Here is a 119,815-nt window from a genome sequence, read left to right as displayed (position 1 = left end):
CCCAGTGATTCCGGGCATGAAAGCCTTTGACAACACAAAGGCCATCAAGTGGATTCCTACAGAACTATTTCTGTGTTGTCGAAGGCTTTCATGGCTGGGATCACAGGGTTGTTGTATGTTTTCCAGGCTGTATGGCCATGTTCCAGAAGTATTCTCTCCTGATGTTTCGCCCACATCTATGGCAGGCATCCTCAGAGGTTGTGAGGTATATGGAGAAACTAAGCAAGGAAGGTTTATATATATCTGTGGGAAGTCCAGGGTGAGGGAAGAACTCTTGTCAGTTGGAGGCCAGCATGAATGTTGCAGTTAATCACCCTAATTTGCATTGAATGGCTTCATCTACTGGCTACTTTCTGCCTGGGGGCATCCTTTGTTAGCTGCCCCTAGTTCCCATGTCTCAGTGTGTTGCTTCTTATTTACTGTTCTGATTTTTGAGTTTTTTAATACTGGTAGCCAGATTTTGTTCATTTTCATGGTTTCCTCCTTTCTGTTGAAGTTGTCCACATGCTTGTGAATTTCAATGGCTTCTCTGTGTAGTCTGACATGACAGTTGTTGGAGTGGTCAAGCATTTCTGTGTTCTCAAATAATATACTGTGTCCAGGTTGGTTCATCAGGTGTTCTGCTATGGCTGATTTCTCTGGTTGAGTGAGTCTGCAGTGCCTTTCATGTTCTTTGACTCGTGTTTGGGCAATGCTGCGTTTGGTGGTCCCTATGTAGACTTGGCTACAGCTGCATGGTTTATGGTAGACTCCTGCAGAGGTGAGAGGATCCCTCTTGTCCTTCGCTGACCGTAGCATTTGTTGGATTTTCTTTGTGGGTCTGTAGTTTGTAGGTTGTCTTTATTCATCAGTTTGCCTATGCGGTCAGTGGTTTTCTTGATGTATGGTAAGAACACCTTTCCTCTGGGTTGATCTTTGTCTTTACTCCCCTGGCTTGCTCTTGGCCTTGCAGCTCTTCTGATGTCCGTGGTGGAGTCTCCATTGGCCTGTAGAGCCCAGTTTAGGTGGTTTAGTTCACCTTGGAGGAGGTGAGGTTCGCAGATTCTTTGTGCACGGTCTGTCAGGGCTTTGATTGTGCTTCTTTTTTGACTTGGGTGATGGCTGGAGTTTTTATGAAAGTATCTATCTGTGTGTGTAGGTTTTCTGTAGACTGTGCGGCCCAATTGTTGATTGGGTTTGTGGATGACCAGAACATCTAGAAATGGGTTTGTAGCTGTGTAGCCGGACAGTTTGCCAGGTTGTAGGTTGTCGATCAGCTATTGTGAGTGCCATTGGATTGCCGACTTACAACCTGGCAAAATTTCTGGCTACACAGCTACAAACCCATATTGGGCTCACTGCGCACTATATCAAGCACTCAACACACTTCATAGAAAAGATCAACCTCAAGCTAAGCACCAAGGACATCCTGATCAGCTTCGATGTGGTGTCCCTATTTACGAAGGTCCCGGTAACTGACACCCTCACACTAATCAAACAAAACTTCCCAGAAGATATATATAAACCTTCCTTGCTGAGTTTCTCCATACCTCACAACCTCTGAGGATGCCTGCCATAAATGTGGGAGAAACGTCAGGAAATAATACTTTTAGAACATGGCCATACAGCCCGGAAAACATACAACCCCAGAACTATTTCTTTTTAAAGGCTCTTACAGGTACATCTCTACTAGAATTCATACAGTTTGCCATGTTTAACTGCCATTTTGTCAAGTCTGTAAGGAAGGGGCTTCTAGGATGTGTAGAAGGAACACCATTTAAGATCCATCCAATTCATATGTATAAGGTGCCTGCTCTTCTCTGTCTTGGGAAGGACACTGGATATTCTTCCAGCCCAGCCAAAAAGAAATGGAAAGAAGCCACTTAATGAATGCAGCTTTTCATTTAATAGAAGACAGTTTCTCAACAAAAATAAAACTCCACACACAACAGAAAGGAATGACAAACGTTAGCTCAAAAAAGAAAAGCTGGCGCCATCTTTTCTTTTCTGTAAATGTAGTGTTCACGCAGCAGAAACTCTCTGTATCGGTATGTGTGTATATATCTCAATTGGTTGTGTTATGTGTGTGTTTTTGTGTGTGAAAGAGAGAATCATTGATAAGCAAGACGAAGGGCACACAGTTGTGTTCCTGCCTCTCCAGCCTGAAAACTCCTTGCAGCGAAAAGTGCCCTCTCCAGCTCCCTGATAGATTTTATTGCACTTAAGAAAAAATTAATAAAGTAAAAAGCTCTGAAATTCTACATCTACCCAACAGCTGACTCCCCCTACTTTTTGTGGGGGGAAAGGAGAGGCCTTTCCCTCTATCCATGGAGGGGAAAAAAGAGATTCCTCATTTTTGCTTCAATGGCGGGATTAGTACCATAAACCTCCCGCTGAAATTTTGCTTTATGTAGAGCAGCAATGTAGTCAATAGCAGACTACAGATTGGGGTATTGTGGTGGGAGGAGAAAAAAGGGAGGAAACACAAAGATGAGGGGGGGATTTCAAGAGCTCAAGGAACACCTGTGTTTCTGGTCCTTTGTTTAGAATCCTTTCTTTTAAACCCCTTTAGCTAACACAGATCTCACTCTTCCGCCCTTAGTCATTCCCTGGTGAGAAAACTTTCCTCCCACACGTTTTGGGGGAAAATATTTTAGCCTCTGCTGCTGCTACCTGAGAGGCCATTTGAACCTAGACTTTCCAAGCTTTCTGTAAAACCCTCTTATTGAGCCCAAATGCATTGCAGAACTGGAAGAGGGAAAGGAGAGAACCCGCAGGCAAGCTCCATCAGCTCTGCTCACAGTCCTTGGTATTTTGGCTTATCTCTTGAGGGCAAGAGCACAACAGCCCAGGGAAGTGGGGCTGCTGCAAAAAGCCCTTCCCTGAGAAATTAAAAAGGATCCACCCCACCCCAGTATGCTGCATACACTTTTTGGCAGAAGCTGCATCCTCCATCTTCCATGCACTGCTGACGGAATCCTACTTTGCAGTCACTAATCTTGGAGCCTCTCCCCATAAGGAAAATGGGGGAATGCTTTAAACTGGGGGCACAATGCTCCTTTCCCTCCCATCCTAATCCCTGCCCCAGATTCCCAAAAGGAAAACCAGATTTGGTAGCAAAAGATTTCAGCCTGGTTTCAGGACAGTTGTAATTTGTGGCCAAGTGAAGGGAGAGATGGCTGCCTGTCGCTGAAGCTACATTCTCACTCACCGTTGCTACAGACATTGTGCAACATGGTGTGCGGATCAGGAACAGTGGGGAGACTCTCAGACCAGCAGCATCCTCAAGTTTCTGACGTCAGTTTTATGGCAAAGGGAAGGGATGAGGACCCAAACAACCTTGGCCTCTCCTGCTACGACAGCTTTACCGTGTTTTACTGTATTTGCAAAATTTTCCACATGTACTTTCTCCCCCATTGTCCAAAAGTTTGTCATGGTATGGCTTTGCAGGGGGTGAGATAGAGCTTTTCCTTGGAAGTACAAGAAGCTTGCCTTGTTTTCCCCTACTGATGAAGAGAAGCCAAAGCTGCTCAAACAACAGCAGCTTGCCCACTCATAGGCAAAAGTCACCCGTCAATGCAGAAGGCAGCTTCCCTACTCATGCCTCACTCCTGCTGCTGCCCTCTCCACATCCCATCATCATTCCCCCATTATGCCCACAGTTTCCCTCCCGTTAATGTTATTATTCCTTTTTTGCAAAGTAGAAATAGTTTTTTTCCCATGGAAAGAGGCGAGTGGGTCTCCAAAAACCTGGAGGAAGGCCTCGTCAGTCTGAAAGGATTGCTGGTTCAAAGGTAAAACTGTTCCCATTCTGTTATAAATAGACACCAAATCAAAGACGAACAAACAAGGAGGTGCCACTAAGAAGAAGGGAAACTTGGGGGAGGGAAGGAAAATGAAAATAAATAGTAGTCTGTGCTGTGGGCCGGCAGCCTCAGTAGTCTTTGCCTGGTTGAGAGACCTCTCTCCACGAGGTGGGCTGTGAACGCAGTAATGCTTTATCGCCTTGATCCAGGAAAGTTGCCCTTCTCTCTTAGTGTTTGTGGGAAACTGTTGCACGTCTAATGCAGAGACAGCAACAACACAGGCCCAATCCGCATCTTGGGGTTCTGTTCTGTGTTTTTTTTAAGAAAAAATAACACTCTCTCCTTTTAAACTGTAAAGAGGATTCCAGCCTGTCAAACCAAAGTCTGGAAGTCTCCTTGTGGGTACCTTTGGAAGAGTCATCCCAGTAATACAAAACATGCCAAAAGTGCTCCAGCTTGCATTTTGGAAAGAGAAACCCAAAGCAGGTGAAGTATCAAGAGTCTGTAGGGCCATTCTTCTCAATCCTTTTGAATCCTGATCAGCCAGGCTGTGAAGCCTCTCTTCTCAGTGGGAAGACATCAAGAATGTGAAGGTGAAGGAGAGAATGAAGTTTGGAAAATGGGTTGTATTGCCTCTGTGTTGTAGAGTCAGTTTTTTTTTATCCTCAGTCACATGGTGCAGGGAGGGAATAAAGCTAGACAGTCACTTCCCAAACCGAACCTATTTGACACAGAAGGGCCCAGAACTGGAAGAAAAGGAAGAAAGGGAAAGTGTTCAGAGGATCACAGCCACAAATTTGGCAAGTCATCTGCTTTGCAGCAATATATGTTTACACAATACACATATATGTGTATGTTGCCCCAAGTATAAGCTATTTGCATTTATAATCTACTCACTTTGAAAATATATCCCAAACTACACATTACCACCCTCCCTTGCTTCTCACATGCTAAATGAAAATATCGCTCCTTTCTTCAAGCATCAGCATCTCTCAGCTTTTTCACATGGGCACCCATGTGTTTTGACAATGCTGAGACTTGGAAACTTGACTTGTGCACATTCCAGTAAGTCAGATTCTGGACTTTGAGCCTAAAGCCTTATCTATGAGAAAGCAAACACCCAGTGAACTCAACGATGCTGCCTCACTCTTTTAGAAAGTGTCTTTAAGATCAGGCCTTCTTCAGTGAAGTTACTTCAACAATCAACCACCTGTGACTTAATGGATTGAGTTAGCCCCGTTGCACCCCTTTGAGTAGACAAGATTCTCCTTTTGTAATTGCCTTACCTAAAGTGTCACATTGGTTCCTGTCCCATTTCTAGACTCGCTTCCAAAAGTAATTCCTCCAGCTCCTTCTCGTTCTTGGAACAGTTCAGCTCTGAAAAAAGACAGGGGGAAGAGTCTAAGAGTCAATCATGCAATTAATCACTATCATGTTTTGAGAGTGTCTATAAGATAAACCTGTGGTAGGCAGTCTGGCGTTTTCCAGAGGATGGAGATACCCAAATTTCTCCGACCACTGGCCATGCTGGCTGGGTCTTATGTGAATAGTGGTCTAAAATTATTGGGAGAACTGGACTACTGACACTAGATTGTCTTTTCTTCCTATACATAAATCTTCAGACATCTACCTCAACTCATGGGTTTAGTTTAGTTCACATGGGGAAACTTCATATATAGTTCAGCCATTCCAACCAGTCACCCCAGATTTGGCCCTCCCTGTCCACAAAATACATGTGATGGGATTGTAGGAGCACTCTCCCTTCTTTCCTTTCTCTCATACATTGTTGCTGTATAGTTCCAAGTTATTTCTGATTTATGGCATTACAAAGTTAAAGCAATCATGACAGGTTTTCTTTTCTTTTTGTAATATTTGTTCAGAAGGGGTTGGTCTTTGTCTTCTTTTGAGGCTGAGAAAGCTAAGTGGCAATTCCAACCCAGAGTACTAATCCACCACTCTAACTACTGCACTACAGAGTGTGTGTGTGTGTGTGTGTGTGTGTGTGTGTGTCTAAAACACAAACACACATTCATATGCATTATAGATTTATAAATTATATCAGGGATTCTCAACAAGGATTACCTGGAAGTCTAGGGTTTCACGAAGGATTACAAGGGGTTCTTGTGAGAGTTCATGATAGAGGTAGATTTATTGAGCTGTAGAAATATTATTAGTATTTTCTAAATGAAACTATTTTAAGGTTTCTTCCAGAACAATGACGACCAAACTCCATGTGTTTTGGATTCCTTCCAGCTGTTGTGGACAATGATCGGGGATTCTGGGAGCTAGAGCCCTAAACACTTGGATGACTTGTTTGGGAAATATTCCTCTAGAGCAGGTCTGTGCAGCTTGGCAGTTGTAAAGGGTCAATATATACAGATTATACACACACACACACACACTATGGTGGGCCACTCCTCCCTCCCTCCCGCCCTCCCTTCATGTTTAATCATAATTGCCTGCAACTCATCATATGACCACAAGTTTGCCTTGTCCCTTCTCTGACACCGCAAGGAAGACGAAGGGACTGGCTTTCCCCTCGCTGATTAGCCTTTCTCCTGCCTGCCTTAAGTATATGTACATGTATATATCTATCTTATACACACATTATAGATAATCCCCTTTCTTGTAATACAAAGCTTTCATATCCTCTTACCATGCTCTATAGCACAACTGGCAATTTTCCCCTCACGCCCTAAGGACGTGTCTGGTAGTGCATGGAGAAACTCTGTTTTTAGTCCATTGGGCAACAGAGTGTGATGAGACGTCCTCTCACATGGCCCAGAGTCCATCTTTTCCAACCCTGAATCAGAACTTGGGGTAGAAGGAGATGTTTCAGAGTTGGCCCTCAACTCAGACACAGGCCCACTCTTTTGCCCACCCGAGTCTTCAGTTTTAGTTGGCTGAGATTGGGCTGGGGGGTTATTCTGCTTTGGGGGAACTCCCTGGAGAGTGACAGAGTTCTCTGGCCGTGTGTTGGTCTCGTCTTTTTTCTCAGGCAGGCTCTCTACACGTGTCACAACAAAGATTTTATGGCCTCGCCCAGGACTAGAGACCGCTATCCGCCTCTCATTGCCAGGAGGAGTGGCTGGCGATGGAGGCACATTTCCAATTACCCCCCTAGATTCACATTTGATATCCCCTGGAACATTCAAGGGGGTAACTGTGTTTTCAGAGCTAAGGGCTTCCTTAGTCTTTTCGAGTGAAGGTAGCTTGGGCGACTCATCAACATAATTTAGACTGCTGTGCTTCTGAGACCGAAAAAGATCCTTCATCTCTAGTCTGTCCTCCTCCTCTTCTTCAGTGTCTGAATCTGAATCAGATGACTTGTCGTTATTTCCAGTGACTTTCTCATCTGCTGCCCCATTCTCTTGGGATGTTAATGTTTCCCCAACGTTCTCCCCTTCTTCTGGGGTGGATGCTAGGTTGCCATTCTGCCCCTCATCTTCCACTGGGCTCTCTTCCAAGGGCGCTGTCACCGTGATTTCGGGCATGGAGGCTGACTGCTGTAGTTTTTGCTCCTTCTCTTCCTTCTCTTTGGCTAGAACAAAGTTGCGCTTGCAGCCATTTTGGATCTCTGTTAGGAGGGCTTTCTGTGTCTCAATAAAGCTCTTCACCTGCAAAAGAGACCAAGGCAAGAGGATGAATCATACAAGGGAGCATAACTGCAGAAAGAGAAAAAGAGGTGCTCAGTTCATTGAAAGCAAATGTATTCTGTCCCAGAGTCTGGGGGGTGCTGGGTTAAAAATATAACAAATTTACCCATACCTATAAACACACAGACATTAAAATATACCTCATGGGAGAAGACAGTTGCTTCTGGAAGCTTTTCCTTACAAAGAACTTGGCCTCAGTTGCTCCCTGGAAAATTTATATAACAAAGGCAGCACAGTGACCAGCTAGCTGCTTTGTTGAAGCCAACATTGCATCAAGGAGCCAACATTTTATGAAGGAAACCTGAGACTACAGGTATCAGGTGATTCAGACAATGCCTTCTGCACCTTGGATGGAATTGAATTACTGCCTTGCAACATAGGAAAGCTTTAAAATGCACCTTTTCAAGTGAGGACAACTGAACAGCAATACTCCACTAAAGCTGAATTATGCCATCACTAAGGCTGAATTGGGCATCTGGAAATTGATATGGGTGCTTTATAACAGGGAAGAACACAACATGACTGAACACCAAGGCTGAATCTATGAATCTAACCTAGCTCCTGAACGCATACATTTTTGTTTAAGGAAAAAACGAGTTCACAGTGGGAGGAAAGGAAAACAAGAAATATTAAAACAAATCTGAGAACACATTGATGCTTTCTGCAAATGAACTTGAGATAACTGTTAAAGGGAGATGTTTGGGCAATTCACTCAAGATCTCATTCTGTTTCTATTCCCTCTCTTCTGTCCCACTGCCTCCATAGCATGAATATCTCCTTTTGCCATTACATAGAGAACTCATCCCTTTCTCCTCTAGGTTCAAAAAGGTCTTGTTTTGAGCAAAACCAAGAGAATAAGAAATCTGAAAATCCTCCATGGTTGAGTGGGGACTCTGAAATGGAGAAGAACTCTGGTAAGGAGTTGGGATGGGGCTCAAAGGATGCCCTGAAAATTCTCTTTCATAGATTGTTATAAACATTTGGCCTTTGAAGAATATGGATCACAGAAAAGAAGCCCCACTGAAGAGGCCCCTTTTCAATTTTACACAAAAAAGAGAATGTATAGACATTCTGTGGTGTTTCTGCTCCCCAACTGAGTGGGAGATCCAGTGGATTCCGGTGGCTTTGGATTAGCAACAGGACAAGCTCTTCCTGCCATCCTGTCACTTCCAAGGCGTAACAAGTGAATGAGGTGGCTTTGTGGTCGAGTCTGTTTATAATGTTTTGATTTCTGTTGCATGGCCAAAGCTTCTAAACATCCTTCCTTTACTCTGCAATACAAGCACAAGATGGAAGACTCATTCCGCACAAGCAGGCCACAACAGGGACATACCGATTCCTTCTTGGGCTCCCTGTCAAGGTCCAGCCGGAGCAAGGAGTGGTTGACCTTTAGGGCCAAAGACAAGGCCATGAGTCCCCCTGTCTTGATCTCATTCTCCCGCAGGTCCAGCCGAAGCAAGCGTGGGCTCTCCGCAATGAATTCTGCTACCGCCACGGCTCCTGGACAACAAAGGACACCCAATGAGCCCTAAACCCACAAGACTGAGAGTTTGCTTGCAGGGGGATCCATGTCACTGGGGAATGGGGTGGCTTAGGAAAGAATGGCTTACCCTCACAGGTCAGCTTCGTTGAAGCCAGACCCAACCTGAGCACTGAGCGGTTGCCGATGAGCCCGTTCTTCAAGTTGCGGACGCCTTCATTGCCAATGGGGTTGTGCCCCAGGTTGAGGGTCTCAAGGCTCTGGGTATGAGGCTGATAATATAAACAGGGAATGCTGTGGGTTACTGTGTTCTCAGTTCGGACACTGCTCAAGAGATTATAATCTTATATTTGTTGGATAAAAAGTAGAAGGGAAAAAAAGTTAAATTAATACAGAAGCCGATAAAAGAGAAGCTGAAAATCCATTTTTAAACCAATTTATGTTTAATTAGTTTAATCAGGGGGAGGCAGTTTTCCACAGACAGGGTGCCAGGACAGAGGGTGCTTTGAATCTCAGGCATTTCCAGTTAAAATGGCCAAATGCCCATGATGACCTTTCCTTGATACCCTGGGGACTCAATGATTTAAACATCCTAATGGCCTGACTCAGTGTAAGGCAGGTGGCTATGTTTTGTTAACAAAGGCTATCACATCATCTGGTTTTCGGTCAGAGGATGACTCACCAGTGTCATTCCCATGTAGGCCATGCCAGTGTGAGTCAGCTGGTTGTTCCACAGCACCAGCGTGACAAGGCCTTTCCGCTGCTCTTTCAGCCCCTCGCAGATGTACGCCAATCCTGGGAACCAAACAACAAAACAGCTGAGTAGACAGAAGAGATGCCAGTGGATATGTTCAAATACTTTACAGACACAGATACTGAAATTTCAACAGACAGATTTTATATAAAATCAATTTTATATAAAATTAACTAACAAACAATCCTAATCTTTCCAGATTACAAGAATTTCTTGTAAAAATAGGCTATTAACTGAAACCCATTCATACTGACATGACTGTCAGCTGCCAGTTACCTACTGAATACGACTTCAATAGTTTCAAGAATAAACCACTGAGCAAATTTTAGGGCTCAAAAAGTACCTGAAGAATTTCTAAAAATTACTTTCATTTTATTGCAGTTCCAAAATAGTTTTGTTTCAGAGTGATGTCCCATTATATTTGACATGGTAGCAACAACTAAATGAACTAAAAAACATCAAATCAACTTCCTTTGCATAAATCAGTTCAAGTCAAAGAAGTAACCCTTTTTGGCATAGGATTTGATGATCTCACCTGAGTCCAGAATGTGGTTGTTCCTCAGGTCCAGGATCTGAATGTAACAGTTGAATTTCAAGAGGTTGCCAAGCTGTGCAGAGTCCTGAAGACTGTTCAGCTTATTGTCAGCAAGGTAAAGCTCACGCAAGTTCATGTTCATTTTCAGAGCTGTCGCTTTAAAAAAAATTGCAAAGAGAAGGAACAACAAAATCAATATGCAATATGTGCTTTGTCTCTCTGGAGGCCAGTCATCTGCCTGTCCAATTTGTGAATGACTCTGCCTCAACAGAAAAGCTTGGAAAAGTTCTTAGGTTTTGATTTTTGTTTGTTTGTTTGTTTCACTTCGTTTTGGAACACAATTCCTGTCTACACAGTTCATATGCCAGTGGAGATAAGAGAAACTTTGTTCCCATATTTTGGCCGCACCCTAAATTAGTCCACCAGATAAATGATTTAGCTCTATCGAGCCTGGGCCTAGATTTCCCAACAAGCTAAACAATGACAGCTGTCTTCTTCTGCTTTCTCTTGCTGGACACTATATTTCCTGTATACAGGAAATCCCATGGAACTTCATGGCCAGGAGGAAGAAAAATAATATGTCCATTTTATATCTTTCACCATCTCTTCATCCCCAGCAGAAACAAGAAATGATAGGGATAATAATAGAAAGATGGTTGATGCTCCAGAAAAATGACAGCCAACACTAGAGAAAACAAACAGGGGCTGGGCTGTGGCGTAGGCTGGTGAGCAGCCTGCTGCAATAAATCACTCTGACCATGAGGTCATAAGTTCGAGGCCAGGCCATGGCAGGGTGAGCACCCGTCAATTAAAAAAAAAAATAGCCCCTGCTCGTTGCTGACCTAGCAACCCGAAAGATAGTTGCATCTATCAAGTAGAAAATAAGGTACCACTTATAAAGTGGGGAGGCAAATTTAACTAATTTATGATGTCGGAATGAGGAAGTGCCGTCACAGTGGATGATGAAGCAGCTGCTCCCCCCGTGGCCAGAATCGAACATCCCCTCAGGAGAAGGTTAAATTGCCTCTGCGTGTGTCTCTGTCTCGGTTCTATGTGTATATGGGCATTGAATGTTTGCCCTATATGTATATAATGTGATCCGCCCTGAGTCCCCTTCGGGGTGAGAAGGGCAGAATATAAATACTGTAAATAATAAATAAATAATAAAAACTGTTTGTAAATCAAGATGGGCAAAATGCAGCCCCTAAGACCATTTCTAATACCACAGGGTTGAATTATATTGTCCCAAAAGGCATTACACCATTTCCCAGGAAGAATTCAACAGGATCCGAGACACACTCCGTACGCAGGAGGGAGAAATACGGGGCTTGAAGGAACGCGGTGTCCGTCTCCCTGCCCTAGCGCTACCAACCAAGTTTTCTGGAGAAGCCTCCAAGGTTCATGTTTTCCGTTGCCAGTGTCAGGCGTACTTAGAAGCCCGCCAAGCCGAGTTCCCCCAAGAAGATGTCAAAGTGGCGTGGATCTACAGTCTCCTAGATGGACCAGCGGCCACTTGGGCGACGGCGCTATTTGATGCGGGTTCCACGCACCTAAGCTCCGCGCACAATTTCTTGAACCACCTTAGAAAGACCTGGGGGATCGAGGACAACGAGGAGGCGGCCGGCCATAAACTCCGGCTTCTCTTCCAAGGGGACATAGCCGAGTTCCGGGTGCTGGCTCAGAACACCGGTTGGAACGATATAGCCCTCAGAGGACAGTTTCGCGAGGGCCTTAACTTCGAGATGCAGGAAGAAATCTCTAAGGTGGATCCCCCAGAGACTCTTGAGAGACTCATCAACCATTGTTTACGAGCCGAAGCCCTGCTTGCCAACAAAAAACAGTGGCTCCGAGGCCAGAGTGGAAGAGCCGGAGTGAAACCCCCCGCTTCTGCCAGTATTCAGTCACGTCCAGTATGGAGATCCCCACCGCCAGCCCCAAACCCCATGGGGTGCGAGGAGGAGCCGATGCAGTTGGGCAATGTGCGCCCCAGACTAGATGTTGCCGAAAAGGCCCGCCGCCAACGTTTGAATCTGTGTTGGTACTGCGGGAATGGAGGGCACTTCGCCAGAGAATGTCCAGCCAAAAGAAAGCCCGTCGCCCGCCTGGCGGCGGCGTCCTCCGCGAAGCCGGAGGCGGCCGTGGCAGCTGGAGCCAAGCCGGCGGGGGAAGCCAGCGACCGGGCGTAGAGAGGCTCGACAACCCGGTCAAAAACCCCACTCAAGAGCCACAAACCGGGGTCCTATTTCTTCTGGTGGTCATGCTGTGGTCAGTGAAAAAAGGACCCGTCATGATCCATGCCATGATAGACTCAGGGGCAACAAACAATTTCATCGATAGAGAGTATGCCGACTCTCTGGGATTACAATATCATGATTTCAAGAATGCCCGGGTGGTGCAGGCCATAGATGGCCGTCCCCTAAAGACAGGTCCAGTAAGCCAATGGACTGAACCCACCAGAATGTGGATAAGGGAACACATGGAAGAAATTTCCTTCTTCGTTACCGAGGTTCCCCACTTCCCTGTGATTTTGGGAATCCCATGGCTGACACTCCACGACCCAAACATCTCCTGGTCCAACAGAGAACTACAGTTTGCCTCAAGATATTGCCAAAACCATTGTCTAGTAGCCAAGGTCTGTCATGCCACAGACGCTGAGCCCATCATCACCTTGCCCAAGAAATATTCGGACTTTTGGGATGTTTTCAATGAAAAGGAAGCCGAGAAACTACCCCCACATAGACCCTACGACTGTGCCATTGACTTGGTGGAGGGGGCCCCAATTCCGCGAGGACACCTCTACTCCCTGACTGAACCAGAGCAAGAAGCTCTCAGGGAGTTCATAGAGTCAAACCTCCGCAAGGGGTTCATCAGACCCTCTCAATCCCCAGCAGCTTCCCCAGTGATGTTTGTGAAAAAGAAGTCAGGGGACCTACGCTTGGTTGTGGACTATAGAGCATTGAACAATATCACGAAGCGGAATCGCTACCCCCTGCCTTTGATCTCGGACCTATTAGACCGGCTCCGAGGGGCCAAGGTTTACACCAAGCTGGATCTCCGGGGGGCTTACAATCTAGTACGTATCAGAGAAGGGGACGAATGGAAAACCGCCTTTCAGACCAAATTCGGATTATTTGAGTCCCTAGTCATGAATTACGGATTATCCGGAGCTCCCGCAACGTTCCAGCATTTTGTCAACGATATCTTCCAGGATTATCTAGATCGGTTCTTGATCATATATTTGGACGATTTTTTGGTGTTTTCTAGATCACAATCGGAACACGAGCAACACGTCAGAATGGTGCTACAACGACTGCGGGATCATGGACTATATGCCAAGTTAGAGAAATGCGCCTTTGATCTGCAAGAGGTAGACTTCCTGGGATACCGCGTCTCGCCACTAGGGCTCTCCATGGACCCGGCAAAGGTTTCAGCAGTATTGGAATGGCGGGCGCCAACCAACAAGAAGGAAGTACAGCGCTTCTTGGGGTTCGCAAACTACTACCGCAAATTCATCCCAGACTTCGCTCGCTGGTCTGACCCAATCACCAGCTGCATCCATGGGAAACAGCCTTTCCGCTGGACGGAGCAAGCAGAGAAAGGGTTCCACCAGCTAAAGCAGTTATTCACGACCCAGCCAATTCTACAGCACCCTGATCCTAAAACCCCTTTTGTTGTGCAGGCTGACGCCTCTGATGTGGCAATTGGGGCTGTACTCATGCACCCAGTGGGAAAACATCTTCATCCTTGCGCCTATTACTCCCGTCAACTAACAGCCCCAGAGAGAAACTACACTATTTGGGAGAAAGAACTCTTGGCCATAAAGGCAGCTTTTGAAAATTGGAGACATTGGTTGGAAGGGGCCAAATTTCCTATTGAAGTTCATACTGATCATCGAAATTTAGAGCACCTAAGGACCGCACGAAAGTTAAATCAAAGGCAGCAGCGGTGGGCTTTGTTCTTTGAACGTTTTGACTTCCTGATCCATTATGTGACCCCGGCTCAGACCAAGCAAGCAGATGCTCTATCACGGAAACCAGAGTATGCTGCAGGACGCAGAGAGACCTCAGAATCTCGATTGCTGCAACCCAAAAACTTTGCCACGCTCACAGTGGGAAACACCAAATCCACTCCAATTGAACCAACTCCCTCTAACCCAGAATCCCTTTGCACTCAAGAAATTAGAGCCAGTCAACAGGCAGATGCCTGGGCTCAAGAACAGATTCGCCAAGGACTACGTTTCCCATTCTCACTTAAGGATGGGCTACTATGCTACAGGAATCATGTTTACATCCCTCCAGGTCCCGGCAGAGAAAAAGCACTTCATCTGTGTCATGACAGCAAGCCAGCAGGACACTTTGGGCTATTTAAAACTATGCACTTGATCCTACGAGATTTCTGGTGGCCCAAGATCCGCAAGGATGTGGAGAAATATGTCAATACCTGTCCTGTATGTCAGTGTTCCAAGACACGAAAGGAGAAGCCGTCAGGGCTACTACATCCCCTTCCCACTCCTTCTCGCCCATGGGAGATAATTTCCGCGGATTTTATCACTGACCTACCACCCTCCCTTGGATTCACTACGATTCTAGTAGTGGTGGACCTTTTTACCAAGTTGGCCCATTTCATCCCCTGCGATGGTCTTCCCACAGCCAAAGAGACTGCAGATTTATTCCTTCAACATATCTTCCGACTACATGGATTGCCCAAGAGTTTAGTCACTGACCGTGGATCTCAATTCACCTCTCGGTTCTGGAAAGCACTACAAAAACTATTGGGCATAGACTCTCGTTTATCTTCGGCTCACTATCCCCAAACGGATGGGCAAACTGAGCGCACCAATGCCACTTTGGAACAATACCTTCGCTGTTATGTAAACTACCAACAGGACAATTGGGCGTCCCTATTACCTCTATCGGAATTTGCTTACAACAATGGTGTCCAGGCTTCAACTAAAGAAACCCCGTTCTTTGCAAACTATGGTTTCCATCCACGTTTCTTTCCTTCTGTCATTGAAACCTCAGAAGTCCCTGCAGCGGAGGACTGGCTGCAGGAACTCACAGCGGTGCAACAACTCTTGCACCAGCAACTGGATCAAGCCAAGGAGGACTATAAACGCCACGCTGACGGTCATCGCCAGCCGGGCCCCGAGATCAAGGTAGGAGATCGGATTCTGTTGTCCACTCGCTTTTTGCCCTCCCACCGTCCCTGCCGGAAGTTAGATGCCCGTTTCATTGGTCCCTATCCAGTGGTGGCGCAACTTAACCCAGTGACTTTCAAACTCCAACTTCCGCGCTCCATGCGCATTCATCCGGTGTTTCATCGTTCCCTGCTCCTTCCGGCGGAAGGTGTACGCCCCGATGCGAGCCGGCCAGCCCCCGCCCCTGTTTTGGTGGACGGGGAGGAGGAATTCGAGGTTCAGGACATTTTGGATTCTCGCTTTCATCGCCGCCGCCTTCAATATCTCATTGACTGGGTGGGTTTTGGCCCCGAAGAACGCTCTTGGGAAGACGCTTCCACAGTCCATGCCCCCGACTTAGTCCGCCGCTTCCATCAGGCCTACCCTGCCAAGCCGCGGCCCCGCGACTCGAGGAGAGGGGCCATGTTTGAGGGGGGCCTTGAGGGCGGGGATAGTGTGATGACTCATGGGCCTTGTAGTCCTGTTCCTAGTACTATTGTGGCAGACGAAGAGGAAAACATGGGATTTTCGCCGGTTCAGCCAGAGCCGGAGCCTCTCCACCTGGAGGATGTTTGCCCTCAAGAATTCAGCCAAACAGGCCTCGGGCAGAACTCCCCCCCCCCCCCCCCGTTTTCCCGGAGGGACAATTATACTAGAGATAGAGGAGTCAGAGAGGCTAATCGCCGGAGCCTGAGAATCGCTGCCAAACAACTAGCTGATTAGGTCTGCTTCCCTTGGGAAATTCTAAGGAGTCATGCATCTGGACAGAGTTGGGTTTCGCTTCTCGTTCTCTAGGGAAAGTGTTCTGTTGGCGGGAAAACGAGACCCAATATAGGTGTTTGTCGCAAGGGGAACTTTGCGGAGTCAATTGATCAGCTTGAGGAGAGAGATCGTGCGTGGACTTCGTAATCCCAGTTCCTTGCTTCCCGGATCAAGTTTCAAGCCTTGCCTTGTTTCACGTTTTGCCACGGACTTTGTTTCATGCTTCATGTTTGCCTCGTTTCAAGTCTTGGATCAAGTCAAGAATCAAGTTTAATTCCAGCCTTGTTGTCAAGCTTCATTGGACTATAAAGACTCTGTTATTTCCCCACACTATTGCTTGGCAAAGTGTGTGTTTCGGTCAAGTGGATTAAAACTTTGAACTCTAATATCTTATATTGGACAATACATTTCTGGACTATATTTGACCTCATCTGAAAGGTCTGCTTCTGAACTATATTCTTCACTTGTTTTTATTGTTTTTATATATTTCTTTAATAAAGATATTAGATAGAGTCTGGCCTCTGCGCATGGTTATTGGTGTTCTGCAGCCTGGGTCCTGACAGTTCTGCTCATTTGTAGATACATGGAACAAACAAACAAACAAACAAAACATCACAAGGTTAAATGGAGTGTGGTATTTGTCCTTGAGCTCATAGGATGCAGCAGCCGTAACCAAAGGAGATTCAAACTTCATTCATTATTGCTACAGGTCTGCATTTTATAGTTTCCTGAGGCTGGTTCTAATTCATTATGAAAGCTCTCAGCAAGAATGCAGAAACTTAGCCACTGGTGTTGCATTCAGTAAATTTGCTACTGCCTCTCAGCACCTCGCACCAACCTTAAGAGGCACAAAAGACCTCTTTCAGTGCTGGAGTTCAACATTAACCATGATACTTGGTTTCATACTTGAAAGAACAAACACGCAGAGGCTGGTTAGGGCTCCTAGCTAATCGTTCCCTCCAGTCGAAAAGAAAAATAAGTACACGCACTATAAACAATAAGAACAGATCAGAACACCAATGTGCTACTGTCTAGGCCATCCGATTCAGGGTCCACTCAATGGTTCCATTGAAAGCCAAAGGCAAACTAGCATGAGGCATCTAACTTCCCCTGATAGACTTCAGAAAGCTAGATTGAAGCTTGTGGCATTTTGTTTTTACTAAGGAAAGGTTAGCCCCTACATGCCTTGTGTAGACTAGGAGGCAAGTGTGAATGGCCCAAAAAAGAAAAAAAGACAACTAAGTTACAACCAAACATTTCCAAACTGGGAGGACTAAATGTTTTAATCCTTCAAAGGGAGTAGCTTCCTGATGTAAGCTTTTCCTTGTTTTCTTTTCTACTGCCATATTGGTTTTTCATTTCTTGGTCATGAGGTAAGACTGTAAAACAAGCCTCCGTCCTCAACTTAAGAGAAGTGAATTCACAAATTGTTCCATATTTTTAACTTGCGTCTTGTGTTTAACCTTTGTTCTGTGTATTTTAATATGTATTTTGTAGAAAAATATGTTTAAATATGTGCATTTTATATAATGTTTTAGATTTTGCGTTTTTAGCAACATTGTAACTCGCATTGAGCTGGTAAAGGGGTGAAGAAAGGTGGATAAAAAATAAAATTATCATCATCATAATTATTATTACTACTACTCACATACTGTCTCATCTTTCCTTTAGCTCCTGATCTTCTCTCACTAAGGAGATCCACAGAACACTATGCCTCCTTCCTGTCCCCTCTATCTTGGTCACTAGGGTCTGCTAGACTCTCACAAGCAGATGCTGTGGCAGGTGATGAGGCAACATCAAAAAGGCAAGGCTACCTAGCCACTTATCACTAGCGTTCACACTTTGGGATACTACTAGACTTCTCCAGCCAGTTGTAGTCCAAAAGAGTCATTTTTTCAAGCTCTGGCTATGTCAAATATCAACTGTGCACACTTATTCTGCTCTAATGGCCAGAAGCTATAACAACAACAACAATCTACCATCACAGAAACAAGCTGCCTACAAGCCAACTGCATTCACCATGGCAGGATAGAATACAACTACAGTTAAAGGTAGAGAGGCAGGGAAAGGAAAACATGAACTACCACAATGAGTGAGAAAAGCCAATTCAATATATTCACCTAGCAACATGAGGGGGCGCCCTGACAGGCTTGCATTCTCCAGGTGCAGGACAGTTAGGCTGTTGCTGATGCGCAATGCACGAGCCACAAACGGTGCAGAGTGATCCAGCAGTGGCGTATTGCGGGCATCCAAGTACTGGAGACAGTTTGTCTGCAAGAAAATGCAAAAGTCAGGGAGACTCATGTCTGCGTCACATCTTTTTCAAAACAGTACGATGATATAAGCGTTGTAAACACATTTGTTCGGCTCAGGGCTCATCAGGTGCCTGTTGCCAAACTAATGCTTTGAAACATGCAGTCATGTTACTGAGTCATTAGTTGTTATCATTTCAAGTTGGCTTTCAAGTCAATTCTGACTTACTGCAACCCTATCACAACATTTTCTTGGCAAGATTTGTCCAGAGGGGATTTGCCACTGCCTTTCTCTTAGACTGAAAGAGTGTAACCTGTTCACAGTCCCACAAGTGGCATTTCATGACTTAATGGATATTTGAACCCTGGTCTCGCAGAGAACTGGTTCCACACTCAAGCCACTACACAACACTGGCTCCCACTGAATCATTAGGACGTTCCTAAAGCAGAGGTGTGCAATGTGGTGGTGGAGTCCTCTCTATATTGTTGGCCTTCATTGTTAGCTGTACTGTCTAGGGCTGATGAAAGCTACAGTCTGACAACATCTAAGAACTGAGCTTTACCCATCTCCACCCACTCACGATGAGATGGATCTACACTAACAGATAGGGCATTGAGTCAAAGTTTGAAAATCAGTTTCATCTCAAAATAATTTCCCCCAAACTACTAATCTATGTTAGACTTGCACCACGCAGAAACAAGTTCTCCAGTGGTCTTGGAGACAGTTCAGTGGTGGGACATCTGATCTGTAAGCACATGGCCCTAGGCTCATTTCCTGATATACCAAGGACTCCTGCCAGAGATCCTCCAGACATATCACTAGTCAGAACTGACAGTAACAGGCCCAATAATCTCACTTATTTCAAGGTAGCCTTATACACAGAGAGATCTGTGAGAGAGCATAATGGAGTGTTGGACTAGGACTCCAGGAGACCAAGGCTCAAACCCCCAACTTGAACACATAAACCCACCAGGTGACCATGGTCAAACTATTTTGGGGGAAGTCAAAGGTGGCAATCCTCCCCAAAATAAGTCTTGCCAAGAAAATCCCATGATAAAGCTGTCGTAACTTGGAAACTACTTGAAAGCAAAAAACCCAAACCTCATCTTAAATCTCAAGTGTTCAGATGCGCAAAGATAAATGAAAGAAACATCAAGCCAGGTTGTGGGGATGTTCATTTGAGGTAATATATATGTTGGTCCAAATCCGTACAACAGAAAGAACAAATAGCATTTGCAGGATTAGCCCTCACCCTACAATTCCTCTTGGCCGGGACTAACTTTTCACTGATGGAAGGGAAAAATATTCCACCAACAGCTAGAAAAAGCAAAAGCAATAAGCTTGTTAACGCCAGAGATTATTGAATTCCTGAATGGTCAGAGAATGGCAAAAAGGTTTATCTTCCCTGCAAGGGGGCTGGGTCCCACTGGGGTCCCGATGTCTGCAACAGACAGAGCGGCGCAAATGAGTCTGCATTCCTCTCACCAGGCCAGACGAGTGTGTGTGTTGTGTGTATAGATTTGCTGCTCACTAGGCCCGTGAAATTGTGGAGAACCTGCCAAATCTCTGCCTTAAAACAAAGAGCTTCCCTTCCCCTCTTCCTAAAAATATTCTGTAGACAAAAAGGGAAATTAAGGCCTTTTGCAGCACTGCCTGTCACTGGTGATAGTAGTTTGATAATAAAGCTTGGGCTGAGCGTGGAAGATGCAGCCCCAATTAATTTTCTCCTATGCTGTCTACAAGCAACAGCCTTAAAGATGGTGGGATATTTCAATACAAACCTTCCTCATCATGTGCGCAGCAGCTTGCCAACCTCGAGTGCCAATGTGTTTGTTAAAGGAAATGTTGAGGTGTGTGGCTGACTCATAGTATTCAATCATATCAAACAGTGCTGAGGCACCCTAGCAAAGACAAAAGAGGGGGATGGAGACAGGAAAAAACATCAACATCAAGGCAGAAGTCTCTTGGCAAAAGACATCACACTTTATGTCAGGTGCAAAACATTGATGTGGAATTATGTGCAAGTTCTCTTTGATGTGAAGAAAGATTGGCAGGACAGTTAATCAAAAGCAGGTCTCCTCTTTCTCAAGGCATACTACCCTAACTGTGTGTATTCTGCCTTGTCTGATGGAGCCCATCCACAATGCACAGTTATAACATCCTGATTCCACTGTAATTGCAATACTTCCTGAGATTTGTAGTTTAGAAAGCAATGCTTAAAATTATCTGCCAAAAATGATCCCAGATAGGGATGTAGAAAACTGATTCACACCAACCAAAACACCTCACAACTCCTTATGGAGCCTGATCTGAAGCCCAACACAGTATAGTACATTCCAAAGAATGAAAGGTGTGACATAATGCAAATCTATCTATTTATCAGCACCTGGCTGAAGCAGCTATCAGACATTTTCATAAATATCCCAGTAAAACAGTCTTCACTCTGAGTTGAAGAATCTAGATACAGTACCTGCAAAAACTGAAAGGCTACATCTATTAAAAGAATTATAATAATTCTTGTTCTTATTCCTGCTGAGAAGATTGCTTTATATATATAAGCATATCCATCATCTATATGTTGCCCAGACATTTGTGTACTTTTGAGAGCAGGGTTTGTGTTTACTAACTTATTTATGTATGTATGAACTTATATTTATACCATGATATAAAATGGAATTATTAGTGTTTCAATTAAAATATTAACTTAACATAAAATGTAAATAATTCCAATTTGATAACGGAATTTCATAGAGGTCTCACCCATTATAAAGCAGAAATACCTGGGTGTTATTAAGTCAGTTCTTATTTGCTTTTTCCCGTTCTAGTGTTTCATATTACTGTGTAACAGAAACTATTAAAATAAGATATTCCAGAAGATTTCTTTATTTCATTTATGAGCTGCCAGATTCAGGGAGAAAACAGAATTGGGAAATGGCCCCAGGCAATGGAATAACTAGTCCTGGCCCTGAAAAACCAGTAAGGCAAGGCAAGGTAAGGCAAAGCAAAGCAAAGCAACAACTCAGGGCAGCTTTTCACCTGATCAAAAAAAGGATTTATTTTGCAGGGTTGGGCTTAACCTCCCCAAGAAGCCTGTTGATAGAACATACCAAATCAGAATATCATATTTAGGCAAGATTGGGATAATTTATATGAAGAGGCAGCTAGATCCTTCTGTAATGCTATAAATGAGATGAATTACATGTTTGTGGGCTATAGAGGAGATAGGGGTTGAAGCTGACTGTCAGCTTAGAAGTAAGTAAAATAAGGGGTGATTTTTTTAGTCTTGGGATGCAAATTCTAAAGCACTGGGCCATGCACAGCAACAAGGCATCCTCCTGGTTTCAACGGGTACCAGATTATGATGTTATTACTAAATGCTATAGCTGTACTTTGTCATCTCTCCCATGCTGTTTTCCAACAGTGAATAGCTGCTGGTAAAGGAAAGTGAGTTAAATCAGCTACAGTGTGGGTTGGAAACCAAAGGAGTAATAATAATGTAAGTTGCTGTGAGCTATCCGAGCTGTATGGTCATGCTCCAGAAGCAGCCAGGGAAAAAGGAACCGCCCCAGACAGGAAGCAGCCAGCCTTTGAAGCTGCAAGGCTATTCAGTGCTAATCAAGCTGGCCAATTACACATTCAAACCCGACTCAAACAGACAAAGAGTTCTTTCTCCACCCTGGACATTATTCCACAGGTATATAAACCCCACTTGCCTAGTTTCCAACAGACCTCACAACCTCTGAGGATGCCTGCCATAGATGTGGCCGAAATGTCAGGAGAGAATTCTTCTGGAACATGGCCATACAGCCCGGAGAATTCACAGCAACCCAGTGATTGCGGCCATGAAAGCCTTCAACAACACAATAATGATATAATATTGTCTGATAGGACTCCTCAGTAAGCCTTCCTGATGGAGCATTTGTGAAATTCTACAGCAAGAGCCCTGTCCCAAATCCAGCCTTACAACGAAAGCTCTCTATAACCAAAATCTCAAGACTAAACTGTATGTGGTATTATAGGACTCTGTCTGGTGAAATATTCAGAAGGACATGGGCCAGGGACATAAATGTTTATTATACATCTACATAGGTTACATACGTCTTCATCTAGGTTTGTTTGCTCCAAATCTACTATTTTGAACTGGAGGCGCTTAAATATCTCTTCCAGAGCCTCGCAGGCCTTGTAATCCAACTTCTCCCCTGGAAAAATAAAAATACAAATGTTAAATTTGCAAGAGCTTAGAAACATACTTTTTGGATAAATATCCCAGAATTCCCTAGCCAGCATGAATATTATGGGAAATGAAAAAAAGAAAAGAGAACTCTCGATTTTCTTGGAAAACTATAGAATCATAGAATAGTAGAGTTGGAAGAGACCTCATGGGCCATCTAGTCCAACCCCCCGCTAAGAAGCAGGAAATCACATTCAAAGCACTCCCGACAGATGGCCATCCAGCCTCTGCTTAAAAGCCTCCAAAGAAAGAGCCTCCACCACAGCCCGGGGGAGAGAGTTCCACTGTCGAACAGCTCTCACAGTGAGGAAGTTCTTCCTGATGTTCAGGTGGAATCTCCTTTCCTGTAGTTTGAAGCCATTGTGGTAACCTGTCCTGATTTTTTCTAATATACAGGACAAGTGAACTTAAATCCCAATTTTTACTGTACTACAACACAGGTTTCTAACTGTACAATGGAAATGAAGAATGTTAAGAGGTCTGGCCTCCATTCCTGTCACAAAGCCAAATAACCTGAAGCGGCGGCTGGTTCTCCTCCTCCTGCCCCATCACATGCCATCTGCTCAGCTGTCATGTAGACTCTCCTGCTTTTCTGCTCCAATGAAGTCCCCACCCTCCCAGGCCTGAGGCTCTGACAATTTGTCTGCCCTACCCAGTAGATCCATGCTCTCTTTGGCAACTAAGACTTTACAAGCAAAGTCAGTACACAAACCCACCCTGAAGTCAGCAACCTGCCTCTGCGGCAGAAACAGGATGTTCACTGATGTGTTTTGAAGGAAGAAGGGAGTCTCAAGTTACAAAACAACAGGTATAAATCATAACATCACAGACTTTGAAAAAGTTGTGACCTTCTTGACCAAACCATTGCCATGCAGTGAAACACAACTAAAGTCCCCAAACAGGATTTCATCCAAACTCTGCTGAAAGAGGGAGGTTCTACTATCATCTAAGACAGTCTATTTCCACTGTTGGAGAGCTCTCAAAGTAAAAAAAAAAAAAAAAGACTTTTTTTCGAATGTTTAACATGAATCTTTTTTCTTGTACTTTGAATGCGCTCGTTTGTGATCTAGTTTCTGCAGCAGCAGAAAACAAACTCATTGCATCTTCTACATGACATCCCTTCAGATATTTTAAGATGACTATCATGTTCACCTCTCACTCTTCTCTTCTCCAAGTTAAATGACTCCATGTAACTCCAATCAAGGTTGTGTGTGTGTCTGCCTGCCTCACATTGCAAAGATTGTATCTGTATCTGCAATGTGATTGTTCCCATGTGCCAACATGGTTGCACAATCTGGTGTGCTTCCAAAAATTTGCAAGCTTTTTTAAATTACACCAGGAACCAGAAAAAAAGAATGAAAAGATAGAGGGAGGCAAAAGTCTGTGCCAGCTTTTGGCGCAACATATTTCACGATCTCACCAGCCAAAACAAGACCTCTGAGTTCGCCAATTTACATATTATGCCTTAAATAGTTCCAGAATCAGTAACCCTAATTATTCAATCCTCACACCACAGCTTGTTGTCCCCAAAGGTGATTATTTTCAAGTGCAGATAAATGGAGTAAAAATCCTGAGAAAGAAATTTGGGAGATCACACCCAGAGAAGAATACCCACAGTAGGCAAGAAATTATAATCTCCACTCTATCAGTAGGAGGCTTGGGAACCTACCTTTCAGATCCAGGCAGTCTATCCTGGGCGTCAGGTCTTTAAATTCCTGTAACAGAGCAGAAGTTTAGTACACACAGAAGAGAACTAGTTTAAGATAGGGGAGCAAAGAAAGCAGTGTACTAATCTCCATATTTCAAAAGACCTAAACATGGCAAGTGACATCTAGCTTTCACTTTGACTCAAAAAATTATTCAGGAACCAGCTCAGATTCTGAGTTATGTCAAAGTCCAGTTTCAGGAAGACCCCAAAAATAGCCAACTCCCCTGAGGTAGATCATTCTCAGGTCTAGTTTCAATTTTTAGAAATTAATCTGCACTATGATTCTGTATTGGACAGGGCTTTCATTTCATATGGAACTACAAGTTCCCAAAGGAATGTCTGTAAATTTTGAGGTGGAGAAGGGACACAAAAGCTCACTTCTTCTCCTACCAGACTTGCAATTGTTGTATTTGTTTCCCAGGATGCCTGGAATGAAGAGACATCTATAGCACTGATTCAGGCATTCTAGGGCAATAAATACGGGGCCTGGCAACCCAACAGGAGAGTTGGTGACTTTAGCCCCCTGTCAACAGCAACCTTCCAAACTTGTGGGGATCATGAAAAGGGAAGATGTTTGCAATTAGCACGAATTGTTCCAGTCACAGCTTGAGAGTCTGCATCTAACAGAAGGAGGCCTTAATAATAACCATCATCATCATCATCATCATCATCATCATCATCATCATCATCATCTTCATCATCATATAATTTAATTATTAACCTAAATGTTTATTCTGCTTGTATGTTGTTTTAAGGTATCCAATAGTTGTCTATATGTAAAGCCACCTTTAGTCCCCTTTGGGATAGAGAAAGGCAGGGTATAAATAGGGTAAATACATAAATAAATAAAAAATTATTTACACCCCACCACCATCTCTCGGAAGGGATTCACGGCAGCTTACATGGCAACAAAAGTGCAATACAGAACACAAAACACTTTATTGCTCTATGAAAAGATCTGCTCTTTCTCCTTGCTCCAGCTGCAAGGCATATAGCATTTTTCTAAGAAAATACTGATCACACTCCCTTTTGATGAGTGCCTAGGAATTAATACTCTAGAACAAAAGGCACAGACCTCCTCATTCTTAGATTTTGAAATATTTTCCCCAAGGCTTAGGTACGGCTTGTAAAAACTGTAATCTCAAGCATATTGGTGATTTTAGTCCCAACATAAAATTAGTATGTGGTCCCTGAAGATTATCTTTGAAACTTAATTTAGCCCCGGAGTTTTAAAAAAATCCTCATCTAGTAGCTCATCCTGCTCCAAAGGTCTGTTCCACCTTTTTTCCCAAAGTGGAAAAGGCTGCTCTAGGACCAATGCAAAGACATGCCTCACCCTGCATTTGTCAGGTGAATGTAATGGGATGTGAGAAAAAACCCACACTATCATTGAAGAGCATATGGCATACGTGCAAAAAATCCTAGGTTGCATCCTAGTGCAGGTGGAGGGGATAACCAGGTAGATCAAGGAGGATCTGGAACTCACAAGAGAGCTGTCCTATCTGCCAGCAAGGACAACACCAAGCTAGATAGAGCAGTGCCTTGACCCAAAATAGAAGGCAGTTCTGCCTATTCCTCATTAGCTAAACCTACCCAAAATAACCCCCAATGGAGTCCTGTGATTCAGTTCCAAGAGAAGACAATGGCTTTTGAGTGAGCCTTTGTTTGATCATTGCTGCCTTCGGTTCCAGCTACAACCAGCTCTTTGTGGTGTTTCTGAAAACCCACCTCTTGTTTTCACAGCCAGATCTAATCAATGTTTGTCCTGTACACTGAAGGGAATGCACATACCTGGATCTGCTTCAGGAGTTTGGGTATCTGCTTGCAGTTTAATTTCTGACAAGCCTGCTTGTAAGCCGTGAGAATTTCTTCCACAGTCACATTTTGAGCTGAAATGGAGATGGAAAAGAAGAAGATGAGTGCAGTGTCTACATGGCTACATGTCCATTTCATTCAGGCCAAAGCACTTTCAAGAGTGCAGGACTGCACTCATCTTATGGAGACAACAGGGCAAAAGTTCAGGAAGTGAGGTTTAAAGGTACACAGACATAACACAGCCAGGAAAAGTAAGGACTACCACTCCCAGAATCCCCCAGCCAAGATTCTAGAAGTGGTAGTCCTAAAGGGAACTTTGCCATGTTCTGAAATATAACTGCAAGACTGATAAATTAAGTATAATTTAAATTTTATCTTAGAAGAAGGAATACTTTTAAACACATACACACACAATTCCAAATCTCTAGTGCCAGCCTTTGGTTTCTAGGATTTTTCCAGCCCTGTCAGGAAAGCTAAGGTTTTTGCTGGTGTTAGCAGATGTTGCATAAGCGGGTGATTTGCCAGAATTCTGACAGACACCACAAAGGGTTGCTCACTGAGGCAAGGAATTGGGCACTTGAGGCCCACATCACCAAATCAGGGCCAGGTGCATGAAGCAGCAATTCAACAAAAGCTTCTGGATTCTCATTGCTGAGCACTCCTCATGTACAAAGCACCGACAATATTTCTTCCCTTAGTACCCACAAAGTGCATTTTGCTTCAGGTGTTCAGAGCTGCATGACAGACACTTTTCAGAACATCAACATAATATGGGGGCAGTTTAATCACATGTTTGAGAGTTTTAGCTAAGGCTGCTTTAGTTGTGTTCATGAGGGCTTGGCATTGCCGAAAATGTTCTAGGTCTTTGGATAATGGAAGTGTGTTATCCAAAAGTTAGCAGGTTCCATTACAAACTAGAAAAATGTTCTCTTCTTTGTCTATGCCTCTATACCAGTGATTCTCAACCTGTGGGTGCCCTGATGTTTTGGCCTTCAACTCCCAGAAATCCTAACAGCTGGTCAAGTGGCTGGGATTTCTGGGAATTGTAGGCCAAAACACATGGGGACCCATAGGTTGAGAACCACTGCTCTATACTAAGGCTAGAATATGCTGGTAATATAAAAACTGCTAATTTTATTTCTAGAGTATAATGGTCTATAAGGACCAACATGGTACAGTAATCAGATGCTGGACTATGGCTCTTGGAAATCAGGTTCAAATCCCCAATTAGGGCATATCTAGACTGCTTAAAATTACTAGAGAATCCAAAATTTTGTTCTTGTTCCTTCCTATTTTAATTTCATACACATTTTGATAATCCCAAAATATATTCTTAGGTCTCCATAGGATCAATGACTTTTTATATCTGCTTCACAACTGAGTTTATTCTAACCCAGAACACAATCAGAAAGAACAGCAACAAAATCTGACACATTTCAATCAGTCTGGATGTTCTCTTAGCCATGAACAAAGCTAACATTTTGATAAGATTCTTTTTCAGGAGATACAAAGAACTAAGATACTGGTGACCAGGCTATGAAACTCTACTTGACCATGGAAACCTGTGGTCACAGACAAGTCACACTCAGTGTCAGAGGAATGGAAAGGCAAACCTTTTTCGAATAAATATTACAAAAAACAAAAAACAAAAGCAAAACAAATATGACAGGTTCATCTTATGATCACAGTAAATTGAGAAGACTCTGAGGCATACAACAATGGAATATCCTGAATAGTTTTAGCATTACTGGTAGATGCTTATTCTGCCCTAGGTGCCTGTCTGCTCTCTCACCTCCACTGACCTGCTCTTCCTTAAAAAAGGAGGCATTTCTTGGGCAGACGGCAATTAGGGGTATATTCTTTAGGCAATAGTTCTTGGCAGCCTGTGAAAGCTGCCTTCGGAGCAACCTTCTGCACAAACATTCTCAGGATTAAGCAACATCAGCCTTGTGGTTCAAGTCTGAAGCCTTGTGTTGGCATGTAGAGAAAGAAAAGTCATTCAATAGACACAAACATAGAAGCAGGTGGAGGGCAACTCTGAAGGCTCCAGGATCATAGAATCATAGAATAGTAGAGTTGGAAGAGACCACATGGGCCATCCAGTCCAACCCCCTGCTAAGAAGCAGGAAATCGCATTCAAAGCACCCCCGACAGATGGCCATCCAGCCTCTGCTTAAAAGCCTCCAAAGAAGGAGCCTCCACCACGGCCCCGGGGAGAGAGTTCCACTGTCGAATAGCCCTCACAGTGAGGAAGCTCTTCCTGATGTTCAGGTGGAATCTCCTTTCCTGTTGTTTGAAGCCATTGTTCCGTGTCCTAGTCTGCAGGGCAGCAGAAAACAAGCTTGCTCCCTCCTCCCTATTACTTCCCTTCACGTATTTGTACATGGCTGTCATGTCTCCTCTCAGCCTTCTCTTCTGCAGGCTAAACATGCCCAGCTCTTTAAGCCGCTCCTCATAGGGCTTGTTCTCCAGACCCTTAATCATTTTAGTCGCCCTCCTCTGGACGCTTTCCAGCTTGTCAACATCTCCCTTCAACTGTGGTGCCCAAAATTGGACACAGTATTCCAGGTGTGGTCTGACCAAGGCAGAATAGAGGGGGAGCATAACTTCCCTGGATCTAGACGCTATTCCCCTATTGATGCAGGCCAGAATCCCATTGGCTTTTTTAGCAGCCGCATCACATTGTTGGCTCATGTTTAACTTGTTGTCCACAAGGACTCCAAGGTCTTTTTCGCACACCTTGGATCTGGCTCTTGAGTGAACAACAGGCTCCGCATCACAAAAAACAGTGCATGTTGTACAGAGGTCCAATTACAAGATTGTAGTCTGGCCTGGATTAGTGAAGCAGAACAAACCATACACCCGCACCCTACGCCTAGGTTAGGAAAGGATCATTCTGCTCCTCATGTAATTATTAGGAAAGACTAGAAATTTCCAAGTGGCTGCAGCTGCTCCACACCTCCATTTTAATTGTGTTTATGTGCAAAAGGAAAAAAAAGAACTTTTTGTTTTGCTTTGTATTTGTTGCTTTGACAAATTCTAAGTAAAGTATAATTTATGCCCATAATTGAGAAATCTTTACAGCAAAGTCCAATACTAAATGTGCAACTTACTGCCTTATGCCAGTATGCTTTCTTACATTTCAGTGCGGATTGAAAGTTGCTTACCACTATCATAATTTATTTTAAAGGAAATCCCCTGAAGGGATTTGCACTGGTGGTGCAAAGTAGACAGACCAAGGAGGTTACAAACAGTGCTTCCAAACAGAGCAGCTTTTGTCACCTAAAAATAAGGAACAGCAACCAGCAGAATGTGGAATATTAGACCTTGTTGAACCTTTTCCAGTGCATCTCTGCTTCTCTGGGAAGCTGCCTCATATCCCCTAGCCAGCAAATACAGGATAAATCGAAGTTACCAGTTTTAAAAGACTTTCCAGTGAACAGAGATTTTATGCAGACTGGTTGTTGGCAATATGAGAAAACTCAATTTTGAATAGCACAGCATATAGCTGAATGTAGGAAAGGTACAGGGCTCTCCATAAGATAGGGACAGAAAGTGTACATGAGCACATACTGTTAACAGACAACAGTGGAGAAATAATGACAGGGGACAAGGGAGGGAAAGGCTCCTGTACCTTTCAGAGATGAACTAGGAACTAGGAGGGAATTCTGGTAGGCTTCATTCCACAACTTGAAAGCAGTTCTTGCTGCAACTTCTTCTTCTAAACAAGTCTTAACGATACAGAAACCTGGCAACATACTTTATTCAGACATTTCTAGCTGCATAACATTAGCTGAAGGTTTTTAAAAACTATCTTTTGCACAAAAAAGGGGGGGGCCTCAAAGAGTTCATATCAATGTTCAGTGTGTCAAGAAACAATTAAGGAAAGTTTTACTGTGTTTTATTTTTGGGTTTCATATCTGTCTATTTACACAGACCAATTAGATATGATCTCACACATATTCCTAGTGAATATGCAGTGGAAGTGAAGAATAGATTTCAGGAACTAGATAGAGTCCCAGAAGAACTATGGACAGAAGTCCACAACATTGTTCAGGAGGCAGCAACAAAGTACGTTCCAAAGAAAAAGAAAACCAAGAAGACAAGATGGTTGTCTGCTGAGATACTGAAAGTAGCCCAAGAAAGAAGGAAGGTGAAAGGAACAGTGATAGGGGGACTAAACGCACAATTCCAGAGGTTAGCCAGAAGAGACAAAGAACTATTTTTAAAAAAGCAATGCATGGAAGTGGAAGAAGACAATAGGATAGGAAGGACAAGAGACCTCTTCCAGAAAATCAGAAACATTGGAGACAAATTTCAGGCAAAAATGGGCATGATCAAAAACAAAGATGGCAGGGACCTAACAGAAGCTGAAGAGATCAAGAAAAGGTGGCGAGAATATGCATAAGATCTGTATAGGAAAGATAATAATATAGAGGATAGCTTTGATGGTGTGGTGAGTGAATTAGAACCAGACATCCTGAGAAGTAAGGTTGAATGGGCCTTAAGAAGCATTGTTATTACAAGGCAGCAGGAGACAACGGGATCCCAGTTTAAAATCTTGGAAGGTGATGCTGTCAAGGTGATGCATGCCATATGCCAGCAAATATGGAAAACACAAGATTGGCCATCAGATTGGAAAAAATCAATTTTTATCCCCATACCAAAAAAGGGAAATGCTAAAGAATGCTCAAACTTCCGTACAGTGGCACTTATTTCCCATGCCAATAAGGTAATGCTCAAGATCCTGCAAGGCAGACTCCAGCAATACATGGAGCGAGAGTTGCCAGATGTCAAAGCTGGGTTCAGAAAAGACACAGGAACGAGAGACCAAATTGCCAATATCCGCTGGATAATGGAGGAAACCAGGGAGTTTCAGAAAAACATCTATTTCTGCTTTATTGACTTTTCTAAAGCCTTCGACTGTGTGGATCATAATAAACTGTGGCATGTTCTTGGTGGTATGGGGATACCAAGTCACATTGTCTGTCTCCTGAGAAATCTGTATAAAGACCAAGTAGCCACAGTAAGAACTTTCAGCCATCAGAGTGGTATCTGCCAAAAGTGAGGAAGAGCTGAGGAGCCTTATCACCAAAGTGAAAGAAGGAAGTGGAAAAGCTGGGTTGCAGTTAAACATCAAGAAAACCAAGATCATGGCAACTATACCTATTGATAACTGGCAAATAGAGGGAGAAAACGTGGAGGCAGTGACAGACTTTATATTTCTAGGAGCAAAGATCACTGCAGATGCAGACTGCAGCCAAGAAATCAGAAGACATTTACTCCTTGGAAGGAGAGCAATGGCCAACCTTGATGCCTTGGACCGCAAAAAGATCCAACCAGTCCATCCTCCAGGAAATAATGCTCGGCTGCTCACTGGAGAGAAGGATATTAGAGGCAAATTTGACGTATTTTGGCCACATCATGAGGAGACAGGAAAGCTTGGAAAAGATCATGATGCTGGGGAAAATGGAAGAAAAAAGGAAGAGAGGGCGACCAAGGGCAAGATGGATGGATGGGATCCTTGAAGTGACTGGCTTGACCTTGAAGGAACTGGGGGCGGTGACAGCCAACAGGGAGCTCTGGCATGGACTGGTCCGTGAGGTCACGAAGAGTCGGAGACAACTATGCGACTGAGAGAGAGAGATCTGTCTATTTACCTCCTAAGTGCAGGTTTGGAACCACACGTGTTCAAGACTATTTTGCAGCCTTTAGCTCCTCTTTACCCAGGGAGGGAGGAATGAGGGGACTGTTCCCCAAATAAGAATCCCTCCTCTTCCCATGAAAATTCCATTCATCCCCCAAATCTATAGCATTGCAATCACCTACAACTTCAAAAAAAGCTTTAGACATCCAAATTAAAGTAGCAGACCAAGTGAGCAAAACAGTGCAAATGCAGCATACAGAAGAATTCTGTCTCTGCAATGCTAGAAATTTGGGTATGAAATGAAAATCTCTTATCTTCATTTTGCTTGCACACAATACACATAAATATTATAACCATACCTCTGATGAACTGCTGATGCTTGAAACCTCCAAGAGCAGCAATTCATCTTTGCAAATGTTTAAGGTGTGTGTGCATCACTTAACATTTAAAAAAAATCCGGAATGTGATTTCCAGCCAGCTCTTCTTTGGTTTATTGCAGGCTATGACCCCACCAGAGTTTTGGGAGTGAAAATCAGGGCACAGACCTGCCACTGCTTCCCACCACAGCCTGTACACCTCTCTCTCGAACAAAGAGGCACAAACCCCACATCAAAAATTGTTTGAAGTCTGTAGGAAGTTATCTTCTTTAACTCTGAGTCATTTGTTCTCAACTTAGCTAGATATTTTTACTCCTTGGTGTCTCCACATTTCCAGTCCTTTTTTCAGCTTAAGGAGAAGAAAATGTCTTCAAGCACACTGACACATAAGGCACACAATGCTCTGTGAAGCATATATTGGGAGACTTCCGGTTTTTGAACAAAGCTCAGAAGTTGCTGATAGATAACCTTTGCTCCAACAATGTAGGAAAAACAGAACTCTCTTCTGACCCCACATACTTTCGTGGGAAACATTTACTAAGCCAAGGCTAGCAAATCTAAGTGGTGACACCATCATCCTCTGTCTCCCCCACATTGTGTCCCTGAACCTCCTTTAGTCAGTCTAAATGCACATGTCCATAAATCACCACTGATGTGACCAAACATACTTCTGAAGAAATTCATTTTCCTTTTAATTTCTTCTCAATCACCTTAAAATACACATATCAAGTTTTACATACAGGTATTATTCCTATTGACAAGATTTGTTTTAAATAATCTAGCTGTAAAGTGTAAAAGTCAGACTAATGAACTAACAACACAAAGCTTGTTGTCCTTTAAAAATTTCAAAAAGTCACAACCGGAGGCTGCTACTTAATTCCAGTGAAGTTGAACTAGCATTTATGCTCTACTTTCAATTATACAGAAGACTTTTCAATATCTCCATGCACTTCATTATCCATTGACAGTGTAAAATCAGTTCCCATGTACTAATTTATGGGTGAAGAACTGAAGTTCGTATATATGTAAGCAACTCAACTGAAGTCACCTACTAGCCCCTAAATACATAAAAGTAGATCTGCACTCAAATTTTAATCCCCTTTGACATTTTTTCTATGTCAGTTTGTTTTCTTGTAACCTGAGCTCTCACACATAAACACAGCCAAGCTCTTTTGAGCAGAACTGCACCCTGGGAAGTAGCAGCAACAGCATTACTAAAGTTCTGGAGAGACAGAGTGCCTTACATTATTCTGATATGGCAGCCATAATGCTACTTTAACTGTATATTGTCACATGTAAGTCAACCTCATGTGTAAGTCGAGGGCAGTTTTGGGGCCAATTTTATGGAACCTGTCATGATCCAAGGATAAGCTGAGGGTCATTCCATGGAGAAGGGAAAGGAACAACGCTGTCTTAGGGGGCCAAGGCATTCAAAGAGGTGAGAAGTGGCTCCATGGTGGAGAGAGTAGATGAGTCTGGTGCTTCTTTTAGTTTCTCCCACGACAAAGTAAGCTCTTGCCTTTTGCCACTCTACTCATAGAAGGGAATGGTTCCTTTTTTAACAGGAGGTAAGATACAGTACCCACACTGATCTGTGGAAAAGTCAACTCAGTTTTGGGGTGGTTGGCTAAAATTTCTAGACATACACACGAATATAAGGTACTACAGGTCATGCTGTGAAATACTTTGATTTGTAGTTTGAACTTACAAGTTTATGCTATGGAACTCTGCATCATTCTGTAGGATGGAGCAATAACTTCTAAAGAGGTATCCAACTGCTCTACCTATGTAGACCCCTGGCCTAAACAGGAACAGCAAGAGAGGCCCAGACAGAGTTCTGCCTTCATCTGCTTCCTACTTCCACCCCTTTCACTTGTCAGGTTTTGAGGTTTCACACCTGGGCAGAAAGGGAGAGGCATGTTTGCAGAAGCAAGATGGCCCAGTGGCACAGCTCTGGCAGCAATAGGTGGAGAGATCTGAAAAGAATGATATTCCTCTCTCTGCACCTTGGGTCATCCCCTGAAATGATTGTCCAGGAAGTGTTTCAGCTATTTAGCCCATGAAAAGCTAAACAGAGCTTAGATTTAAAATTCCCAGAATTCCATGACCAACGTGGTTGTTGGCCACATTGGCTGACGGAGTTTGGGACAAGCAGTCTTGGAAGGAAACTTTCCCCAAGTTCCTCTGGCAGAGACTTTGGCCAGGAAAGACATTTCAAACAGCTGGTCCAGGAATATAAGGAACCTGAGTCTAGCTCCGTTTATGGAGCAACCCCAATGAATTCTGTAAGGCACCCCCACAAAAGAAAATGTTCACACAACTGCAAAATGAGCTGGCCTTGCCCCACCCATTTGTTTTGACAAAATAATATGCATTTACGAAGGCCTCGAAGCGGAGAATCATAAAGGAGTTGAAGGTTTACTGTCTCAACTCCACAGTCCTGGTGAAAGGCCAGGCTGACTTCCCTTCGGTTCCAGTAAGGTTCAATAGGCAATGGGCTGGTTGCAAAAGAGATGGGGGGGGGGGGTGAGGACAGATCCGCTTACTGTAGCTGTCTGTAACTGGCAGCCAGCCCACATCAGCTCAGCAATACAAAGTTTGCAGCGAGGTTGAGAGCAAAAGTGGATATTCCTCTCCCGCCTCTGCCCTCCGGAGCTTAAACCCTTGCCATATATCCTTTTATGCCTGAAAGGGGGTAGGGTTTGAGGACAGGGTAGTTTTTTGGCAGGCTCCAACAGAAAATGGACAAAAAATCCAGAAGAGATGGTTGAGTTTAAAACATGAGAGGTTTGCAGTGGGGAAGAAAAAGGGAAAGTCCTGTCTGGGACACTGCAGCCACAATCCCATTGAAGGGAAAGAATCAAGAACGCACACTTTGAAAGGACTAGAAAATCAGAGCTGGAAAGAGATATTTAGAAAACATTCAGTGTGACATGTCAGCTTCAGCTCCTGTAACCATGAGATCAGGACGTGTGTGGGAAACAAAGTCTTTGTGAGAAGGGATGCTACTGCAAAGCCTCCTCACACCAGTGAGTAAGGCCAACAGTGAAGATCTGTTAAGGATCAAGAATAGCACTGGATATTTTCCTAACCTACTGGCACAAGAAAGCTTTCTTGATATGCCTCTCTGATTTCTCTTTAGTTTCTATATGGAAAACCCCGTAACAAAAAAATCGTATTCTTTTTCCCTCTCTTGCTTAATACACTCGGCCACTGCCAACCAATATTCACATACAATCCTCAATCAGTGGTATTCACTTCTAGCCTGGTACTCAAAAACCTTTGCTAGCATAAACTTGTTGCAAGAAAAAAAAGGCTTACAGCTGCTATGCAGTCATGCAGTGTCAAAAGATGTCTTCTTCCTGTTTTGATTCTAAGCATCAGATGTTTAGTTGTGTATTATGTAAAAAATATGAAGTTTGACTGTTTCAGAGGTCATTAAAGCTGATGAGCTATCATTCCAATTTTCTACAAAAAATGAAATTCAAAATTGGAAAAAGTGAAACAAAAATAACTCAGAGGTAAAATTAATGTTACAACATCAGCTAGCTAGTGATTTAAGAGCAGTGTAAATACATCCATTAAGTAGGGAAGAAGAAAAAAACAAGTTATCCTGAGCTATTCAAAGCCCATTCCTTCTAATCAGTCATTCAAAGCATCTACTATTTTTTTTTAAGTCTTCAGCTCCTAGTGACTGCACAAAAAGATGCAATCCAGGCTAACCCCCATAGGGAGGAGGTTCGCCAGCCTGGGAGCAGCCACGGAGAGCCAGCATACTATATAGTGGTTTGAATGCAGAGTTCAAATCCCTGCTCAGTCATGGAAACTCGCATGGGGTTCACCTAGGATTTGTCTTAGGGTCTCCCTAAATTGGACATGATTTGAAGGCACAACACTTCCTGTGGTGGTACTGGAAGAAGAGTTTTCCTCAAAATTCAGACAGGGTTCTATGGCAAAAAAAATCCCTATGTTAACAACACTCAGAAGAAACTTATTTCCCATGTAGTTCAAATGAAATTTTTCAGGAAGCCATGCCATCTAAGGATACCATGTAGACACTGTATATGGGTAAGCGTGAGTGCAGCTGATCACTGCCTGGATGGGAAACTGGCTGGGAATTTCACACACACAGCGTCAAATTTTTTAATGGAAGGAAAGCATAACACAGGTGTAAGTAAGTAAACAATTCTCCCAATGTGGTTTGCAAGAGTACAGGGGAACATGGAGTGGGGTAGGAGACATAAAAAGCTGTCTCGCTACAGCACCAATCCATTTTACCCAGGATCTGCCAGTCTGGATCAGCAGCAATGGCCTTCCAGGCTTTCAGGCAGGATTCTTTCCCAGCCCAACTTTGGAAATCTCTTGTATTCCCTTCAGGTTTCCCATTCGAGGAGAACGCGGCCTCAACTTTGCTTAGCCTTCAAAATCAGGTGAGATCAGCTGAGTTCAGGGTGGAACCAGGCTAGTGGGATTTAATCTTGATCATGGGAGTGTAGGCCAGCCTTTAGTAATGGCATGACAGAAGGAAGAATGAATGATAGTCTATGCCTGAACCTGTGAGAAATGATATTCATTAGGTAGCCTTTTCCACAAATGCTGATGATACTACAAATGCTGAAGTGCCAGGCAACAAAGAAAAGCTGCAAGCAAAACTAGCCACTGCCTTTTGTATGCAGTCTCGTTTGATTTACAGAGTTTTCCAACTCACAGTCCCTGAGTCCTTACCCACAAGCTTGGCTCTTTACCATTTCAGCTCTCCCGCCTGGCTAAAAAATATTGTTTGTTCCTGCACAAAGCAAACTGATTTTCCATCTGGGATTTCAGCCAAGAGTCATGACCCAGACATTAACTCCTTCTCAGTTCCCGGCTATGATAAGTCTGCCAAGAGTTGCCTTTCAGAAGCAAACAAAACCATGAGAGTAAACAAAAGCACTGGCCACTGGGCAGACCTGCAGGCCTGACCCAACAGTTGAAGAGTGGTTGAGAGCAGAAAGAGTGAAAATGGAAACAGTTGGATCCAATGTGGGGAGGCCATATCCCATTTTTGAGTACTGATGGGAAAAGGGGAGAAGAAAAGTCAATACCAAGCAGAGCTCTATACACAAGGACCAAAATCCTGTTGGTAAATTATAACCTTCAGTTGCATCACAGTAAATACTTTTTCAGAACGGCACTATCTAAATACAGAAAAGCCTTTGCTCTACCAATGCAGCAGCAATCAGACAGCAACTGTATTTGCTGAGTGGTGCTATGGCACAGGTGAGGGAGAAAGGAAAGCTGGTGGACAACACAAATCCATTGTTGTTGCTGTTTATGCCTTCAAACTCATCTGACATATAAAGATATTAAAGCAAATGAATCATGGGTTTTTAAAGCAAGTTGTTCAGAGGAGATTTGCCATTGCCTTCCTCTGAGAGTGAGAAAGTGAGACTTGCCCAAGGTCATCCAGTGACTCTCCATGGCTCAGCAGGAAGTCACACATTGGCTCCCCAGAGTTTTAGTTCAGATCACACAAGCTCCACAAGGATACATCCTCATCGCCAATCTAAGGTGGGGGGAAGCAATACCAGGGAATTCTCCAACTATGATTTTGCCTCCAGGAAAGAACTAGCCTCTCCACACCTCCAGGACCATCAAAGTGAATACATTGTTGAAGTTTTATGCTCCGTTACTTGATCAAATAGGATCCTGGACAAAAGCTCCCCATTATGAAAAGAACAGGCCTTCTGCCCGGAACAGTATCTCTGTGCAGTTTTCATAAGTGTATAAGATGATCAGACTAAATACCCCCATCTAATAGAACACGCTGTTCACATAGAGATCCATCAGTCACCCCAATGTGATTTCCATCAGCAAAACATGCAACTGGCACCATCCATCTTACGTTCCTTGGCAAACAAGATAGAAAAGGATATACAAATTCTAGTACAGGAGTTATCGTATGCTGTAAGGTATAATAAGACTAACTCTATACCTCAATGTTATGGAAATCCTTTGTGGGTTTTTTAAATTGTGTCAGAAGCGACTTGAGAACATTGTGCAAGTTGCTCCTGGTGTGAGAGAATTGGCCAGTTATAGAGACATTGTCCAGGGGACACACGGCTATGTTACCATCCTGCTAGGAGGCTTCTCTCATGTCATCCTTGCATGACTTTGGGCATGTCAAATTCTCTCAGCCTCAAAAAATGTGAAGTCAAACCTCTTCTGAACAAATCTTGCCAAGAAAATCCTGTGACAGGTTCGTCTTAGGCTGGAAATGGCTTGATGACACACAACAACAAATGTTTTCACAGTAAGGCAATTCCATTCACCTAGTAAAGTTAATAGTGCTGGAACAGACATACCCCTTTAAAAAATGACAGGACTAGATGAAACAAGGAACTGACTTAAGAATGTATATATCCAATTTCTGTACAAAGAAGCAAGCACTGCTTGGCGGCAATCATGTTGTTCTTGGCAGTTGGAGTTGAGTCCTTTCAGTATTTGGTGCCCAAGAGGCAGGCAAGGGTGCAGCTCTGGGCAAGTCCCTTCCCTCTTGCCTAAGCCTACATAACCGTCTTATAACAGAACTCTACTCTCATATTCTACTCCTGAGAGGAAGGGTGGGTTGCAAACGTAACAAATAAATAATTTAGGGTTGTCAGTCAACTACAGGAACCTTAGTCAACTGATTTATTGACTGCATGACTGTAAAACCAGTAATTCTGAAGAAAGAGCAGCAACTTCTTCAGCCAGCATATAGCTACACTTGTAGAAATCACTGCCACAAAAAGTAGTGACAGTTGCCTACTTGGATGGTTTTAAAGGGGTGGTGGTTGATAAATTCATGAAACCTATCAGTGGTTACTATGCAGGATGGTTGTGTGCCACCTCCATCATCAGAAGAGACTATGCCTCTCGGGATTATCAGCTGCCAAAGGCTAATTTGAGGGTTGGACTGAGAAACTCTGAAAAGAAGGTTTGAATCCCCATTCAGCCATAGCACCAGGAACCGTGACCTTTTGAACTCCTTCAGCCTGAGAAGAAGGCAATAGCAAAACTACTCCAAACAAATCTTACCAGGAAAATTCTAGAATCACCATAAGTTAGAGTCAACAGGAAAGCACATAAGTATAGGTTGCTTACCTGTAACCGTATTTCTTCGAGTGGAAGTCTGTGAAATTCGCACATATGGGTTAAACTGCGCCTGCGCAGACTTTCGGAACATTCTAGAGCTTCAAAAGAGTCAATTTGGCGGAAGCCCCGCCCATCTCCCCATAGACTATATAAGCCCGAAGGCGGGGCTTCGCCTCAGTTCTCAACCGCCAGAAAAGCAGCTGAAAACAAGGCATGACACAGCGGGGAGGACGGGCGGGGCTGTGCGAATTTCACAGACTTCCACTCGAAGAAATACGGTTACAGGTAAGCAACCTATACTTCTTCTACGTGGAGTCTGTGAAATACGCACATATGGGTGACTAGCAAGCTACTAACCTGGAGGTGGGTCATGCCACGCAGGAAAACAGCACGGCTCTCCCAAAGGCAGCATCCTTTTTCTCCTGGACATCCATCTTGTAGTGAGCGGCGAAGGTGGATGGAGTTGACCACGTGGCCGCTTTACAGATGACATCCAATGGTATGCCCCGAAGGAAAGCTTGGGATGTAGATAGCGCCCTTGTCGAGTGCGCAACAATCTGGTGTGGAGGTTCCTTGCCCGCCAGTTGATAGGCTAGCCGAATCGTGGAGGTAATCCAGGACGCCAACCTCTGAGAGGTTACCGGGAGACCAAGCTCGTCCTTCCTGTATTTAAGGAAAAGTCTAGGCGACTTCCTGTGGGGAGCTGTCCTATGTATGTAGTATAACAGGGCTCTCTTGACATCCAAAGCGTGTAAGGCATACTCTAATGCAGAGGCAGGCTTTGGAAAAAAAAGTTGGTAAGACAATGTCTTGACAAATGTGAAACTGCGAAACAACTTTAGGTAAAAATGTCACATCCGTCCGTAGAACGACCTTGTCCTCATGGAAGCGGATGTATGGAGAGTCCGCCCGGAGGGCAGTGAGTTCACTAGCCTGCCTGGCGGACGTAATTGCCACTAAAAACGCTGTCTTCCATGACAGATGTGCTATATCGATGGAAGCCATGGGCTCGAAGGGCGGCTTCGAAAGCTGTGACAGCACCAGCTCGAGGCTCCATGCCGGAGGGGGCATAGACGTAGGAGGGTGTATATTCTTGTACCCCTTCAGGAAAAGCTGCACTAAAGGATCTTGAAAAAGGGACGGTTGGCCAGCCTTCCTTCGAAACCAAGAGAGCGATGCAACGTAGCACTTAATTGAAGAAAGGGACATACCCCTCTCTGACAGGTAAACAAGAAAGTCCAACACCGTTGACGTAGGGGCGAAAATAGGGTCAACTCCTATGGCTGAAACAAAGGACTTGAAGCGGGACCATTTATAGGTGTAAGCCTTCTTAGTGGAGACCTTCTGAGCTGCATCGATTATGAGACGGACAGCGTCAGAGAGGTGGACCGTGGTTTCAGTCTCCAAGCCGTTAGTCGGAGGGACGACACCTCGGGATGTCTGACAAGACCGTCCTGAATTGTGAGGAGGTCGGCGCTGCAGCGAAGCCGAACATAATCGCCGTTTGACGCTTTGAGTAGCGGCGCGAACCATGGCTGGCGGGGCCACCACGGGGCTATTAGGATGCAATCCGCGTTGTCTGAGATGATTTGCGAAACCACTCTGGTTAGAAGAGGAAGTGGAGGAAAGGCGTAAAGGAGGCCTGGAGTCCAAGAGAATAGGAAGGCGTCTCCTAAGCAACCGGGGAATGCGCGAGGGTGCATTCGAGCGCAAAAGCGGGGGCAATGAGCGTTCGCCGGAGATGCGAAGAGATCGACCTGAGGAGTCCCCCACCTTCGGATGATGAATCTGAACTCCCTTTGGTGGAGACGCCACTCGTGAGTGTCTGAGTCCGCCCTGCTGAGGGCGTCCGCTAAGGTGTTCTCTTTCCCTGGCAGGTGGATTGCCAACAGACGAATGTGCCTTCGAATGCACCACTCCCAAATCCTCATAGTGATGACTAGGAGAGTCTGAGAGCGCGTACCCCCTTGTTTGTTTATATAAAATTTCACTGTTGTGTTGTCTGTTATGATCCGGACCACTTGCTTGTTGACCAGGCGAGAAAAGGACTTCAGGGCCTTCTCCACTGCCAGCAGTTCCAGAGCATTTATGTGAAGTCGCCGCTCCTGAGGCGACCATTTGCCCCGAATTGACAAATCCAATAGGTGCGCACCCCATCCCAGAGAGGATGCGTCCGTCGTAAGCGTCAGTGTTGGGCACGGCGAAATGAACGGCAGTCCTGTGAGGACATTGCACCGCTTTGTCCACCATGACAGGGCGGATAACACTGGTTGTGGGGGGTAAAGCGCCTTGTTTTGAGACTCGTGAAGCGGGTCGAAGGATCGAAGAAACCAGTTCTGAAGTGGTCGGATCTTCAACCGAGCGAATTCTGTCACGGCTGTGGTGGAAGCCATGTGGCCTAGAATAGATTGGATGGTCCAGGCCGAGGCGTGACCTCGGTCTTGCAAGTTCGTGACCAGGGATCGTAAGTTGCTGAACCGGTCCTCTGGTAGGTAGGCCTTCCGAGCTCTGGAGTCTATGATGGTACCGATGAACGTAATAGATTGGGTAGGGGTAAGGTAGGATTTTTCTAAATTGACCATAAGGCCAAGGGCCTGCAGAAGAGACAGAGTATAACGAATATCAGATTCAAGCTGCTCACGGGAGTCTGCAACTAGCAGCCAGTCATCAATATAAGGAAAGACAACAACAGCACGCTGGCGGAGGTGAGCTACCACCACCGCCATGCATTTAGTGAAAACCCTAGGGGCCGTAGACAGACCAAATGGCAAAACATTAAAAGAGTAAAAATGATTGTCAACCGCGAAACTAAGGAACCTGCGGTGACTCTCTCTAACAGAAATGTGGAAATAGGCATCCTTAAGGTCCACTGTTGCTAGCCACGCCCCTTTCCTAATGAAGGGAAGAATGGAGGCGAGAGTGACCATACGGAACTTACGCGGTCTAATAAAAGAGTTAACCATCCGAAGGTCCAGGATGGGCCGAAGACCGCCTCCCCGCTTTGAAATTAAAAAGTAGCGGGAAAAGTAACAGAAGCTTGCCTGGTCCGGAGCCACCGGAGATATCGCACCCTTGTCTAGGAGAGTAGATACCTCCTCTAACAGGATGTCAGAGGCTGGAGTTACACAAATGCGTCCCACTGGAGGGAGGGCGTAAAATTCAATAGCATAACCCCTAGATACAATATCAAGGACCCAGGCATCTGTTGTTATTTGTCTCCATTCATGTAAGTATGGGTGGAGCCTATCAAGGTACGGAAAAGGGGATGAACTTACAGGGGACTGGGTCCCACCTGGTAAAGAACTAGGAGAACCTAAACTAGGAACTAACGAGGCTGGGGGCGAAACTGGGACAGCCACGGAATTCGCTGTCGCACCAGAACTAAAAACGACGTTTCTTGGGGTCAGTGGACTTGGTACCACGAAATTGACCCTTGATAGGCAAAGGGGGTCTCCTACCTCCCGTTGCTGCTGAGTGTTGCCGTTGCCTGCCACGGAATGAGGGAGGGCTAAAACGCCTACGTTGGTATTGCGACTGGGAGCCCCAGCGCTGGCGCTGATAAGGGTATGGGTGGTAGGGATGCTGACCATATTTGTTAAGCGTTTGCTTCATCTTATGCGAGTGTTCCAGCTGCGAGTCTGTATCCGTATTGAAGAGACCGGCCTCATCCATAGGGAGGTCTTCAATCAGGGCGCGATTCGACAGGGAAAGGGTAGAAGCTCGCAGCCACGCATGACGTCTCAAAGCGACTGCTCCAGCAAGAAGTTTTCCCGAAGCATCAGCTGTGTTCTTTGCCAACTCCTTCTGCAGACCTGCCAGAAGGAGGGCCTCATGTTTAAAGGCTATGGCCAAAGTCTGGTCAGCTTGCGGCAGAGAATCCAAAAATGGACCAAGCTTGTTCCATAAAAAGGTCTGATACACACTCATGTAGACCCCATAATGAGCCATACGAGCGAACAGGCAGGCTGAAGAATAGAATCGCTTAGCCATAGCATCCAACTTCTTGCCTTCCTTATCTGAAGGTGAGGCCTGATTCTTTTGGACCGGTTTGGGCTGGGCATCGGTCACCACAGAGTTGGCCCTTGGCAGCTTCGCCAGCCAAGAAGCTGAAGACAGGTCGATCTTATACATATTCTCCGCCTTCCTAGGCGTAGCCGGTACAAGGGAAGGTGCAACTCCTTCAGTTTTGATAATCTTTAAAAGGTATGGCAGTGTGGGGAGAGGAGCAGACAATGGGCCTCGCTGCTCAGAAGATGTAAAACATGGGTCCTCCACCACATTGGCAGGTTTAGGAGTAGGCAAGTTGAGTGCCCTCGATAACCTAATTAGCAGAGCTGAGAAATTGCGAAATTCCTCCGCCTGTTGTGAATCCTGTTCTGGTTCTCCTTGAGGAGGTGCCAGGCCCCTTTCCCCAGCATGGTCAGGCTCAGCATGATCCTGGTCCTCGTCCCCCAAGTGGCCCCCAGGAGATTGGTGAAGTGGGGCCTCACTAGGCAGGGACACATCAGTCTGTTCAGGTTGAGGAAAAGGCACAGGTACAGGAGTAACTGCTGGGGCCAGCATAGGGGCTTGCGGTTGCTGAGTAATAGTAGGGCACACAGGTGAGGGTCTTGAACCCGGAAAAGCTCTGTTATTTTGGTCCCGGTAAAAATCATAAGGGTGGAAGTATCCACCATAACCAGGGAAAGGGGGAGGAGGAGGGTAAGGATAAAAATAATCTGAATAACGGTACCGGGACCTCAAGCCAGGAGAACGAGACCGGGAGACAGAGGAGACCCTTGATGGACTCCTCGATACCGAGCGCCAGGATTCAACTGAAGGAGAGCGGCGCCTAGAGGCCCTCTCATCACTGCGGCCCCGACGCTCAGCGCGCATGCTCTGCTGCCCCAGCGTCGCTAGATGGCGCCGAGAGACTTTGGGAGGAGGCGTGGTCGAATCCGAGGCGCGCGGGGGAGGCGAGCCCGATATCGACGCCGGAGCGCGCCCTGGGCGATCAGGAGCGTTGCCGCTCCATTCCTTTTCTAAGTTGCGGGCGGCTTCGGCCAGCGAAAGTTGAGGCGGCGCCTCCCCTGCCTCCATAGAAGCGGGCGGGGCTGGCTCCCGAGAGGCACAGCCGACCATTAAGCTCCGATCCGGAGGACTCTGGGGCTCAGAGCCAGAGAGTTGCCTCCCTTTCTTAGGCTTTTTATGGCAGTCTTTAGCCTCTTTATGGGGCTTAGAAGGCTTGAGTTTCTTTCGCGCCAGCCCCTCTCCTCTTTGAGGGCTCTCCACAGACTCCTCCCTCGGCAGGAGCACTTCCTTCGCCCCCGAAGAGGACGGTAATGATGGCGGCTCAGAGGCAGGTCTTTTGCCCAACAGTGCCCCTTCCGGAGCCAGGGCTTGCTCATATAGAGTAGCTTTTAAGCGAGCCTCCCTATTTCTCCGAGCCTGCGGCGTAAAACCTTGGCAGATAGGACACGTTTGGGGATTATGAGTCTCTCCCAAACAAAGGAGGCACATAGAGTGCCCATCGGAGTCAGGGAGCTTCCCGCCGCAGGCCCCACACTTTTTAAAACACAAAGTAGACATTACTGGCCTGACTGAGGATAGACAAACCGACGACCAAAGGCAGACCAAGTCAAGAATAACCGTAAGTATTGAAGATAAAGACGTAGTCAAAATCAGTCCGTGTCAAAAACCGTTAAATCCTGAGGTAAATCACTGAGGTAAATCACTGCACTAGAAGTTCCTACAGTCCTTGCTTTCTGGTGGAAAAGAAGAACTGAGGCGAAGCCCCGCCTTCGGGCTTATATAGTCTATGGGGAGATGGGCGGGGCTTCCGCCAAATTGACTCTTTTGAAGCTCTAGAATGTTCCGAAAGTCTGCGCAGGCGCAGTTTAACCCATATGTGCGTATTTCACAGACTCCACGTAGAAGAACAGAAAATCTATTGCTAGGGATTGCAAGATGGAGGGCATAATTGTGCAGCTGCCATTATGACCTGCTGGCAGGTATTCCATGGACATTGTGTGAACAGAACAACACTGGACTAAACAAGACTATGATCTGATCCAACACAGCACTCCATATTTATATTCATTTTTAAAGAAAGGATTCTCACCAAGAAACATTGTTTTAGAAAAGGCACACTCTTTCATGAGAGAAAAGGGAATGCTAGGACAGTGAGTGCTGGCTCCAGGATTCTGACTTTTATTCAGTGTCAATACAGTATTTTGAATATGCACTTTAAATCTGCTGCTCAGCTAATTCAGGAAAAGTTTCCAGCTCAGCCTTCAACAATATGGTCCCCCCTCCGATATGCTGAGATTACAAGCTTCATCCCCCCCCCCAAAAAAACTATGAACATGCTCTTAGTTGATTAATACATGATTACATCACTTATCTAGCTAACTGAATGCTGCAGACTTATCCTATGCCTTTGAGTCACAAAGAGTATAAAAGAACTATAACATTAAAAAAAAACTTTTAAAATTCTAATTCTGAAAGTCACACTTATTCAACCAGCAAACTTAACAGATGAAGGAGGGAGCAAAGGCAATAGCATAACTTGCCAAGTTTTCAACCTCATCAGTAATGCATAGGGCTTTCCAAAACTTTTTTAAAAGAACAAAAACAGAACAACAAAAACTTGTACAGAGTTGGTTCTGCATGGACTCTACAGCTCCTCCAAATTGAGCAAGTTAGAAGCTGCGTGCTTACACAAGGCATCCCAGGGAAAACATTAACCATCATGACCAGACATGACTCAGCCGAGGTTTGGAAGACAGAAAGTTCTCTGGAAAGGCAAATGCTTCAACTCACGCCAACACAGTGAACAAAACCACACTGTTATAAGCACCACAGCAGACAAGACTCTCACACAGCCACCAAGCAGAGGACAATACTAATTGGGAGAGTGTGCTTTTGGAGGTGTAGGTTTCTACACCTTCACCTTGTGAAGCCAACCTTTACAATTAGGTCTCATTATCCACAAGCAAAACTAGCTTCTTGGTAGCCAAGTCTGAAGGCCAGGTTTTGATTCTTAAGCCTGGGAAAAGTTGGGATGAGTCATGCTTACCTTAGCTAGTTCCTGCAGAATCTCTGACCAGCAAATTGCCTCAACTAACCCTCCCATTTACCCGAGGCTGCCAATATTGGAAAGAGGGGCATTGCTAAGACCCTGAATACAGTTGCTTTTGGCACTATACATGACAGGTTGGATAGGCCTGCTCTAGACTCACCTTCCAATCTTCCTATATCTCATCTATCCACCCACCCCTTCTTCAAAACCCTCAGGCCCATGTCTCATTCAAGGAGACATGTCCCAATTCTCCACTAGGCTGGAAACATTCTGGAATCACTGAAATTCAACTAATAATCATGCAATGCAAGGAGGTTACATACACTGCCTTGACTGACAATGCGTCATCCCATCTGCCACAATTTTCTTGGCTGAGGAATATTGGTTTTTCAAAAGAGTGGTATGAGAGATAAGATGAAAGAAAGAAAAAACAGCCCTCTATTTTTAAAAAAAAGGTAAAACAGGTCCCCCTATTGCAGGTAGGAGTTCAAGTAATAGTGGGAATCACAGGTCTCTCCAGGCATTTGGCCTCAAGTCCCAACACCCAATGATGAAAAATGCTCCAGTTGAGAAATATCCAAAAAAACCAGCATGATATCCACATTGGAGTAAAATAATTTAAATCCTGCCAATACAGAAAAGACAACACTTACAGCAAACAGAGAAACCTGAAGTTGCCATGTTGCTACCCTACCTAGTCCTACCATGTTTCTTAACCAGTTGGACCAGTTGAAAGTGCTGCCAAATTGGGGTTTTTTTTGGTGAAAATATCCACTTTCTTTTCTTCCTTTGCTTAAAGATTGGGCAAACTATGCAAGTTTATTCTTGGCAGGAAGCAATCAAAATAATCCAAATAACCATCCCCCCAACCTTTGATCAAATAATCATGTCCTTGTACAGATTCTGCTTATCAAAAGTGAGCAATTTCTCCAGTGAGCCAGTGCCTGGCAGCCAAACAAACTTTCTTGCTTTGGGCAAAGTATGGGGAGAGCAACAAGAACCTGCAGAGTCACACCCAAGGGCGGGAGACAAATGTACCCACTTTCAGGTAATAGAAAGCTGGATCACTGCAGGAGCTCAATACTTTATAAGCCTCTCTAAACGAATTCAAGTCCTCAGGGCCAGATCCAAGAATCCAAGAATATTGAAGGAACTAGCTGAGGTTATTTCAGAACCACTGGCAATTATCTTCAACAGTTCTTGGAGAACGGGAGAAGTCCCAGCAGATTGGAGGAGGGCGAATGTGGTCCCTATCTTCAAGAAGGGAAAAAAGAATGACCCAAACAATTATCGTCCGGTCAGCCTCACGTCGATACCAGGCAAGATTCTGGAAGAGATCATTAAGAAAGTGGTCTGTGAACATTTAGAAACAAATGCGGTCATTGCTAATAGTCAACTTGTATTTACCAAAAACAAGTCATGCCAGACTAATCTGATCTCTTTTTTCGACAGAGATACGAGTTGGGTCGATACAGGGAACACTGTAGATGTAGCCTACCTGGATTTCAGTAAGGCCTTCAACAAAGTCCTCCACGACCTTCTGGCAAACAAACTAGTAAAATGTGGGCTAGACAAAACTACGGTTAGGTGGAACTGTAATTGGCTAAGCAAACGAACCCTAAGGGTGCTCACCAATGCGTCTTCTTCATCTTGGAAAGAAGTCATGAGTGGAGTGCCGCAGGGCTCCGTCCTGGGTCCGGTTCTGTTTTAATATCTTTATTAACAACTTAGACGAAGGGTTAGAAGGTACGATCATCAAGTTTGCAGATGACACCAAACTGGGAGGGATAGCTAACACTCCAGAAGACAGGAGCAGAATCCAAAACGATCTTAACAGACTAGAGAGATGGGCCGAAACTAACAAAACGAAGTTCAATAGGGACAAATGCAAGATACTCCACTTCGGCAGAAAAAATGGAATGCAAAGATACAGAATGGGGGACGCCTGGCTCGACAGCAGTACATGTGAAAAAGATCTTAGAGTCCTCGTGGACAACAAGTTAAACATGACCCTACAATGTGATGCATCCAGGTAGGGGAAGATGGTGATGCCCTGCTTCCTTAGGTGAGCCGCTACCACGGCGACTACTTTGGTAAATATCCTCAGAGTGGTAACAAGTCCGAAGGGAAGGACCGCAAACTGGTAAGTTTGATCGAGAAGCTTGAAAGAGAGGAAGCGTCTGTGAGAGTCCCGCACTGCAATGTGGAAGTAAGCGTCTCGTAAGTCTATGGAAGCAAAGTAGTCTCCCCGCTGGAGCATGGGGAGGATGCAAGCAACGGAGACCATGTGGAATTTTGAAGAGCGGATAAACAAGTTTAGAGTCCTTAAGTCCAGAATGGGGCAAAGTCCTCCACCCCGCTTGGGGACCCGTGAAGTGCAGCAGGGGACTCAAGGGCTCTTCGCCAGTGAGTTGCCTCCCTTTCCCGGGCTTTTTAGGGCCCTCCTTTCGCCTGGCCTCCCTGGTCCTGGAGGATTTGGCTTTTTTGCGAGACGCATCAGGCGCAAGGTAGTCCTTGCCAGCATTCTCTTCCCTGGCTGAGAGAGAGCTTTGGGCCAAAGTTAGGAAGGGAGGGCTCTGAGTAGGGCCGCTTTTGGGCACGTGTTTCATCTGGCGCCAGGGCCTGCTCGTAAAGAATGGCCTTAAGGCAGGCTTCTCTGTTTCGGAGTGCCTGGGGAGTAAAAGACTGGCAAATTGGGAAGGTTTGGGGAGCGTGCCCTTCCCCAAGCATAAGAGGCACATGCTGTGCCTATCCAAATCGGGCAGTTTGGCCCCGCATGAGGTACATTTTTAAAGGATAAAGTAGATAGTCTGGCCTGATAGTTAGTCAAAGTCTGGTCCAGGTAAGTGGGGTAGGAGAAGGCAGCAAGTCAGGGGCAGTTCGTGGTCAAAAATCTGTTAGTACAGTAGAGTCTCACTTATCCAACATAAACGGGCCAGCAGAATGTTGGATAAGCGAATATGTTGGATAATGAGGGATTAAGGAAAAGCCTATTAAACATCAAATTAAGTTATGATTTTACAAATTAAGCACCAAAACATCATGTTATACAACAAATTTGACAGATAAAGTAGTTCAATACTCAGTAATGCTATGTAGTAATTACTGTATTTACGAATTTAGCACCAAAATATCATGATGTATTGAAAACATTGACTACAAAAATGCGTTGGATAATCCAGAACGTTGGATAAGCGAGCGTTGGATAAGTGAGACTCTACTGTAGTTCAATAGAATAGAGAGTATGAAGGTTCCTACTGTCTGCTGTCGCGCGTGTGGTCAGACCCGGGCGACCATCTGCATCTTGTCTAATATGACCTGCAGCGATGAGTTCCGCAGATCAGGAAGAGTCACGCTGAGACCAATTTGACTGTGCAAACATGCCCAGCAACCGCTTAAAAATTGTATCTTTTGCTTTCTCTCTGTGCCTTTCTAAAACCCTGGACTTTGTAACCCTTTCAAATAAGAGCTATTTTGTAACCCTCTTGCATGAGAGCATGAATTCCCTCTCGCAGCCGCAGAGCAACGGACTACCCCCAGCCCCCATTTCTGGCTGTATCCCCTCTGTTCTGGCCCCCAGCATGCCCATTTTTCATATCTCTGCCTGAAAACTCCTCATCATCAAAAGGAGACCATCCGCTCCAAAATTGGTAGAGTTTTCGGAACCGGATCAGCTGATTGTCAGAGCTGTCAAAAATGTCAAAAACGGAGTTCCCTTGCATTGCGGAGCGATTTTCTCTGCAGGGATAGGCTTGCTGAAGTTTGGACTACATGCTGGGGCTACCCAGAGCCCCTGCCCCATCCATGAACTACCCCCCCCCCCCCACTGACCTTTTGTCCCAGTGGGGTTGCTTCACCCAGAGAGCCACAGATTCGACTCCTGTGGACTTTTATTTTATTTTATGAATTCCACACCATAAAAGGCTTGGGAAACAAAGGGAAAATATTGTTCCTATGTGTGATTTGTATACCCTACATGCTCCCTTTTTCCTTTATCCCTGTGAATAATGTCTTATATTAAAGAATGACCGAGACCTGACCTAGGACAAGTTGCAACACACCCCAGAGGGAGATAATTCCTCACACCAGGAAACTGTCACATTCCCCTTGCATGGACAATAGATTAGGTTTTTTTCCCATTAAGACATCGGAGCAGGGCCATCTTTTGGGAAATCAGCCATCCGGATTCCGGGACCATTTAACAACAGGGACAATCACGACACGATCACTTTGGCTGTCAACATGGACATGACACCTTTCAAAAACAAATGCAGCCCATCTGACTCACCACGGTCTGGCAGAGCCTGCCAGACAAAAATGTATATTTACACCCCAAGAAGCAGTCTAGAAACCCCTCCTGGACATTTACTCAATGACTCAATCATAATTCCTCGTTAATCCCCGGCAAGTCCATTGTTCCTAGATAAGCCCGCCTCCTCATCCCTGATTATCACGCCCTGGCAGCGAGAGCACTGAAACCAATACACAGAGGCCAATAACAGTCTAATATCTTTATTAAGGAATTAGTAAATTAGAACAAAAATAAGCAGAATATATAGTTCATCAATAGACCTTTCAGGGAAGGTCAAATATAGTCCAGTAAAATATTGTCCAGTATATAATATTAGAGTTCAAATTTATAATCCAAACCGAAACACACTCAAACTTCCAAGCAGTTTGAGTGGGGAAAACGTCCAAGATTTTACTAGAGTTCAAAGTAAGTCCAAGGCAAGGAATTGAAGACAAGACTGGATACTCGACACAATGATGCAAGGCTGAAATCACGGCGAAACAAGACAAGAAACACGGCAAGGCAAGGCACGACGAGACAGGAAGGTAGCGGACTTAAAACGCAGTCCACACTTGGCTGGAAACGAAGCTAATCCTTCGAACTGACTTGTTGACTCCGCGCTGACTAGCCAGCGCACAGAACTTTTAAGGAACTCCAAATCTCTGCACAGAGCAGGTGTCCAACTACTCTTTTCCCAAGGGAAAAGAGCTAAAGCAAACATCTCCACCAGATGCGATCATCCCCGAGAGTTCTCAGGGGAAATAGGCTAATCAAGAGATTCCCTTGCTGCTAATCTCGCACTTCGTCTTTGTCCCGCTCTCTCCTGTCTGTCCGTTTGCACAAACATTTTCCGATCAAAGGGGGAAGAGCTGGGAAGAGAAGACTCCGTCCCAAGGTCCTTCTTAATGAGCACTTAACTGGAATTGTCAATAGGGAACATCTGGAACGGGGCAGAGTCTTGCTGAATTGGCACTAAACCTGTTTCCTCATTGCTATTGTCCACAATGGAGTCAGGTTCACGGCCCGGGGGTCCATGGGACATCACACTGATTGGTGGGGGGACCCCGAGGCATAGGGAGCCCTCTGATTGGACGAGGGTTCCCGCCGCCATTTTAAGGACCAATCGGCGCATAGGAGGGCGGGGAAAGGTGTAGCGCGAAATTCAATCCGCGCCTCCCAGATTTTTGTTATACAAGTGGTTGATCTGTAAATGTATGTCATGACTTCTTGACGAACGATCGCAGACTGTCATCTTATTCAGCTGAATAAAAACAACTCGGTCTTCTTTCTTCACGTCTGAGGGGGAGAATTTCTGGCTAAAACCTTGATTTGTAGCAGCTCTCCTCCTTGCCAGGATCCACGGACCCACGGCCAGGAAAGGAGCAGGAATTCCCTTCTAGAAGGGAATTCCTCTCAAAAAATAGAAGAACTGGGGCTTAACCCTGCCCACGGCTATATATATATTACATGGGAAGAGTGGGTGGGGCTCCTGCCAATTTCTTTCACTTTTAAGTTTCTAGAAAGTTCTGAACTCTGCGCAGGCGCACTGGAGAAAATCATATGTGTGCATTTCACAGACAACACGCTGAAGAAATACTAATTCTGTGCTAAAATTATTCTTTTCTATCAATTGGATCAAACAAGTCTGGATGAAAAAAAACAGCAACACTGGAAGTTTTAGCCAGGAATGGTTGAACCTTTCTTAATCTATATAAAAGTACTAGTCTTTAGAATTTAAAGTAAGTATTTCTTTCTGATATTCTTTATAGGTAGCAGCAAATCCCTCAATAGAATTGAAGGACCTCTTCAACCCAGTCAAAGGCCAACAGATGTGAAGAACAAATGTTCAGTGGGTGGACCATGATGCACACAAGTGGGTTATGTCTTGGTCTTAGGCTTAACCCTTGGTTTACAATGCCAACAACCATCCTTTTGTGCTAGCAGACATTTTATGTTGACATACTGTTTTCTTAATTTCCTTCTAGTAAGCAATCAATGGAATTTGCCACTATGGGATGTGGCACTAGTTTTATGGTCTAAAATAGCAAATAAGATTTCACAAAGTGGTAAGAGCCATGCCAACTATTATCAGCAGAAACCAGTTACTGGGGTAGGCTGTTGCCTTCATGGGGTGTTTGGGAATACTTTTTGAAAGAATTACTCTCAAAAACAGAATACAAAACTTAACAGGCCTTTATTCAGATCCAGTACATGTTTTTATAGGGTACAGGAGCCCTACGGTTGTGTGTCTTCAAATCCGACTTATACCAACCCTTCATGAAGTTTTCTTAGCAAAATTGGCTCTGAGGTGATTGTTTTTGCCTCCTTCTGAGACTGTATGTGACTTGATGGAATCCTGGATTCCAGTCACACTGCACTGCTCCACACTGGCTTTCATTTTACAGCTGATCACCCCAAAAGACAAAGATGTACAGCAGTGATTCTCAAAGTGGGCGCTACCGCCCCCTGGTGGGCACTGCAGCGATCGAGGGGGGTGGTGATGGCACCTATTAGGACATGGGGGCAGGGCCAGGGGAAGGGAGGGGCCTCTTCCCAAGTGCCTGAGACAGGGCTGAGCACTTGAGGCGCCTGTTAGGACACAGGGGGCAGAGCTAGAGGAGTGGGTGTGGCTTCTTCACAAGAGCCCGAGACAGGACTGAGCCTCTATACCTCTAATGAGAGGCCTTTTAGGACTAAAGGCTAGGCTAGGGCCTCTTCCCGGGCACGAGACAGGGTTGAGCCTCTGTATACCTCCCCAAGGCACTTGTTAGAACACGGCGGCGGGGTATAGAGGTTCAGCCCAGTCAGGCACTTGGGAAGAGACCCCGCCCCCTCCTCTAGGCCCCACCCCCTGTGTCCTGGCAGGCACCGCAGGACAGGGATAGAAGCTCAGCCCTGCCTCAGAGCTCGTAACTCCGCCCATCCCAGTCCTGGCTGCCCATTTGTGGTCCCATCCACCTCCACCTCCCAGCCCTGTATCTTGGACTAGGGGAGAGGCTCAGCCCCGCCCTCTTGAGCAGGAGCCACGCCCAACCCTCTAAGCCATGCCCCCCTCGGCGCTGAGTAATATTTTTTCTGGAAAGGGGGTGGTAGGGCAAATAGGTTTGGGAACCATTGATGTACAGTAACAAAACTGGAAAAGGAAGGGTTCCAATAATATAGGCTGGAGTTAAAATAAAGGTCCTTCCACAGGAATGCCTAAAGACCACAAGGAGACAGACTGGTGTGTCACCAACTATATGATGGAATCATCATCACCTTTCCTTTTTTGCCCTTGGTATAGTATGATTCAAACCCGGTCACCAAAGTCGTCATACAGCAAATGAACTGATGTCTTTCTTTGTCCAGACCTGCACAGCATATGATCCACCTGACCTAGCCTGACACAACCCACTGGACACACCGGGTAGCTCACGAGACTGTCACCTTGTGTTGTCTGACTGAGACTGCAGAGGAGATATGGTGACTTAGGCCACAAGGCCTAAGCAATCAATGGAATTTGCCACTATGGGATGTGGCACTAGTTTTATGGTCTAAAATAGCAAATAAGATTTCACAAAGTGGTAAGAGCCATGCCAACTATTATCAGCAGAAACCAGTTACTGGGGTAGGCTGTTGCCTTCATGAGGTGTTTGGGAATACTACCACAAGGCCTAAGTGACCACTTTTGTTCCTGTGGATCTCAAGCTATTCAGCTCAAGATTTTGACTAAAATATGGTGTCATATATGCAACAGTAGCCAAGTTCAATAAAAATCCAGCAACTGACACAGGAAAGCATTAATACTATGGGGGAAAAATCTGTGTCTGTTCTTTCTCTCATATATAACAAGTTAGATTAAAGATCCTTTTATGCATGCAAAAAAGACATTTCTAAGCTCAGACAAGCCACTGAAGGTTCGGGGATGGGAAACTATTATCTTGCTAACAGGTGTCAAGAAAAGCAGGAACCAGAACAGTATGGGCAAGACACACCACAGATGCAACTGAAAGAAGCAGAAGGAAAACACAGCATTCATGGGAATGTTTACCAGAATGTCTGGGTAAAGACCACTGAAACATCCAAGAAAGCCGAGAAGACTAAATTGATGATAGCTTTGCAAGGAAGTAAGAGCCTTATTAATGATTGCGTGTAAGAAATTTAAAATACGCTTCTGATGGTTGCGTTCTAAAACTCTTGAAATAAATAGACAGATTGAACAAAGTGGATACACTTTGCCTTGGCCAAGAGAGGCAAATTGAAAATGTAATGATTTCTTCTTCCTTGTCATCAGTCAGTCCCATAGAACGCGATCCCACTCTGTCATAATGCTGAAAGCAACTAAAAGGTGTGGGAGTGTGAGCAGAAGGTTTGTCTTATAATAGCAAATGGTGAAAATTCATCTTGAAGAAGGTTTGGTTTTTCCTCCAAATCATTTTGCATTCATAACTTGATGCCATAGCTCACCTTTGCAAGTTAGTTTGCCAGTACAACCACCTACACATTAGTCCTGATCATCTTTCACTCCCTTATCCGATTCCTCAGTGTCAGAAAAGAAAAAAACCAAGGCCACAGAAATATTCATGTGTTGATATGTTAAATGTAAAACAACTGCCTGTATGTTCAGTTATCTACATCTACATCTATAGCTATATCTATATATCTATATATCTATATCTATATATAATAATGTTTGTATGTGCCAGCGTTTTGATTGATCGGCTAGAATATGGGCCAGCTTTCTGATTGGCCGCTACTTTCACAGGCCACTGGGACCCCTGAGGCAAAAACTACTATCAGCAGGCTCCGGCCTACTCTCCTCAAAACGACGCTAGCTTTGGTACACTTAACAGCCTTCGGCCTAAACTTGACACACATAACCCCTAGGACCCATGAACCAACTGACAACGGATCTAGACCAAATACACCCAACATGGCCCACTGTGCATACTGATAATAAAAAACTTTGGGTGCTAGGAATTACAGTTCACTCACACATTCACAGCATTCTGAATCCAACTAATGATGGAAAATAATTATGTTTTAATGCTTCCTTTTAAACAATGGTTGTGGGTATGTTTATGAAAACTTCTACCCCCTCACCTCCTTCAGCGCTTCTACTAACATGTCTCGGCCTTTGCAGGCTGCTAGGCTCCACTAGGCCGAAAAACAGGACGCTATCTTCCCTCCAAATATTGTTCCAAAGAAGCCAGCTTTTCCCTGGCTCATTGGGACACAGCACTATTCACAGCACACTAAAGAGAAAATAATGACTAACTTTTTAATCTTTCCTTTTAAGGATGGTTTACTCCACCCCCCCCCCTCTCAGTTTTTACTGAGGCAAAAAACTACTACCACCAGGCTTCGGCCTACTAACTCTTAACAGGCTTGACACATACAGTCCCCATGACCTACTATACATCTGGGCACTCTTTGGAGTGGGATGGATGATGGACTTGCATATGGGAGTTGTAGTTCACCTGCCCCCACTGAACCCTGCTATGTCTTATATATACTACTATTGCTTGACGTTACGTTTATGTTTTATTTATATGGTGGATGTTAGCACGTGGCTTAATGACCTTGCAAGCCACTTTGGGTCCATTGCAGAAAGGCAGGGGACAAATATCAGAATTAAATAAATACATAAATAAATAAATGTCTCAGTCGTATGTATGGTTGGAATGACCTTCTGTCGGGAGGGCTTGGATGGTGTCTTCCTTTGTGGCAAACAGGGCTGGACTGGATGACCTTCAGAGACCCCTTTCAAATCTAGGAGTCTATCTGTCTCCCAATCATATTTATGACTGGATGGCCATCTGTCAGGAGGGCTTGGACGGTGTCTTCCTCTATGGCAGAAGGGGGTTCGACTAGATGGCCTTTGGGCACCCCTTCTGACTCTAGGATTGTATGAAAGCCTTTAAACCAGGCACGAGCCAACTTGGGCCCTCCAGGTGTTTTGTACTCCAACTCTGCTAGGCCCCAAAAGAGGAGTCCATCTTCCCTGTTCATCATTTCTCCAAAGAAGGCAGCTTTCATCTTCTTTGTAAGGCCCTACTTTCTTCAAAAGACAGCAGAGAACATCAGTATTATCTTTTTAACGATGCCTTTTCATGCTTATGAACACTTCTAGCCTCCAAAGCCCCAATCCCAGCTTCCTTTGATCATTTTGCTAACACGTTTCAGGCCTTACAGGCTGGCTCCATTCTGCTAGGCCGCAAAAGAGGTGGCCATCTTCCCTGTTCAACATGGTTCCAAACAGGGCAGCTTTTGCCTGGGTCTTTTGGATACAGCACTCTCCTTCAACAAGGTAAGGCGGCAAGTACGTAAATAGGTTGATCTTGGGCTGATGGAAGTAGCACCACATCAAGTAGGAAATAAGGTACCACTTATAAAGTGGGGAGGCAAATTTGACTAATTTACGATGTTGGAATGAGGAAGTGTTGGCACAGTGGATGATGAAGCAGCTGCTCCCCCCTGTGGCCAGAATCGAACATCCCCTCAGGACAAGGTTAAATTACCTCTTCGTCTGTCTCTGTCTAGGTTCTGTGTGTATATGGGCATTGAATGTTTTCCCTATATGTATATAATGTGATCTGTTTATATATATATAAATGGTTCTGTTTATATCAGGGGTCCTCAAACTTTTAAAGCAGAGGGCCGGTCCACAATCCTTCAGACTGTTGAGGGGCCGAATTATCATTTGGGGGGAAAAACCTAACAAATTCCTATGCACACTGCACATATCTTATTTGTAGTGCAAAACAACAACAATAACAATGAAAGAACAATACAATATTTAAAAATGAAAATAATTTTAACCAACATAAACCTATCAGGATTTCAACAGGAAGTGTGGGCCTGCTTCTGGCCAATGAGATAGTCAGGTTAATTAGGATTGTTGTTGTTCTTGTTGTGTGTCTTCAAGTCATTTCAGACTTTGGGCGAGCCTAAGTCCAAAATTATTTATTTATTCATTTACTACATTTATATCCCACCCTTCTCACCCCGAAGGGAACTCAGAGCAGCTGTATGTACATACAATATATTATTAGCATAGCACAATATTAGCATTATACTATATTGAACTATACCACTATACTGTAATATTATATGTAATATATAACATATAATTAATATTATTATATGATATTATTGTTAGTACTGTATTGTATAAAATGATATTATTATCAATATTATATGTATATACAATATATTATATTATTAAAACTGATATAAAAATATATTATAAATGAGAGCGAGGGCCAGGTAAATTACCTTGGAGGGCCGCATCCGGCCCCCGGGCCTTAGTTTGGGGACCCCTGGTTTATATGGTTATGCATTTTCTAATAGCTTTATTCTTAAAATCCTAAATCCAAAAATGCCTATTAATAATATATATCCTTACCAAATGAACCTAGGCAACATCAGATACTTAGGCAACATTATTTATTTATTTACAGTATTTATATTCTGCCCTTCTCACCCCGAAGGTGACTCAGGGCGGATCACATTATATACATATAGGGCTAACATTCAATGCCCATATACACATAGAACCGAGACATCATCCACTGTGACGGCACTTCCTCATTCCAACGTCATAAATAAGTTAAATTTCCCTCCCCACTTTATAAGTGGTACCTTATTTCCTACTTGATAGATGCAGCTATCTTTCGGGTTGCTAGGTCAGCAATGAGCAGGGGCTATTTTTTTTTTAATTGACGGGTGCTCATCCCGCCACGGGATGGCCTCGAAGTCATGACCTCATGGTCAGAGTGATTTATTGCAGCAGGCTGCTCACCAGCCTGCGCCACAGGATGTTGTGGATGTTGTCCATCTACAACCTTATGCATTTTATTAATGGGATAATTCATTTAAAACAAATTAAAATCCCCTTTCAAATAACCCAGGCATCGCCAGGTACCCAACCAGGCATATAGTAATAAAAGTCAGTGTTTGTGGGTATGTATGTTTGCATGTATGTATGTATGCGGCGGTGTACACTTCCGTCCTGGGATCTGACTACCACAGACCACTGCCACCCCCCATAAAAGATGCATCTGGAGCAGTTTGGACAAGGATGGACCACGGACGAAGGAATTTGCAGTACCATCACCTGCTTTACAAACCACACAACCCCCACCAATGACTGACTAGGACCAAGCTTGGAACAAAAACTCCCTATGACTTTCAACCCTGGAGAATTTGGTGAAGGATGGAACATGGATGATAGGATCTGAAGTACCTTCACCCATATCCAGAGACTATTCCTAACCCCCTGTCAGACCCCTGGCAGCTGGGCACCAAGAACCATACACGGAGGCCAATCTCTATCTAATATCTTTATTAAGGAAATATATAAAAGCAATAAAAACAAGTGAAGAATATAGTTCAGAAGCAGACCTTTCAAATGAGGTCAAATATAGTCCAAAAATGTATTGTCCAATAAATGATATTAGAGTTCAAAGTTCTTTATCCAATACCGAAACACACACTATTGCCAAGCAATAGTGTGGGGAAATGTCAGTGTCTTAGAAGTCCAAGGAAGCTTGACAACAAGGCTGGAAATAGACTTGGTTCTTTGACAAGGTCCGTGACTAGAAACAAGGCAAACAGTGAATCTTGGAACAAGGTCCGTGGATAACAGCAAAGCAAGGCAGTACTTGAATGCTTGATCCGGGAAGCAAGGAACTGGGGTTACGAAGTCCACACACGATCTCACTCCTGAAGCAGCTCTGTTGACTCCGCAAAGAATCTCCCGCGTCAAACACCTATATTGGGTCTCGTTTTCCCGCCAACAATCTCTTTCCCTAGAGAACGAGAAGCGAAACCCAACTCTTGTCCAGATGCAAGACTCCTTAGAATTTCCCAAGGGAAGCAGGCCTAATCAGCCTGTTGTTTGGCAGCGATCCGTAAACTCCTGCGATTTGCTTCTCTGACTCCTCTGTCTCTAGAGTAAGATTCCCTCCTGGGAAACGGAGGCGAGGAATGCCCAAGGTCTGTTTTACTGAATTCTTGAGGACAAACATCAACATCCGGCAGGTGAAAGGACTCCGGTTCTTGTTGAACCGGCGAAAACCCCATGTTTTCATCTTCATCTGCCACGATAGCACTTGGAACATGACTACAAGGCCCATGAGGCATCACACTATCCCCTCTCCCAAGGCCCCCCTCATTCAGGGCCCGTCCCCGAGAGTTGCGGGGCCGCAGCTTGGTAGGGTAGGCCTGATGGAAGCGGCGGACCAAATCAGGGGCGTGGACTGTGGAAGCGTCTTCCCAGGAGCGTTCTTCTGGGCCAAAACCCACCCAGTCAATGAGATACTGAAGGCGGCGGCGATGGAAGCGAGAATCCAAAATGTCCTGAACCTCGAATTCCTCCTCTCCGTCCACTAAAACAGGGGCGGGGGGCGGCCGGCTTGCGTCGGGGCGTACACCATCCGCCGGAAGGAGCAGGGAACAGTGGAACACCGGATGAATGCGCATGGAGTGCGGAAGTTGGAGTTTGAAAGTCACGGGGTTAAGTTGCGCCACCACTGGGTAGGGACCAATGAAACGGGCATCTAACTTCCGGCAGGGACGGTGGGAGGGCAAAAAGCGAGTGGACAACAGAACCCGATCTCCTACCTTGATCTCAGGGCCCGGCTGGCGATGGCTGTCAGCGTGGCGTTTGTAGTCCTCCTTGGCTTGATCAAGTTGCTCGTGCAAGAGTTCTTGCACCGCTGTGAGTTCCTGTAGCCAATCTTCTGCCGCAGGGACTTCTGAGGTCTCCATGATGGGAGGAAAGAAACGAGGATGAAAACCATAATTCGCAAAAAATGGGGTTTCTTTAGTTGAATTCTGGACACCATTGTTGTAAGCAAACTCTGACAGAGGTAATAGGGAAGCCCAATTGTCCTGTTGGTAGTTCACATAACAGCGAAGATATTGTTCCAAAGTGGCATTGGTGCGCTCAGTTTGTCCATCTGTTTGGGGATGGTGAGCTGAGGATAGACGAGAGTCTATGCCCAATAGTTTTTGTAGGGCTTTCCAAAAACGAGAGGTGAATTGGGATCCACGGTCAGTGACCAAACTCTTGGGCAATCCATGTAGTCGGAATACATGCTGAAGGAATAAATCTGCAGTCTCTTTGGCCGTGGGAAGGCCATCGCAGGGGATAAAATGGGCCAACTTGGTGAAAAGGTCTACCACTACTAGAATCGTGGTGAATCCAAGGGAGGGTGGTAGATCAGTGATAAAATCCGCAGAAATTATCTCCCATGGGCGAGAAGGAGTGGGAAGGGGATGTAGTAGCCCTGACGGCTTCTCCCTTCGCGTCTTGGAACGCTGGCATACAGGGCAGGTGTTAACATAATTCTCCACATCTTTGCGAATCTTGGGCCACCAGAAGTCTCGCAGAATTAAGTGTATGGTTTTGAATAGTCCAAAATGTCCGGCAGGCTTGCTGTCATGGCACAAACGAAGTGCCTTTTCTCTGCCGGGGCCTGGAGGGATGTAAACATGATGCCTGTAGCATAATAGATCGTTCTTGAGTGAGAAAGGGAAACGTAGTCCTTGGCGAATCTGTTCTTGAGCCCAGGCATCTGTCTGTTGACTGGCCCTAATCTCTTGAGTGAAAGGAGATTCTGGGTTAGGAGGAGCTGGCTCAATTGAAGTGGATTTGGTGTTTCCCACTGTGAGCGTGGCAAAGTTCTCGGGTTGCAGCAATCGAGATTCTGAGGTGTCTCTGCGCCCTGCTGCATACTCTGGTTTCTGTGACAGGGCATCTGCTTGCTTGGTCTGAGCCGGAGTCACATAATGGATCCGGAAGTCAAAACTTTCAAAGAACAAAGCCCAGCGTTGTTGCCTTTGGTTTAGCTTTCGTGCGGTTCTTAGATGCTCCAAATTCCGATGGTCAGTATGAACTTCAATGGGGAATTTGGCCCCTTCTAACCAATGTCTCCAATTTTCAAAGGCTGCCTTTATGGCCAAGAGTTCCTTTTCCCAAATGGTATAGTTCCTCTCTGGGGCCATTAGTTGTCGTGAGTAATAGGCACAAGGATGGAGATGTTCTCCCACTGGTTGCATCAGCACAGCCCCTATTGCCACATCAGAGGCATCAGCCTGCACAACAAAGGGGGTTTTAGGATCAGGGTGCTGTAGAATTGGCTGGGACGTGAATAATTGCTTTAGCTGGTGGAACCCTTTTTCGGCTTGTTCTGTCCAACGGAAAGGTTGTTTCCCTCGGATGCAGCTGGTGATTGGGTTAGACCAGCGAGCGAAGTCTGGGATGAATTTGCGGTAGTAGTTTGCAAACCCCAAGAAGCGCTGTACTTCCTTTTTGTTAGTTGGCGCCCGCCATTCCAATACGGCCGAAACCTTTTCCGGGTCCATGGATAGTCCTAGTGGCGAGACGTGGTATCCCAGGAAGTCTACTTCTTGCAAATCAAAGGCACATTTTTCTAACTTGGCATATAGTCCATGATCCCGCAATCGTTGTAGCACCATTCTGACGTGCTGGTCGTGTTCCGTCTGTGATTTCGAGAACACCAAAAAGTCGTCTAAGTATATGATCAAGAACCGATCTAGATAGTCTTGGAAGATATCGTTGACAAAATGCTGGAACGTTGCGGGGGCTCCAGATAATCCGAAATTCATGACTAGGGACTCGTATAATCCGAATTTGGTCTGGAAGGCGGTTTTCCATTCGTCCCCTTCTCTTATGCGAACCAGATTGTAAGCCCCGCGAAGATCCAGTTTGGTGTAAACCTTGGCCCCTCGGAGTTGGTCCAATAGGTCCGAGATCAGTGGCAATGGGTAGCGGTTCCGCTTCGTGATGTTGTTCAGTGCCCGATAGTCCACAACCAAGCGTAGGTCCCCTGACTTCTTTTTCACAAACATCACTGGGGAAGCGGCTGGAGATTGAGAGGGTCTGATGAACCCCTTGCGGAGGTTTGACTCTATGAACTCCCTGAGAGCTTCCTGCTCTGGTTCAGTCAGGGAGTAGAGGTGTCCTCGCGGAATTGGGGCCCCCTCCACCAGGTCAATGGCACAGTCATAGGGTCTATGTGGGGGTAGTTTCTCGGCTTCTTTTTCATTGAAGACATCCCAAAAGTTCGAATATTTCTTGGGCAAGGTGATGATGGGTTCTGCATCTGTGGCATGGCAGACCTTGGCTACTAGACAATGATTTTGGCAATACCTTGAGGCGAACTGCAGTTCTCTGTTAGACCAGGAGATGTTTGGGTCATGGAGTGTCAGCCACGGGATACCCAAGATCACGGGGAAATGAGGAACCTCGGTGACGAAGGAGATTTCTTCCATGTGTTCCCTTATCCACAATCTGGTGGGCTCGGTCCATTGGCTTACTGGACCTGTCTTCAGGGGTCGGCCGTCTATGGCTTGCACCACCCGGGCGTTCTTGAAATCATGATATTGTAGTCCCAGAGAGTTAGCATAGTCTCTATCGATGAAATTGTTTGTTGCCCCTGAGTCTATCATGGCATGGATCATGACGGGTCCCTTTTTTATTGACCACAGTGTGACCACCAGGAGAAATAGGACCCCCGTTTGTGGCTCTTGAGTGGAGTTTTTGACCGGGTTGGCGAGCCCTTCTACGCCCGGTCGCTGGCTTCCCCCGCCGGCTTTGTTCCAGCCGCCTCGGCAGCCTCCGCCTCCGCGGAAGCCGCCGCCGCCAGACGGGCGGGGGGCTTCTTCTTGGCTGGGCACTTCCTGGCGAAGTGGCCCCCATTCCCACAGTACCAGCACAGATTCAAGCGTTGGCGGCGGGCCTTTTCAGCAACATCCAGCCTGGGGCGCACATTGCCCAACTGCATCGGCTCCTCCTCGCTTCCCATGGGGCTAGGGGCTGGCGGTGGGGGTCTCCATACTGGACGAGGCTGGACACTGGTAGAAGTGGGGGGCTTTACTCCGGCTCTTCCACTCTGACCTCGGAGCCACTGCTTCTTGTTGGCAAGCAGGACTTCAGCCCGTAAACACTGGGCGATGAGTCTTTCAAGAGTCCCAGGGGGGTCCACCTTAGAGATTTCTTCCTGCATCTCGAGGTTGAGGCCTTCACGAAACTGTCCTCTGAGGGCTATATCGTTCCAGCCGGTGATTTGAGCCAACACCCGGAACTCGGCTATGTACCGGCACAACGGTCTGTCCCCTTGGAAGAGGCGTCGGAGTTTGTGGCCGGCCGCCTCCTCATCGTCCTCGATCCCCCAGGTTTTTCGAAGATGGGCCAGAAATTGCTGTGCGGTGTTTAGGTGCGTGGAACCCGCATCGTACAACGCCGTCGCCCAAGTGGCTGCAGGCCCATCTAGGAGACTGAAAATCCACACCACCTTGACATCTTCTTGGGCAAACTCGGCGTGGTGGGCTTCTAAGTACGCCTGGCACTGGCGACGGAAGACATGAACCTTGGAGGCTTCTCCAGAAAACTTGGTTGGTAGCGCTAGGGCAGGGAGACGGGCTCCGCGTTCCTTCAAGCCCCGTATTTCTCCCTCCTGCTCTCGGAATTTGTCCCGGATCCGGTTGAATTCGTCCTGGGAAATGGTGTAACTGGGTGGTGGAGCAGGGGCGCCCGCTCCGGCTCCTGGTGTGACAGACATATTGGCCTTAGGTTGCTTGGTGCTGTGGTTGGCGGAGTCAAACTGTCAGACCCCTGGCAGCTGGGCACCAAGAACCATACACGGAGGCCAATCTCTATCTATTATCTTTATTAAGGAAATATATAAAAGCAATAAAAACAAGTGAAGAATATAGTTCAGAAGCAGACCTTTCAAATGAGGTCAAATATAGTCCAAAAATGTATTGTCCAATAAATGATATTAGAGGTCAAAGTTCTTTATCCAATACCGAAACACACACTATTGCCAAGCAATAGTGTGGGGAAATGTCAGAGTCTTAGAAGTCCAAGGAAGCTTGACAACAAGGCTGGAAAAAGACTTGGTTCTTTGACAAGGTCCGTGACTAGAAACAAGGCAAACAGTGAATCTTGGAACAAGGTCCGTGGATAACAGCAAAGCAAGGCAGTACTTGAATGCTTGATCCGGGAAGCAAGGAACTGGGGTTACGAAGTCCACACACGATCTCACTCCTGAAGCAGCTCTGTTGACTCCGCAAAGAATCTCCCGCGTCAAACACCTATATTGGGTCTCGTTTTCCCGCCAACAATCTCTTTCCCTAGAGAACGAGAAGCGAAACCCAACTCTGTCCAGATGCAAGACTCCTTAGAATTTCCCAAGGGAAGCAGGCCTAATCAGCCTGTTGTTTGGCAGCGATCCGTAAACTCCTGCGATTTGCTTCTCTGACTCCTCTGTCTCTAGAGTAAGATTCCCTCCTGGGAAATGGAGGCGAGGAATGCCCAAGGTCTGTTTTACTGAATTCTTGAGGACAAACATCAACATCCGGCAGGTGAAAGGACTCCGGTTCTTGTTGAACCGGCGAAAACCCCATGTTTTCATCTTCATCTGCCACGATAGCACTAGGAACAGGACTACAAGGCCCATGAGGCATCACACCCCCTCAGTCATGTATCTGTACCAAAGATGGCACAGACCGCCATGACTTATATACTGTTATATACTGTTGAGGTTTTTGGGAGGATTGACCACAGACTATGGGATTTCCAGTACCTTCACCCCATCCAGAAACTACTGCAAACCCCATTGGCCATAGATCTGTATCAATGGGCCCATTCATAATATCCAAAACAACTCAATGTCCGCTACTAATAACCCGGGCACCGCCGGGTCCCCAAGCTAATACATAATAAAAGTGAAAACCCGTATGTGTTTATGTGGCACGGGTGTCCACTCACACAGAGTGGGTGTCCGGCCTCCACAAACAGGCTATAGTTCTCAGTGCTGAGAAGCCAGCAAGTCCCTTCCATCCACTGACATTGCATGACATTGGGCACATGATATTCTGTCTCCTATTACAGCGAGCTCCATGAACATGTAGCCCAACCCCTGCCAATGTCCTCCCCAAACACTACGGCCCACCACGCAAGGAATGCTTTCATTTGGGGACCATTTCATCCTAGATTTTGCTTTTTCCACCACAGGCAGACATCCTAGGGTTCTCCATTGCTGGGGAATTTGCATGACCCTGCTTCCTGCCCTTGCACCATAGGCAAGAATCCCAGGGTTCTCCATTGGTGTGGAATTTGAATGATCCTGCCTACTGCCCTTCCATTTCCAATCTGTCTGCATAACAAACAGAGCAGAACTCAGCAACATCTAAACTTACTGGAGGCGTTGGGGGATTGAAGTTGTAGTTTACCCTACATCAAGTCAGATCATTGTGGCTCCTACTGGGGAATTTATAGGAGTTGTAGTTCACCTACACCCAGAACGCTATGAACCCAAACAATGATGAGTCTGGACCAAACTTGCCATGCATCCCCGATATGCCCAGATTTGAATACTGGTGGGTTTGGAGGGGAATTGACCTGGACATTTGGGAGTAGAAGGTACTGGGATTTATAGTTCACTTGCAATCGAACCCCACCGATGATTGACTAGGATCAAACTTGGCACAAAGAGCCCCCATAACCAATACAACATACTGGACAAGTTTGGGGGAAAGGGAGTTATAGTTCATCTGCATCCAGAGAAACACTGACCCCCACCGACAATGGACCGGCACAGAGAAGCCTCATGACCAACTGAACATACTGCAGGGGTTTGTGGGAATGGGCCTTGCTTTTGGGAGTTGTAGTTCTCCTATATCCAAAGACCACTGAACCCAGCCAATGACGGATCTGGACCAAACTGGGCACACAGACTGAACATTGCCTGCTGTGGATACTGACAGATGATTTGGGGCAATTGCTCCGGAAATCTGGGAGTTGTAGTAGTTCACCCTCATCCAGAGAGCACTGCAGCCAGGCGATGACCAGCCAACGACAGATCTGGACCATGCTTGCTACACAGACCCAAAATGGCCAACTTTTAATACTGGCAGCGTTTGGGGAGGATTGAACCACGATTCTGGGAATTGTAGTTCACCCTCTAAACTGAGAATACAGTGTTCCCTCACTTATCGCTGGGGTTAGGTTCCAGGACCACCCTCAATAAGTGAAAATCCACAAAGTAGGGACACTATAATTTTAATATTTATATATTATTTTAATATTTATATTTTATTTTAATAGTTATACATTATTTTAAGTCTTTATCAACCAATCGTGTGTTGATAAATCGCCTCCTTCTCCTCCCATTGCCACTTGAGCTCCCTTTCTCTCCCTTTGGCTTCTCCTTCCTCCCTTCCTTAGGCTGTAAATTGCAATTTTTTATGATTTATAATAGTCTTTTAGAGTTTATTGAAAAACCACGAAACAGCGAATCTGGGAAAAGTGAACCACGAAGTAGTGAGGGAACACTGTACCTAACATTCTAATACAAATAATGCCGTGTCCCCAAACTAGTATAAGCACGAAATTCATAATAAAGTTACACATTCTGTGAAACCAAAAGCATACATTGAAGTGTTAGTAACTTATCAGCCATGCTATACAGCTTTCAAATAATACTCAAGCAGGCACAGTACTGACACTGAGTCAGGCAAGAGATGGGAAATGAGTATTCTTTAAGACCTGTGAAACTGAAATCATAAGGTTGCAAATAGCAGCATAAAAGTTACTAGTACTCAATCTTTCCTTCCTCACATAGTAATGTTAATCACATGGGTTGTATCCACATCCTGAAAATGAAATGAGGGATTGGGGGAGAAGAGAACCTGCTCTATTCACCTACATAAGTTTTCCAACCTAGTGGGATCCTTATTTGTTACGAGGAGACGGTCACAGTTGTGAGTTCTTCCTTCTAGATCCCACAAACACTTTTACTGCAACAATTAGCAAAGTGTGACCCTACACATTACTGGATTAAAACTCCCTTGAGCTTGACCAGCAGAATCATGGAGGGAGGAAATTGCTGCTACAATTTGCTTCCCTCTGCTTTACCACTGCTGTTTCATTTCATTTTCAGGGTGTGGATGTCCATTGTAGAGAGCTAGTAGTATCTTGCCTAGAAGGCTTAACATCTGATAGCAGTGAGGACAGGAGTAAAGATGAGTAATGGAAGCATAGACCAGACTTGAGTAAACCAGAGAGCTACGTCATGTCCCCAAAAGCAAGTATCAGTGTGCTGTGGACCTGAATGGCCCCAGTTCAAGACTTGACTCAACAAAGAATGCAGTACTGTCTTTCCAAACCAGGTGCTTTCTGAATGTTTTGGACTTCAGCTCCCATCAGACCCAGCTAGAGTGACTGTGATTGTCATTCAGTAATTCTAGGAGTTCAAGACCAAAACATCAAGAGAATACCAAGTTGAGGAAGAATGTACTTAGTGGTCATAATCAAGCTTCTCTCGACTTCAGACTCTTGCCACATCTAGGTGTTGCTTACTTGACAGAATTGTCATTTTGTTAGATATGGAAGTACTTTGCCTGCACATTAACATAATAAACAGCAAAGTTTGCTCTTTGTGTCCCTATCCCACCCCTAGAATATTTTTAAGTGATGGCTAGTTGAATCTGTGGGTGCAGAAATATGAATATGGAGAAACAACATTATACTAATTGATAGACCTATTTCCTCAAGTCCCACTCTGATTTTAAGATTTTAGAAATTGAAGCTTGAAACTAGTGCATGCAAAGCATGTGGTCTATTCCCCACAACTTTGATGCCATCATTTTGAAGGTACCTAAATACACCAGATCCCATCTTATCTTGAAAAATAAGCAGGGTCATTCCTAGTTAGGGAAATCACCAATGAATACCAGGTATTGTATTCTAGATTTCAGAAGAAGGAACAAGAAAAAAAAACCTTGAGTATTTCATGCCAATAAAACCCCTATGAAATTCCTGAGGCAGCAATAAATCAATTGCTAACTTGAAGACACACACACATATACACCTGTTATGGGATTTTCTATGAGCCTTCACAATGGGTTAGTCATAATGTCAGCAAATTTTATTGACTAGCCCTCAGGCCATATCACAACAACAAACCAAACAACAAGGCTTGATAAGACTTTATTTTACTCTATATAGTACGTTAAACAAAACACAGTAAATAAATATGATAAAATGGAATATATACATCATATTTCCTTATCACCCCTACAATTTTGACCGATCAGCCCAGGTTAGTTATAATGGTATGTGCACAATTATTCCCATGAGAAAGAAATCTATTGGTATTGAGTGCCTTCAAGCCATTTCTAACTTATAGCAATTCTATCACAGGGTTTTTGTGTCAGAAGTTATCGGGGGGGGGGGGGGTTGCCTCTGGTTTCATCTGAGGCTGAGAGGGTGAGACCTGCCATACCAGAGCAGGGATTCAAACCCTGGTCTTCCTAGAGTCCTAATCCAATACTGAAAACCAGTATGCCATGCTGGCTCCTGGTCTGTTTCACTCCTGCTGTTGTTAATTTGAAGTAAAACAAAATCAACAGGAACCAAACATATTAATTAAAACTAAATGAAACTAATTCAACCACATTCACAGTGTTGAGGAAAGGAGGGAATAAAAAGCATTCCACAAGAACAGATTGTGCACATTGTGTTCTGCCTCACGGAAAGAATACTATTCTAGTTTTCAGCAAGGCAATGCAGAATTCTTTGGAGAGCTTAGTCCCAAATTCCCAGTGAACGAAACAGGCAAAGCATTTTTCACAAGGTATCCTGAAATGCCATCGTGCTGAGAGAAGGCGAAACACAAATGTTGTATGTACACAGCCTACAATTGTCCGATTAGGAAGAGCACTGAAAAACTTGCAAGAGAAACTGAATGTCATCTACATGGATTTTTTAATCATTGTACTGAGAGATTTCTAGGGTATCTTCTGACCCCATGGGAATTCCAATGAACCTCAGCTAAAAATGTATAGAGGGTTTTCACAGTATCCAATCACCCAGTACTGTACTTAAAACACAGAGCCACATCACTTCTTCATATCCAGCAGACCACTGCTATAATTTCAATGCCCTAAAATACAATTGCTGTTAATGCCAACTAGAAAAAGGTGATGTGAACCCCAAAGTTAGAAACTAGATATAAGGCCTAAAGGAAGACAGCTGTTTTTATTTAAAGGAAAATACTAATTGCATTGTGAGGTAACTGTTTACTAAAATAATGAAGTAGTTCCAAATGAAGAAAGTGACCCTCAAGAAAGGGGAGTTCTTTGTACCAGCCATTGTACAAAAAGGTATAGATACTCAGATACTTTAGCAGTCCTTACAAATGGTCCATCTGCTAATTTTCATATCAACTGCCTTTATTGCTGATATATGCCTTCAATGGGTTAGTCATAATAGTATGTGCATGATTATTTCCATGAGAAAGAAATATATTGGTGGGTTGCTGTGAGGTTTCCAGGCTATATGGCCATGTTCCAGAAGCATTCAAGCCTTCAAGCTTTGTTGAATGCCTTCAAGCCATTTCTAACTTATAGAAATTTTATCACAGGGTTGATAGACCCACACAATCTGATTGGGCTCAGGCCATCCTGTGGTTTTCCATGGCTGAGCAAGTTTCAAATCCTGGTCTCCTAGAGTCCTTGTCCAAAACTCAAACCAGTAAAGGGGGGGAGGAGTACAATTTTCTTTCTGCCGAATGGTAACAACATACCTTATGTCTTTGGTTAACAGACCTTCTGCCAATCCTAAACGAGTGAAAACATCATCTTCCGCCACATCAACTAGCTCTGCTGCCACACTGTTTGGGATTCCCATAGCACCAAGATTCAATGTGCTTTAATTATGCAACAAAACAAGACTTTGGATACTAAACTATGTCACTGAGTATAGTGAAAGTTAATCGAACAAACAGCTTTCAACATCTACATAGGACTTCTCAATGAAGAAGCAGCTTTCATAAGATGTATATTTCAGTATATGTGCATGTCATAAAGAGAAGGAAACAAAAATATCCGCTTGGTCACTGGCCAGTTACCGGGCAGACAATTTTTCACTATCCAAAGTATTTGCACATGCCTTTGCAGTTCAGAAAACAAATGTACATAGAAAAGTTCTTGGTGAACTCCTTGATAATGAACATGAATCAATATATTTTAAGTGACCTTTTGAACCCCCCCCTAAGCTGAAGACAAAAAGATCAGTCAAACTGGAAAAAATATATATTGCATAACCTCAAAGTACTGATGGCCATGCCAAAAAGATGCCTCTTTTCTTATGGATCAGTCACCAGCACAGAAAGTCTCAAAAATATAACATATACATCTGAAGGCTGTATTACCGGAGCTCATTTTGCAACTGTCAGAAAAGAAATGGCTGACTTTAAGAAGGAAATAAGTGTTCCTGCTGCAAAGATTAGAGGAACCAAAAACAACAAACACCTCTAAAGGTGGATACAAAACACCTAAACAAAAAAACATTTTTGAAAGCATTTGAACACCATGTCCCTCAGCAACACAGTTTACCATGATTCATAACATTAACGCTTGCAAAACAAAGAGTATCCAGTTTCCTAAGGACCCATGTGATTAACTATAAGAAATGCCAGAACCAGGCTTTCGGATCCCATGGAAGGTGCAACGTAAAGGGGTTTTTTGTTGAAACAATTTAACAGGATATGATTCTGGGAGACCAGCATTCAAATCCCTACTCAGTCAAAGAAACCTACTGGGTGACATTGGCAATTCACTTTCTCTCAGCCTTAGAGGAAGGCAACGGCAAAGTTCCTACAAATACATCTTGACAAGAAACCTCAAACACTATGACAGGGTCAATGCAAGTCCAAATCAATGTCAAGGCAATAACAAGATAGGCATCAACAGTGACGCCAGAAAACCGTTGTCACCAGAACTAGTATTTTTTATCAACCAGATTTCCAAGACTTTCCAAGACTTGTGCATAATACTAGAGAGATGATGATTCAATGATTATATGTTTTTCAATTATATTCCTAACATTACTTGACTAGAGACCAAACAAAATTGCCAAACTGCAACAGAAGACAGATTAATTATTAAGAGACATATAAATAGGATAACTTTGAATACAGCATTACATATGAGCCTTTGATTCAAGCTTATGATCAGCTACAGATACACCATACTCAATTCTTTGGATATCAGACATTAGCAGCATTTGTAATTGTTGTAAGAATGCAGGTGCTATGGTTTTGTAGACCCTGGATGCATAATAATGTAACCATGACAGCTTGAGAAATACAGTATGTTCTGTTTACAAATTTAATAACATTTCACTAATTCGCTCAGGAAGAACAAAATACACAAAAACACAAAGGGGAAAGAAAATTCCAAAATGTGGAAGGAAAATTAGAGTCAAAACTCAAGAGAAAAGAAAAGAATAGGGAAACCGTAAAAAGAACTAAAACTTTTTATTTCAAAATCTTTGGCAGAAACATTCTTCTGAGAATCTTTTCTCAAGGAAGTCTCTCATGTGAGAACAGGGAATAATTTAGTGTCATGGGGCTTTATCACATGTTAGTCCTAACTAGAATGGAGAATCCGAAAATCAAGGTACCTCAGCTAGGGAAAGAAATCATCTTGCCCTCTCTATGGTGTTACACTGAAACTCTTAACAGTCTTAGCCAGTGCAACAACGGTGAGGACTGCTATGAGCTGCAGTTAATGGCATCTGGGAAAATTGTATGATCCCTATTCTCATTGCAACTAAGAATTCCCACTGGTTTCACAGGTCCACTCCAGACAAATGTAACATGATGGCAACCCCCCAGCACCCCAGATGCTGTTTTACTGCAACTGAGCTACAGTTCAACATTTAGAGGACTGCACAATTCCCACCCGATGCCAGGGATTTTCATTTTTGCTTACATTCATTTACATAAAATATCAACTATACCCTTGTGGGCCACAAACAAGGTAGCTTTCTATAGGGTAACCATCTGGAATTCCCATGCTTTTCAGGAAGTTCAGACACAGAGTTGCCAACTCTTTTGGTTGGCTAAATTCTAGTCCCAACCATAGTATGCCACTGAAATTAATTGGCCTTATCTACAGTCAATGCTGATTCCTAATTGCATCTCTTGCAGTGTCTCCTGAAGTTGAGACTAAAAGTGCATTTAGACCAGTGAGTTTAAGCAGGATCCAGAATAGGCAGTTTAAGTGATGTAGCTTACCAGTTTATGTAAAGGCAATCCAATGAAGCCCCAATTTAGCTGTTCTAAGAAATCCCCTATACACACTTTGTACACCAAGCAATACCTCATTTTACATTCTCAACTGAAGAAGTGCAATATATGAAATCACCAAGTCATATTTTCTCTATTGGGGTACATGTACTGTGCAATATTTTGTAGTGGAAGGTCCACAAAGCTATCTCATTATAAAACTTACAGGCTTCACTGTTCATAAGAGCATATTTTACCTACTGATTGATGGTTTCCTAATTACCTTCATTTATATTTGCTTTGGGGATTCAAATGGTGTTTATTTAACAGGATTTGATTGCTCTACATTTTCACCCCTTGGATCCTAAAATGCTATGGAGAAGTTTAAGACTGAGAAAGTCAAATGCAAACAGAGGTCTCACACCAATCTTGTGGATAAGGTCAGCAGGCCTCGCCTAGTGTAATCCAGGCTCACAGAAAATGCCTTTACTGGCGCTGATGTTTGCTTACCATGCCGCCATGGATCTTTGGGCTCCACAGCACCAGAGACGATGTCCTCGTCAGAAGGAAATGTGACATGCTTTGCCCCAGGCTTGAGTTTCTCATCTTCAGTCGGTGGAGAACCTTGGCTGTTTTGGTCATCTTCTCGATTGCCTCCATTTGTTCCTTCTATGCCTAAACAACAGTTCTGAGAAGGGGAAAACAATTTTTCCTGCAAATGGTTGTTCAGCTGAGAGGATTTTTCACTGTCCTTAAGGCATTCTCGGACATCCATAATGGACTCTGCCGCCAAAGGAGGGTTACTACAAGACCCCTGGCTCAGCGGTGACTCTTCCTGCAGTGGGTGGCTCAGAGTCTCTTTCCCCAATGGTTGCAACTGCTCCTCTGCTCCATCACAACTTACAGTCTTTTTCAAATCCTCCTTTGACAAACATGCAGTGCACTGGCCCACCATCTCTCTGCCAGAAGAACTTCTCAGAATGGTAGGACTGTGCTGGGAGTGAAGACTTTCGGCATTGTCAGGGTGTTCCGAACGATCTGGAGCTTCTTGGAGCTGCACACCAGCTTGACTGCTGTCTGTTTGGGAGCCAGCCCAGGGGTCTGAACCCTGCAACATGACTTCCTCTTCCTTTTGCACTGCAGGAGATGGCAGTAACAGCAAGAGCCGGTCCCCATCAGCAGTTTTTCCTTGTTGCTGCTGCATGGGAGAAACCTGCACACACTCCATGGCTAGTTCAGTAAGATGAATGGATGCTAGTGGGGCAGCTCCTTCTTCTCTTCTCATGTGCCCTTTAGAGGCATTATTTAAGGGTGAGACACACCCCTCCCTCCAGTCCTTCACTAGCTCCCTTCACCTGGAAAGAAAAGGCTCCCCAAATTTACAGGCCTGTCCCCCTCCAGCAAAAATGCAAGGAGAACAGGCTCTTGATGGACCAATGAAGGTTCCTGTATGTACCATGAAGAAAAAAGGATGGGGACGGGGAAACAATGGTCGCTGTCTCTATAGAAAGGAAAGTGAACACAACCTCTGTTGGAATTGGAGGAAAGATGCTTTAATGGGCTGATTTCTGGGGGGAAAGGGGGACTCAACAAAACCTTTCTCAGTTTGGAGAATAACAAACACTCCCCTGCTGTGTAGTTTTCCCCTGTAAAGATAGATAAAGAGGTCACAGTATAATATAGGAATTGACTGGAATTAATACTCTGAAGATTTATAGGGCGTACTATTAAGTGGATAAGTAAAATTAGGGTTACAGCTGCATGTGGGCAGGAAAACTTTAAAATCTTCTTTTAAAAGCTGGGACAACTGTAATGGTTTGGACAGGGGAGATCGTGTGCGCATGGACCAGCACATGCAGAACGGATTTTAAAAATATAATGGCTGACTGGAAAGCAATAAAAACATACTGGTGGCAAGATTTGGATGGAAACACAAAACACCTCCGCCGGTCCTTTACAAGCCTGATTGCACACATCAGGGAGAGAACTGAGGTGGAATTAATACCTGCAATGTAGGTAAGTAGAACTTGGGCGAAGAAAGGCTTTAAAAAAAAAAGAGCCACTGATTTGCAACCGTTACAGGCTCAAGAGGAAAAAGTATACATACATAAAAGGGCTCTGTTGGTGTAGGAGAGGAAATGAGCAAATGGGGAAATGCAAAGGGAAAACAGGTGTCAAGTAGGTGATGGATGAGAAGGAATCCCTGAGGTGTGGAAGAAAGGGGCGAAAAGAATTATTTGGGATAAAAAAATAGGAACAGGGAGCCTTTCCTAACCCTACTGAAGGGGAAAAGAAAGTGCCCTTTGATGGCGTTTGGGAACCTTTGGTGAGGAAGGAAGGATGGAAAGAAGAAAAGGAGGGAAGACTATAGGAAGGAAAGAATAAAGGAAGAAATGGAAGGAAGGAGAGAATAAAGGAAGGAATAGAGGATGAAAAAGAAGGGAGGGAAGAATAAAAGGGAGAATAGGAGGAATAGAGGAAGGGAGGAATAAAGGAAAGAGTGGAGGATGGAAGGATGGAAAGAAGAGAGGGAAGAATAAGGGAATAGAGGAAGGATTGAAGGAAGGAATAGAGGAAGGGAGGAATTAAGTAAGGAAGAAATAAAGGGAGGAATGGAGGAAGGAAGAAAGGAAGGAATGCAGGAAGGGGGGAGTAAAGGAAGGAGTGGAGGGAGAAAGGAATAAAAGGATCGGAGGTTGGAAGGAAAGAAGGGAATTAGGCAGGGAAATGGGAGGAGGAGACGGCAGGGCAAAATACGCACCCAAAGGGGGAGAGGATGGTGAGGGCGGGAGAGACGGAGGAGGGGAAGAGATAACGGGATGAGGCCCAGCTCCAACAAGCAGCCGCCGTCGCCTCGGCTGGAGGCGGGCCCGAAAGAGGCCGAGGCCTTCGCCACCAGCGTCGCCGCCTCTTCGTCGTTGTTGTCGTCGTCAGGCCTGGAGTGCGCCAGCGGCCTGCTCATCCGGCGCGGCACTTTCCCGGCCTGCCTGCCTCTCTCCACAGCCGTGGAGCCGATTCGCCTTGAGGCCACTCCCCCGCCCCATCGTCATAAACACCTCGTTCTCTCCCTCCCCGCGTTCCCTCACAGGTCACGTGCCTCGACCCCTAAGCGGTCATTGGCCAATCCGCGTGGAAGGGTTCTTCTCCCTCTCCTAATTTTTTTCCTCTTCCCTTTTACACAACTCTCCTCCTTTGGGTTTCAGCCTCGCACTTTCGACACGCTCCGCTAGGGAAATCAATTTTTATAAAATAGCTTTGACACAGCTTTCTAACCCAATAAGGGAGTGGAAGTAGAAATTATTGCTGTTTTTTCGAGAAGCCAAGGAGAAATAGGATCAGCACAAATGATCAGTGTCGAATGTACTGATGGCGAGCAGCGGCTTGAGAAACAACGGAGAGCCGCCTGATCGTGACGTAGGGATCACGCGCTTCCATTTCGTCTTGGCCGAAGAAGAAAGCGGGAATGGAAAACAGGAGGAGACCAAAAAAAATATTCCTCTGCGCATGCGCAGTGGCCACTAGCTCGGTCCAGGCCTCAGGGCTGTTTCTTGGTGCGGGCTACAGAGTGCCGGTGACTCCTATTTCTAGAGAGGACAAAGATAGTAGGAGAAAGGGAAATTAATGTATTTCCGGTTAGAAAGGTCTCGACTTCTGGTCTATATCCGTCAGGGCGTTGCTTCTTCCCCGTTAAGGCCCCAACTTTTAATGTGGAGGTTGCCATGACGACCTGAAGTGGCGAAAGGCCGGCTTGTGAGAATTCGTTCACGGGGATTCAAATATTTTAAGGTGAGAAGGCAAAATTCGTGGCCGTATGATATTATACAGCAGGCATGGACAAAGCGGCTGTAGGAATTGTGGAAGTTGAAGTATACATGTGTGTGTGTGTATAAAACTATATACCGGCTGTTAGGAATTGTGGGAGTTGATATATATATCGGCCAGGGCTTCGTGGCGGCTTCTCGGAGGCTACGCCGCTTTCCTCCATGCGCGAGTTTACCTCTCCTCCCGAGGAGAAGCAGCCACAAAGCCCTGGCTGTTCCTCCTCCGGAGGAGAGAAAAATCCGCATCTTTTCCTTGAGCTGACAGGAAGGGAAGTCTCAATGTTTGGATTCTTGAGATCTTGCAAAAGAAGCGAGATCAGGTGTTTTACTTGCTCCTCTCTCCTGCATTCATTCTTTAGCTGGCCGAGTTTCAGGACGCGGCGGGAAACTGCTGAGGGTAACAACTTTCTAAACTCATTAATCGTTTTGAAAAGTGCCTAATTTTGAATGGGGACTATGTTTAAAAGTACTATTGAAGTATGGCTTTCAACTGTATATAATAAATATTTTAACCCAGACTTCGTTAATTTTTAATTCCAAACGTAACATACTTTGTGGATAGCCCTCATATATATGCCCATGTAGTCTCTTCCTACTCTATGATTCTGGGATTCTATGAAGTCAGAAACAAACCCCTTGGAAACAAACCTTGACAAGGAAATCCCATTATAAAATTATCTTTGAGCTAGAAATGACACGAAGGCTTGAAGAATTAGAAATGTCTTGAAGACACACCACAAAAACACCAAAATTGTATGTGGCCCTTATGCCCTTTTGTGTTGTTTCCTTTCTGCTTTCTCTCCCTCACATTTATATATTTTTCATCAGTAAAATCAGCTCCAACTGTTTTCACACCCATAACAATAACACACTGTAAGCTGCTGTCCTATTCTGATATATCCCGAGGCTCAGGTTTTTATTTTAGAGGTTAACTAGCACCTTTCATTTACTTAAATACCCTTAAGGCATCAGATCCTATTTGACCTTGGAAGCCAAGCAAAGTCAGTGCAGGTTAGTACCAGGAAAGGAGATTGCTGTAGCCTATAATCAGAAAAAGGGCTTGGCATACGTTGATAGGCAACTTGAAGGCATGCTTAACTAAGTTCATTTAACCAAGTATATACGTTTGCACAGAAATACAACATAACTTTCAATCAGCTGCCAAATAGGTGCCATCTTTGCAGGAAACGGCAGAAAACAAGTCTGGGATACTGACCATAATTTTCAAAGACAGAGGACATGATTGCAGACTTATCCCTCCTGTATGTGGAATGTGTGGAAGGCAGGCAAAAAAAGATCTATTTATTATTATTTATTTATTTCCAACATTTGTATCCCACCCTTCTCACGCGAAGGGACTCAGGGCATCTTACAACAATGGCAACAATTTGATGCCCACACAAAAAAAAATCAAACAATACATACAATCCATTAAAACTATTAAATACAATATAAAATTACAATATATAAATTTAAAACATTTGATCAGATCTGTTCGTCCAGAAAACCTTGTGCTGTACCCATAGGTCCATCCGTGTCGTCTTTATCATTTATTCCTTGAAAGCCTGGGCACATAGCCATGTTTTTAGGGCTCTTCTGAAGCCCAAGAGGGTTGGGACTTGTTGGATATCTCTGGGGAGGGTGTTCCACAGCTGGGGAGCCACCACCGAGAAGGCCCTGTCCCTCATTCCCACCAGCCTCGCTTGTGAGGCCGGTGGGACCAAGAGCAGGGCCTCTCCAGATGATCTTAGGGATCTTGCTGGCTCATAGGAGGAGATACGTTCAGACAAGTAGATTGGGCCAGAACTGCTTAGGGCTTTATAGGTCAAAACCAGCACTTTGAATTGGGATGGTAGCATATCGGCAGCCAGTGGAGCTGACTTAGCAGGCGAGTAGTATGCTCCCTGTAAGCCGCCCCGGTTATTAATCTGGCTGCCGCCCGTTGTACTAATTGGAGCTTCCGGGCCATCTTCAAAGGCAACCCCACGTAGAGAGCGTTGCAGTAATCCAAATGGGATGTAACCAGAGCGTGGACCACCGTGGCCAAGTCAGACTTCCCAAGGTATGGGCACAGCTGGTGCAGAAGTCTTAGTTGTGCAAATGCTCCCCTGACCACCGCCGAGACCTGGGGTTCCAGGCTCAGCGATGAGTCCAGGAGAACCCTCACACTGCGAACCTGTGTCTTCAGGGGGAGTGCAACCCCGTCCAACACAGGCTGTAACCCTATACCCTGTTCGGCCCTACGACTGACCCGGAGGACCTCTGTCTTGTCTGGATTCAGTTTCAATTTGTTGGCCCTCATCCAGTCCGACACAGCGGCCAAGCACCGGTTCAGGACCTCGACAGCCTCCTTAGTGACAGGTGGGAAGGAGTGACAGAGCTGGACATCAACTGCATACAGATGACACCTCACCCCGAAACTCCGGATGATCTCTCCCAGCGGCTTCATGTAGATATTAAACAACATGGGGGAGAGTACTGATCCCTGTGGGACCCCACAAGACAATGGTTGTGGGGCCGAGCAGGTATCCCCCAATGACACCATCTGTGAACGACCCTCCAGGAAGGACCGGAGCCACTGCAGAGCAGTACCTCCGAGCCCCATCCCGGCAAGGCGTCTCAGAAGGATACTGTGGTCAATGGTATCGAAGGTCACTGAGAGGTCCAGCAGAACCAGCAGGGACACACTCCCCCTGTCCAGTTCCCGGTGTAGATCATCGACTAAGGTGACCAAGGCTATCTTGGTACCATGCCCCGGCCTGAAGCCAGACTGTGCCGGATCTAGGAAATCAGTATCATCCAAGAATGCCCGGAGTTGTGCGGCCACCACACGTTCCACGCCCTTGCCCAAAAAGGGGAGATTGGAAATAGGCCGATAGTTGTCCAGTTGAGTGGGATCCAGTGATGGCTTCTTCAACAGTGGTTTGATCACAGCCAATTTAAGGCTCGCTGGAACAATGCCTTCCCAAAAGTAGGCATTCACCACCACCTTCACCCACTCGGCCAATCCCCCTCTAGCTTCTCTCACCAGCCAGGATGGGCAGGGGTCTAGGATGCATGTGGTCGCCCTCACCTCTCCAAGCACCTTGTCCATGTCCTCAGGCTGAACCAATTGAAAAGAACCCATCAAAATAGGACAAGTAGGTGCCCGTGCTACATCCTCGGAGACTGCCGTTAATATGGTGTCAAAGCCAGAGCGGATCAAAGCGACTTTGTCCACAAAGAACCGAGCAAATGCTTCACAGCAGGCTGCCGAGTTGTCAGGGATCCCGTCTTGGGGGATAGAATATAACAACCCTCTGACAACTCAAAACAGCTCCGCCGGACGGTACTGTGCGGATGCAATATTAGCTGCAAAGAAGACGTTCTTTGCAGCATCTATTGCCGCGGTGTATGCCCTAAGATAGGAGCATAACCATGTTCGGTTTGACTCACTTGGCTCCGAATGCCACACGTCCTCTAGTCCCCTCTTCTTTCGCTTCATCACTGCCAGCTCCTCAGTAAACCAAGGAGATGGTTTAGCTCGGATACTCGAGAGGGGACATTCTGGAGCAATAGTGTCTATTGCTCTGGCCGCCTCCTTGTTCCAGAGATCAACCAGAGCATCGACAGGGTCACCAGCCAAGGTGGCAGGAAACTCCCCAAGAGCCGTCAGGAATCCATCCAGATCCATAAGTCTCCTGGGGCAGACCATTTTAATCGGTCCTCCACTCCTGCGGAGGTTGGGGGGCGCATTGAGTCTAAACCTGATCAGGTGATGGTCAGTCCATGGCAACGGAGCGATGGTGAGCTCCTCTACACAGCCACCTTCCTCCCATCCCTGGCAGAAAACCAAGTCAAGTGTGGGTAGGGCCAGATACTAGTTGGGACAGCCCCATGCGTGCCATGGCGGCAATGAAGTCCTGAGCTACGTCAGAGGGAGTGGTCTCTGCATGAATGAGCTGTTGGGACTCCAACTCCAGGCCCGAGACCACCCCTGTTAGCTCAGGCAGGGAAACTGTAGTGCAGCAGGGTGGTCAGTACACTAACAGAATCGCTAAACTGTCCCGGCCCCCTACCTTCAGGTGAGCACACTCAAACAGTGTTGTCTGCGGGATGGGGCACTAGGTCAGGGGGATAGACTCCTTATAGACCACTGCGACCCCTCCTCCCCTGCCTCCAGATCTTGATTGGTGCTGCATGGTATAACCTGGTGGACAAAGCTGGGGGAGGTTAGCTCCCCCAGCCTCTTCCAACCAGGTCTCCGTTATGCACGCCAGGTCTGCCCGCTCATTCAGGATAGCCTTCAGGTATCTATTAGCTCTAAACAGTATATTCAGTGGTGAGAGATTATGGGGATTGTGACACAACAACATCTGGATGACTACACTTTCTCCATCTTTACTGTGCAGAATAATTAATATTGTTTTACCACGTGAAGAATTTGAAACTTCGTTGATATATGATTGCTTTGATAGACTGGATGAGTTGTTTGCTTATTGTTCAATAAAAGTTCATCTGTAAATACAGGATTTCCTGGGGAAACTCATATTTGTTCATGTGATTTCATAAGAATAAAATAATAATTTGCTGGACCAGACCAAGGTCCAACTATTTCCAGTTGTGGCCAGTTAGATATCTTTGGATATTTTTGGAAGAGCATCATAACAACAGTCTTTGCTTATTACTTGATTCCATATCTGATATTCAGAAATATATTCCTGTGTACAAGTTGCTTGCAACTATATAAATTTGATGATCTTTATCTCCTTAGGTTATTTCATTATGCATTGTATGCAACTTGTACTTCTGGAAGTCCTAAGTCTGTTGTTCCTAAGTCTTGTTGAGTGACCCCAGGTTTTTAGTACTGACAGAGAGAGTGTCCCTGCTCCATCTCTCTTACCGGCACCCACAGCCCTGCACCACCATATCCTGATAGGTTTTAAGGACCACCATGTCATGTTGATCCAGATAGAGCATAGCTATGGGACTGAGGTCTGTAGGAACACAAGATGGCTTAGGCACTTTGGAGTTCACAGAATTCAACATTGTCTGCACCACAGCATGACTGGAGGAATTCATATGGTCAGCCAGTGGGAACTGACATTCCCCAGAGCAGTAGAATGCGTGGTAGCCACTGGGGGCAACTATCCAATCGTTCCAACCAACCTCTTTGAAATCTACAAACAAGCGGTGCCTTTTGCACTTGGTACTGATTTTGGTCTTTGCCTTTAGGCTCTTGAGTTTGTTCTTGGAGACCGCACCTTTTGTAGGTTTTCTGCCTCCTTTCTGGGTTAGTGCATTTGACTGACTTCTGTTGTGTCTTTTTCCACGTGTCAGGGGTTGCCCTCTTTGGTCGTGGCTATAAGTAACTAGTAAAGGCCTCTCCAGAGCCCACTGAGCTGCCTCCTCTCCAAGAGACCGTCTTGCACGAGCGGATGTGTGGTGCTCTTGAAGGTTATAGCTATTGTTTGGGTGCTCCACCTCAACAAGAAACCCAAGATGAAGCTTCTGGTTCTTGGCTGTCTTATAGGCAGGAGTCACATCAAAGCTTTCCCACTTGGACTGGTTTGGAGCCAAGAATTTGCGGGCCAGGAGTCTGCTCTTGTTTCTGGAAATGAGTGGGGGATCCATTGTGTGGTAGACGTTGATGTGAAAACCCTTGCTTTCTCTCTCTCTGTGGTAGAGGCGCAACTCAAGGGCAGTCAGCTCCTCCTCTGCAGGCAGCAAGGTGAGGTTGAACAAGAAGTAAAATTCATTTCCTACAAGGTCAGGAAAGTAATCTGGATCCTCTAGAAATGGAACAGAATAGAGATTAATGAGGAATTTAAGACTGAGCTTCAAATTTGCAGAACTACTTAGCTGTATCCAACCAGGAACCCCTTTATTCCTGTTTCCCACAACAACTGGCCAGGTGTCTGAGAGGCTCCCAAACATCCCATGAAAGTAATGGCTTTTTGTTGTGCCTAATCCTAAGCAGTGGAAGAGGTATGTTTTGCCCCTGAAATGGAAATGTAACTTGAACATTCAAGGTTGGATCCAGTCTTAGTTGTACCTGGGACTTACGATAGTCATTACAGTAGAGTCTCACTTATCCTCGCTTATCCAAGCTTCTGGATTATCCAAGCCATTTTTGTAGTCAATGTTTTCAATATATCATGATATTTTGGTGCTAAATTCATAAATACAGTAATTACTACATAACATTACTGCGTATTGAACTACTTTTTCTGTCAAATTTGTTGTTAAACATGTTTTGGTGCTTAATTTGTAAAATCATAACCTAATTTGATGTTTAATAGGCTTTTCCTTAATCCCTCCTTATTATCCAAGATATTCGCTTATCCAAGCTTCTGCCAGCCCGTTTAGCTTGGATAAGTGAGACTCTACTGTATTAATTTTAAGCCCTTACAGTTTCAGTGGATCTGCTCTTCTGTCCAAGTATTAAAAGGCATGGCCCTGCATTATTTATGACGTGGGGTAGAATTGAGTAGTAGCAGTAGGCATCAGTGAACATACTGGAAGTACAGCTAAGTTTGATTCCAAGCCCCATCCTTCATCTCTTTGTCCATTTGAATTAGTTATGAAGACGGATAGGTTTGCAGAGGTTCTGCACTAATCCATTAATGGTTTGTTCATTTGTTTTACTAGTTTGGAGCTCTGCAATGTGAATTGCACTTGTGATTTAATTCCTAGACTTCATTTAAAAATAAACTTACCTATGCTGTGCTATCTTTCTCTGAAATGGCTTTATGGCTGACACAGTGTAAGGTCAATTAGCTTAGGCGACTGCTTTTAAAAAATTCCTCTTAGCCTACCTTTCTCCAGCATGATGCCATCCAGATGCTTTGTACCTAAAATATCCTCAATGAGTGTAGCCATTTATCAGGAATCTTGGGAACTGGTCCAGAACATTTGGTCCTAGGTTCAAATGGTCAGTCTAAGCTATGACACAATTACCCTCTGCATTCTGTAGGTGGCACTGCAGCCAAGGCAAATGTGAGAACGAGTGTCCCACAAGTCCTATATGATAGAACATTGGATAGGATTCTGGAACACGATTATCAGGGAGTGTCCTAAAAGTTTTTAATCTTGGAGAGTTCTGCTTTGTTTCCTTCTGAAATGAAGTTTGCTTAACCTCTGGAGATGAATAGGTAGGTAGGTAGGTCTACTTCACAACAGGCGAAATTGCTGGGTGGCAGGTGTTTATTCACACTGTAGTTACAGCAGTTTCATACTCCTTGGTATGGATCCATTCTATGGAATCCTGAGTTTTGTAGTTCACAAGACACTTAAAATTATATGCCAAACAGTTCAAGTCCAGGAGAGTGCAGCAGAGGATTATAGGGCTTTTACCAAATTATAAGTCCCAGGTTAACATAAGATAGAGGAATCCAGTAGCTACAGCTGGGTTCTGGATATATAACTGACTCTGGTACAGTGTTGTACCCTCAATTTGTACTATTGAACACTTTGCCTTTGAAGCTTCAGATAGAGAATGGTGTTTTGCATCACCTGATCCTTTCAACTGGAGATCCTGGGCATTACCCTTGGATCTCCTGCCTGTGTTCTTTCCACTGTGCTATGGTTCCTCTTCCTTAAGCAGTGCAATCAGTGTGAGCTGTACTTGATTCTTGAACTTTCCTTCGTGCCTCTAGTCATGTTCAGGTCCCCTTCCCCCCTTTGTTAACCCACCCATCCCCTCTCAATTCTACTACCCCTATACAACAGACCCAGACTCTCTGCAGAAGGATGAGCAGAGTATTCAAAGGGGTAGCCTCACCGACATGATGAAATGTGCGCACAGTGTTGGCTCTTCCCGCCTGTTCCTCCAAGAAAGGTAGATCCGTTCCCTGCAAGGAGGGAGGAACCCTTCCTAAGGCAAATTGGTACAAATCCAGCAGGTACTGGGGGACCACGTGGCCTGGTTTTGGTTCCGGCCGCCTTTGCAAGCCTAGGCGTCTTAACAGGATAGTGTGGAGGGCCTGGATTGGCAGTTCTCTAGGGTCATGTTTGTCGGTTCCAGGTGATGCTCCCTGGGGGGCTTCAAATCTCCAGAAGGCAAGTGACACAAAAAGCATCGACAGAACAGCCAAGTTACCAGACACCATTGTGGAACTGGGGAAGTGAGAAAGAGAAGGTAAAGTGTAGTTAGTTAATGTGGCTAGATGTTCTGCTCTCTCGCCCAACTACCCACAAACTAATCATACAAAATCCAATCTATATTACAGTACAGGCAGTCCCTGAGTTACAAACAAAGAATGGGGTGAGACAACAGAAAGTGAGAGAAATCTATCCTTCAGAAGGGAAATTCACTCCTGGAAGAGTTATTATCATGAGGGAAAGGCCTCCACTGAAGCTTTATCACTAATCCTTGTTTCTACAACAAGACATTTTTTTCAAAATTAAACTTAAGAACCTATCTTGTTTGTAACTTGGGAACTGCTTGTACTAATACACCTACTATTATTGAGAAGCCAGTGTGCTTTACAAAAAATCAATCAGCAGAAAAAATCACACAGCAGAAAAACACTGAATGTTTCATTTGGTGCTATTCCTTTCACCATTTTGCCTTTGCATTTCACTTCAGCCTGAGTGCCTTTTAAAAATATCTTCCAGCCACCATAAAAGATCTAGCAGGAAGAACTTTGCTGGCAGAAGTTATAACTGAGCCTTTCATTAGTCTCCAGATTTACTATGAAAAGGCGGAGGAAAAACCCCAGGGATGTCCAAATACATTTCCTCCATCAGAATACTGTTTTGGCTTTGCAAAATGATTTCTGTGTTGCAAATGCATTGTGGCAAGTTAGGCATCTTTTAAGTGGAATGTTTCCTTAGCGATTGAGCATTTGCCCCTCATTTTGAGCTGGATTGCCCTCTTGTACCTGGTATACAAGGTGTCAATGCCTCTTTAGACAATCTGGCATCCTTTTCTGCTCTTGATTGCTGAACGTATGTGAAGCTTTCTCACCCAATCCCTTCCCAAGGCTTGAAGGAGTCATCTCCTGTGTTATTCGCCCTCCCAAGAAGACATTTTCCTAGTGGACAAATTGAGCCACAGAGGACCTGCCCAGTACTGTACACAAATATGTTGTATTCTTAGATCTTTAAGGAACGCAAGCAGATTGAGTGTGTATTGTTCCCAATTGCATCTTTGGAGGAGGAAGATGGTTCTTTGGCTTTCGTAAATAACTTTGACAATGTAAATAGCCTCCACTCGCACACATCCAATAACACTATGTAGCACAATTTTTGTTTCAGGGTTATAAATGTCATTTCCTAATTGATTCTATCATAAAAACATGAGAAAAGTTTATTAAACTGCAAAAACTTTGTTTTTGAGGTCTGCACAAAGGTTAAAATGGCATATTTTTATTACAGAAAATTACAAAGAAAGTTCTTAGACTGAAGGAAATAATAGTACTACCTCGGTGATTAAAAACAAAGATTCTCGAGTAAAACAACTACTTTCAAAGTAAGTGCCACACAGTTAAATAGGAAACAACACTTTCAAACCAGGAACAGAAAATTTTGCAAATTTTGTTGCATAGTGTAACCAACAGTGGTGGGGAAGGAGGAGCAGGTGAACCACAATACAAATATATTTTTATTTATTCTTTTTGTTTTTATTTACTTGATGTGGCATTGTGCACCAGGTTGGACTGAACTGGGCAGGGCTTCTTTTGTAAGTGGAGCTCCATGCAAGGGAACACCTCAGTACAAGCTCCAGCTGCTGTTTATTCCGCACCTTCTGCAAACTATAAGTCCTGCCAAGCAGTTAGTAATTATTAACTAGAACATATGTCTAAATACACAAGGTAGGCAAGGTAGATGAAAAGGGTACCGCCCAGTGCTCCTTAAATCTCAGGAAACCACCTTGTGAAAGCAAAGCATTGTGGTGCTCTGTGTGAGTGTTCTGTATTTCCCCTGCTTCCTCTCAGAAGTACTTACTTGCAAGGGTAGAAGTTGTTGGCGAGAATCCATGTTTTTCTCCGCTTTGCAGATCCAGTGGCCTTTCCTTCCGCTTTTATCCTTCAAGCCTCTCCCAACCAGGTTGGCTGTTTGGGGTCATCCATGCCAAGCAAGAGCCTTCATTGCCTGATGGGCATACCCAGTCCTCCTTGGCAGCCTCTGTTCCCTTTCCTTCCTCGCTCAGCAAATGAGAGAGGCAGTCTCCCAGCTCTTCACCAGAGTGTCGGGCTCAGCCCGCCCTGCCTATGGAGGTGCCGTTCCTGCGGTATTCAGGATGTGATGTCAACCAGGCAAGGGGCCTGAGCCAGAAAAAACAAGTTGTTGTGAGTTTGTTGCCTCTTCACTTGCCAAAGCAGCACAGTGACCCTTTTGGACTTAGCTGCATCCTTGGGTCCTGCAAGGAAAGTAAGAGGACTGGGTCCCCAGATGGGAAATGGGAGCCGTTAACAACTCCACCCCATTAAATATCAGACATTTGTTGTCTCCAGGTTGCCTTAGGGCTAAGAGTATAAGGTGGTTCCCAGTCATCAGGTACAAGGCCTTTGACCTACCCAGCCTTGGCTCCTATGTACAATATCTAAATGTGACTGTTGTGCCCCTCACCAAGCTTCACATATATTTGTTGGTCCCTCCAAATAAGAATTCTGCTGCACCAAACAGCAAAAGAAATGTATTCAAAGGGGTGTAATATGTGTGTGTGTGTGGGGGGGGGGGGGGGGAGTAGAGACTATAGAGTGCATTGCCTATCCAAATAAGAACACTACCCCACACAATGTAGGCATTTCATCTTAAACCCAAAGGACCTTTTCATGGCCACTCCATGACTGTGGAATGACTTGCTGAAAGAGCTCCGGCAGCAAAACAAAGTGTCGGAATTTGAAATGTAGTTGAAGACCCATCTCTTCGAGCGAGCCTACCCAGTCAACTTTTAATAATGAGTTTTGATTTACATTCTGTTGCCACTGTTTTCTTGTGTGTGTGTATGTAATTTAGTAATTTATTGTATTTTTGTGTTCATTTGGTTTTGAATTTCTTGTGCCCTGCCTCGAGCCGTCAGGAGAGGCAGGTAATAAGAAACTTATTGTTGTTGTTGTTGTTGTTGTTGTGGTGGTGGTGGTGTAATGGGTTGAACCCTTGTGTCAGCAGGATTGCTGACCAAAAGGTCAGCGGTTTGAATCCGGGGAGCAGAGTGAACTCCCGTCTGTCAGCTCCAGCTTCCCATGTGGAGACATGAGAGAAGCCTTCCACAAGGATGGTAGACATCAAACATCCAGGTGTCCCCTGGGCAGGGTCCTTGCAGATGGCCAATTCTCTCACACCAGAAGTGACTTGCAGTTTCTCAAATCACTCCTGACATGAAAACAAATTATTATTATTATTATTATTATTATTATTATTATTGAATAAGGACACTGCCTCACTGAAGGCAATTTTTCTTTAGTCCACAGATTTCCAGAAAGACATTGAAAATCATTTGCACCTAGAACTCTTTGTATTTGCTCTTTTCATGTTTCCTAGGTCAGTGTGCCTGGCCAGTTTCTTTAATGTGTAAATCATATCTTTAGATATAGAAGTTTTAAATTACTGGAGTGATTAACATTTGGAGACTGAAGGAAATTCATTTGGGAGGATAGAATATTTAGGGGGCAGTGCTGTGATTTTTTCCCTCCCGTTTTTAGCTACACCCCTCTGATTTTATTGCTTATGACCTACTCCTGATGCTGAGAATTACCAATAAGGCACCCACCACACAAAAAAGATGGTTCTGCTGACCTCTCCAAAGAGTGCCTCAAGTCCTTAACAGAATTTTTGTTGGCCCAAATCTGTTTGCTGGGAATATCTGTGTACCTACAAAGTCAATGGTGGCTTTTGTGTTTGACACCTTTGCTGCTTTCTTCACCCTGCTTTTCTTTTCAGCATCATGTATGACTCTTCCCAGGTCATGTTTATACAGAAGCCCGTGCCTTAGCATAGCTGGAAAAATAACCCAAGAGTGCCCAAGTGCCCAAGAGTGCTCCGGGTGGAGGCCAAGTCCTTATCAGCCCAGCTGGAGCAGGCTTCTAGGGGTCGGTGCTTCCTCCAGCGCCAGACAGCACGCGTCGGGAATAAGCCGTCTGTGGAAAGAGCACATAAACAGGCCTGCAGAGGAAACTTTGCGGTCATTATCCAGGCTTTAGGAACAAACACACCACATAGGAATGTGGCCCAATCAGCAGGATGGAAAGCAGGGCTGGCAGGGAGAAGGTAATCTCCATCAAGGCTGAAACCTGTGGCATTTCCGCCCAGAAGCTCCGCTATAGTGGCAAAACAGAAGCTGAAAAAGGCAACTAACAAGCTATCTTAACTCTGGCTGCCAGTGCTAAGAAATCACCTTTCCCTCCCAGAGGGAGACATGGTAATGCCCCCCAATATGAATTCTCACCCCTCCTGAAATTCTCCACTTCCCAAATTTCTAGCACTCTTAAATCTTCACTTGAGCATTTAGAACTATAATTAGCCTTCAGTATCTGCTAGAATTAGGGGTGCAAGGCTACCACAAAAGTAGAAAAACCATTAATTTATATGCCTTACTAGGGAGAATATCTCTCTAGGAATCTTAGCTCCTCTAGCATGGTTTTGTAGCCAGTTTCTGCTGGAAGTTAACATAGAATTGCACTGGAGGATCTAGAGTCCTATACAGAATATTTTTATCAAATCCATGAATATGGAGGGCCAACTGTACAGCTTAGGCACCTAAAGAAGAGGGCAATGTTACCAAGGGAAAGTGAACACAGCAAATATGAGCGCTAGATGCAAATGATTTTCAGCTCTATCTGCAATGCTACACATTTAGGTAAATTTCATGGCAGGAAAGGGGGGGGGGGGCTACACCAATAATCATATCAAAAGCCAGCATGGTGTAGTAGCAAGCATAGATAATGAATTAGGACACTGGAGAGTAGGGTTCAAATCCCCAGCTCTGCCATAGAAACCCACTGGGTGACCTTGGGCAAAACATTCATATGAAGACAATGGCAAACCCCTTTCTTTCTGCCTTTACTGCATCCTGCCCCCAGTTGAGAGCCTTTGCTTATATCCAGGTCCACAGTTTAAGATGCAACTGTATTTAGTTCATAATGGTTTTCTCTTCTGACAAGAACTGGGAATTCTAGTTTGGAGTGTAAGGGTTCTCTGGCTGCACCTTCTGCAAATTACAAGTTCTGCTCTTATCCACAGGTACATGGTATAGGCAAATCTATGTTTTTGCCTCACTTGCTTTCCTTTCTGTTCTGGAGTTATGCTTGGCTATGGCCAGCGATTTCTTCAGCTCACTGTGGAAAACATCCTCTTTGCTGCTGACCCTCAGCTTGGCCACCAGCCAGAGGGGATGTTGGCACAGCAAGGGAGCGTCAAGTTGGTGCCGCCACTGTCCAAAGGGGAAAATAGACCGTCCTCGCACACTTCCTGTTTACAGGTCTTGCAAGCCTGTGTTAACCCTTTTGTTGCTGAGATGTCCAGCCTTTGCCATGTTAGCAGGAAAGAGTGTTCTTCCAGCCGAGTATAGCTTGACATGTCTCAAATCCTTGGCAAAGTCCAGCATTCTTGCCATATTGGTACACATATAGGTACACTGCCAGTATTCCCTCATCCTTCTACATCAATTTCCTAACATAGGACAATTGTGTGTGAAACTTGTGGACTCTTGATGAATGCAACTGTTAAAAGGTTATGGACTATGAAGTCTTTTAAAAATTGTGTGAGGCATTTTATCCTGCAACAGGTTTTACTTTATGTAACATTGGAACATGGCCTATTTTTCTGAACAATACCTTAGCACAGCCAGAAAAGTAAAGCTACATGGTTACATCTTCCTTTTTTTCTTCTTCCTGTGCCACCAGGAGTTTAAAATGAAAGTTCCAGTTGCTGTTATTCGTCTGCCCCGCGGACCTGATGGGTCAAGTCGTGGCTTTGACCCCAACTCTCTCCGTTTCCAAGAGCTGGGCCCTGCCAGCCTCTCCTCCATGGGTCGTGGGAACACAGCAGACCTGGAATTGGAGCAGCAAAGCCGAGTGACGCTGCGGGAACGCTACCTGCGCAGCCTCTTGGCTATGGCTGGGCGGCCCGTCCACTTCACCATGCATGAGAGGGTGAGCATCACCGCGTTGTTTAGAGCCTCAGACATTGACATTCTGAACTTCCAGGTTTCTGAACTGCAGACTCCGCTGGGGATACAGAGGGAAGCCCTCCTCCGCTGCTCGGACATCATTGCATACTCTTTTGAGCTGTGAAGGCTGCCTCGTCCCAGTTTCCTTTTTAAATAATAAAAGCATTTGTGAAAAACAAGTGTGTGTCTCTCCGAGAGTTGCAGAAAGCAAACTGAAATGTGCTTAGGTCAGTAATCACAAAATAGTGTGCTGTGTGCAAATGGCAGTTTCGAAATAGTATTTCCCAAACTGGGGTGTTCCAGGTGCTCTGGACATCAGTTCCCAGAATCTCTGACTGTTGGTCAAAGCAGTTGAGGCGTCTGAGAGTTGAAGTCCAAAACATCTGGAGGACTAGACTTTGGGAACCACTAGTTTTAGATTTTTCTTGCTTAAAGATATTTTGTTGCACTGCAAAGCTTAGGCTCCTTGGAAGACTACTAAATACCTGCCTCATGTGCGTATGCTATTTTGGTCGTAAAAGTGATGGTGCATAGTTTTAGCACTGTAAGGGAAAAGATCCCTTTATGTGGGTTTTTAATTCGGCTGCAGCATATGTAAGCAGCTCCCAGAATCTGCCCATTGAAGTATAGCCGTCATCAGACAAATTAATTTTTTTAGGGAAGGACTGTGGAACATATTTCAACTGCTTTCATTTTAAGACTGACACCTAATACAGGCAGTCCCCAAATTATGAACAAGATAGGTTCTGTACGTTTGTTCTTAAGTTGAATTTATATGTAAGTTTAAAAAGGTACTTTTTAGAGTGTAACTTCAACCAAATATAGATTTTATAGCTTTGGATAGCATAGGAAAGGATGAACACCCCTGTGGAGTTTGTTTTGCTGTCTGTGCCCATTCAGAAGATTTCACCTCACTTTCTGTCCCTGTGACTTGTTGTAGAAACAAGGATTGGTGATAAAGCTTTAGTGGAGACCCCTTTTCCCCATGCTAACTCTTTCAGAAGTGAATTTCCCTCCGAGGGGTAGATTTCACTCACTTCCTGTTCTCTCGGCCCCTTTCTTAACTATGAGTCATTTGTAACTTGGATGTTTGTAACTTGGGGACTGCCTGTATTCAGTAATACTTCCACACTGGTGTTAATTAATTTCCAATCAATTTCTAATGGCTTTTCATAAAGAGAATATCATAAGTACAGTGAAGGGTTTTTTTTGTTTTTATTTTTTATTTTTTGACAACTTAAAAACAAAACCAGCAATATACAGCATTATTTCACATGGTTACAAGGGGCTGGGTGAAATGTGTTAAGGAAGAGAGAGGATTGCCAACAGCGTCGCACCAGAAATCGCTCCCTAGTGACGATAGTGGGGACTCCGGGATCGGGACCGCGAATGCCTAGAAGGAGTGGAAGAGCGGGTCAAATTGCAAGACAAATACCAATATACCTCCAGACAAATGGAGTGATTTAAAAAAAAGATTTTACCTCCGTGAAGAGCTATATTCTCGACCTGCAAGACAAATGGGGAAAAGTTAAAAACCATTAAAATACATCTCCAGATTACATCCCTCCAAATTATTTAAATCTGCTTATTTAAGATAAAAGAATTTCCACAAGTGCAATAATGGAATGGGTGGGAATGTAACGTTAAGGTCAATGGCACATTTCAGACACTGTCAAAGAGAATTAAAACACAGTCCATGCTTCCCTTCCTATCTGGCAATACATTTTGGAGATCTTGGGTGCTCCAAATTGATCCAGAATAGGAACGGAGAAGCTGCCTTTCTGAAGCAAAGGCTGGAAACTACTCAGTTTTGAACAAATCTCTCAGAATAGTATAAGTAGCCTTTGCACTGTGGGACATCATTTGAAAAAACATTTCCAAGCTGTGCCACATCCATATCCCCAGAAAAGGAGTGTAAACCCTGCTTTTCCATGAATTCCAAATATAAGAGAACCAGGAAAAATAAAACATATTGATTAATATTGTTTGTTTATGCTGTATCCTCCACCAAACCAAGCTTACTTTTATCTATATGCTCCACATCCAAAACTGCAAATATGGCATCTGTACTACTGCAGATACCTCCACCTGCACTTCCTCTCAAAATGGCAAGAGGAAATGAAGCAACATCAGTCCCTGCTGCCATTTTGAAAGGAACTGCAGAGAAAAATTAGAGGATATGGGAAGGGAATGGTTATTGCTGTGGATTCATCTGGAAGAGACACTGGTCAAGCGACTTTGCAATTCCTTTCCTACGCTTCAGAGACATAGCCAGCTTGTATTTGCAATGCCTCTCCACTAGCAAGTAATTACTAGTGGAAGAGAGGCATCTACAGAAGAAGGGAAAGATTATCATAGTTCTGCTTGTGTGAATCATGCAGCATTGTGGCCACTATTTTTATTCCCATGGTCCATATCCCACACCCCACTCCTCTTTCTCAGCACTAGGCACTCACTGTAACGTGGGGAAGGAGAACGACTTTGGCGACTGTACTGTCTCTCCCATTCCTCCCGCTCCTTCTCCCGACGCTCCCGCTCCCTGCCAAGAGAAAAAGTTGGGGGTCAACAAAAGGGGACCACTGATTCATCCCCTTCTCCCGCTGCATTCCCTCCCACCACTCCACATCAGGGCTAAGAGAAACTCCAAGAGGCATTACTTCATCCGGATCTTCCGAGCCATGGCACGTAACTCATCTTCTCGCTCCTAGAAGAGAGAAGAACATACTGGGTCAGCTGACTGGCAACTACAACAAACAGCAGGGAATACCAGCAATGTCCGATTATTCCCACTTAAGAGAAAGAAGCTTAGCATTCAATAGTTGAACCTTCACACTTGCAGGTTTAACTTTTGTGGATTTCATTATTTGCAGATTTGATTGGTATGTTTTCTCTAGATCCTCCAGCATGACTCTATGATCAACTTCCATGACTACCAGAAAAATATATTCAGAAGTTCTAGCTTCTGAGATGTTGCCAACTACTGTATGAAATACTTGTGCAATTGCAAACATGAGACGACTTACAGCTACCCTACTGCAGGGTCATCTTGGCAAAATTTATTCAGAATAAGTGTTCCATTATTTCCCCTAAGACAGAAAAGGTATTATTTGTCCAAAATTGCCCAGTTGGTTTCCATGGCTGAGTTGTGGCTTCAAACCATGGTCCCCTCCCAGAGTCCAAAAGCGACACTCAAACCACTATACCACAGTGGTCCTTTCATTTAGAGAGCTTTAGCTTCATGAAGATGAATTACACTAGCTATTAATCCTAATAGCTAAATCCAGATGTGAAACATCACACATCAAGAAGCGAGTTGCTGAAGAACAAATGAGCAGCAATGTGCCATTGTACCCATGACCTAATGAACTTCCCACAAAACATTTTCCTTCACAGCACTGGACTTTCACCATAATAAGACATGACTTCTCCAAAAGGACAAGTGATAAAAAGTACAAACACACCCAGACTAAGCAGCTCAATTCTTGCTTCAGTTGCCCAACCACTCACTTGCCTAGTTTCCCATTACTACCCATTTTGTCTATTGTAAAAAATACAGGGCTGAATCCCAGATCCATGCCAGTCTAATTTAGGTGCAAAACAGGTTTTTGCAAACTGCATACATTCATGGCTGCCAGTTACCTGTCTCTCATGTTCTTGCTGTATCATCTTCTCCTGGGCGGCTTTTTTATCTGCTTTAACTGAAGAGGCAGGGCGGAGAGATGAACCAGTATTACTCAACAAAGACCAGGAGAAGGAAGAAGGAAACCCTTGCCTTGCATCCCTCCTTACTCCCACCATCCCAAGGATGCTTACACTGCCTGTTAAGCGCCTTTTGCATGCGCAGCTTCAACTTCTCCTGCGGGGTCAGTTTTGGCTATAAGCAGAAGGGAAACAAAAAGGTGTTAAAAAGTCTGCCTCTTGGCTGAAGCTGCAATAAAACCGGGAGGTGGCCAGGTACATGTCAAGAAAGGCAAGCCTTCGAGAAGGACAAAGCACACAGTTGACCAAAAAAATGTATATTTTTGCAACACTGAAAGGGAGGACAATGGAATTTATGTCAACTAAAATTCCTCTCCATACTAGGAAAAATTGAAAAGATTTCAAGTTCCAGGAGATTCAGCAGCTACACTCTTTTCACAAAGAGGTCACCCAGCATGAACAAGGAGATTACTTTGATGACTACAATCAATGAGGAATTAATTGAGGTTCATGGGCTCTTTTGCCTGTAATGATATTTCAGAGAGCTTTTTTTAAGATGTTTGCTTAAAGGACTGATGAAAAAACAAAAACTTCCCAGAAAGGCAAAGCAGTTAGATAAACCAGGTTGAGCATCTCTGGCTTGAAGGAAAGACAACTAGCAGAAAGATCTAAAAGCCAGTCCATCTTCCCCAATGCAACCTTGTCTAGAGTAAAAATTACCTCCAGGCAAGTATTATTTTTAAGAAATCTCCTTCACCCTTTCAAACTATGATGTCCCTCCCCTGCCCCCTAAATTACTGTGTTTCAGGCAAGGCGGCCAATAAAAATCACTTGACTAGTAGTTCTTGTTAGAAGTGTTAGCTATGTGTCATTTTAAAATGATCTGGAACTGGATTAAATATGACAAGAAATTTTCCCCAAGTCCAAGAAAAAGCAACTTGCAGCTTTTCTAAAACAACTTAAGGCTGAAACCTTCTGAATCTCTATTTGTTCTTTTAAAAAAAATCTATAGCTCAAATCGTCACAATTGGCAAAACGGAGCTGAAGAACCAGACACCAGCAAACAAGAGCCTACTTCATTACTCTTCTGAAATTAACAGAGTATCAGGTGTCATCAGGACTGACTCTCTTCTAAATATCTGAAACAAAGATCTCCACAGTGAACACAAAGTGCAAGAAAGATGCACTTAAAACAGGCCTCAGCAAGGACTGTATACAACTCAGGCGGTTGGTTTCTTCAGCTTCTACACATCTGTGTTTCACTGAGGAATTCAAGGCATTCTCCGCCTCATGCAGGGCAGGATTCCAAAACTCTTGACGCTTTAATCTTAAAAGCCTGGAATATTTCTCCAGCCCTCTGACTCACTATACATTTTCTGGCTTTGCTCAGTGTTGAATGGTATATCCACTCCTGACCAAGAGCCCATGTCAAGATAAACAGCTAAAAAGTTGGCCTTTGAATGAACCCACTACTAGATCTTGGATTTAAAAAAAAAAAAAAAAACCATGGGCGATGCTGGGTACAGGAGATGGGGAAAAGGAACTTTTCCGAGCTCTACCCAATAGCTCTCCTACTTTCCACACTAAAAATACAGCCAGTGATTTTTTACAGAGGAAATAAAGCTGGGACATGGAGCAAGGTACCTCTAAAATAATTAGGATTATGGGTCTGAGACACAACTCTTTGGAAAAGATTGACTTAGAACTGAGATTTTTGGGTGCTGTATTTGTAGAGCAGGGGAGAAGTGTGGAATTGTTGCAGTACTTGTTCTGATGTCCTAAAACAAAATTGTCTATTTTTCTTCCCTGAGTTGCTGAAGAGCTGGATTGCTTTTATTGACAATCTGAGAAGATCAGCTGGGTTCTGTATTAGCCCTGGCCAAAGCAAGGCAGTGTTTTGGAAACACCAACATGCTCAACATTTCCTTGGATTAAGTGATAGCTGCAGAGCATGAACCTGTGGTTTTGATCACACTCCCTGTTCCTGTTTACTGTTTGCTTATTATTTTTTTAACCTAACGTGAGTTTGAACAAATACAGAAATTTTAAAAACATATTTTCCTACAGACTCCTCAAAAGCCAACAGGCAAGCTCACTTCTACAGGTTAACAGACACACAACTGAAAACACCTTTCAGTTGTACCATGGCTTAAACTACATCCTAAGCCTCTGGGGGCTGCCTTGCTCACATAAATAGAACTGCCAATAATACAAAGTCCCAATAATGTTATCTGAGAGTAGTTTCATTAGCATTCAGTCAAGGAATTCCAGTTTATCTCACACAGAGAAGTACACATGCACATTTACACATGCGGATTATCGCCATGTTTCTCTATACAGCAGAATTCAGAGCCAGATTAAAAGCAAAGAGTGAACAGTTGTGCTCAGACTTATTTGTTACAAGATCCTGATCCTAACTCCTTTAATCCATCCCTTGGATTCTGAAATAATCATTACTCAAGAAAAACCTATAGAAAACCAGATCCCATACAGGGGAAGATCCAAGAACACATCTTCTCCACATTGCCTTCGATCTGTGTGGGACTGAACAGACTCAGTGACTTCAAGGCATGATGCCCTTTCTCTGATAAGCATTTGAAGACCAAGTCTTTTGGTCCAGCAACTTGGCTACTGGCATCAGGTTCTATCAGTTCCTCTGTGAATCACTGGAAAAGGTTATTTGGAAATGTGAAGTCCAATTGGCTACCCTGAGTCCTCTTCGGGGTGAGAAGGGCGGGATACAAGTATGGAAAATAAATAAAATTATGATTAATATGAGAACTCCCCCAACGACTGCGTCCTTTCATCTCAGTCTAGGCAGGCAGTCAAGTTCTTGGCTAAGGATGTGAGTTAACCAAGCCTTATCTGAGCAAGAGAGAGGAACCTGAGGTAACTAGAACTGAATCCATGAACAGATGATCATGGAGTGAACAAGAGTCGTACTTCCACTGAAAAAAAATAGATTTGCCATCTCAAGGACCTGGCTTGGATACTGGATGACTGGAAGTCACCTATGGCTCAGTTGCCTAGGTCAGTCTGTGCATCAATTTCACATGGTCCCAGAGCCATGATGGACAGCAGGAGCAAATGGAAAATTCTGGATACCTTTGAAAACTGGCCGTAAACAACAACTGGGAAAGAAGGCTGCAGGGATGTGAAAATGAGTATGATAGTATACTCTTATTGCAAAAAATGGAAATGCTTCCCATATTTTTTCCAGCGGGCCCAATTCAAACCGCTGCTGGCCTTGTAATGTTGGAACCAGGAGAAACAAAGGAGTATTATCTCCTTTATAAGCAGGTCTCAATATCCCCCAAAATTGAGGGGTTTAGCAGAACTGATGAAGAGGGTAGTGACTACACCGACACTCTGGAATCCCCATCCTCCCCTACATTAACATGGCCTTTTCAGAAGATAGTTAAAATCTTCCTTTTTTGGATAGTTTTCAGAGAGACACTGGTTCTTACTGGATTCACTAGAAGTAGTGGATTGTTTTTAGTTAAGAATTCTTTTTTACAACCATTAGTCCTTTTATTTTGAAAGAAAAATATGCTCTTGCCATGAGCTCAACAATAAATATCACATCAGGTTTTCGTACAGCAGCTCATGGCTGAGTAACACTACAACCTGGTGGCAAAGCAGATGTGGATAATAGTGGGAAGACAGGCAATTGAATATGCCCAAGATATCGTGGAGGACTGCTTCCCATTTCCCAATAATCCCTAAAATTCTCTAGGGAACATTTTCACCATATTTTCAAGCACCTCCTAACAGGATCAGAAAACTGTTTTTTAAGGACCTTCCTGAACTAAAAATGGCTTGGGACACAAAAAATTGAAAAGGTGATGTAAATGCTCCCTCATTCTCCCAGAGGCCATTTCCAGACATTTGGTGCAAAATTTTCACAGCAATAACAAAATTGCTGAAGTCAGTAATCATGCAGAAAAACAGTGAAGAATCATACACCTGTTGTCCATATATGGCAAAAAATCTAATTTTTACCTTGCTTGGGAAAATCTCTTCCCAGCTTACAAAATACTACCCATCCACCATTTAGCAAGAATATATTTCACTTTGAAATCCAACCCAGCAAAGTCCAAATTTGAAGGTGGTTTTCAAGTTTAGAAAAGCCATCAGTAGTCTGACTGTTTCCATCTAGCCTCTGACTAAGGTCTAAAACAACCAAGTACAGCCACCCAAAAAACACATTTTTCCTGCACCACTATTGCTTCCCTCTTTTTCTGTACTGATGGGAATTTAAAAGGTGATGTTTAAATTCTTACTGACTTTGGCAGCTCCTGTCTCTTTACCACCAGCAGTTTCAGCCCTTGAAAGGAAAAGGGAGGACAGGTCAGAATACAGCACCAACAAATGTCTATCAGGGCCAGAACCAGTTGTAGATCCAGGCCTCTCCAAGGTTGGGTTGCTTTTTTAAGTAGCAGATGCCGATACATATTACTGTCATAGCATAATTATTAGTGATGATAAATGCTGCAGTAGAAAGTGCAGAGAAGCATTCCAGCCCTTTTGCTAATGGATACTTCTCACAACAAACGGCAGCAGAATTGGGCTTTCAGTCTTATCTCCTGGCAGGCAATCAATTCAAATCTCTATTCCTGAGAGCACCATGACTGGGATGCTCTCTCAATAAGGCTGATAGAAGCCATGCTCCCATAGGTTATATTCTGCAGGGGCAAACAAAATCAAGTGTGATCCACCTCCCCTCTGATAACAATGAGAACTGTGCAAGCAGATTTAGCACAAGTAATGGCTCTTACATTCTCTCAGCCTTCTTATCTTCTTCCAAACTCAAACTGCTAAGTGGCTGCAAAAAGAGCCCAAGAAGGTCACCTGTACAAGGTTAACACTTTCAGGCCACTGGACAGCTGATAATATTTGGCAACAATGCTGACAAGGACTCTGAACCCTGGCAAAAGAGACCTAGCTTTCCACAATCCCAACTCCTCTGCCACAATGTGATGAAAAGGAGACGATCAGGAGAAGCAACAAGGGGATATCAATTCACAAGCTCACTTTTTCAATTTTTCCCCTACTGCAGGGGAAGCCGGAGGCCTCAGCTGTTTCTCTCGCGCTGGAGATGCTGACTGGCTACGGCTTCGCAACTCGCTGTCACTCCGGCTGCTTCGGCTACTGCTCCAGTGCCTCCCTCCTCTGCCGCTGCTCCACCGATAGCGTTCTCCAGACCGGGAATGGCTTCTGAAGAAGGAGGAATGCCATTCTGGTCATTGTGGATTTCCTTATCATGAAGATTTGCTTATATAGTGCCATCAATGTATACAGTGCTTTAAAAGTAAAACAACCAAAACTAGTGGGTCCTACCAAAGGTATACAATCTAAATTCTGTGTACATAGATACATGGAGTAAAGAATAGTAAAATACAAACCTATAAAATACTATAAAACAAGATAATGCCAGATAATGCAATACAATATAATATAAAGCAAATTGGCCAGTACATGAAATCAAAATTTATAAAAATAATAAACTGTTGTGAGAGGGAGAAAAAGAAGTTATGCTCAGTCTTCACTTTTGGCACCAAAAAGGATTATAGGCAGTTATTATGTGCAAAAAACATATGAGGTTGTGTTTGTACAAAGAAGCTCAACATTTCCAGAAACACTGTGCAACACTGGTGTCATTTGTTCAAGTATACAAAAATGTGTTCTTTGCAAAATTGGTATTTGTGCAAAAACTATAAATTTGGAAGAAAAGTAAACAGGAGGGGTACACAAAATACAGGGTTCTGCAGAAAATAATAGTTTTCATTTAAAAAATCCATGAGCATTTTTACAAAAAATAATAAATATTTTATATAAAATGGGGAAAAAATTGATATTATTTCCACCCAATCTACATACCTAGACCTCCGGCGGGAGCCGTATCGCCAGCCCCGTTCTGTTGAGCGTGACCTGGAGTGACGGTGTCCATCCCTTGAGCCTCCTGCGGAGTACCGCCTGGTCCTGCTTCGGGACCGAGAGTACCTGTGGTTCCGCGATCGGCCATAGCGACTAGCTCTGTGGTACCCACTGGCCCTGTGAGACCGCGAACTGGACCGGGAGCTTGAGGACGAAGAACTTGAGGATGTGGAAGATGAGGACGAGGTAGAGCGTCGCCTGCAAAGAGTAAAGACACAATGCTGGCTATTCACACAGAAGCCAAGATGACTGGAAAATGCAGGGAGAAAGGGGGCTGAGGACACATGTGAGGACACCCCAAGGTGGGCAAAACTCAGACCAGCGGATGGTTCCATAAGTAGAGAAGCGTTTGTAAATTATCAACAGTTGGGAAGCTTCAAAGTAGCTCAGGTAAGCCTGACTCCCATTTTCCATCCTCACTCTTTATCAAACCCAATAATGGAAGTTGGAAGGCCAGGGACTCAACACAATGCCAAAGTCCAGTGTAGAAGGCAAGAGGGGCTCTGGTTTCCTGCAAGATCTCACTGTGAATGACTTGAGCCCAGAACTATATCCACTTAGTGCCTGAGTACACCAAATTCCATTTTAGAAATAGAGTGCATATTTGAAAAATCATCTCCTTCATTAGAAAGGAAGGCTCATTGAAAGACAATATGTTGGATTGTCCCAAGGGTGAGTGGGAACTGGGCATAGGAACAGGTTCCCCCAAGAAGGACCAACAAATTAGGTAAGCGACAAGAACATTATGTTATCTTCTCATTGAACAAGACAAAACCATATTTATACTGTCGTTTTATCACTACTCATTTTAACAGCTCTTGTGCCATTTTTATCACTATATATTTTTTAAGATTTCTACAATGTGACAGCTTGGCCTTAAAAAGGCAAACAGAATAATATCATAGCAGTAATCATTTGTAGGATTTGGATTTTGATAGTATAGAATTTTAGATTTCAAATTGCAGTAAATCAGCACTATAGCCCATGGGAAAACAGAGCCCATATCAACTCAGTGTTGCTTCGCTGGGCCTCTGGCCTTCTAAGTCCTTGACATTGAAGCCACGCACCAGTTGCTTTCATGGAAGGTACACAATGCATTCCCCAGTTGACCTCACCCACCTTGACAACCCATAGATCAACCACCCTCAGTTTCCCAGCATTTCACAAGAAAAGGGGGGATTCATCTTTCCCTGTTTTTTCCTGACCAGACTCAGCAATGAAAATGCTACTTGGCTGGGGACTGGCCAATAAGAGTGACCAACGGGAATGCCAATCCCCAATATGGTCAGGGAGGATGAGGGAAAAGAAAGAAATCAACCTTTTGACCCCGGGACGGTCTCTGCTTTAAGGTTTGGGAAAGCGAAGCAGGCGTGAAAATTACCGACCGGGAGGAGGCGCTATGACCTGCCGCAGCGCTGCCTTGCTGCACTTGGCCGGAGCGTGCCTTGCCAAGGGAAGCAGCCTTCCTAGGAGTTCCTCCGGCTTGAGTGGCGGCGGCGGCAGCAGCGGCGGCAGCTGCTTCTTCATCGCTGCCCCCAAAGCTGGTGATGAAGGTGATCTTCTCCTCGTTACCCGGGGAAGGCGAGCGAGAGCGAGAACGGGACTCAGATGTAGATTCAGAGGGTGAGCTGAGGAAGGGAGGAAGGAAGAGCATCACTACAGACAGTGGAGCAGGAGAGTGGCCTTGACTCAACTTCAAATGAATTGTAGCTATTAATAGTTATCAAAACACAGCAAAACGTTTGCAATTTACAAAGCAAGATTGAACTAACAACTGTGTTAAATGACTTGGAAGAAGAGGCCTTCTAAATCACACCAATACAGTCTTCCCTCACTACTTCGTGGTTCACTTTTGCGGACTCGCTGTTTTGCATTTTTTAAATAAACACTAAAATAGTATAAATAATAAAATAATATTATAAATCCCTCTTTCTACTTCCTTCCAAAGGAGAAGCCTAAGAAAGGAAGGAAGGAGAAGCCGAAGGGAGAGAAAAGGAGGCTGAAGCAGCTTTGTTTTCGTCTCACAAGGCAGCGGCAGCGGCAGGAGCTACTTGCCAGTGAGATTGTAAACAACACAAATATCTACTTAGTGGATTTTCACTTTCCGCGGATGGTCCTGGAACGTAATCCCCACAATAAGTGAGGTGGGAAATAGTGGGGCTCACAGCAGACAGTGAATATTCAGTTGAACAAAATGTGCGACCTGAGCAACACACAAAACTGGTAAGCCAGAGTCCTTCCAAACCAATCTGACTGGTGTGTCAGTGGTGTATATATGTGTGTGCAGTATGTGCAGAATATGTGAATACATTTATACATGCATTGAACAAGAATATTTTCTGCACCACCCGACAGGATGGGTTCAAAGATACACACAGTAGCAACCACTATATCCACTCACCGTTTGTAGGGATCGTAGGTGGGACTATCTCTCCGAGCATAGCTGAAATAACAAGATAATGACAAGATTTAGCATTAATTCTAGATAAGTAGAAAACCAACTGAGTCAGCTTGCTGGACATATGCTGAAAATGGCTGAGTCCAGAAAACCCAAGACACTGGAACTCCACATGGGAGGACTCATTCATTCTTATAGTGAAATGAGAACTGAGAACAATGGGAGACATTTCTGAGCTCCCACAGGAAAGAGAGTCAGGATATCCTCCTCCATCATTGTGGGATGCACCAGAACTCCTCATGCAGCAAGGGAGATGGATATTTTCAGCTTAATATCAGCCAGGTGGGTTCCCATCATCAAGGGTCTTACCTTGGAGGACTGATTTTCCTTCCTTTTAAACGTTTTTCTCGGAATTCCCTCCTCTGTCGCCGAGAGCGGCGACCCTGGAAAAGAAAACAGATGGGCATATCAGAGGTTGCTATGTTAACAGGGAAGTCCTTAAAGTTTCTCCACCTCAGGCATCCTAGTATTGAAAGAGAGACTATGCCACCTAGATTCCAGGTGGACCTGTACCAGGGCTTAGATTCATCCCTCTGCATTAGCCAAAGAGGGGGCGGGGGAGGCAACAAAGCATAAATATGGGATGGCTCCCAAACACTACCTACCGAGTACATGGCTTTCTCTTCCTCCAAGGCTTTGGCATGTTTAATGGCTTCTGCCTCCTCTTTGTCCTTCCTCAACATCCTTTCAGAAGAAAAACAGGGTCAGAAGGGAAAGGGGCACAGGCAAAGAGTTTCAACCTGCATCATAGTTGAAGGGGAGCTGTTTATTCCTGATGTAGTTATTGTTGTCTTTAACCTTTCGAAAGTTATACAGGCAGTGTCCAAGTTACAAACAAGATAGGTTCTGTAGGATTGTTGTTAAGTTGAATTTGTATGTAAGTCGGAACAGGTACATTTTTAAAATGCAACTCCAGCCAAAAACATTTATTTTTTGAGATTAGGATAGCATAGGGAAGGGTTAACACCCCTGTGGCGTTTGTTTCGCTTTCTCTGCCGTTGTTCAGAAGATTTTGTTAGGTGAGTGGGCTGATTAACAAAAAACCTTCCCCATAAATGTATAGCAGAGTAACTTATTAGTAGCAGCGTGACCTAGCATAAGTAGACAAAAGTGATAATAATAAAAAAAAACACAGTCCAATGTTATCTCTTCCTTAGGAGGCTGTTCTTTATAGCAAAATAATATAGTTGCACTATTTACAAAAACAAGGTTTCCATAACAAAAATAAAGTTCTTTATGCTTCTTTGTTTCTTTGCTTGCTGGGCTTATTTCTCATGCAGATAAACAGCTTCACTCTCACCAGGACTGGCCCGAGGAAATTCAAAGGGGTACGCAATTTTTTTTTTGCGCCCCCTCCCCTGCGCCGCTGGAGGCGTGGCCAGGACTGGCCCCGCCCCCCGCCCCCTAACCCCGCCTCCAACGCCGGGCGGCCACGCCTCCCGCGGCACGGGCGGCATGGGAGGCGGGGCCAGGGTGCGCGGCGTGGGAGGCGGGGCCAAACGTGGCCCCGCCTCCTGCGGGGCGCGCCCTGGTGCAGCCAAGCTGCGGCAGGAGTTCTTCCAGGCCGCAGCCTGAAAGGACTCCTGCTGCAGTGGGCGCGCGCCGTGGGAGGCATGGCTGGTCCTGCCTCCCGCGGGGTGCGCCCTGGCGCAGCCAAGCTGCAGCAGGATTTCTTCCAGGCCGCAGCCTGAAAGGACTCCCGCTGCAGCGGGCGCGCGCCATGGGAGGCGTGGCCGGTCCCGCCTCCCGCGGGGTGCGCCCTGGCCTGGCTGCGCCATGGCGCGCCCCGCGGGAGGTGGGGCCAGAGCTGGCCACACCTCCACGTCACATGGCCCCGCCTCCGCCAGGTGTGGCCCCGCCTCCCAGGGGTTCAATAGCGCCCCTGGGAAGGTGGCGCCCAACGCGGGGGCGTGGCCAGCGTGCCGTGTTGGGCCGGGCCTGACTCTCACAGAGCCTCCTCTCACACCGAACTTACACAGGAGCTTCACACACTAAGGCCTTCAACCTGGGGCTTCTCTCACGAAACCTTCTCACACCATCAGGTCCTCTCACCCTGAGGCCGACTAAGCTACAGGCACACCTGCTTATACTGAAGTGCAGCTTTTGCTGAGTCATTGCATCCATTTAACCCTTTCAGTGCTAGTTAATTTTTAATATTTCTGACAGATTTCACCTCACTTTCTGTCCCTCTGAGAATTGGATTTTACAAAATGTGGCTTGTTGTGGAAACAAGGATTTGTGATAAAGCTTCAGTGAAGACCTTTCCCCCATAACTCTTTCAGGAGTGAATTTCCCTTCATAGAGATAGATATCTCTACATCCTGTTGTCTCACCCCCATTCTTAGTTTTGAGTCATTTGTAAGTTGGATGTTTGTAATTTGGGGACTGCCTGTAATTTCAATTTTACTATGAACCTTCTGTGTGCTTTTAGTATCACATGCCTTTGAAAATCTATGTAGCCAACATGAGTGAAAACCACTCATAAAGGCATAAACATAATTCTGGAACAGACCAAAGCAAGCCTCTAAGTCAGCATTCTCTTCCCACACATTAACCAATTTAGATACACATCTGGGAAGCCTACAAGCAGAACAAGGGGCACAACATACTCCCATTCGCGTTTCCAAGCAACTGGCATTCAGAAATATACCAGTTCAAATAATAATAGAGATAACACATAGTCCCCCCTGACGCAAAAACTTTGACAGCTGTATCCTCCATGCATTGCACTAATCCTCTTTCAAAGCGATCTGTATTGGTAGCAACTGCGGTATCCTGCGCCAGCAAATTTCATGGTTTAGCTATGTGCCATGGTAATAACATCCTTTGATCTTTCCTAATTTCTTACCATTTAGCTTTACTGAATGACTCCTAAAATTATTATTTTTAAGAAGGAAAGATTGAGAAAAGAAAACTCCAGTATTTACTGTATTTTTTTACCCCACTCTATCTCACCCCAAAGGGGACTCAAAGCGACTTCCAGGTTGGGAATAATTCAATACCACAAAAAACATAAAAATACAAATACAATATACACCATACATTAAAATCAATAAAAAATCATAGACATCATAACATATCAGTACATAAATATAATCTGTTAAAACAACACAATAACCAAAGTCATAATCCAGAAGCCGTTCCAATTGTGTTACAATCACTTCATGGCGGCCTATTGTACTGTGCTACTTTCTGAAAGCTTGGTTCCACAGACACTTTTCTACAGAGCATTCATAATTTTGATCAGCTCATACCAATCAATCTTTCAACTGCTTTCACTCCCCTTTTTTCCATCTACAGGTAAGTTTCTTGAAGCCAGAAACACTTGTCTGCAGGCTGGATAACACGACTGATTATCCAAGCTGATCACCACAAAATCATGTCAACTTACAGAAGAAAAGACTGAGCATAGAAGACTTGACAACCCTGAAAGCACAAACATCTTACCGAACAAAGTCTCCCTCCGCCATCCCATAAGTGGTTGCCTGCTTGTTCAGGTCAGCTACTTGTTCCTGGTTCAGCTCATCTACATCGACCTCAACATCTGCAAGAAATACAAAGAAATACAGATAGATCAGCATTCACAACAGGAATAAGCAATTCTCAGAAGTCCAAAGGAACATCTTCTGCCATCACTCCACTTGCCACATCAAACTTTATAAGTAAATGTGTTGTCAAAGGATTTCATGGCCGGAATCACTGGGGTGCTGTAAGTTTTCCGTGCTGTACGGCCAGAAGCATTATCTCCTGACATTTCGCCCACATCTATGGCAAGCATCCTCCAAGGTTGTGAGATCTGTTGGAAACTAGGCTAGTGGGGTTTATATATCTGTGGAATGTCCAGAGTGGGAGAATGAACTCTTGTCTTTTTGGGGCAAGTGTGAATGTTGCAAATAGCCAGCTTGATTAGCATTGAATAGACTTGCAGTTTCAAAGCCTGGCTGATTCCTGCCAAGGAGAATCCTTTGTTGAAAGGTGTTAGCTAGCACTGATTGTTTCCTGTCTGGAATTCCTGGTTTTTTTTAGTGTTATTCTTTATTTTATGTCCTGATTTAGAGTTTTTAATATTGTTAGCCAAATTTTGTTCCTTTTCATGGTTTCCTCCTTTCTGTAAGTTTATTTATTTATTATTTATTTCTATCATTTCTATCCCGCCCTTCTCACCCAAAGGGACTCGGACTCGGGGCGGCTTACAAAACTGGCAGAATTCGATGCCAATACATAATACAAAAGAATAAAACATAAGCAGTTAAATACAGATTTAAAACAATACAAAATACTTGAGCCATTCATCCACAAAACCTTGTACATAAACCTTGTACATAAATTGTCCACATGCTTGTGGATTTCAATGGCTTCTCTGTGTAGTCTGACATGGTGGTTGTTAAAAGTGATCCAGCATTTCTGTGTTCAAGTGCTCAATTTTACTAGTAAAATTGTCTACTAGGTTACTTCTAAAAATTAATTCTATTTTTACTGAGGAATACATTGGGAAGTTGCTTAAAGGTGCCGAGGAGGTTGATTTAAAAGAGAATCACACTTCATAGAAATGCAATTCTCCAATTCTGTAAACTTATAGAAAAACCATTCTGGGGGATTCAGCTCCTTAGTTTATACTTTCTTCTGCACAACTAAGAATCAACAATCTTTCTCAACTTGGGGCTTCCCAGATGTGCCAATTTCTATCACCCCTAGCCACTATGAACATGGTGAGCAAAAAAAGGTAAAGAGCCAAGAAGATTCAAATGCACCATTCCTTTCTCATGCCTTCCTGTCACAGCCCAATTTCATAAAGGCCCAATGCTAAAATAGCAATAGTTTCTTGGAGGTGTACCAATATCAGGGATGACTTCATCCTCATCTGTGTTGCTATCTTCCTCAGAGTCTTCCTCTTCAGGTCGTTTCTCAGATGGGTTCTCAAGTTCAGCCACCGTACTGTCTTCGTATGTGTAGCCAATGGAGGCCTTTTTTTCTGCTAACCTGGAGAGAAAAAGGGGGGGGGGGGAAACACTGCTAGCTGGCATCTTCAGGATGGACATCCTTGCTTGGCTACTAATGTTTACTATCTGATGGAGAAGGAAGTTTGTTGCATCTCTTATACTACCCTTGTGTCAAGTATTATTATTATTATTATTATTATTATTAATATTAATATTATTAGGACCAATAATTGGATGACTGGTTAACTGAAAATGATAGAAAACCTTAAGTCAAGGGAAAATGTGTAAGGCAATGGCTTAGCTGGTTTGAGTCTCTTTTAAAATAGAAAAGGCAGGGAATAATAATACTACTAATAATAATAATAACAACAACAACAACAATAAGACAACGACAAAGAGGTGCCTTGGAAATCTTCCAGATGTTTAGGAGTACTGTACAACTTTCACCAGCTCAAGGCAGTTCTTTGGACCAAACAAAATAGTACAAGTCTTAATCATGTACTCTCCCTCAAGCACATCTCAGTCCTGCCTCACTGACTTCAAAGGATGAACACTTACTTCTTTTTTTCATCCTCATTTGGCTTCTGGAGCCCCCCGTACAGCTCATCAATATAGATCTGATAGAGGCACTGCTCTTCTGAGACTATGAGACAAAGGTTAAGACAAAGAACTCTGAAAACTTTAATAGAGTTTAATAGGTTTAATAGAGAGAGACAACTGCAAGAAAAAATACAGCAACCTCTCTCACACCTTGATGTTGACTTCATACTACTCCTTACCCACATAATGACTGCAGTTTGGAAAAAAATCCTTCTTTAGATGGCAACTTGTATATCCCCCACCACCTCCCCAGCTAGCAAACCCAAGCTGGTACAATATTACAAGAGGTATATCTCTAAAGAGAGACAGGAAAAATCTATGAGAACTTACTGCCAGCAAAGTCGTTCTGCACCAAACCTCTGTATCTTTCATAGTTGCATTTCCTTTCATCAGACTCATGTTCTGGGGATCTGTAAAAAGAGAAGGGAGAATAGTGTTTCTTCGATCAGTGAAAGAACTACATCAATAAGCTTATCAAAAATGACTGTCTCATTCTTTTGTCTATTTGTGACTACTGAAGGGTAATTTTTGTTATTTAAATCTCTTTTTAAAATTTAATGGAAAGTTAGTAACGACATTAAGAATAAATGTTGTGGTTTTTATGTTTAAAAGTTTTGAACTTTCAATTTTGATATAGCTTTTAATGTAATGTGTTAGCACAAAGACTCGTGTTTCAGAGATTTTGGATAATGGTTGAATCCAAAAAAATGGTTGTCTGAACAGGATCAAAGTGGCCTCATTTACTCTGTAGTACATTAATGATCCTGGACAAAAATTCTCAAAATCTTGGCATTCAGTCATCCTAAGCCAAGCAGTACATATTTTTTTCATAAATAGCAAAATATGGAGTAGGGCAGAGTTTACTGGAAGTCAAACCTAGTTATGAGAGCTCTTTTCCTGATTTTCAGCCTCCTATTAATCATTTTTTTAATGTAAACAAAGGAAGAGTGTGAATCTTGGGATCAAATATTTAAAAATCACCTTACATTGGGTTCAACAGTGGAGGAGTGTACATGGGGATGTAGTCCAAATGGGCTCGTACATCAAAACGGTCAATCATATTGTTGGTATCCCCCTGCCATGGCATCCTGCAAGTAACAATCGAGATACAATACATCAAGCAAGTGCAATTGATCTTCATTTTCATGACAGTTTTTCCCCAATTTGTCAGCACAGAGTATGAAGGCTACTTACATATTCACAGGGCTTTCAGCTGCAAGAGCCACAGCGGAATCCAAATGGACTTTGCATGCGCGGCCATGGACCTGCAAGAACTGAGCTGGATCCTTTTTCTGGAAGAGAAGTATGACAGAGGTAGCTCTTTTAAAGCAAGTCAGACCACCAATGTTTTTTATCTACACGCTCTGGCAGTAACTCTAATATGATTCTCAATATCAGAGTATCCTCCCTTGCACTATCTAGAAATATCTCTTTGTATCCAAATCCTACATTCTTACAAACACTAACAAGCTCCAGCCCAGTTATTTGTTTCAAAAGATATCACTTTACGATGATATTACTTTTCCTTGTTAATTTTTAGACTGTTTTTACTTATTTAATGGATAATATTACATTCGACAAGGACCGATTTAGGATTATTTTAATGGTTTATTTTATACTGGATATTTTAACTGTTGTTGTAAACTGCTTTGAGTCCTTGGAGAAAGGCGATACAGAAATTTCCCAGATAAATAAATAATCCTTGAAAACATTTTCCTTACACACTGTCGGGATTGTGGGGATAAAGGGAGGGGGGAGGAAGAGTACTAAGGAAGAACTACAATGACACAACCCCAACTTGGATGGCCTAAATGTCTGACATGTGGAACAAGGCATCCACAGAAACTCCTTTTACAGTCATCCCTTCCCAATATACAAGGCTGCTTTTCTAAACAAAATCCAGCCACTATGGTAAAATCTGCAGTGGTCCTTCTATGAGTCCCCATTACAGGATCAACTGGGCAGAAGGTTTTCTCTATAGTGATATCCAAACTGTAGAAGCCTCCCTCAGACAAGGACCGAGAGTCTACCCATGAGATACCATGAGAAATCACCAGCCCTCTTTCCAGATCACAGCTCCACAAAGAAAACACTCACTATCTTTTCATAATACTCTCTTCGACGTTCGGCTCGTTTCTTGTAATCCACCATCATCCCACGGAGCTTCCGCTCATGCTTTCGGGCTTCGTGCCACATCTTGCCCTTTTCCAAGCTGTTGAGAAGACAAACACACAAACATGTAAAGGGGAAAAAGTCAAAACTTTCTCCATGTGTGAGAATGTGTGTGTGTGTCTCTCCCACACACACACAGTGTGCCTTTCCATGTAACTCTTTATATAGTTTGGATGCTGACAATGTGGGGATCCTCACTAAGCATTTACCTGATGAAATGGCAACGAACTGAACCAGCAATTCCCAAATCTTTCACCAGGAAAAACTGTGGTATCAAAGTAACTAATTGTCTCAGCCCACATACTGGAAGCCCTTAGACCAAGGATCCTCAAACTACGGCTTGCAGGCCGGATCCAGTCCACCAAGGTAATTTCCCTGACCTCTGCCCTAAACAGCCGCTGCCATTCAAGCCACACCATCACCATCTTCTTGCTCCTTAAATCTTCTTTCCTTTCCTCTCTCTATCTCCTCCCAAAATGGAGGGAATCCTCTCCATCCCATTCTTGCTCCCTCCAAAACGGAGGGAGGAGGGGAGAAAAAGAAAAAAAGAAAGAAAGAAAGAAAGAAATGGAAGTAGGAAAAAGAGAGGGAGGGAATTCATAAAGTGTGGCGTAATGGTTTGAACCTTGGACTGTGACTCTGAACCCACTGGGCGACTTAGCTAAGTCACACTCTTTTAGCCTAAGATGAACAGAAAGGCAAATTTCCTTTGAATAAATCTTGACCTCTGTGATAGGGTTGCCTTAGGGGCTCCCTAAGTCTGAATCAACAAAAACAGCAACAACAAACAATAGTCCGACCACCCCACACCCCCCACAAAAATCTGGATGCCTCAGGTAAAAGTGTGAGACTTTGGGTGTTTTGGGTGCTGTGTGGATGCGCCCTTAGTTGCCCTCTTCTGGACCCCTTCCAGCTCAGAGTCATTACCCCTTATGGGGCCCAGAATTGGACACAGGATTATTATTCCAGGTAAAGAGGTCTAAGGTAAAGGTAAAGGTTTTCCCCTGACATTAAGTCCAGTCATGTCTGACTCTGGGGGTTGGTGCTCATCTCCATTTCTAAGCCGAAGAGTCGGCGTTGTCCGTAGACACCTCCAAGGTCATATGGCCGGCATGACTGCATGGAGCGCCGTTACCTTCCCGCTGGAGCGGTACCTATTGATCTACTCACATCGGCATGTTTTCGAACTGCTAGGTTGGCAGAAGCTGGAGCTAACAGCGGGCACTCACTCTGCTCCCGGGATTTGAACCTGTGATCTTTCAGTCTGCAAGTTCAGCAGCTCAGTGCTTTAACACACTTCACCACCAGGGCTCCTAAAGAGGTCTAACAGAAGCCAAATAGAGAGGCACCATGACTTCCCTTGATCTAAACCAGTGGTTCCCAACCTGTGGTCCCCAAGAACTAAAATATGGTCCGTGGCCTCACCGTTAATATGCTGTTGCAACAAAAGTGATAGGACTCGCAAAACCCTTTTGTAGTGCCGAGGCAACGGGGATGTTGGGAGGGAAGAGGCAGACTATCCACAAAAGGCCTCCGGACTGCTGCTTTTCTCAACTGCTGCTTCTCCTCCTCCTCCCTCTTCCTGAGCAGAGCCATTCTATGTGGAACCTGGAAGCGGAGCTGCCTTGGTGTCTTCGTTTTTAGGCCTGTTCCTGGGGTCATTTGGGGTGCTGATTCAGAAAACTGCATTGGCTAGACCACATCAGCTCGAATTTATTATATATGGTTTTCTGTGGGTGAGCAGATGGCGAATACTGGATGGCATATCAGAAACTAGAGCTAATGTGGTCTATCCAATGCAACTATCTGAATCAGCACCCCAAATAACCAAACTGAATCTCAAGTTGACCAAAAAGTTGACCCTACTAAGGCTGGAGAGAGGTCCCTGGTAAAAGTGGTCCCTGGTTTTTTTAAAAAGGTAGGGAACCACTGATCTAAATACTATACTCCTTTTGATGCAGCCCAAAATTGCATTGGCTTTTCAAGATGCTGCATCACACTGTTGGCTCACGTTCACTTTATTGTGGACTAAGATTCCCAAGATCTTTTTCACCTGTGTCTCAGTTGCTGAGCCAGGTATCACCCATCCTGTATCTTTGCTTTTCAGTTTTTCTGCCTCAGTTTAGGGCAGGTATGGTCAAACTTGGGTTCTCTGGGTGTTTTGGACTTCAACTCCCACCATTCCTAACAGCCTCATGCTCCTTCCTTTTCCCCCTCAGCCGCTTAAGCGGTTTCTGAATTATATTTTTTCTTTATTTTCTTTCTTCAAAATTCTCCTTTGTTCAATTTTAAACAAAACTGAATTATTGGAAGCTGTTATTAAACCTAGAGGGCACAGTGAGAATCTTTTGAGGGGAGAAAGGGAGCTAGGTGAAGCAATGTACTCATTTTCATTCCCCTTATATATGGATATGGGCTGATTTTATGAAACAAGGAAGAATGTATGAATACAATGCACATCCATTCCCAAATATATGCAATTTTCTTTATTTGTATGACCACTGCAGTAAACAAGTGCAGCAGGAAGAACTAAAGAACTGAGTGTATGTTTTTATTAGATAGCTGAGTGAGACTTGACCTATAGAAACTTGAGCACTATATTAGAATTTGTCACCTCAGGTATTTATAATAGGGCCGGGCTGTGGCGCAGGCTGGTGAGCAGCCTGCTGCAATAAATCACTCTGACCATGAGGTCATGAGTTCGAGGCCAGCCTGTGGTGGGGTGAGCACCCGTCAATTAAAAAATAAAAAATAGCCCCTGCTCGTTGCTGACCTAGCAACCCGAAAGATAGTTGCATCTATAAGGTACCACTTATAAAGTGGGGAGGAAAATTTAACTAATTTACGACGTTGGAATGAGGAAGTGCCGTCACAATGTATGATGAAGCAGCTGCTCCCCCCTGTGGCCAGAATCGAATATCCTCTCAGGAGAAGGTTAAATTGCCTCTGTGTCTGTCTCTGTCTCGGTTCTATGTGTATATGGGCATTGAATGTTTGCCCTATAAGTATATAATGTGATCCGCCCTGAGTCCCCTTCGGGGTGAGAAGGGCGGAATATAAATACTTTAAATAAATAATAAATACTGTAAATAATGGTTAGATCATTCCAAATGTGCCATCAAATTAGTACAAAGTAAAGTGTCTCTGTGTAACAGAGAAGGCTTTTCTTATTTCCGATATTCTAATATGGTAAGAGATCAAATCTTTTTGGCACTGTCTAGATATATTTCATTCAGCAACAGCACCTTTCCAGTTGCATGTCGTTTTTTTCAGCTAAAGTTTGATCCCAAACTTCAATTCTAAGTTGAAAACTGATCTTTCACTTCATTATTCAAAAGACTGAAATGTGACATGTTTCAAAATGTCATTGCAGAGGCCTTTAAAAGAGATAGAAAAGCGGCGTGTGTATGTGTGTGTACCTCTGTGTTTGAATCCACCCCTACTTCTCGTGTGTATAATATTTTCTTCCTTTCCTGCTAATTCGCATCTAGGCCACAGCTATAAATGTTCTATAATGCTAGCCCATTCCTTAGGCCCTTTCCTTTTCCCCCTCAGCTGCTTAAGCGGCTGACGGGGAAAAGGAAGGGGCCTGAGGCTGTGAGGAATGGTGGGAGTTGAAGTCCAAAACACCCGGAGGGCCCAAGTTTGCCCATGCCTGCTATAGAAGCTTCAAGGCAAATACACTCCCTTCAAGGCACACTCAGACGGCCCTGGATCTCCTCCGCGGCCTTCTCTGTCTTCTCCAGTACGAAGGCCTTCCTCACCTGCCTCCGAAGAGCCTTCTTCTCCCGGCGGCCGAAGCCCCGACCGCGTCGCCAGAGGCTCAGAGGACAGGAGACGCCTCTTCCCTTCTCAGCGCCTGGACCGGAAGCGGAAACGACGCGTGCAGCGTCGCGCAGAAGAATGTTAAGCAGAGAGAGGGCAAGCAAGAGCCCGTGCCACGCTTCCCATTCGCTAAGGAGGATCGCGGGACAGCCAATCACAATCAGCCGCCTCCTCCTTCACTAGCCTTCACTTAGCCACTAACGCTGCGGATTTTTCTTTTGTTGGAACCGCCCCCCTCTAGTGGTTAGCGGTGGAAGCGCAGCGCATCTGTATTGTAGGAGTTGCTGTGAGTTTTCCGGAATGTATGACCGTGTTCCAGAAGCATTCATAGAATCATAGAATAGTAGAGTTGGAAGAGACCACATGGGCCATCTAGTCCAACCCCCTGCTAAGAAGCAGGAAATCGCATTCAAAGCACCCCCGACAGATGGCCATCCAGCCTCTGCTTAAAAGCCTCCAAGGAAGGAGCCTCCACCACGGCCCCGGGGAGAGAGTTCCACTGTCGAACAGCCCTCACAGTGAGGAAGTTCTTCCTGATGTTCAGGTGGAATCTCCTTTCCTGTAGTTTGAAGCCATTGTTCTGTGTCCTAGTCTGCAGGGCAGCAGAAAACAAGCTTGCTCCCTCTTCCCTATGACTTCCCTTCACATATTTGTACATGGCTATCATGTCTCCTCTCAGCCTTCTCTTCTGCAGGCTAAACATGCCCAGCTCTTTAAGCCGCTCCTCATAGGGCTTGTTCTCCAGACCCTTAATCATTTTAGTCGCCCTCCTCTGGACGCTTTCCAGCTTGTCAACATCTCCCTTCAACTGTGGTGCCCAAAATTGGACACAGTGTGATTCCAGGTGTGGTCTGACCAAGGCAGAATAGAGGGGGAGCATAACTTCCCTGGATCTAGACGCTATTCCCCTATTGATGCAGGCCAGAATCCCATTGGCTTTTTTAGCAGCCGCATCACATTGTTGGCTCATGTTTAACTTGTTGTCCACAAGGACTCCAAGGTCTTTTTCGCACACACTGCTGTCAAGCCAGGCGTCCCCCATTCTGTATCTTTGATTTCCATTTTTTCTGCCGAAGTGAAGTATCTTGCATTTGTCCCTGTTGAACTTCATTTTGTTAGTTTTGGCCCATCTCTCTAGTCTGTCAAGATCGTTTTGAATTCTGCTCCTGTCTTCTGGAGTGTTAGCTATCCCTCCCAGTTTTGTGTCGTCTGCAAACTTGATGATCGTGCCTTCTAACCCTTCATGTAAGTCGTTAATAAAGATGTTGAACAGAACCGGGCCCAGGACGGAGCCCTGCGGCACTCCACTTGTCACTTCTTTCCATGATGAAGACGACGCATTGGTGAGCACCCTTTGGGTTCGTTCGCTTAGCCAATTACAGATCCACCTAACCGTAGTTTTGTCTAGCCCACATTTTACTAGTTTGTTTGCCAGAAGGTCATGGGGGACTTTGTCGAAGGCCTTACTGAAATCCAGGTACGCTACATCCACAGCATTCCCTGTATCGACCCAACTCGTAACTCTATCGAAAAAAGAGATCAGATTAGTCTGGCATGACTTGTTTTTGGTAAATCCGTGTTGACTATTAGCCATGACCGCATTTGTTTCTAAGTGTTCGCAGATGTCACGACCCAGGCGGCAGAGGCACCAATAACCATACACAGAGGCCAGAATCTAACTAATATCTTTATTGAAGGAATATATATAAAGTTAATAAAAACAAGTATAGAAAATAGTCCAGAATTAGACCCTTCAGGAAAGGTCAGAATTAGTCCAAAAAAGCAATGTCCAATAAGAAATATTAAGGTCCAAAGTTGTAATCCAATAACCGAAACACTCACTTTGCCAAGCAAAGTGAGGGGAGATGACAAGGTCCTTAGTCCATAAAACTTGAGCGTGGCTAGGAAATAACTTGATACTTGAAACAAGGCTTGAACGTGGAACAAGGTAACTAAGAACAAGAACAAGGTCCGTGGAATAACTTGGTAAAATCCGTGAAACAAGGCAAGGATTAGTCCTGGGAAACAAGGCAAGGTCCGTAGGTAAACAAAGGCTGGGAAGCAAGGCGAAGGCTGGATAGCAAGGCAAGGCTTGAGCTGAAGCGAGGCTTGAATCGGAGCGCGCTGTCCAGACACAACTCGCTCCGTAGGCTGACGAATTGACTCCGCGAAGTTGCTACGCGGGCAAAACACCTATATAGAGTCCAACTTTCTCACCAAAGCGGTTCTCTGGGAATCAGAAACGAAAGCTAAACTCTGAGACCAGATGTTAAACTCCTTAAAGATTCTCACGAGAACCAATGTTAATTGGCAACATTCTTAGCTGCTATCCTCGCACTCCTGCGCGAAGCTGAATCCAAACTTCTCTGTTGTTTACAAAACTCCCGGCGCAAGAACACGGGAGAAGTAGGCTCTGGGGTTGTTTGACATACTTCTGGGGCACAACTTTCTTGCAGGTGCAAGGTTTCCAGATCTGCCTGGGAAAGATCTGGCTGAGAGGAATCCAGTTCAGACTGGGAAGGTAAAAAACCCAAGTTTTCATCTTCATCAGGGATTACAATGTCCTGAGCAGGACTACAAGGCCCATGGTTCATCACACTATCCCCCTCCTCAGGGCCCCTCCCAAACTGGGGTCCTCTCCCCGAGGCGCGAGGTCGCGGTTTGGTGGGATAGGTCAGATGGAAGCGACGGGTTAGATCAGGAGCATGGACTGTGGAGGCGTCTTCCCAAGAGCGTTCCTCAGGCCCAAAACCCACCCAGTCAATGAGATATTGTAGGCGGCGGCGATGAAAGCGAGAATCCAAAATGTCCTCAACCTCGAACTCCTCCTCCCCATTCATCAAAACAGGAGGGGGGGCCGGTTGGTCTGTATCAGGACGCACACCATCCGCCGGAAGGAGCAGGGAACGGTGAAACACTGGGTGAATGCGCATTGAACGCGGAAGTTGGAGTTTGAAAGTCACGGGGTTTAATTGCGCCACCACTGGATAGGGGCCAATGAAGCGGGCATCTAACTTCCGGCATGGGCGGTGGGAGGGCAGAAAGCGAGTGGACAGGAAAACCCGATCTCCTACCTTGATTTCGGGGCCCGGCTGGCGGTGTTTGTCAGCGTGGCGTTTATAGTCCTCCTTGGCTTGGTCCAGTTGCTGGAGCAAAAGTTGTTGCACCGCTGTGAGTTCCTGCAGCCAATCCTCTGCTGCGGGAACTTCTGAAGTTTCAATGACAGGGGGAAAGAAACGTGGATGGAAACCGTAGTTTGCAAAGAACGGCGTTTCTTTTGTAGAAGCTTGAACTCCATTATTGTAGGCAAACTCAGACAGTGGTAACAGAGAAGCCCAATTGTCCTGTTGGTAGTTTACATAACAGCGTAGATACTGCTCCAAAGTGGCATTGGTGCGCTCCGTTTGCCCATCTGTTTGGGGATGATGAGCTGAAGATAAGCGAGAGTCTATGCCCAGTAGTTTTTGTAGTGCCTTCCAAAAACGAGAGGTGAATTGAGATCCACGGTCTGTGACTAAACTCTTGGGCAATCCATGTAGTCTGAAAACATGCTGAAGAAATAGATCCGCAGTTTCTTTGGCCGTGGGGAGGCCTTCGCAGGGAATGAAATGGGCTAACTTGGTGAATAGGTCCACCACCACTAAGATCGTGGTGAATCCACAGGAAGGTGGTAGGTCAGTGATGAAATCCGCGGAAATTATTTCCCATGGGCGAGATGGGGTAGGAAGGGGGTGCAAAAGCCCTGAGGGCTTCTCCCTTCGTATCTTGGAGCGCTGGCATACTGGGCAGGTGTTGACATATTTTTCCACATCCTTGCGGATCTTGGGCCACCAAAAATCTCTTAGGATCAAATGCATGGTTTTAAATAGTCCGAAGTGTCCTGCTGGTTTGCAGTCATGACACAGACGAAGCGCTTTTTCCCTGCCCGGTCCGGGTGGGATATAAACATGATTTCTATAGCAGAGCAGCCCATCTTTAAGCGAAAAGGGAAAATGCAGACCTTGGCGAAGTTGGTCCTGCGCCCAGGCATCTGCTTGCTGACTAGCCCTGATTTCTTGAGCACAGATGGGTCCTGGAGTAGGGGAAGTTGAACCAATGGGACTGGATTTGGTGTTCCCCACTGTGAGCGTGGCAAAGTTCTCAGGTTGTAGCAGTTGGGATTCAAAGGTCTCCTTGCGTCCTGCAGCGTATTCCGGTTTACGTGACAGGGCGTCTGCTTGCTTGGTTTGAGCTGGGGTCACATAATGAATCTGGAAGTTGAAACGTTCAAAGAATAAAGCCCAACGTTGCTGCCTCTGATTTAGTTTGCGGGCAGTTCTTAGATGTTCTAGATTACGATGATCAGTGTGGACTTCAATGGGGAATTTGGCCCCTTCTAGCCAATGTCTCCAAGTTTCAAAGGCTGCCTTTATGGCCAGTAGTTCTTTTTCCCAAATGGTGTAATTCCTCTCTGGTGTGGTTAGTTGACGAGAATAAAAGGCACAGGGGTGGAGGTGATCTCCCACCGGTTGTAAGAGTACAGCCCCAATTGCCACATCAGAGGCGTCCGCTTGCACCACAAAAGGGGTTCCAGGATTTGGGTGCTGTAGAATTGGCTGGGAGGTGAATAGTTTCTTCAGTTGCTGGAACCCTTTCTCTGCTTGATCAGTCCAGCGGAAAGGCTGCTTTCCACGGATGCAGCTAGTGATGGGGTCGGACCAGCGGGCAAAATCTGGAATGAACTTGCGGTAGTAGTTCGCGAACCCCAAGAAACGCTGCACCTCTTTCTTGTTAGTTGGCGCCCGCCATTCCAATACTGCTGAAACTTTGGCTGGATCCATGGAAAGCCCTAGAGGCGAGATGCGGTAGCCAAGGAAATCTACCTCTTGTAGATCAAAAGCGCATTTTTCTAGCTTGGCATAAAGTCCATGATCCCGCAGTCGTTGCAACACCATTTTGACGTGGTTCTCATGTTCTGATTGTGATCTGGAAAACACCAAAAAATCGTCCAGGTAGATTATCAAGAATCTGTCTAGATAGTCCTGAAAAATATCGTTGACAAAATGCTGGAACGTTGCGGGAGCTCCGCATAAACCGAAATTCATAACTCGGGACTCGAATAATCCGAATTTAGTCTGGAAGGCGGTCTTCCACTCGTCCCCTTCTCTGATGCGAACTAGATTATAAGCCCCCCGAAGATCCAGCTTGGTGTAGACCTTGGCTCCTCGAAGTCGGTCCAGTAGATCCGAGATTAAGGGCAGGGGATAGCTGTTCCGCTTGGTGATATTGTTCAATGCTCTGTAGTCCACCACCAAGCGTAATTCCCCTGACTTCTTCTTCACAAACATCACTGGGGAGGCGGCTGGGGATTGAGAGGGTCTGATGAACCCCTTGCGAAGGTTTGTCTCTAAGAATTCCCTGAGAGCTTCTTGCTCTGGTTCAGTCAGGGAGTAGAGATGCCCTCGCGGGATCGGGGCCCCCTCCACCAAGTCAATGGCACAGTCATAAGGTCTATGTGGGGGTAATTTTTCGGCTTCTTTCTCATTGAATACATC

At 44.7% G+C, this 119,815-nt stretch overlaps 4 protein-coding genes across 6 annotated transcripts; 1 reads left to right on the top strand and 3 right to left on the bottom strand.

The window, feature by feature from the left end:
• Window positions 1-1,866: 1,866 nt before the first annotated feature.
• On the bottom strand, window positions 1,867-75,740 carry ppp1r37 (protein phosphatase 1 regulatory subunit 37). The gene is made up of 13 exons (XM_003222900.4): window positions 73,245-75,740; window positions 26,132-26,229; window positions 24,302-24,347; window positions 22,500-22,600; window positions 20,183-20,302; window positions 18,269-18,419; window positions 10,211-10,366; window positions 9,604-9,716; window positions 9,052-9,193; window positions 8,775-8,941; window positions 6,442-7,402; window positions 5,072-5,162; window positions 1,867-4,531 (listed from the first exon to the last, which is right to left on the bottom strand). The coding sequence occupies exons 1-12, from the start codon at window positions 74,017-74,019 to the stop codon at window positions 5,080-5,082; spliced, it is 2,913 nt and encodes a 970-aa protein (XP_003222948.3). The 5' UTR covers window positions 74,020-75,740; the 3' UTR covers window positions 1,867-4,531; window positions 5,072-5,079.
• Window positions 75,741-76,239: 499 nt separating this feature from the next.
• On the top strand, window positions 76,240-90,829 carry gemin7 (gem nuclear organelle associated protein 7). 2 transcript variants are annotated; one of them, XM_003222848.4, is made up of 2 exons: window positions 76,240-76,520; window positions 90,385-90,829. In XM_003222848.4, the coding sequence occupies exon 2, from the start codon at window positions 90,394-90,396 to the stop codon at window positions 90,772-90,774; it is 381 nt and encodes a 126-aa protein (XP_003222896.1). In that variant the 5' UTR covers window positions 76,240-76,520; window positions 90,385-90,393; the 3' UTR covers window positions 90,775-90,829. The 2 variants fall into 2 exon arrangements, with proteins under 2 accessions (XP_003222896.1, XP_062818191.1); XM_062962121.1 differs by lacking the exon at window positions 76,240-76,520 and adding an exon at window positions 85,989-86,009.
• Window positions 77,853-87,047, bottom strand: LOC103279318 (bone morphogenetic protein 2). Its single transcript, XM_008113849.3, has 3 exons — window positions 86,486-87,047; window positions 84,318-84,652; window positions 77,853-82,326 (listed from the first exon to the last, which is right to left on the bottom strand). Exons 2-3 carry the CDS (start codon window positions 84,643-84,645, stop codon window positions 81,434-81,436), a joined length of 1,221 nt encoding a protein of 406 aa, XP_008112056.1. The 5' UTR covers window positions 84,646-84,652; window positions 86,486-87,047; the 3' UTR covers window positions 77,853-81,433.
• Window positions 90,830-91,841: 1,012 nt separating the features above from the next.
• clasrp (CLK4 associating serine/arginine rich protein) lies at window positions 91,842-114,371 on the bottom strand. 2 transcript variants are annotated; one of them, XM_003222849.4, is made up of 21 exons: window positions 114,221-114,371; window positions 110,382-110,496; window positions 109,479-109,576; window positions 109,271-109,372; window positions 108,615-108,694; window positions 108,243-108,327; window positions 107,579-107,724; window positions 106,192-106,288; window positions 103,350-103,428; window positions 103,054-103,127; window positions 102,688-102,729; window positions 101,672-101,914; window positions 100,230-100,484; window positions 99,384-99,566; window positions 98,637-98,676; window positions 94,464-94,524; window positions 94,290-94,348; window positions 93,308-93,354; window positions 93,107-93,189; window positions 92,132-92,156; window positions 91,842-92,043 (listed from the first exon to the last, which is right to left on the bottom strand). In XM_003222849.4, exons 2-21 carry the CDS (start codon window positions 110,478-110,480, stop codon window positions 92,001-92,003), a joined length of 1,941 nt encoding a protein of 646 aa, XP_003222897.1. In that variant the 5' UTR covers window positions 110,481-110,496; window positions 114,221-114,371; the 3' UTR covers window positions 91,842-92,000. The 2 variants fall into 2 exon arrangements, 1 of the variants encoding a protein (XP_003222897.1); XR_506702.3 differs by lacking the exons at window positions 91,842-92,043; window positions 92,132-92,156 and having other exon boundaries at window positions 93,156-93,189; window positions 98,633-98,676.
• Window positions 114,372-119,815: the final 5,444 nt, after the last annotated feature.

Source organism: Anolis carolinensis, unplaced genomic scaffold (assembly GCF_035594765.1).
Source record: "Anolis carolinensis isolate JA03-04 unplaced genomic scaffold, rAnoCar3.1.pri scaffold_10, whole genome shotgun sequence".
Classification (NCBI taxonomy): domain Eukaryota; kingdom Metazoa; phylum Chordata; class Lepidosauria; order Squamata; family Dactyloidae; genus Anolis; species Anolis carolinensis.
This window is presented reverse-complemented; position numbering and strand designations above follow the sequence as displayed.

Excerpts from the sequence above, each read along its gene's own strand:
- clasrp (XM_003222849.4), bottom strand. The coding sequence starts at position 110,480 with ATGTGGCACGAAGCCCGAAAGCATGAGCGGAAGCTCCGTGGGATGATG. Across the intron at positions 100,485-101,671 it reads GGTCATAGCGCCTCCTCCCG|GCGACGCTCTACCTCGTCCT; the intron begins GTCGGTAATTTT and ends TACTCTTTGCAG. Across the intron at positions 98,677-99,383 it reads GTAGGGGAAAAATTGAAAAA|GGCTGAAACTGCTGGTGGTA; the intron begins GTGAGCTTGTGA and ends TTTCCTTTCAAG.
- gemin7 (XM_003222848.4), top strand. The coding sequence starts at position 90,394 with ATGAAAGTTCCAGTTGCTGTTATTCGTCTGCCCCGCGGACCTGATGGG.
- LOC103279318 (XM_008113849.3), bottom strand. The coding sequence starts at position 84,645 with ATGGTGTCTGGTAACTTGGCTGTTCTGTCGATGCTTTTTGTGTCACTT. Across the intron at positions 82,327-84,317 it reads GCGCACATTTCATCATGTCG|AGGATCCAGATTACTTTCCT; the intron begins GTGAGGCTACCC and ends TTCCATTTCTAG.
- ppp1r37 (XM_003222900.4), bottom strand. The coding sequence starts at position 74,019 with ATGAGAAGAGAAGAAGGAGCTGCCCCACTAGCATCCATTCATCTTACT. Across the intron at positions 18,420-20,182 it reads CTGCGCACATGATGAGGAAG|ACAAACTGTCTCCAGTACTT; the intron begins GTTTGTATTGAA and ends ATTTTCTTGCAG. Across the intron at positions 9,194-9,603 it reads CCTACATGGGAATGACACTG|CCTCATACCCAGAGCCTTGA; the intron begins GTGAGTCATCCT and ends TTATATTATCAG.